The sequence below is a fragment of the Nicotiana tomentosiformis genome, chromosome 2, assembly GCF_000390325.3.
Source record: "Nicotiana tomentosiformis chromosome 2, ASM39032v3, whole genome shotgun sequence".
In the NCBI taxonomy this organism is placed as follows: Eukaryota; Viridiplantae; Streptophyta; class Magnoliopsida; order Solanales; family Solanaceae; genus Nicotiana; species Nicotiana tomentosiformis.
This window is the reverse complement of record NC_090813.1, coordinates 96,881,822-96,986,724: the sequence shown is the minus strand read 5'-3', so window position 1 is coordinate 96,986,724 and position 104,903 is coordinate 96,881,822. Positions and strand designations below refer to the sequence as shown.

At 37.4% G+C, this 104,903-nt stretch overlaps 6 protein-coding genes and 1 long non-coding RNA gene across 9 annotated transcripts; 2 read left to right on the top strand and 5 right to left on the bottom strand.

Annotated features, from left to right (window-relative positions):
• Positions 1-27,848: 27,848 nt before the first annotated feature.
• LOC117279582 (chalcone isomerase-like protein 1) lies at positions 27,849-43,568 on the top strand. The gene is made up of 5 exons (XM_070195858.1): positions 27,849-28,092; positions 28,692-28,938; positions 29,045-29,136; positions 29,705-29,742; positions 43,423-43,568. The coding sequence occupies exons 1-5, from the start codon at positions 28,059-28,061 to the stop codon at positions 43,516-43,518; spliced, it is 507 nt and encodes a 168-aa protein (XP_070051959.1). The 5' UTR covers positions 27,849-28,058; the 3' UTR covers positions 43,519-43,568.
• On the bottom strand, positions 42,958-45,664 carry LOC138906622 (uncharacterized). Its single transcript, XR_011414110.1, has 2 exons — positions 45,418-45,664; positions 42,958-43,360 (listed from the first exon to the last, which is right to left on the bottom strand). It is a non-coding gene; the product is annotated as an uncharacterized lncRNA (long non-coding RNA).
• A 6,153-nt stretch (positions 45,665-51,817) lies between these two features.
• Positions 51,818-54,742, top strand: LOC104108009 (putative pentatricopeptide repeat-containing protein At3g01580). Its single transcript, XM_009616965.4, has one exon. It carries the CDS (start codon positions 51,959-51,961, stop codon positions 53,918-53,920), a length of 1,962 nt encoding a protein of 653 aa, XP_009615260.1. The 5' UTR covers positions 51,818-51,958; the 3' UTR covers positions 53,921-54,742.
• A 470-nt stretch (positions 54,743-55,212) lies between these two features.
• Positions 55,213-59,791, bottom strand: LOC104108007 (altered inheritance of mitochondria protein 32). The gene is made up of 5 exons (XM_009616964.4): positions 59,390-59,791; positions 59,019-59,104; positions 58,139-58,444; positions 57,538-57,621; positions 55,213-55,887 (listed from the first exon to the last, which is right to left on the bottom strand). The coding sequence occupies exons 1-5, from the start codon at positions 59,771-59,773 to the stop codon at positions 55,569-55,571; spliced, it is 1,179 nt and encodes a 392-aa protein (XP_009615259.1). The 5' UTR covers positions 59,774-59,791; the 3' UTR covers positions 55,213-55,568.
• Positions 59,792-61,939: 2,148 nt separating this feature from the next.
• Positions 61,940-66,104, bottom strand: LOC104108006 (serine/threonine-protein kinase D6PK-like). Of its 2 annotated transcripts, XM_009616962.4 has the most exons (4): positions 65,665-66,104; positions 65,423-65,541; positions 63,808-64,952; positions 61,940-62,934 (listed from the first exon to the last, which is right to left on the bottom strand). In XM_009616962.4, the coding sequence occupies exons 3-4, from the start codon at positions 64,929-64,931 to the stop codon at positions 62,091-62,093; spliced, it is 1,968 nt and encodes a 655-aa protein (XP_009615257.1). In that variant the 5' UTR covers positions 64,932-64,952; positions 65,423-65,541; positions 65,665-66,104; the 3' UTR covers positions 61,940-62,090. The 2 variants fall into 2 exon arrangements, with proteins under 2 accessions (XP_009615257.1, XP_009615256.1); XM_009616961.4 differs by lacking the exon at positions 65,423-65,541.
• Positions 66,105-73,216: 7,112 nt separating this feature from the next.
• LOC104108004 (uncharacterized) lies at positions 73,217-77,337 on the bottom strand. 2 transcript variants are annotated; one of them, XM_009616959.4, is made up of 3 exons: positions 77,134-77,337; positions 76,885-77,019; positions 73,217-73,500 (listed from the first exon to the last, which is right to left on the bottom strand). In XM_009616959.4, exons 1-3 carry the CDS (start codon positions 77,167-77,169, stop codon positions 73,321-73,323), a joined length of 351 nt encoding a protein of 116 aa, XP_009615254.1. In that variant the 5' UTR covers positions 77,170-77,337; the 3' UTR covers positions 73,217-73,320. The 2 variants fall into 2 exon arrangements, with proteins under 2 accessions (XP_009615254.1, XP_009615255.1); XM_009616960.4 differs by having other exon boundaries at positions 76,885-77,007; positions 77,134-77,304.
• Positions 77,338-78,177: 840 nt separating this feature from the next.
• Positions 78,178-81,748, bottom strand: LOC104108003 (uncharacterized). Its single transcript, XM_009616958.4, has 6 exons — positions 81,439-81,748; positions 80,461-80,501; positions 80,203-80,366; positions 79,946-80,048; positions 79,680-79,849; positions 78,178-78,999 (listed from the first exon to the last, which is right to left on the bottom strand). The coding sequence occupies exons 1-6, from the start codon at positions 81,582-81,584 to the stop codon at positions 78,496-78,498; spliced, it is 1,128 nt and encodes a 375-aa protein (XP_009615253.1). The 5' UTR covers positions 81,585-81,748; the 3' UTR covers positions 78,178-78,495.
• Between the last annotated feature and the right edge of the window lie 23,155 nt (positions 81,749-104,903).

Here is a 104,903-nt window from a genome sequence, read left to right as displayed (position 1 = left end):
ATGAGGAGAACGATGCCACACCGACGCATGGTGGGTGATACCCTCGACGGGTTCGAGAGAGGACTCCTGATGATGCTGATGAGGAGCATGTAGCGGGTGCAGTGAGGGTCCTGCAAGAGCAATATACAATCATTCTAGGACATCTCACGCGGCAAGATCAGGTTATGACAGAACTAAAGCTGGCGCTATCAGGTGCTTCAAATAATGTGAACAGACGAGATCCAATTCCTCCCGAGGTTCCCGTAAACCAAACGACGTGGAGAGTCGACAACAACACACCCAAGGGCGAAGTTGGCTACGACAGGGGGGAGCAGATCCGGCCTCAACAACGATAACGACCCGTCCAAGGAGGAACTTTTACGGTTCATGAAAGAATTAAACACCCGCATGGATCAAATCTCGGGCGCGCTACCAGTATTGAAAGTCCCGAACTCAAAGAATTATATTCAATTACCATACAAGCCGAGTACAACCCCGGAATTAATCGCGAAGCGATTCAAAATGCATGAGGTGCCGAAGTATGATGGAACTTCAGATCCACAAGAACACATTACCACTTACACAACAGCAGTGAAAGGAAATGATTTAGTTCCTCATGAAATTGAGTCCGTGTTGCCGAGTAAATTTGGTGAAACTCTCACGAGGGGAGCTTTAACATGGTATTCACTATTGCCCGAGCATCCCATAGATTCCTTTGAGGTGCTCGCAGATTCTTTCATCAAGGCTCATGCCGGTGCCAGAAAGGTACAGTCCCTAAAGGTCGACATATTCAGGATCGCACAGGGAGAATTCGGGTTATTACGAGAGTTCGTTACCCGGTTCTAGAAGGAAAGGATGTTGCTACCGGCAGTCCCGGATGAATGCGCAGCTGAAGCGTTCGCCAAAGGTTTAAATTCGAGAAGTTCGGGCGCTTCCCGGAAGTTGAAGGAGAGTATGCTCGAGTTCCAAGCGATGACTTGGGCGGATGTCCATAACCGGTACGAGTTAAAAATAAGGATCGAAGACGATCAGGTTGGTTTCCCATCGTCGACCAAAGTACGGGAGAAGAACAAAGAAAAAATGAAAGATGATATTGACACAAATAGACGGACTTCAAGAGGCTATTTTTTTCCCTACGAGCGGACAAAAGGTCGTGGCAGGAATTTTCGGACAACAGACAGGTTCACCGTTGATAGAATGACCGATCGTGGCCAGAAAAACAAATTGTTGCAGGATAGAGAAGTCTCAGGGTCGCGAGATTCTTCTTACCCAAAGTTATCGGAATATAACTTCAATGTCAGTGTCGTAGAGTTGGTGTCGGCCGTGAAGAGTATCAAAGAGGCACGATTCCCAAGACCTATGAAATCTGATCCCAGCCAGAGGGATCCCAATTTATGGTGTGAATACCATGGCACTAACGACCACCGGACTAGGGACTGCCGACACCTTTGGGAAGAAGTGGCAACATTGTTAAAGAATGGCCACCTCAGAGAATTCTTGAGCGATCGAGCTAAAAACAACTATGGTGGAAACAAAGTGCGGAAACCTCGAAAGCGGGAGAAGAACCTCCAAGCCAAATGATCAACATGATCTTTGGAGGGAATGAAATTAACGGGGTCACCTTTTCAGCAGCAAAGAAGACAAAAGTGTCGATAACTCATAGTAAGAGGCTCCAGGACAACGATATCATGTTCACGGACGAAGATGCAAACGGATTACTACTGCCGCACAATGACGCACTGGTAATTTCCTTAAATGTGTTAAATTTTAAAATTAAATGTGTTTTAGTGGATCCAGGAAGTTCAACTAATATCATACAATGGAGAGTACTGGAGCAAGTTAAACTCACTGGGAGCATTATACTGGAAACGAAACTCCTCGCCGTATTCAACCTCGTAAGCGTGACAACCCGGGGAGAAATTTTGCTGCTCATGAACGTTGAGGGAATAATGAAGACAACACTCTTCGAAGTGGTAGAAGGATACATATGGTATAACATCATCTTGGGAAGACCATGGCTGTACGAGATGAAAGTCGTGCCTTCAACATATCACCAATTGTTAAAATGTTCGACACCCGAGGGGATCAAACAGATAAGGGGTGATCAACCGGCAACAAGGGAGATCAATGCAATTTTAGTTTCCAGTATCAAAGGAAAAGAACATGCGACATTGCAATTACTGGAACCGACACCTACCCCGGAGTCAGAGGAAGATAATCCGGTGACAGAAGAGTTGGAACAATATCAGGTACCAAGGTATTTTCAAGTACCGGAAGAGACGGACGCGAAGAAGTCCACGATAGAAGAACTGGAGCAGGTTGCATTGTTCGAAGAATTCCTAGAAAGAAAATTTCATTTAGGAACAGGACTACACACGAAGCACAAGTATGCTTTTATTGAATTCCTCAGAATTAAGGTCGATTGTTTTGCATGGTCGCACGAAGATATGACAGGCATCCCAACGGAGATAGCCGTACACAATTTAAGCTTGGATCCCAACATACCTCCGGTAAGGCAAAAGAAGCGCCCTATTGCTGAAGCAAGGAATAAATTCGTCAAAGAAGAGGTAACTTGTTTGCTTAATATTGGTTCAATCCGAGAGGTAAGATATCCGGAATGACTAGCCAATGTAGTAGCAGTACCTAAGAAAAATAATAAATTTCACATGTAGATTATAAGGATCTTAATAAGGCATGCCCGAAAGACTCATTCCCATTGCCAAATATCGATAAGATGATTGATGCTACGACCGAGCACGAGTTAATGAGTTTCCTCGATACTTATTCTGGGTTCAATCAAATCAAAATGAACCCAGAAGATCAGGAAAAGACTTCATTTATAACGAGTTTTGGTATATATTGTTACAATGTGATGCCTTTCGGGCTAAAAAATGCCGGAGCCACTTACCAACGGCTCGTGAATAAGATGTTTGAAAAACAAATAGGAAAGATTATGGAAGTATACATAGAAGATATTCTCGTTAAGTCTTTGAATACAGGTGACCACTTAAAGCATTTACAAGAAATATTCGACATCCTGAGGGAGCATAATATGAAACTTAACCCCGAGAAGCGTGCGTTCGGGGGTCAGTTCGGGTAAGTTCCTAGGATTCCTAGTATCACAAAGGGGAATTGAGGTACATCCCAACAAAATCAAGGCCATAGAGGACATCCTAGATCAATTGTCTAACGTAAAAGAAGTCCAAAGGCTCACAGGGAGATTGACAGCTTTGAGCAGGTTCATTTCTCATTCATCAGAAAAATGTCATTGCTTCTTCGCACTACTCAAAAAGAAAAAAATTTCGAGTGGACACCAGAGTGTCAGCAAGCCTTGAGGGAGTTGAAGAAATATTTGTCAAGCCTTCCATTGCTCTCAAAACCAAAGGAAGGTGAAACGTTGCTACTCTACCTCGCTGTTTCAGAAGTTGCGGTGAGTGCGATTTTGGTCCGAGAAAACGAAGGTACGCAATCTCCCATTAATTACGTTAGCAATACGAGAGCAGAAACTCGCTACCCACATCTGGAAAAGCTGGCCTTAGCTCTCGTAGTTGCAGCTCGAAAACTAAGGCCCTACTTCCAATGCCACCTGATAGTTGTGGTAACTACTTTCCCTTTGAGGAATATCCTCCATAAACCAGAGCTCTCGGGTAGATTGGCCAAATGGTCCATCAAAATGAGCGAATTCGATATAGAATATAAACCAAGGACTGCAATTAAGTCACAAGTCTTGGCTGACTTCGTGACCAACTTCAGTCTGGACTATTGCCTCTGGCAGCCAAGGATGCAACAATGGTGTCAGAATCAACATCGGGAGTTTGGACCTTATTTACGGATGGAGCTTCAAATGTAAAAGGTTCTGGGCTCGGAATAGTCTTAATTACGCATTCGGGGAAAACCTTAAGGCAAGACATCAGGACGATTCCTTTAACTAACAATGAAGCAGAGTATGAAGCTTTGATTGCAGGGCTCGAATTGGCCTGTGGACTTGACTCCGAAGTCATTGAAATCAAATGTGATTCGTAGTTGGTGGTAAATTAGGTCTATGGAATTTTGACACCAAAGAGGAACGCATGCAACAATACGTGGTAAACGTTCAAGCTTTATTGGAACGATTCCGAGAATGGTCAATAACTCATACCCCGAGGGAAGATAACGCGAAAGAAGATGCATTGGCAATTTTGGGCTCATCAACAGAAAACCAAGGATCGGAATCAGGGACGGTAGTACAACTGATGAACTCAGCCTAGATTACTATGAGGTAAATTCGACTAGTTTGGTCTGGGACTGGAGAAACGAAATAATCGATTATCTCGAGCATGAAAAGTTGCCCGAAAACCCCAAAACATCAACATCGTTACGCGCCAAAGCTGTACGATATAGCTTCAAAAAAGCCAATTGTACAGAAAATCCTTTCAAGGCCCGTTGGCCCAGTGCCTAGGAGCATCAGAAGCTTACTATGTCATGAGAGAAGTCAATGAAGGGATATGCGGCAACCATTCGGGTGCAGATTCTTTGGTGCTGAAATTAGTCCGGGCAAGATATTACTGGCCCCATATGGAACAAGATGCTAAAGACTTCATACGGAAATGTGATAAGTGCCAACGCTACGCACCACTAGTACATCAACCGACAGAATCCTTACATTCAGTTCTGTCCCTGTGGCCATTCATGAAATGGGGGATGGACATCATCGGACCGCTACCACCGGCTTCCGAAAAGGTAAGATTTCTTTTAATTTTAACTGACTATTTTTCTAAATGGGTGGAAGCAAGTCCTTATCAGAAGATCGTAGAACACGAAGTGGTCGACTTCTTATGGAAAAATATAATTTGCAGGTTTGGAATACCAAAAGAGATTGCATGTGACAATGGGCCGTAGTTTATCAGCGCAAAAGTTACAACGTTCCTTGAAGACTTGAAGATAAAAGAGGATTACCTCTTCACCTTATCATCCGAGCGCAAATGGTCAAGCGGAGTCAACAAACAAAGTGATTATTCAAAACCTCAAGAAAAGGTTGGAAGCAGCAAAAGGCAACTGGCCCGAAGAATTACCTGGGGTTTCATGGGCCTACCGAACAACGGCCAAGTCAAGCGCGGGTGAGACCCCTTTTTCCTTTGTGTACGGTACAGAAGCTTTGATACCAGTAGAAGTGGGGAAACTAACCTTTAGGTATTTCGAGGCGAGCAAAGAATCGAACAACGAAGCAATGCTAATCAACTTGGAGCTGCTCGAGGAGCACATGGACCTTGCGCATGTCAGAATGGCGGCCTAAAAGCAGAGAATGGAGAGATATTATAATCGAAGAGCCAACCTCTGATATTTCAAAGTAGGAAACTTGGTATTGAGGAAGGTAACTCAAAATACACGGGAACTCAACGCAGGCAAGTTAGGTACAACATGGGAAGGCCCTTATTGGGTTTCAGCTATCACTAGGAAATGATCATACGAGTTGGAGAACCAAAACGGAGACAAGTTGCCTAGCAACTGGAATGTGTCTCACCTCAAAAGATATTACTGCTGACGAATAACAATCAAACGGAAAGTATGTGCTGCACTCTTTTTCCCTTCATTTAGTTTTTGTTCCAATTGGGTTTTTTCGGTAAGGTTTTTAATGAGGCAATGATGGAAAGCATACTACGAAGACAACAATGATAAGACCTTTCATAACAGGGCAAACAAGCAAGTTTCTACTCGGGGATGATTAGATAATCTTTGCTTCGATAGCAAATTCCCACCGGGAAGTTAAGTTTGCTATCGAATGAAGGTTACCCGAACGTTCCCGAGCACAAACCCCTAGAGGACTGTTAGGTATTCTTTCGCTCGATAGCATGAGTTCCTAATGGGAAACAAGATATATTGCCGAGTGAAGGATTACCTAGAAATTCATTGGTGGGATATTCGAAGACGCAAGATTTTCAGTGTTCCAATTCGCATTCTTTGCATTTGAATACTGGGGGGGGGGGGAGGGAATGATATGAGGATACAACAACACTGAATGCCACATTAACCATGGAACGCAAATCTAGAATAGAATACATCATCTGGACCGGGGACTGCGTAGCCGGCCCCGTAGAAATAAGTTGTACAAGATAGCCACAAGTCATGGCAACTTCTTTATAGCCATAAGTCATGGCAATTTCTTTTTTGCATAGCAAAATGCTTATGTACTTTTGAAAATAAAAGGAATTAAATGAAATTAAATCCTTTTGTTTTTTTCTTGTTTCTTGTCCGAATGATGATTAATTTTACCATTTGAAAGTTAAACAAGTACTTCAAATGTTTGTGCTGTAATGAACAGGAGACATCCTCTTCAAGAGCACCGTGAACTTAAGAGGGCCCTCTCTTATAAAAACCCTCAAGTTAAATGGTTGGTTCCGGAAGAATGAATGTCCGAAATCCATAATGTCATCGGGAAAAAATACACTTGAAGCTGCATATGAAAAAACGCAAAAAGAAAACTTGCACAAATACTTATTTAAACACTCATGTAAAAGGGATAATTCTCGGAACCGAAATGATTTGAAGAAAAAGCATCTGAGATTACACATAATAAAGCACGAACAGAACAACAAGCGCATAATACTTAAGCAAGTAGGAAAGTTAAAGGCTTGCATGAATATTCAAAATGAAAATAAGACTCAAACGATACTTGAGAAAAGAATATGTTTTTATTTACAAGGGCGCGTTAGAGTGATAAAGGTACAAAATAGAAAAAGAAAGACAAAGCTAAGCTGTAGCACCTCCGGAATCAAGAGGAAGAGAAGTATCTGTATTCCCGTGAGTTGGTTCCACTGATGACTCAACGTTTTCCCCAGCTTGTTCTTCGGCATCATCGCCTTCCGATCCCTCTTCAGTTTTCGAAAATTCGGAACTGGAATTAGAAGAACCTAGAGCATGAGACTATGCCGGGAGTCCTTTTTTGCAGCCAACTCAAGCTCTCTGGCCTTAGCAATTTCGGCATCAATGTCAATGATGCCGGTCTTGGACTCTTCCAAGTTTTTTCTCCTCATACTATACATGGAATAAGTTTTTAACAATGAGGGAAGCCGCTCAGTGCTTGAGTTCTTCTTTGAGTTGAGCAACTTCGGCGGAATGGTTTTCCCGGGCGGACCTAATTGATTTGAGACTGATATCGAGCTCACGAACAATTGAACTATAGAGCCTATTATGCTGGATAGTTTTCCTATACTTCTCTTCCAACTGGGCATGTTTCACTACCACAGCAACAAGCTCTTCACTTTTGGAGTTTAAGGTTGCCTCTAAGGTAATCACTCTTTCAGCGAAGGCAGCCTCACGATCATTTGCAGCAAGAACGACATTCTGGACTTCTGCCCAGTTAGCCTTAGCTTCATCAAATCTAACCCTCCGCGGCTCAATTTCTTGGCTAAGGATTACCACTTTTTGCTCGTTTTGCTGCAAACGGGCCTCCAAAATAACTGCCTCGGTAGACTTGGTTTCTAGTTCCGAGAAGCGGAGAACAGTCTGGTCTCGTTTTGCCAAAAGCTGATCCCGTTCAGAAGTAAGTTCTTCTTTCTCACGAATCAGCCTTTGGAGGCCCTCAGAAGCAAGAAAATTGGCCTGCAAAACAAGGAGAGGTAAAACTCAAAATACATTCATTAAAAATATATGGGAAATAACAGAGAAAGAAAGAAACATACTGATGTGGCGTTATGTATAGCATTGTTCAACAAACACTCCCCCCGAGAGTGTTTGAATCTTCTCCCAGTCTTTTTCTGAAGCCAAAGGCTTCAGATAGTTAGTAAGATCCACCGGCCTCGAAAGCAAGTTGCAACCGAAGGAAATTGAAAGGGTAACACTCCTCATCCTTTGTGGATCTTCAGAAGGGGCAGCATAATTTTGCCCCAAATTCCCATGAATTGGGGACTGTGGAGGAGGGATGCCTTCTTTATGGTCAGGTGCAGTCAATGTAGATGATGTAGCAACCGCTGTTGGAGTAATGGATGAAGATGGGAAAGATGTAGCAGTTGCTGGTGATGGTGAATGTGGAGATGAAGCTGATGGAGTGAAAGAGTGAGAAGCAACTGCATCAAATGCAGAGCTGGTTATTTGATGCTCGCCAACCAAAGACAGCATGGACCTGGTACTCAGCCTCGTAGTACCAGTTACAACAATTGTGGCCCAAGGGCGGGAATTGGCATTATCTACCAAATCAAATTCTCCCCAAAGTGTTGAGACGTCATCTTCAGATGTTGCAATTGTCTCAACAGGTCGAACATTTTATTGAGATGATGAGGATCGTATCCTTCTATGTAAATAAGCTTCCTCATCATTAGCTTCTTCATCATCATCGATCATCACAATGTCTATGACCGGCCCGGAAGGAGGACCAGTCACTATCGCCACCGGAGATGACTCGGGGGCATCAACCTTTGCCCTCTTATTCTTTTCCCTGGCCGCAAAGGAATGTATTCTTTTTGGTTGCTTGTTCTCTGGCCGGGGACTCTGTGAAGAGATACTTGCCCCCGAATCAGGCCCGGAGACGCCTGTTCGAGTAAGTGCCTCCTGAAGCAGCCTCGCCGCATCAGCAGGGTTAGCCAAAACATCCTCCTCGGGGACATCAACTGAACCCGCATATAGACCTAATTTCGTGAGCAAGTTAGAAAGGTTCAACCAAGTTCTTCATATACAAAAGTGGAAACGAGGTAAATTAAAGTTACCATGATTTTTGGCCTTCCACCCGTATTTAATGGACAGTTCTTTCCACAAATAGGTTTTGGACGTTATAATGTCCAAGATCTTCTGAAACCACCGGTCCTAGCCTTCTATCACCGGTGGGATCCACCGAGTCGCTGTAACAAATGAAGGTTGAAGGATCAATACAAGCATGAAAGAATATTTAGTAAGAAAAGATGTATTAAAGAGAACTTACGAGAGCGGTTCCAAGCAACCGGAAAGGATGATGCCGTTGTTGGAATAATGTCAATGGTGGCAATTCCAATGAACCATTCCATACACCGACTATCGTTGTCGTCGTCCATGCTAGACAACAAAGCATGGTGGCCATGCTTGCATAGGTTTATCATTCCCCCGCGAAAGATTTTGGCGGAATAGAGATTCATCATATGAGCTAGGGGTTAACTCCTCTCCAGTTTCTAGGCACAGACGTCGAAGGTATGCAACCGTCCTCCACACCGAAGGACTTACCTGTGCCAAACACACTTGGTAGCGAAGGAAAAACTCTGCAATCACAGAATCAAGCTCTCTGCTTAAAGAAAACGCACCTAGAGTAAATGGATACATGAAAAATTATGTAAACCCTTCCCTGGGAAGGGTCACTCGCTCCGATAGGTCAGGAGCAATGATGTCTAACTCATGGCAGCGACAGTCATCCTTAACAATAGAAATACTGGAAGGGAGAATAAAAGAAGCGTATCTACTATCAACCCATGTGTGAGAGTTAGCAGTAGGAAATTTCTCTTCAAAATCTTTCGAAGTACTAAGTCTTCTCGGGATAATGGAACCCACTGTTGGGGGAACAAAATCCTCAGTTTTGTATTTGTCCTTTGAAGAACTAACACATTTTGAAGAGGAAGCCATTGAAATAGAAGGAAGGAAAATTTTTGGTTCGAAGAAGATCAAAGAAAAGTTGGGATATAAAGATGCAAGATTTTGAGAAATTATGAAGTACATAAGAGGGGAATGATATGTATAACTAAAATTTTGGCGGCTAAATTTATGGCCACGATTACCTCAATAATCGGCAAAAAGCTGTGCTGAATCGTAGAATGACGCATGTTCGGGACATTAAATGCGGAGAGACATGCGTCTAATTAACTGCCAGAGCACTTCAAAAGGAGTTATAGTAATTCCCGCAAAAAAAGATGCTTTCTACCAACTTCTCGGTAACTTAAGATTGTGTCACCGGAAAGGAGGAGGACTATCTGTATAGGGAAAAATAAGACATGGCACGTGGCCGCTTAAAGGAAGGACACGTGGAACCCAAGATGGGGATGACCACCGAGCATAGCTGTTACGCTTGTCACCGGAAGGAATAACGATCATAAATGGAGTATTAAAAGCTTCGTGCCCGGTAATAATTAATACAGAATATTTTGCAGCATTAAGGATGATGGCCCGTTACAAGGAATTTGACATTAATATCTAACACTACATCTTCATCAATGGCCCTCATAATTGACATTAAAGAAGGCATGATCCTAGGACCTCCTTCCATAGACATAACTATAAATAGGGAGTTCAGTTATCATTGTAAGGGAGGCGAATTTTCCAACTAACTTACGCTACATTCTATACAACATTTTAATACAGTTCTATTCTTTCACTTTTGATCTTATTATTTGTTATGCCCGAAAACCTTATTCTCGGACTCATTAGCTCTACTGTTTCATCTACATTCTAAGGCTAAATATTTCATATTTCATTACATTTTGGATCAAATTAATTCACTTATCTAGAAACCATGAACAAATTCAACTGCACTATTTTTTGGGTAAACATACATATAATACTCTTTAGACTCTACTTGTGAGATTATACTCAGAGGCGGATCTAGAATTTTAGTTCTATAGGTTCAACATTTAACGTTATGGGTTCATATTTACTATTTATTACTATAATTTTAGCGTTTTTTACACATAAATTTATACTTCGTGTCAAAAGTATTAGGTTCAGTTGAACTCGATAGTTGTACGGTGCATCCACCCCTGATTATACTGGACATATTGTTATTATTTAAGCTATCTTTTAAGGTCTGAGTTGAGCTCAAAATAAAATTTATTTTCCTTGTTGTGCAAGTGTCAAGTTTCATTTTATAGTCAGTCTTACTATTCATCATATCCAGTTTGATTAGTACATCCATCACCTCGAAATTGTTGGAATGACACTCACAATTAAGAAATTAAATGAGATCATTAATGAAAGCTAACATCTTAGGTTCTCGAAATGTGTATCACATACATTGAAATTTACTGCCTCTACATAAAATGAAATGATACGTATAAGAAAATTTCTCTTCCCTTTATCTCAAATGCTCATACTGAGGTACTTACCTCGGAGCCCAGAACCAAAGTGTGGTTTTCTTTGGACTCAAACAACCATAATATGTGAAAATAAGACTTGGCACCATAATATGTATAGCGCGGTTATTCACCGCGCTATACCTTAACTGCATGTTTGTCTGTTAAGGTATAACGCGGTCAATAACTGCGCTATACATAAAAGTTAGGTCCACCAATATTTCTTGTATTGAATTTACTGACACACCAATAATTCATAAGGTATTGCGCGGTCGATAACTGCGCTATACATAAAAGTTGAGCCCACCAATAATTCTTCTGGACTTAACTGATACACAAATAATTCATAGGGGTATATCGCGCATATTTAAGGCGTTATACATCAAATAATTGTATCCCCAGACTGATTTTTTCCTTATTTAAAGAGTTTTAAAATTTTGTAAAAATCCATTCAGGATCCTTCAAGTCTTCCGAAGTATTTGTTCGTTAAGTTATTTTGCATTTTATCATAATGTCTGAAAAGCGAAGAATTAGGGTTTCATTATATTGGGGGGGGGGGGGAGGGAGGTTGTGGTGGAGAATAACTCAGTATGCTATAGTTATTCTCCGCACTGTCATGTTAAGTTGCCACTTACAATGGAGTACAATACATTGATATCGTTGTTATGTAAAAAAATAAGTGTGAGCAAATGTTCGGTGAATATTAAAGTAACCAGAAGATATCCGTATTCTATTACTCCGCAAGGGGTTGCTTGTTATGCTGAGTTTAACATCGAAGACGATGAAACTCTGAGAGTTTTTTTGAGGACTCCAGATGAACACCGGGAATTTCTTGTGATAAAAATATTGGAAATGTACGTCAAAGCTGAAGACGTTCGCAATAATGAGGTTTTGCAAAGTAGAGATATCCCTCAATCATTGGGTGGTTATTTTGGAGCAGTTTTAGCCGAACAAGTTACAGGTGAAAGAGTTTGGCCTGATCTAAACTTATCTCCACGGGCGAATGAGGAGCAAGAAAATAATTTCTCCCTAAGTTTACATAATCCACAAGCCAAGTGGTAAACTTCAATTTTCCTTTGTGTTACGATGTTTATTTTTATGTATTGAATTTGTATTAACACTCATATATTCCCAAGGGGTACCGGCCAAATATGAATTTTACAAGTTATGAACCAACGACCAGTTGGAATATGCCTAGTTTTGGTGTGTTGGATTATGGTGGTCCATCAGGGAGTCATCATCAACAAGATAATGTGCATCATGGGATATCAACACATTATGATTTGTAAGTGAATTGATAAAGTTTATATGTAAAGTTTGGATCAATTTGGGAAACTCATTATTTTATTGGTTGTGCAGTGAAAACGAGCAACTTAAAGGTCTTGTCCTTACTCAATTGCCCGAAGATGACATATTTAATCCGGATCTGGCAGATACGCAGAGTCATAAAGAGAATAGTGATTATGACAACAATGCTGATGAGTCTGGAGATGACACACCCTTCCCTGATGGGGGTGTTGAAGATGAGAACGAGAATGCTGAACCTGATTTGATAAGGGAGCATGCTCTACCTCCCGTTAGACCAAGAGTGTACGAGTCGCACGTGCCGTTTCATTCAAGGGAGATTCCCTACCTTGATCATTTGCCAAGTATGCCGGATGTGGCTTCCCTCACAAGGGATCTTGACGAATTTCGGACAACAATGTGGGATGAATCTAGAGCAACGGTGCTGTCAAAGGGCATGCTTTTGCTGATAAAGTGCGCCTATGTAGGGCAGTGTGAATGTACAACATAAAAGAGTATCATGAGATTGTGGTTCATGAGTCATCTCTGGATGTATACAAGGTGATTTATCGTAGATGGTTTACGGGTTGTAACTGGATGCTGCGTGCGAGGAAGCTGAAAACAAATATATGGGTTGTGGGTAAATACATTGGCACCCACAATTGTGAAATGGACGTATTCAGTGGGAATCATTTAACTTGAATGTTGACTTGATTTATCTTGTCTTGATTCCATACATTGAAGTGTCCATAAGGTACAAGATCAAAGAGTGTATAACATCTGTCCACCAAGTATATGGATATACCATTACCAAAAGAAAGGCATTTCTCGGGCGCAAACGTGCGTTTGAAATTGTTTATAGTAACTGGGATAAGTCCTTTGCCTCTCTACCCAGGTACATGGCCGCATTGCAACACTTTAACCCTTGGACTATTATTGAATGGAAGCTTGAGCAGAGTCCGGGAATACTAGAACACATATTCAGATATGTGTTCTAGGCATTTAAACTAGCCATTGATGGTTTTGTGCATTGTCAGCCGGTAATATCCATAGACGACACTCATGTCTATGGAAAGTATGATATTAAGTTTTTGATTGCCGTTGCAGTAGATGCTAATGGAAGTATATTTCCTCTAGCATTTGCTATTTGTTCCAATGAAAGCCAAGAGACGTGGACATTATTTTTGAACCACTTGAAGAAGCACGTTGTCAGACAACGTTCAGGTATTTGTCTAATATCTGATCGGCATAACGATAGTTTAAGTTCTGTATAGAATTTGCGTGCATAGCAGGAACCGTATGCCTACCAACGTTACTGTGTTAGGCACTTGAAGACCAACTTTCAAAGGGCTTATCCGAACAAGGACTTGCATGATTTAATGTGGATGGCCGCAACAGATCACCAAGAGTGTAAATTCAGGAGGCAAATGGAATTGATCAGGCAGGAAGACCAAAGAGCCTATAGTTGGTTGATACGACATGATCTTGACAAGTGGACTTTGCATGCGGATGGTGGCAGGATATGAGGAATTCTGACTACAAATGTGTCAGAGTCTTTCAACGGGTTATTGAAGTCTGCACGTGGATTGCCTGTCACTTCTATGGTGTAAATGTCATTCAAGCAGATGGCGGATAGGATTGCTGAAAGATCGAGAGGTGCATCGTCGTTGATGGAAAGAGGTGTTGAATTTAAGCCAATACTAATGAAAAGATTTGAGAAATACAGGAAGCGAGTATAGTGGCATTCATTTTTGCAGTATTGCAATGAGCAAAATATTTTTGAAGTTCACACTGCTATTCATCACAACCGAGGGAATAATACACACACCGTCAATGAAGCCAGAAGGTTATGCTCTTGTGGAAAATGGTCCATCTATCACATGCCGTGCTTACATGCCATGAAGTACTTTCAGCATACATGTTTTGCGGCAACGAGGTACGTTGATAAAGATATAGTGTTGCTGCATACTTAAACACCTATAGTGGATAGTTGTAGCCATTGGGTACGAGCATTATTGGCCGCCGAAACCATTTAAAATGGTGTGTAACAAGGAGTACGTGCGTCAATGACAAGTGCAAAAAAGAATGTGTATACGAAACTAGGGCTGCTTATCGGGCAGATCAGGTTGTTATTTACTCTTAACGGTTCGTCTTATCGGTTATCGACTTTTAAATATATTAATTCGCTAGCCACCCGATAAGATATCGGGCGGATTGGTATCAGTTTAGCTATTATCGGGTCACCCGATAATTAAAAACCTGTTTGGACTGACTACTTTTATTATGGGACCGAACTAATATTAAATAAAAGGGCTACTGGAAACACCAAGTATAATGTTATAGTTCAACTAGCTAGTTTGTTGGTCTTGTTCACATAATGACAGAATTACAGTTCATAAAAGTTGTGTAGAACCTTATGAATGTTCTAGTTAACAAAGTATAATGTTACATAGACAAATCGAATGAACAAGCAGACTAATCAACTGCAATCCAAATGATATAACTGTTAACGAAGGGTGTAGAACCTTGTGAATATTCTAAGAAGATAATTGCAGTAAAATCACATTAGTTTTGTGTCTTAAGTGAGAATACAACAAAGTGTTAATTAAGTGAGAATACAACGAAGTGTTAATTAGCATAAAATTAGAGAGTGACATGTGACTGAACCCCAAGAAGGAAATAAAGCATTTGAGTGGATTTAACTAAGCACTGCCCAAAGTAGTCATAAATCAAATCATAGAGACAACATAAGTATAAAGCAAATCGCGGTTACAACATCCTTTCACATGCATAATGCATTAAGGATCAGAGAAAGAAACTTGAAATTACTTGCAAGAAACTTAACTAATTCTCCTGTCAAACAACTTCACAGAGCTCTAAACTGAAAGGCCACCCTTGTACCTGCAAGACACTATCTTGCTTTTTCAATTTCTTTTGCAGTATATTGGGTCAAAGAAAAGGAATCAGATACTATTCTGCCTAAATACTAGTAGTATATTGTATGAAATTTGAGAAGAATTACCATAGGGAAGGAAGATGACTGTTCACTTTGTGAGGACATAAACAACATAGACAATACCAGGTAGCCATCCAAAGAGAGGCAGCAAAACACAAATCCAGTGCTACAGATTGGGGCATGGGAAATGATCAAAATTGCTATAATGAAACAGAATCGATGCACATCCATAATTTGAATTCTTACCAGATATATTAACACTACACGTCAATTACGGAAGGGTCTTTTCCATCGCTAGCTAAATCTGAAGAAAAAAATTAAAATAATGAGTCGTGCGATGAATATAAGCATATCCACAACACTTATATACAACAAATATAGTAACAATATTATTACCTTGTTCAAGCTGCTCGATTTTATCAAGATCTTCCTCAACACTAATAGGTTATTTTAATTTTTTATTTCGAAGCCAATCTTGAAGACACACTAGAGTTTGCACTAATTTAGGAGTTAATAAACTCCTAAATGAATCAAGAAGACGTCCTCCCGTACCAAACGCACATTCGGATGCCACACTTAAAATCAGAACAACTAAAAGAGATAAAACCCTCAACTAAAAGACTCAAACCAAGCTTTGTTCAGATAGGAAAAACAAAAATATTCAGGAATACAGAAAAAAGCACTAATAAGTAATGGAAAAGCCAAAAATTAAATATGCAATTCTAATGTAATAAAACTAATACGCCTTAGTGGAAACTTACATCTGCTGCTCTGGCTATAACGAGAGGCGAGACGACGAGTTGGCGAGAGGGAGAGGCGAGGCGACGAGTTGGCGAGAGGGAGAGGCGAGGTGACGAGAGGGAGAGGCGAGACGACGAGAGGGCTCGAGAGGGAGAGGCGAGACGGCGAGAGGGTTGGCCGCTGGGTTTCTAAGAGAAATTAAGAATTTTAGATGTTAGGGTTTCTAAAGTCTAAATGTCTAATAGAGTAATACAATGGAAGTACGAAAAGTGGAAGTGTGGAAGAGATTTTTATTATTTAATATACATAGTAACATATGGATAAAAATAAGTTATATATATATATATATATATATATATATATATATATATATATATATATATATATATATTCTTAACTGGTTAACGGATTATCAGTTAAGAAAGTTGAATAATCCGCCCCCAAACCGATAAGCCATTAATAAAAAAAATTTAATATGTTCCCCATCCGTTAAATCGTTAACCCGATATCAATAAGCCACTTTTGCGGTTCGGTTTTCGGTTTCGATTCGATTTTGAACACCCCTATACAGAATCAAATGGATGTTGGTGATACCGTTTATGCGCGTAAATGTGGTATATACTCGCAAATAGGACACGACCGTCGTAAATGTTCTTCAGCTGGTTTGGGTAGTGGTGGTAATTCAACTCATGGTGGAAGTTCATCCAATGTGCCCAATTATGAAGGATAACGTAGTGTTTTATTGTAGTAATTTGTTGTAATAAGTGTATGTATATGTTCAGTTTACAAAATGTATGAAATAAAATTATGTTTCCATTGAGGTTAAATCTAATTGATATTTAGCATTAATACTTCAGTACAAAAATTTAACATACACCCCAAGAAAAAATAATAATTGTCATTCGCCATTATCATTGATGTCTGGCACTATTTCATTATCACTGTCTTCATCTTCTTCGTCAACATCATATACGTACCCTTCGGGACCGAGGGCATCGTAATCTAGGCCCTAGTTGACACACATTTCTCGTATTTCATCGCTATCATTAATAAGACCACTTGCTTGATTTCTACAACAATACGGGACTCCTACGTCCAAAGTCTGTGGTAGAAACTTAGGTAGTCCCTCCCACTCGGCAATTGTGGGAAAAAAGGATAATCATTGTCTCTATGCAATTTCTCATTTTCTAATAAATCCCAGTACTGATCCTCCGTTCCTCTCAGGAAGTTAAGATCATTCATTGCATGATGAACTGCTAGTGCCTTTTCCATCTCTAGAATCTCCTTCATCAAATGCCGAATCACTTTTGGTTCATCTTTGTGTATGTTTGTTTGGAAGGTTGCATATAGTGCTTGTGGCACAACAAGCCCATGCCAATGACATAGTATTTCATAATCATATCGTTTTGAGTAAAGGGGAACCCATTGTAGTTTTTTGCCCCAAATTCACATACCTTCAAGCTTTGTAGAATGCGCTTAGCCCTCAATAATGTGCCCTGCAACTTTGAGATCGATGTGTATATTAATAGGCTTATTTTCCAAGATACGCAGAACACCATACCACTTGTCATCAACCAAATCAGTATAGCAACCTAGTATATTTTTTTCAAGGTAGGGATCGATAGTGTTAAGACGTGTTCTGTGGGGATCTATTGAACTACCTTTACCATTTTGCCTCTTTTTGAACCACTTATTAAATGTTAGTGGCATTTTTAAATGGATGTTGTAATATTTCTACAAATGGTCTTTGAATACATATGTCTTGGTTCAGTTTAAGAAGCTGTCTTATACCCAAAAGAACCATTATCACGCGAAGTATAGCGCGTCACCAATATGCATTATGTGTATTGTCTTGTTGACCTGCAAAAGCTGCCGTTCTGGAAAAGCTGTCTTGTACCCTAAAGAATTATTATCACGCGAAACATAACGTGCCACCAATATGCGTTATGTGTATTATCTTGTCGGCCTGAAAAAGCTGCCTTGTACCCTAAAGAATCATTATCACGCGAAACATAGCGCGCCACCAATATGCGTTATGTGTTTTATCTTGCCTATAAAATCCTAGCGCATTTTAGTTATTATTTGCGCTTAACCAAATAATATAGAAAAAATTTCCATTATTTTTTCATTTTTCTTGCACTAAGAAATATCTGGACGCAATGACGTACCAAGGTGTTATTGTGGCAAACGTACGATTTTCAAGTCATGTTGGTCAAATAGTAATGTGGGGCGCAGACGCTGGATCTGTCAACAACTTGTAAGTTATTGTTTTGAAAAAAATATTTGTTAATATTTTTTATATAATATGTTAATTAATAGTATTGTGCTATAATACCCATTGGTAGGACGAAAATCAATGTAGATTTGTAGAATGGTATGATGAACCCATTAATCAGGAATACTACAAATCGTGTTTGCAGTATGTTTGGAATATGATCGGTGAATACGAACTCCAGATCTTTAAACTACTACAACAACTTGCGGCAGTGAAGGAGAAACTAAAAGATGCAGAAAAATAAAAAAAATAGGTTGGAAGAAAAATTTAAGTGGTTGAAGCACAGAATAATGGGCGATAATGACTAAACAAACACATGGATGTGTTGAGTGTAGTATTTTATCTTTATATTTTACGTGTCATGTATTATCATTAATTGTACCGAATTTAAATTATGTTAAGTTGTCATTTTTGTTTTTGTGTTGTAGTATTACACTAATAAATAACCCGAGAAATAAAAACACATGCCCAAATAATGTAAAACATAAATAATGTTGCTATTATATACTTAATGTCATATATACAGATAATCATAAATATCAATGTGTCCCACATCCTGTATGCTTTAAAGCATTGGCTGGCCTGAGGCGCATCCCATCTCGTCCGGCTACACTATCAGGATCATCCTCATCACGTCGCCTCTTTATCGGAGGATGCGCTGAAGCATGATCGTCGGTAAGGCTGGCATGCTCGGGTAGAAGGGGTCGTCGGTCCAGCAGTAACCTACAGAATAATAAGATATTTTAGTATATGAAATACATATTACTAATGTACGTGTTAGCTAAAAACTTTTTAATGGTCTTACCATGGTCTCGGCAGGCACCTGAGTATAATCATTCGTCTCAGGCATGTCAGTATCGCACAAACTGGCCTCCGTGACGGGCGAGGTAGATGTCTTTAAAAAAAAATAAAAACGCTTTAGATATTGATGACTAATCAATGAGATAAAAATAAATATAAATAATAGTAATACAAACAAACCTGCGTCTGTGAAAGATCTTCAGCATCCCTCGATGATGATGAGCCATAACTCAGTTGGCGCCCACTATGCACATCTCGTGTCGGACGATCATCAACAACCGTCTATAGCTCTGGGGGACCAGGGAAATACTGATCCCACTCCTGACGCATAATGGCCATGCCCGCGATCAACAATGGAGCTGACGGGGTCACCTGCGAAGTCCCTAGCATCAGCTGAAGGCTGAATGACAGCATATCATGAGGAGCATCGTCTGGCTCAGGGTGGTCACCCGGTTGATCATCTCCAAAATCCTTAACAGGCGCTTCAACGCCCCATTGCTGGGGACCACATCCTCGCCGACCCCCACGACCTCGTGGGACACCACTTTCTCTCTGGGCACGCCTGCCATGTTGACCACTTTCAGGCTCCACTGCTGGCCCACGATGGTACTGCTCTGACGGCACATAATCAGCCTCGTATCCTAAGCGCTCATCATCTCGGGTTCACCTCAATGTCCGGGAAGCCAGATCTGTAACCTGCCGGCCATACTCGTGCAAAGCTGTCGCTCCCTCGCCGGTATGCTGCTACATCTGCAGTCCCAACAGGTGGAACAAATGTAAGCCAATAGCCTGCACAACATGTAAAATATTAATTATGGTACGATAGGTTAACGTCATAAGTAAGTATAACAAATAACATACCAGTGCCTCATGCCTCCCAGCGTACGGAATGCACCGACCACCAGCTTGATGAACGGGATTCCCGATGAAAAGTCGGGTAACGCTGCGATACCAGCCCATATACTCATGCTCACCATCTGTATGCTCAGGTGGAGGGGGGTGGCGGACTCAGTTCATACCAACGGTCCCAAATCTCAATCTGTGCCTCTAGCCAGGCCACGTATGTCTGGTCAACCCTGGAACGATCATCCCACTGGTAATGTGTCCTAAGCTAAGAGGGCGGACTAGGTACAAGCTGTGGTCGACCAAACTGGCGAAGGACTCGCTCGATAGCATGATGCTCGACAATATCGAGACACATCAATGGGACGTAAGAGCTCCACATAACTCAGCCGCTCGAGCAATAATTGGGCAAAACAGTTATTAGCTCGTCGCTGTATGGCCTCCATATGAACTATTAAGTAAAAACAAGAATCGTGAGTAAATGTAACACATATAAAGCTAGGCCAAGTAAACTTAAGTATACATGTACCTGCGCGCCTTCAAGCAAATCCAATAAATCCCTGTAATAGGAGAGATGATGTCGAGGCTCGACCTCACGTCCGTAGCCTCGCCAATCAACCCACCTCCTAGCTAAAGGGAGAAATAGTGGAGGTGGTACATCCGGAGCGATGGGTGGTAGAGGTGGCTGGAACTGTAGGAACCGCTCCCAGGCCCAAACCTAATATACATTAAGGACGTAAAATTTATGTTATTTCTTACTATGTATGTTATAATCATGAAAAGAATTGACTATGTTTACACCTGCAGCAGCGGCAAAAATCCGGCAACGTCTCTCTGGGCGCCCATGCTTGCCCGACACATTTGCCTATAAAGGTAACCTAGAATAGCTGCACCCCAACTATAACCAGGTAAATCATCTAGCCGCTCAAAATGATGAAGAAATCTCAATCTGACTAGGTTTCCCGAAGTGTTCGGGAATAATAAACCACCAAACATTGCATCACCAATCTCATTAACCGATCAATAAGAAGATCCGATGTATCATCCGCAATGTCTGCATCCATCACCTCCAGATTCTGCCGGACGGACATCAACTGCAAACAACTAGCCCCACTCAATGCAATCTCCTCCACTGGCTGGAAACCGGTGAGCTGCTGCAACATCTGTAGGTAATCCAATCTCGTATATTCTCTAACAGCATGCAGTAAAGCTACAAGTAATCCATCAACCGGCAGCCCAAAAAAAACCTCCACGTCCTGAAGCGTGATGGTAGCCTCGCCGATGGGTAAATAAAACGTGTGTGTCTCCGGTCCCCACTGCTCTATCATAGCCATGATCAACCCCCATTCGAACTGCAACCGGGCGATATCTATGATCCTGTAGAAACCCGTATCCTGAAGGCGTTTAACTATATGGGGATAGAGTGGGTGTGTGATGACCCAATATATTATCTTTAATTTTAAATATCTATTTATGTGTTCTGAGACCTTGAAAAGCGCTATTCAGCATTTCTCGACTTGCGTGCACAATCCATAAATTTTTTCAGAAATTTTTTATCTGAAAAATTGATTAAAATATGAAATAAAGTTTTAAAACTCAACTGAGTTGACTTCGGTCAACGTTTTGAACCAACGGACCCGGATCAGTACTTTGACAATTCTGGTAGGTCCGTATTGTAATTTTGGACTTGGACGTATGCCCATAATTAAATTCGAAGGTCCCTAGCTCAAATTATCGGCATTTAACGGAAACTAAAAATTTAAAGGTTTCAGAATTCATAAATTTGGTCATAATTGGGTTTTTATTGATACCGGGTCCCGATTTAGATTCCGAGAGTTTGATCAGCTTCGTAACAATATTTATGACTTATGTACAAAATTTAAAGTTATTCTGAGGTACATAGGCACATTTTCCGTTAGGTTTTGAAAAATATAAAAGATTTGATTTTATAAAGCTTGAATTTCTAAAGTTTGACCGGAGATTTGACTTTTGAACAAACGACCCCGGAATAGAATTTTGATGATTCCAATAGATTCTTATGATGATTTCGGAGTTAGGCGCATATTCGAATTTAGATTTGGAAGTCCGTAGGACAATTCAGCGCATTTTGGCGAAAGTTGGAAATAGAAGATTTTTGGAAAGTATGACCGAGAGTTGACTTTATTGATATCGGGGTCGGAATTCGATTATGGAAATTAGAACAACTCCATTATATCATTTATGACTTGCATGTAAAATTTAAGTTCATTCCGAATTGATTTGGCATGTTTCGCCGCGAGTTATAGAATTGAAAATTTCATAAACTCATAAGTCCGAATCGACGCGCGATTTATAGTTTTGCCGTTGTTATGTGTGATTTGAGACCTCGAGTAGGTCCATAATATATTTTGAGACTTTTTGGTATGTTCGGACGGGGTCCCGAGGGGTTCAGGTGAGTTTCGCAGTGGTTTCAGATAATATTTAGGTCATTTTTAACTACTGGTTTTCGACAGCAGTGTGCGAAATTTCTGATGCACAGAGCTAATTTTGGAAGCTTATATCTCGCAATCTATAGTGAATCTAGAAATTATCAAAACATAAAAGTTGTAGATATTTGATTCTAGTTTCCATAAAGATAAACCATTTATCATTTGGATATTTGTACAGAAAGTTATGATCGATTGACTGAAGGCTGGTAATGCAGTTTTTATTTGCCTGTGCATCGCCAGAAATTTCTGATGCACATGGCTGAATTTGGAAGCTTATATCTCACAATCTATAAGGAATATGAAAATTATCAAAAGATGAAAGTTGTATTCCTTTGATTCTAGTTTCCAGCAAGATACACCATTTAGCATTTGGACATTTGTACAGAAGTTATGATCGATTGACTGAAGGCTCGTAATACAGTTTTTGTTTTCCTGACAGTGTGCATCGCCAGAAATTTCTGATGCACAGGACTGACTTTGGAAGCTTATATCTCGCAATATATAAGGAATCTAGAAATTATCAAAACAAGAAAGTTGTAGCTCTTTGATTCTCGTTTCCAGAAAGATAAACCATTCATGATTTGGATATTTGTATAGAAAGTTATGATCGATTAGCTGAAGGCTGGTACTGCAATTTTTGGCTTGAACATTTTGAGACAAGTCGCATCTCAAAGATACGACTTTCCTGGACAGAATATATATGTCTGGAGTCCGACATTTTTGTTCATTTTTAGAGTTTTAGACCTCGGTTTTGGGGATTTCAGAGGCATTTTTTACGAGTTTGAGTTGGGTAAGTATTCTTTATCCGAAATTAGTTATAGTTCATGATTCCATACTCATTTACATCATGAATCCATAAATTTATGGAAGAAAATCAGATTTTTATAAAATCTTTCAAAAACAAAAATTTAAGAATTGAAAGCCAATCTGATGTCGGAATTCGATAATTTTTGTATGGTTGAACTCGTATTGGAACGAGTGTTCAGATTTCGTGAGTTTTTTCGGGATTCGAGATATGGGTCCCACTATCGATTTTTGAAATGAATTTCATATTTTAATTCGAAAAATTAGTAATTTCATATGGAATTAATTCCTTCAATTCGTGTTGAGAATATTGAATTGTTTGTGACTAGATTTGAAGCTTTCAGACATCAATTCGCGAGGCAAAGGTTTATTGAAATCTTGAATTTGGTTGCGAAGCGAGGTAAGTGTCGTGGTTAACCTTGACTTGAGGGAATAGAACCCTTGAATTATTGTTTCATGAATTTCATGTGTAACGACGTATAGGCGAGGTGACGAGTGCCTATACGTCATCAAATTGATTGTTTGCATATTTATCTGAAAATCATAAATTATTTTAAATCATGAATTAATTATTATATTAATTATTTCTCTCATATTTATTGCTCAATATTATGCCTTGAATCCATGCTATATTTGCTACATGCTTATTTGATTTATGTGACTTAATTGTTATTTGACATTTAGCATACTAAATATTAAATTGTATATTTCCTTCTTAATTTTCACAATTAATTGCTACTTGTCATCACTTGTTTCTAAATAAATTATAATTATTATATGCTTGTTGTCTTATAATTCAATATTAATTATTGCATTTATTGGAATAATTTATTTTATTAGAATTGGTAAATTATATTATTGAGGAGCGGGTTGCACGCCGCAACAGAATTGATTGAAAGTGAATATATTGGAGGAGCGGGTTGCACGCGGCAACAGAATTGATTGAAAAGATATATTAAGGATTGGGTTACACGCCGCAAATGGAATTAAATGAAAATGAGTATATTGTGGGATTGGGTTGCACGCAACAACAAAATTGAATATGAATATATTGTGGGATCGTGTTGCACGCCGCAACGGAAAGTGATTTAAGTAATAATTGGTTATGACTGTCGAGTTGGCTTGATTGTTGATATGATTTACCAGTTTAATTTTTATTCCTGTTCTCCTATATTGTTGTTATTATTATTATTATTATTATTATTATTGTGTACATGTTAATGTAAGTGACCTGCATTAGCCTCGTCACTACTTCGTCGAGGTTAGGCTCGATACTTACTGGGTATATGGGGTCGGTTGTACTCATACTACACGCTGCACTTCTTGTGCAGATACCGGAGTTGGTCCCAGCGGTGTACAGTAGATTTGCTCGGATTCAGCTATCCACAGAAGACTTGAGGTGTAGCTGCACAACGTTTGCAGCTCTGAAGTCCCCATCTACTTTATTTTAGCTGTGTATTTATTTTCATTTTGACCCTTATTTGTATTATTCTAGTAGCTCGTGCACCTGTGACACCAGTTCTGGGATGATATTTAGATATCGCTATTATTATTATTATAGTTTACTCATTTTATTTCAGATTTTATTCCAGTTATTAGTTTCTTTATTATTAATTAAATTAAATTGTTAAAAAAAAATGGTTAAAATTATTTTAACGTTGGCTTGCCTAGCAAGTAAAATGCTAGGCGCTATCACGGTCCCGAAAGTGAGAATTTCGGTTCGTGACAGGGTGGGTCCTAATGAACTCCCACATATCGTCTATCTGTCTAGCGCGGAATGTCTGGGACAAACACTGCCCCTCCCATATGTATGAAGACCTATGCTCGGCCTGTAGCAACAGTAGCTCTAGCAATGCAGGTCCGGGATGCACAGGCGGAACCTCCATGACGACTAATGTAAATTGAACAATATTAATTAAAGTATTTTTATTTTTTTAATTGCTTAACATCTTTAAATATATTGCAATATGTTTAATATTAAAATTTATTCTATATTTTTACTATATTGTTAATTAGGTTGATACATTTTATATATTATAATTTTATATTTTATATGTTGGTTTATCATTTTATATGTTAGTTTATTATTTTATATGTTACTTTATTATTTTATATGTTAGTTTACTATTTTATATGTTTTTTTATTATTGAATATGTTAGTTTCTTATTTTATATGTTTGTTTCTTATTTTATATGTATGTTTGTTACTCACCTATTTTTGACCATAATAAAATTAAATAATTAATTTTTATAACTATACAAGATTTAATTATTAAATATTCATATAACAATACTTAGTTTGTCAAATATTGTTATTTTTTAATATTATTTTCTAATATTTGTTGACTATAATTCAAGAGAGTTTGTGTTTGAACTATCAGTTTTTTCAGATATTTTGTGTTTAACAGATAATTAAATAATTAATTTTAATAACTACAAAGATACTATGCTAAAGGGCACTACATTTTACTACGCTAAAAAAGCACTACATTATAAATACGAGCACTACATTAAAATTACGGGCACAACATAACACTACAGGGAACTAAACAACATTAAAGTCACATATTCATATATGTACACCAATAACATCTAAATAAGATTAATTATTCCTAAAATAATAATTTATCTATTTTATTAATCTTTTAGCACATAAATAATCCAATACGGATAAAAATAATAAATTAATTTAATCACAAAATAATCGCGAAAATACATATACCACAATAAAAAATAACTAATTAACATTTTTATAACAACTAATAACAATTTTTCTCTATTTTACTATTTTTTTTAGCACCCTAATAATATAATCCGGATAAAAAATAACAAATTAATTAAATCGCAAAATAATTACGAAATAACATAGAACACAGTAAAAAATAACTAATAGGTATTTTTTATACATGAGTTTTAACAAAAAATAAGTCGGAATACCTCGATTTTAATTTTTTGGAAAGTTGAAGATTTGGTGATTTGGAGCCGAAATGAGCAACCCACTACGAGTAGGGCTGCTTATCGGGCGGATTGGGCAGTTAATTACTCTTAACGGTTTGGCTTAACGGTTATCGACTTTTAAATGTATTAATCCGCTAGCCACCCGATAAGATATCGGGCGGATTGGTAATGGTTTAGCTCTTATCGGGCGGTTATTGGGCGGTTTATCGGCCTAATTCATTATATATTGCGTTCATTAATTGTTTGTTGACCTCCTAGCATACAAATTCAGAATAGAAAATTACACATTGAGTCCAGACATACATGTCTGTTAACGCCTACATAAGAATGATGTAGTGTGTCATGTGTTGTAGAGTGAAAAAAGTTGTGGCACAACACTATTGTTCTTCTATTAAACATAGACAACATGTATTAATTTTAAAAAAAACAAAAGCAGAGGTGAACCATAGACAGCAGCTTCAACAATCTTGTTGTAGGGTGGGAGAATAAGCTAAGCTAAGCTAAGCCAAGCCTCGGATCTTCTAATGCATAGTACGTAAGGGTTCTGATTATTTAGGAATTAGGCATTAGAACTTAGAGATGGAGTAGTAGAAGAAGTGAAAGGGTTTTTGATATATATATATATATATATATATATATATATATATATATATATATATATTCTTAACGGGTTAACGGATTATCCGTTAAGAAAATTGAATAATCCGTCCCTAAACCGATAAGCCGTTAATAAAAAAAATTTAATTCGTTCCCCGTCCGTTAAACCGTTAACCCGATACCAATAAGCCATTAAGTTTCGATTTCGGTTCGGTTTTGAATACCCCTAACTACGAGATAACGCCTTAGATACGATGTGTGACCGAGAATCTACACTTTTTGTGGGATCAGTGGGTTCCAACCGAGTTTTTTTCGTTAAAAATGGAGGGGGGCTGGTTTTCTGTTTTTTTAATGGGGAAGGAGGCTGACTATAACGCGCGCATATGTACCGCGCTATACTATACCGCGGTACATATGGACGCAATACCTTCCCGCCCATTTAAGTTCAAATAAAGCGCGGTTATTGACCGCGCTATACCTTAACGGACAAATGTGCCGTTAAGGTATAGGCGGTGAATAACTGCGTTATATATATTAAGGTGCACAATCTTTTTTTTCACATATTATGGTTGCTTGAGTCCAAAAGAACCACACTTTGGTTCCGGACTCCTTACCTTGCATGGCAAAATCAATAAAATGATATTTTCTCCGGTCCACTTTAATTGATTTTTTTGTCTGTTTTTGCACATATTAAAGAATTCATCTTTTAACATTAATTAATAATGAAATTGACCATATTAACCTTAATATGTTCATTGGAACTATAACAAATACTTCTAGGTTCTTTACTCTAAGAATAATTTTGAAAAAAGAAGTTAATTCCTTCTTGATATCTGAAAAAATCAAATATTATGGATCGTAAAAATACTAAAAAATCAATTAAAGTGGATCGAATGGAGTATTTCACAACAACCCCCTCATGCAATTTCACACTATAAATAAACCCCTTTTGCCTCTAAAACTTCAAACCACAGCAAGAACCAATATATCATACTATCCTCTTTGCCTTTAATTTAACCATCAACTTAAAAATGCCAAGCACAATGGAAGATGTCACTGCAAAGACTGAGGCAGTTGAAATTGACCCTAAAACTGGTCTTGCTTTGAATAAATCAGCTGCAAATGATGAAAAACAGATTACTGAAGGTGAACCAAAGAGTGCTAACACTGAAACAGAAAAGGAGGATTCTGGTTGTGACAAAACTGAAGAGGAAAAGAAGGAGAAATGTGACCAAGCTTAACCAATAAAAGAGGAGGAAATTCCAGTTGAGACTGAACCAAAAACTGGAGTTACTTTTCCTGTCAAACTACAAGATGGGAAGTTATTGAAAGCTGTAGGTTTAAGGAAGAAGAGCATGCTTGGCATTGGCCTCAAAATCTATGGCTTTGGTAATTAATTATCTTCTAATTAAATCTATATCTTTCATAATGTTAGCAACATAACTTCACTTTTCGTTCCGTCTCTGTGTTAGTTTTATTCTCTATAGTCCAGAATACTTTTTGATCATATTAAATTAAAGTAACTGAACTTATCAACTATAAGAGTAAAGCCACATTTTTTTTTTTTTGGGTCACATTATTATAATAGTTGAACTTTACCTAGTATAATAATAAAATCACTAACCTTCATCCACTATGTATATAATGGCAAAATATCATGACTTTACTGCTATAGTAGGTAAAGTTTTTACAACTTTATATTATAGTGGATAAACTAAGTTTAGTTACTTTAAGTATATAAAAGTATTTTGGTGAAATTTTTGATATTTATTATGACGAGATAAAAAGTAGTTTTGTGACTTTACTGTTACTGTAACTAAGATTCAGTGACCATACACGAAAATTGACCCTTTATTTTAGCAGCATTGCTGGCTTTCTTGTTCAAGATTATTAATCCTTACCAGCTTTAAACAAATTCCGATAGGGATTAGAAACAAATACTGCTGTATTCATCCAAATTAACCATTTCTTCTTCTTTGAATCTCCAGGAATATATGCAGACAATGAGAAAATGAAGGAACTAATTATGCAGTCAAAGATTGGGAATAAAGCACCATCAAAACCAACAAAGGAAATGTATCAAATGGTAATTGACAGTGATTTTGGGATGATGGTGCGTTTGGTAATAGTGTTTTCTGGGCTATCAATGAGTATGGTAAGAAAGAATTTTGATGAAGGCCTTGGTCCAGCCATAAAGAAGCTCACTGGTGCCAAGAATGAAGAACTAACCAAAAAGTACTAGTACTACTTAATTATAACAATTTTAAATACTTAGCTAGCTAATTAATTGTAATCAACCATATATTAATTTCAAAACTCTAATATTGTGTTGTTATATTAGGATCATGGGTGAAGCATCTGATGACATAAAGCTCACTTCTGGATCAGTCATTGAAATTTCTAGGCTTCTTGGATATGTTCTTCCGACAAAAGGTAAAACTGGTATGACAAAAGTATTTTTTTACGAAAATATTTTCCGTTGTTTGGTTAGTGGTGCAAAACATATACATCAAAGATCAATATGAGTAGCAAATTGGAGAGCATTTTAATTGAAAAAAAGTACTACAATGTTATGTATAAGCTCCTGTTTGGCCATAGATTTTGGCTTCATATAAAAAAAATTGAAAATATTTTTTGTTTATTAAATATGATCGTCTTGGGGAAAAAAACTTCAAAAATTTCAAATTCCCCAAAACTGGGTTAGGACAGTTTTTGGGTGAAATTTTTCCTTCCCTTCCACTCACAAAAGTTCAACTTTTCTTCAAATAAAATGAACGTCCAAACACAATTTTAACTTTTAAAAATTATTTTTCAATACAACTTCAAAAATATTTTTTTCAAGTTTCAATCAAATCTATGTACCAACGCAAGCTAAGTGTTAGCTAGAGCAAATAATAAGAAGTTAAAAGTGAAAATAGTTATAAGGAAAAGGACTTTCGCAAATAAGTGAAGGAAATCATTTTCCCCCTCTTAATACTGTTTGGTAACTAAATAAATGCAGTGATGGGTGAAATAGTGAGCAAGGTGGAAAGTGAACTATGTTTAACCAAAGAATTAGATTCTCAGTCAAAGCCTATTTTTAGAAGTATTCGGGTTACTGATAATCAAGAAATTCAATATTCTCTCAGAAATAAGAAAGGAAATTAGAATAAGAAATAACAAAGTAATCAATAGAAAGCATAAGTAAGTAATTATATTCCAATAATAATCAGAACGTGTCTGTACAAATGACATTTCTTTCCCTTATATAGAGGTCTTCAAGTACAACGTCTTTTTCCTTTTAAGACAGAGTTATTATGAGCATTAATGACATTAATGAAACGTTCTAATTGGTAATTGTAACTGTTCGTGAAGATTCTGTAACGTTTGTAATCATCCACGCTCATTAATTGAAGATTCATGAATATGCCCTTTTTACTGTCTTGGTCCATTCCACCGGTGCCTCTTCATATAACTTAAAGAGACTCGAGCAACCATTTCTTTTCACCTCGTGGGTGATTTGTTCGTATCTGCTGCGACTCGTGTCTCTTTTAGTGCTCCTCTTCAGCTGTCGCTTTTCTAGTGATCCACGTGCCTTGTCATGTCAACCACATAATTAAATCCACGTGTAACATTTATTTTTACCAATACAAATAGTCCCCCCACTTATCAATTATTCAGCAATTGAATATTTGGGAAGTGGATCACATTTATGGCGGGAATGTTTTGCCGTCGTTTCTCACGTACCATTACATCTTCCTCTGAACCAATGCGTCGTATGTCACTTCCATTTACTGTATGTGACACGCGGCAGTCATCGATTGGTTCTGCAACTCTTCCCCGGGTTTTAGGTCTTTTTTGCGACTGCATCAGTCACGAAGTGACCGTTTTCATAATGACGTTTCCATCACTACCCTCTTTACATGATGGTTGCTTCTGCATATAAATACATCCTTTGCCTTTACTTTTACGAAAAACTTTCTTCAGTGTTCTTTATTCACAACTTACTATTGTTCTTCATTACGTACTACTTCCCCATACAACTATGTCTTCTTCAAATCCTTATCCTCGAAAAGTCATCATAGTAGATGAACTTCCCCCTTCTTCCGCTCCTATCAGGAGTAGGAGAGGTGGTAGGTTACATAGTTTAGGGTCAGTGTCGATACATGGTTCTCCTTCTCAACCTAATACTACTCCTCCATCATCTTCTAGAACTAGGGCTTCTTCTTCACATAGATCTTCCGCTATAGGTAGGGATTCTAGTGAACCACTTCGTGAACCTACTGTCGACGAGATTATTCCCGCTGAACTTTTCTTTGTCACTGATAGAGAATTAATTAAAAATCAGGTCACTTCCATGACTTCTCACGATTGTGCTGATATTTACCCTTCCCAGATTACTGAGGGTTTAGTTTCCATTGTGCGGAGAGATTGCTATTGGAAATCTGACTTTCCGATTCTGGTCCCCCATGAAAATCAAAGGATCACTTCCTTTAAAGCTGGTTTTTCTTTTGTGTATACATATCCTTTCACATTAGGTTTTAGGCCACCTATTGATCCAGTTATCATTGAGTTTTGTCGTTTCTTCGATGTGTGTTTAGGACAGATTGGTCCTATTGTATGGAGGGCTATGGCATGCCTTAGATACTTGTCAAATTTGGCTTCTTTACCCTTCACCTTTTACCATATGATTCATCTTTACTCTCCCAAATTATTTCGTCATGGGATTTTTACTCTCGTGGCGAGGAGTAAGAGAGTTTTGGTTAGCCCTAAAGACGACAAAGATCGTGGCTGGTATGCCTGATTTGTTGTTGCTCCTACAAGTGGGTTAGTAGGTGAAGAGAACATGCCCTTCCCTAAGAAGTAGAACTTTGCACGTAAGTTTTTCTTTCAATCTTTTACTCTTTTTTTTTGGTGAAGAACTTGTAATCTCGTAACTGTTTTACTTTTCTTTTTCAGCAACCATGGGAACTGTTGAGGAGATTTTTGACCTCCGTGGTTGGGTAGAGAAATTGTTAACCATTGCTCCTATGGAAGAAAGGTCCTGGAAATACCTTTCAAACAGATTTTGATGGAAAGTTAAAACTCACGGTAACTTTCTCTTTCACTTTCTTCCTTACTTCCATGTTTATTTTGGAACTTATTAACCCCTTTCTTTGTTAGGATTTCCTATTCGAGGTGTGAGTGCTGCTTTAATCACTGCTTTGAGGCTCTCTCTATCAAAGGCTCAAGAGATAATCTTGAGTTCTTTGTCAAAAAGAAAAGCTGATAGGCCACAGAACTCTGAGGATGAAGAAGAACGGGACGAAGGCTTGTTGGTTCGTAAGCCACGGGCTGGGAGACGGGTCATTTCTGATGACGAAGCTATTCCCCATCCTAGTTCTATTCTCATGTCCGAGCCTGAAAATGCTACCTTAGTGAGTTCTGATGAAGAGACGTCTGCTGCACGGCTGCACCCCATGACTCTACTGAACAACTCTTTTCTCGTGGGTTTGATAAAGAAAGCTTTGGCTTTATATCTGAGGAAACGCCTCTTGCCACTTTTTATGCCTCTACTCCGATTGAACCTCAGTTACCCGTTCTTGCTGTTGCTGCCATTGTTTTGCCCGTGGCTATTTTAACTTCCTCGATTGCCCCTACTGTTACAACTTCCCATGTTGAAGTTGGTTCCTCCAGTAACAGTAGGGCAATGAAACAAGTTACCATCGAGATTCCTGAAGATGGTAATCTTTTGAAGAAATCTGGCCAAGCTGATGTATGGCTAAAACCACTGATTGGCCCAGTTGAGAAGTCAAAACTGGAAAGTCACGGCTTTCTAACATGGATGAATGATATTGTGCATTCATTTTTAAAGGTATAAACCTTGTCTTTTTTATTTTACGTGATTTTTACTGGTATCACATTCCTCTTTTCATTTGTAGATCAATCTCATCGGAACGGAGATGATGAAAAGGATCGTCCACACAGAGCAGTTGATGAATGATTATCACACTAAGGCGGACAACTGGAAAGAATAGTTCGAGGGGCTTCAACTTGAGATGGAGGTTTTAGAGGAAGAAAAGTGCACCTTAGAGAAGCAAGTAAAGGTTATGGCAGCGGAACTAGCGGTTGAGAAAGCCTCATCCAATCAGGCGGGTAAAGACAAGAAGCTTCTCGAGTCTTCATTTGCTGAGCAGGTTTCCAAGGCTTCTGAAGAAATTAGGAGCTTAAAGGATTTGTTAAACCAAAAAGAAGCTTACTCTGGGGAGCTTGTTCAAATACTCACGCAAACTCAAGAAGATCTTCGTGTATCCTCAGACAAGGTTCAGTTTTTAGAGAGATCTCTTGTCCCCCTACAGGCTTCTTATGATGTTGCCTTGAATGAGAAGGATGAATTAAGAACTGAGGTTGAGCATTGGGAAAAAGATTATGAGGCCCTTGAAGATAAAGACGTTGTTGATGTTAGCTGGGCTTTTTTGAACACTCGCCTCGAAACGTTAATCGAAGTAAGTCGGGAAGGCTTTGACTTAGATGCTGAGATTGCAAAGACTAAAGAGACAATTGAAAAGACCCAGCAGAGTCAAAACTTTTCTTCACCTGTGGTTGGCATTCCCGAGGGTGGTGAAATCGCTCCTGGTGAGGCTGTTGTTCAACCTTCTCCTGCTCAAGTTGCTCTCCCTTCTGGTGATGATGCCACTCTTCATCCTACCGGTTCAGATTCTACCCCACAGTGAAAGTTAAAAAGATTGAAATGTTTCTTTGTTTTTTTTATTGGTGGAACATTTGGAGATTTACCCCTGCTCCCATTTGGGGGTAATATTTTGGAAAATCTTACCCCTAGTCCGTTTTGGAGTTTTTTGTATAAGACAATTAGGTTGGAACTAAGTTCATACTTAGTTTTAACCAAGTTATTATAATATCATCTTCTAAGTTTTTGTTCAACTTCTATGATATTTTATTCCGAGTTTCTGTACTACTCTTTTGTTATGCATTAAAAATGCTTCAGTACTTTGTGACTTTTTGAAACAAGCACGATTTATAAAAGAGGGCCCTTTTATAATCAACACTTAATGAAGAAGATGTCTCAACTTCATAATGGTGTAAACATACGAAAGAAGAAATAGGAACACACATGTTTCTTTGAATAACTTTGAGGAAGTTTTGTATCTTTCGAACTTTCAAATTGTATAATACTTTACATGTATTCAAGTATCATCTATAACTCTTTCGTAACTATTTTCTTTACAACAAATTTTACAAAATTCATGGGTATATCTTGCAACCCATGATTAAATATTGCCATTCGTAAGATTTTGAAATTTACATCCATGAGTATATTCTTCATAGGTTTTTGAATCAGGCTTGCATTTTTGGCTCTTGACTTTGCTCCAAACTTTTGATTTGTTGGGTAGACCATATGCTTGACTTGAATTCTGACTTTTCCAGTCTTCTTTGCATATATATATATATATATATATATATATATATATATATATATATATATATATAGTCCCCAAGTGTTTGAGCTTTGAAGTATGAAATCTCGAGCACTTGATTATTCCTTCTATGTGGTCCATTTCCTGAAAAGAAAAAACATACGGGACTCGGAAGTATATATAATTTAGATAATGACTGCTTAACCCTTTATATTTCCATCAGAAAGGTTGCAACCCTAGACCGAGAATAATGTTGCTTCCGCGTGTCTTTCGGGTCTAATATCATCATTTGGTATGGGCTAGCTTTTTGCCTATCATCTAAAATTGTTAGTATAATTTTAACTGTACAAAATAAAAATCGTAATTAAACGATACCTGACCGTGGGTATTTCTTTTGCTCAGAAATAGTATTTCTTTAAATGAACAGCATTCCAACTCGAGAGTAAAACCTTGCCATCCATGGTTTCTAACTCATAAGCACCTTTTCCAGTGATACCTCGAACTTTATAGGGTCCTTCCCAATTTGGATTTAACTTTCCCGTTCCGTTTGTTTTCATTGATTGGAAAACCTTTTTAAGAATGAAGTCCCCAATTTTGAAGTACCTGAGGTGAGCCTTTCTATTGTAGTATCGTTCTATGATTTGCTTTTGTGCTGCCATCCGTATTAAAGCTGCTTCTCTTCTTTGTTCGAGTAAGTCCAAGTTTGTTCCTAATTCCTCATCGTTTGATTATTCCGTTGCCAATGTGAATCTCGTGCTTGGTTCTACTATTTCAACTGGGATTAAAGCTTCTGAACCGTACACAAGCGAAAATGGAGTTTCTCTCGTGGCTGTTTTTGTTGTGGTTCTATAAGCCCATAACACTCCTGGTAATTCTTCAGGCCAATTCCCTTTTGATTTTTCTAGTCTCTTCTTCAAATTATTGACGATAATCTTATTTGTTGACTCAGCTTGTCCATTTGCCACAGGGTGGTAAGGTGAAGAGGTTATTCGTTTGATTTGCCAACTTTGAAAGAACTTCGTGATTTTCGAGCCTATAAATTGTGGGCCATTATCACATATGATTTCTTTTGGAACTCCAAACCGGCATATAATGTTTCGCCAAATGAAGTCTTTCACCTCCTTTTCTCGTACCTGTTTGAAAGCTCCTGCCTCTACCCATTTTGAAAAGTAATCTGTTAACACTAATAAGAACTGTACCTTTCCTTTAGCTTGTGGTAAATACCCTACTATATCCATTCCCCATTTCATAAATGGCCATGGAAAAATAACTGTATGTAATAAATCTGCAGGTCGATGCATATTGTTGGCATATCGTTGACACTTATCACATTTGGTTACAAAATTTTTCGCATCTTCTTCCATTTTAGGCCAGTAGTATCCTGCCCTGATTAGTGTTTTAACTAAAGATCTTCCACCTGCGTGATTTCCACAATGTCCTTCATGTACTTCTCTCATCACGTACTCCGTTTGATTGGGTCCAAGGCACCTTGCTAAAGGACCGCCAAATATTTTTTGATATAAATTATCTCGAATTAGGCAGTAACGATCAACTTTTTGTCGAAGCACTTGAGATACTTTCTTGCCTTCAGGTACGATCCCGTACTGCAAAAAATTAACAATCTCGTTTCTCCAATCCCAGGTTAAATTATCAAAGCTTACCTCATGTTTATCATGGTCAAGTGCTGAATGAAATAAATGTATTATAATAGCATTTTCTTCATTCGTTACTTCTGCATCTGAAGCAAGGTTAGCTAACGCGTCTGCTTCTGTGTTTTCTTTCCTGGGTATCAGTTCTCGTGCATTTTCCAAGTATTGTTGCATTCGTGCCTCTCTAGCAGTGTAAGTCCCCTGCATCTGATTGACTACCAGTTGAGAGTCACTTTTAATCATGATTTGCTTTATGGAGAGTTCTCGTGCTAGTTCCAAACCTGCAATTACAGCTTCATACTCTGCTTCATTGTTAGTAATAGGGTAATATTTAATTGCTTGTCTTATACTTTCACCTGAGAGTGGGATTAAGACAATACATAAACCGGCTCCTTTGACATTTGAAGAGCCATCAGTAAATAAAGTCCACGTACCTGGATTAGCTCCAGTAAAAATTTGTAATTCCTTTTCTACTTCAAGAATTATTTTTGTATTAAAATCTATAATGAAATCTGCTAAAACTTGAGACTTTATTGTTGTTCTTAGTTGATAAATAATGTCATATTCACTTAGTTCTATTGCCCGCTTGGCTAGTCTGCCTGGCAATTCTTGTTCATGTAAAATATTCCTTAATAGATATGCAGTTACTATGGAGATAGGATGGCATTGAAAATATGTTCTCAATTTCCTAGCTGTCATGACTAATGCTAAGGCTAGTTTCTCTAGATGAGGATATCTAGTTTCAACATCTAATAAAGATTTACTAATATAATAAATAGGATATTATTTACCTTTGTCCTCCCTTACTAAAAATACACTTACAGCTACTTCTGCAACTGCAAGATATACAAATAGTCTTTCTCCATCCCTCGGTTTAGACAGTAGGGGAGGATTTGTTAAGTATGCCTTCAAATCTTTGAGGGCTTATCGGCATTTCTCAGTCCATTCAAACTGATTTTGCTTCTTCAATACTAAAAAGAATTTAACGTTTTTCTCTGAAGATCTTGAAATGAATCTTCCCAAAGCTGCAATCCTACCTGTCAATCTTTGTACCCCTTTTTTGCTTGTGAGTATATTAGGTATTTCTTCAATAGCTTTAATTTGTGCAGGATTTACTTCAATTCCTCTATTAGATACGAGAAAGCCTAGAAACTTACCTGAAGCTACGCCAAAAGCGCACTTTTCTGGGTTCAGTTTCATATTATATCTGCGGAGGATCTCGAAGGTAGTTGAAAGATGTTGAAAATGATCTTCCGCTTATGTAGATTTAACCAACATATCATCAATGTACACTTCCATCGTCTTCCCCAGGTGTTCTTGGAACATCTTGGTCACCAACCTCTTATACGTGGCTCCAGCATTTTTCAAGCCAAAAGGCATGACTTTGTAACAATAAGTCCCCCTGTTTGTAATAAATGAAGTTTTTTCTTTGTCTAAGGGGTCCATTTTTATTTTATTATAACCAGAATACGCATCTAGAAAGCTTAATAATTCGTGGCCTGCGGTAGCATCAATCAATTGATCTATATGCGGTAAAGGGAATGAATCCTTTGGGTATGCTTTATTTAAGTCAGTGTTCACAAACTCTCCATTTACCGTTCTTTTTCGGAATTACCACAGTATTAGCTAACCAATTAGGATATTTTACCTCGCGTATTGAATCGATCTTTAAGTGTTTCTGTACCTCTTCATCGATCACTTGATTTTTGAATGATCCTTGCTTCCTCTTCTTTTGTTTGACAGATATGAATGATGGATCTTCATTTAATTTATGAGTGATCACCTCCGGAGGTATACCTGTCATATCTGAATGGGACCATGCAAAACAATCCGCGTTAGCTTTTAAATATTTAATTAACTTATCTCTCATATATGGGTTTAACCTTGCTCTGATATGAATTCTTCGATCTGGCCACTGTTCGAATAGTGGAACAACTTCAAGCTCCTCAATCGTTATTTTAATATTTTTGTTCTCCTCTGGCTCTTGAATTACATCTGGTCTGGAGTCCACGACTGTTTGTTTTGATACAATTTCTGTTGAAATTTGATTTACCACATCTTTCTCACTTGTACCCGCATCTTTTTGACTTGCACTCGTATCTTTTTGACTTGCATTCGTATCTTTTTTACTTGACTGTATCACTGAATTGATGCTTCTTGAAGTTTGTTGATCTCCTCGAATCTATTGAATTTCCCGTTTTGAAGGTAATTTGATAACCTGATGTAATGTGGATGGCACAACATCCATATCATGAATCCACGGCCTTCCAAGAATCACATTATAGGCCATATCCGTGTCTATCACTTGAAATTTTATTTCTTTGATGACCCCTTTTGCGTATGTGCTTAGTTCAATATCGCCCTTTATAATAACGGTGAGTTATCAAACCCATATAAGGAGCGTGGTTTTGGAACTACACGATCGCCCATCAGCATTTCGTTTACCACTCATAAAAGAATGATATTCATAGAGCTACCTGGGTCAATCAAAACTCGTTTTACATTAGTATCATGTATAAGTAAAGATATTACCAGTGCATCGTTGTGAGGAATCATTAATCCATCGACATCTGCATCATCAAAGGTTATGTTGCCGTCTTCCAAAGTTTGGCGAGTTTACTTCCCGTGAGTTATTGTGAACTTTGTTGTTTTTCTCGCGGCTATATAGGTTACGCCGTTGACTTCTTCTCCGCCGTTTATCACATTTACTGTTCTCTTTGGAGACGGAGGTTTTGGGGGCTCTTGCCTATTTTTCATGTAAGCTTGTTTGCCTTTCTCGCTGAACAATTCCGTCAGATAGCCCTGCTTCAATAAATGTTCCACCTCACCTTGTAATAATCTACAGTCTGATGTTCTATGGCCGTGATCATTATGGAACTCACACCAAAACTCTGGGTTTCTCCTATTTGGATTTGATCTAATCTCTTTAGGCCATCGTACCTTATCCCCCATGCTTCTTAAAACCGCGACCAACTCGGAGGTACTCACGTTAAAATTGTACTCCCCAATCCTTATATTTGTATTAGCATCTCTGTTACGTTCACCTCGATCTTTTCTGAATCTCGACGATGACAAACCTGAATCTCTATTTGCGAGCCTCTGATCAGCCTGCATGTTTTTGAATTTGGAACGAGCTTCTCACCCCGAAGGTCCCATATAAGGCTCGTACCTATTCTTATCGGACCTCTTCTCAGATTCTGACCGCCTCGAACCTGTTTTTTCTTCAACCCTTGACTGAGCTACGATATTTTCTTCGATCCGTAACTTGGTATTGTACCAATTATAAACATCATTCCATGTCATGGCAGGGAATTCTTGTAGGCTCTCTTTAAGCCTCCTCGTAGCTTCTGAACTTTTCTCGTTTAAATTACTTGCAAATGCCATGGCTGACCAATTATCAGGTACTCTTGGTAGCAATATTCTTTCACGTTGGAATCTGTCTATGAATTCTCGAAGCAATTATGTATCTCCTTGCTTTACTTTGAATATATCCTCCATTCTCTTTTCAACTTTTTGTGCACCTGAGTGTGCTTTTATAAATAGATCTGCAAGCTCAGCAAAAGAGTCAATAGAATTTTCATGTAAAAGAGAATACCATGTTAACACTCCTTTAGTAAGTGTTTCCCCAAACTTTTTGACCAGCACAGATTCAATCTCCTGCTTGGTTAAATCATTGCCTTTTACTCCCATGGTGAATGCAGTAACGTGGTCACGTGGATCGGTCGTTCCATCATATTTCAGGATGTCAGGTATTTTGAACTTTTGGGGAATTAGTAATGGAGCTGCGCTTGGTTTCCATGGTTGTTGTGAATATTTGTCGAAATCAACTCCTTTGATCACAGGTGGTACGCCGGGTATTTGCTCAATACAGTCGTTTTCTTCTTTTTCCTGTTTTTGCAAGGTTAATATTAAAGTTTGTAAATCAGAATTATTAGGCGTACCTGGTCTCCCATCACGTGACTCGTTGGGAGTTCCTCTGCTTCCAAAATTAGCCAAACCTGATCGTCGAATTTCCACAGTCACAATATTATTTGGTGGAGGTATGGGTGGCACAATTGGTAGTCCCCTCACGAAAGCCTGAAGAGCATCATTCACGTACTCAGTAATTAACTGCTTCACAGCATCCTGCTCGACAGTTTGTTCATTTCCATGTTATTCATTGTTATGAGTAGTGGATCTTTCTGGTGATGCTTCTCTTGAATTGCGTGGGGTTCCTTGAGGTGACGAAACTGGAGTTCCTTCCACCTGCTGGTTGTTATCATTGACATTCGACATGATTCAGTTGTGTAACGACCCGGTCGGTCGTTTCGAGAGTTGTAGCCCCGTTTTCCCCATTTCTGCTTATTTATGTGTTTTTCAGTTGTGTTGAGTTGTATCGAGTTGGTAGGTTTGGGTTCGGAGTAGTTTTGGAATGAAATGAACACTTAGTCTCTTAGTTAGAAAGCTAAGTTAGAAAAGTCAACCGAAAGTTGACTTATGAGTAAACGAATTCGGATATGGATTTTTATGATTCAGTTAGCTTCGTTGGATGATTTTAGACTTAAGAGTGTGTCCGGAATGTAATTTGGAGGCCCGTGATAGAATTAGGCTTGAATTGGCGAAAGTTAGAAATTTGGCGATTTTGGCCGGCAGTGGAAAATTAGGCATCGGGGTCGGAATGAAATTTCGGAAGTGGGAGTAGGTTTGTAGTGTGATTTGTGATGTGTGTGCAAAATTTGAGGTCATTCGGACGTGGTTTGATAGGTTTCGACGTCGTTGGTGAATTTTGGAAGTTTAGAAGTTCTTAGGCTTGAATTCGAGGTTGATTTGGTGTTTTGGTGTTATTTTGGGTGTTCCGGAGGTTCGACTAAGTTCGAGTAGTGATATATGACTTGTTGGAATTATTGGTTGAGGTCCCGAGGGGCTCGGGATGAATTCGGATGGCTAACGGAAAGTTTGGAGTTTGGAAAATGCACGTGATGCTGCTGTTCTGGTGTGGCTGCACCTGCGAAGTGGGGACCGCATGTGCAATGGTCGCAGAAGCTGAGGACCAACCGCAGATGCGGAAATGGGCGCAGGAGCGGCAGGCTGGACCGCATCTGCGGAACCGCAGGTGCGAGGGTTCGAGCGCAGATGCGGAATTGGTCAGCTGGGCAGTTGGCGCAGGTGCGGAAGGAGTGTCGCACTTGCGAGCCCGTAGGTGCGAAGGAGGTTGCGCAGGCGCGAAGCTTGGCGTTTAAGTGACGTCCGAAGGTGCGCACCTGGGACCGCAAGTGCGGCTGCGCAGGTGCGAAGAAGAGGGTCGCAGGTGCGGAACCCCTGGGGCAGAACCTATAAGAGTAACCCTTAGCGAATATTTGCCCTTTTTCCGCCATTGTTGAACGGTTTTGAGCTTTGGGGCAGTGTTTTTCAAGGGAGAATTATGAGACATCAGTGAGGTAAGTCTCTTGGGTTTATTTACACGCGTTTATGATGTTTTTTCACTGATTAGCCATGAAATTAGTAGGGGTTTAGGGTGAAATTGAGGGAGTTAGGGTTTGAGTTTTGGAGAGTTTTAAGTGAGGATTTAAGGGACCAAACGGAGTTCGATTTTGATGAATTTTATATGGTTAGACTCGGGAGAGCACGAGAATTATTATTCTGCCATTTTTGACTGGTTTCGAGATGTGGACACGGGGCCCAAGTTTTGGCCGATTTCGGATTTTTGGCCTATTTATGTAGTTTTTATTGTGGAATTCAATTCTTTAGCCTATGTTGATAGTAGTATTCTGATTTTGGTTAGATTCGGAGCTTTTGGAGACCGAGTCTAGAGACGAGGGCATCCCGAAGTAGGATTTTATGCTGTTAAGGTAAGTAACAGTTTTAACTCTGGCTTTGAGGGTATAAACCCGGAGATTTGACATCACGTGATTGTTTGGAAGTGATACCCACGCTAGGTGACGGGCGTGTGGGTGTGCACCGCGAGGGATTGAGACTTGGTCTGTCCCGTGAGACTGTGAGGCCTAATGGCTATTATATGTGGTTATGTGTTTATTTGTTGTTGAACTTGTTTGCCTTCATGTTAGAGATCATGCTTAGGCTTTATTCATGCTCATATTATTTGCACTCAGTCATAGATATTATTGTATATGTTTACCTCAGTCCTTATTATTTTGCTGATATACTGTGATACTTGACGTGGACTGTATTTCCCTTAATTGTTGACGATAGTGAGGCTAGAGAGGTACATGACTGAGAGAGGCCGATGGCCTGTTGTGAGGTATTTGACTGAGGGCACGTGAGTTATCCGTGCAGCACGTGAGTTATTCGTGCTTATAACGCTTGGGCTGTAGGAGCCCCTCATGAGTCTGTACACACCCCCAGTGAGCGCAGGTACCTATTGAGTGTTGAGTGCTGAGTGCGAGTGCCGAGAGCCGAGTGATGGAGTGACATTGCTACGAGGATTCATTACTTTTGTTGTTGCTACATTTTTACCCGTTAATTTCTTTGTAGCATTTATGGAGTTGATGGAATTTACCTGATTATTCCTGTTTATTTTAAATTGTGATAAAGAAATAATTGAATTGTTCTACTTAGCTCGTCACTACTACTCAGTTCCTTAGTTATTTCTGTTACTACTGAGTCAGTTGTACTCACATTATACTCTGCACTTTATGTGCAGATCCAGGTGAGTTAGAGCGCGGCGATCATTGAGTTCAGGCCGGCTATCGTTGGAGACTGTAAGGTAGCTGCTAGCGTCCGCAGGACCTTGTTACTCCTTTTATCATTTCTTCTTTTGGACTCTATTGAGAGTTAGACAGCTTTACTTCTTAGTTCATAGATTTAGACGCTCATGACTTAGTGACACCCCGATGTTTGGGGCTCGTTTCAGTATTTTCAATAATTATATTTAGAGTTGATTTAGTTTATGAAAAATTCAAATGTTGGAAATATTTTATTAAATTCTTATAATCGATTTAGTAGTAATATTTTGGGAAATAGGCTTGCCTTGTAACACGATAGGCGTCATCACGACCATGGTTAGATTTTGGGTCGTGACAAGTTGAGAGAGAATGATTTGGAAAGTAAGAGAAGATTATCAGATTCCCGGTAACAGAACTAATTTGTTTAACCAAAGAATTAGATTCTCAGTCAAAGCCTATTTTTAGAAGTACTAGGTTTACTGATAATCAATAAATTCAATATTCTCTCAGAAATAAGAAAGTAAATTAGAATAAGAAATGACAAAGTAATCAATAGAAAGTACAAGTAATTATATTCCAACAATAATCAGAACGTGTCTGTACAAATGACATTTCTTTCCCTTATATAGAGGTCTTCAAGTACAACGTCTTTTTCCTTTTAAGACCGAGTCATTATGAGCACTAATGACATTAATGAAACGTTATAATTGGTAATCGTAATTGTTCGTGAAGATTCTGTAACATTTGTAATCATCCACGATCTTTAATTGAAGATCCATGAATCTGCCCTTTTTACTGTCTTGGTTCATTCCATCGGTGCCTCTTCATATAACTTAAAGAGACTCGAGCAACCATTTCTTTTCACCTCGTGGGTGATTTGTTCGTATCTGCTGCGACTCGTGTCTCTTTTAGTGCTCCTCTCCAGCTGTCTCTTTTCTAGTGATCCACGTGCCTTGACATGTCAACCACATAATTAACTCCACGTGTAACATTTATTTTTACCAATACAAACTACTGTGCAGGGCCTACATTTACATGTATTTAGGTGAGGATCCCTTTGACAAGGAAGCCAAGGACAAGTTTGGGACATCCATGCTCTCAATGTTCTAATTAAGTTGAGAAATTTCAGCAATTTCTACAATGTTAGGGAATACGTTTGTTTTTTGTGCTGTGCATCTATGGTGTTCTGTTCCTGAAGAAAAGAACGCGAGAAGATGGGTCCTCTCATCTGTGCTCACTTTTGTTCGATATCTAGTTTAGTCTAGGTCAGATATAAAGATCTTGAAATGTTAACTTTGAGCACTTAATAATTTCAATGAAAGATTAATAGGGTTGCTTTTGAGTTAAGTGTATAATTTCACAAGTTCTAATACCCAAGGTTGACTCCTCAGGGTCCCTCTCTCAAATCACTCAGAGAGAGGTACATTATACAAGCTTCAATTGAGTAAAAAGAAAAAATATCTATGGTTAAAATGTTATATTTACTGTGCAAATCATCCAATTACTACAACACCAAGAATTAATTACTTGGCTCAGGATATCTATAGATACTTTACATAACTAGGTGTTCTATAAACAAATTAAAGGTGAGCATATAGTGTGTGGGTATATATATATATATATATATATATATATATATATATATATATATATATCCAGCTCTCGATCGAATAGTCAATTTTTTTGTAAATCAAATTCTAATTTTGAGACTAGCTAGCGTGCTTAAACATAAGTAGTGAATAGGCCGATTCCGTAAACTTTTGAACCAAATTCATATTTTTAGTCCGATTAAAGAGTAATACATACATTGTTCTGATGATAACGAACAAATTAAAGGAGAGGTGCAGTAAAAAGAAGAAAGAAAAATTTAAATTTGAAAACCACATTGAGAGAGATCAGCGATGAATATAACCCAAACAGCTGCACTTTAATTTTAAAAGTATAATTATTCCAGAAAATATATTAAAAGTACAATTATTCATGTGTCGTTCTGACATTTCACTCACAATACATAATATTAGCAAGGAAAAAGATAAAAATATTTTTTCTTAAAATCCGAGATTATGATCTCTTATCCCGATATCCAAACGATGAATTAGATTACACGAGCCAATGCCCATCATCGCAATCACTATCAATATCGAGACATGGTGCGAATCCAATCACTATCAATATTGCAACTATTTTCACAAGTTATTATATTTGTGAGAGAAAATAATTTTTTTCTAATTGTATACGGTCAAAATCGAATTTGTCCTTCGTATGACTAATCGAGATTGGAACGTGGTGGTCCGAGGATTATCATTGTGATATCAAGACATGGTGCGAAGTATATGTTGTCAGGCTTGAGATCGAACGACCGATCAAGATCGAGATCGGGACCAAGATCGAGCTCTAAGACTCAGAGATCGATCAAGATCGAGATCGGCCGGGATCAAGATCGAGCCAAGGGACAAAAGAGCCGTTATGACCGCAATTAGGAGGGGAATCTCGACGAAAATCATGGCGCAAATCAAAAATAGATTAATTAATTAATCTATCATGAGATCCTCACGATATATATTTTATTATATCCAAAATAAGATTTCCTCACTATATTATGGGCTGTTATCATTTGTAAGCTGGCAGATTCATTAAGATTCATAGAACACAAAGGAATACACCATTCTTCTCTGGCTTTGATATTTAGTTATATTGTTCTCCTATCAATTACTCTCTGTCCAACTTGAAGGTTTAGGCTAACTGATTCATTCAGTTTGAATTCATTTCTTTTACGACTAATTTCAATATTCATTTATTTATCTTTCTCAATTTGTATCAAGTTATACCACGCATAAATTTATTTCGAGTAAACACACATCATCATATTTGATGGCACCTTTTGGAAAGCCAGCACTTGAGATACTCTTGAAGAGCAAGAATTTTTAACTGCATATCATAATTTTAGCCAAAATCAAATCATAAGGAGTACAATTACAAAACTTGATAAAAAGTGATATAGTCACATACCAGAAGTTGCTATAAAGAGAATGGTGAAAATTATGCCAAATTTGAGCAATTCTTTTCCACTAGCCATATTAACACAACATTGGATTACTGAATGAGAATGGAAGAGTGTATATATAGTTATTTGAGTAAAACTAAGATCTAATGCCCTCTGTTAAGATATTAATTAATTTGGAGCTCATTTCGACAACTTAGCTTTCTATTATCATGATTCATGAACATGTCGCCGAAATAAACGGTTATATCTCTAGTAATTAAGCATCCAATAAGTCGTTACATCACGTCAATATTTAAATGATTAATTAAATACTTAACTTTTTTTTAATCAATGTCAAGACTTTTTAGGGAATCTTGCACGCTGAAGGCACCTCTATGCTTTTTTTTTTTTTTTACAAAAAAAAAAATAAATCAAAAGTATGAGAAGTTTTTATTCAACTTTTATTTGCCAAGTTTGGTTTTTGGGGATGTCCAACTTCATTAAATTTTCCACAAAATAGATTAAGATTACTTCTTAATCTCATTTCTCGACTTTTAACAAAGTTTGGGGTGTAATTAGAAGTAATTCTTTTTCACGTATTTCCCATTGATAAGTAATCGTGATTACTTTCCCACAATTACAAGTTATGGTTACTTAATCTCATCTCTTGACTTGGGACTTGGGAGAGCAGTTGAGCACTGTTATTTCAAGTCATCTTCGGGAAAAAGAATATTTCAAGTCATTCTTTTTTATATCACTTCAGAACAAGTCTTTTTTCTTTAATCCAAGAAAGAATGACTTGCTAAGTAGTCTTCTTTCATTAATCCAAAAAAAGAATTACTTGCTAAGTCTTCTTTCTTTAATCTAACAAAGAAAGACTTGCAATCATACTACTCTTAACTCTTAAGTCAGGAAATTATATGACAACTTGTGCCTTGTGGAAGGATGACAGTGCATGTGCATTTCAATAGCAGTAGAATCCACATAGAGCATGTTTTCTTAATAAAATGGACCTTGTATGGCCTCAGCTCACCCCAAAAATTAACTCATGCGAACGAGGATTGCTCAAAATTATATAAAAAATTTCAATCAATATGGGATCTTACGATGCTCTAGTATACTCAAGCGTAGCATCTGTAGCGTGCATAACATAATATGGGAACCTGATTTAGTACACACAAAAATAATGATGAGTTTATAATATTATGTGCCCCTTTACCTTAAGATTTTGAATTGGATATTCAAAAAAATTCCTAGGGTATTAGAGGGAAACTTTGATAACTCTCCAAATTCAGCTAAATCGAGTCGCTTTTGGTTTCTTCTCTCTTACAATTCAGTCCATCAAACCACAAAACTTTGCTCCAAGCCCATTCCTTAGTTCTTAGCTTCCAGCTTACTTTTATTTTTTATTTTTTATTTTTTAATTGAAACATCCACCATTATGGTGGAGGGTTAGGCTATACATCATGTCCGCTCTTAAATTTGATCTCAACAACAACAAAAAATACTCAGTTCACGTGTAAATACAAGAATCGAGTTACACGTGTTGGAAAATATTAGAGAATATACTTGTCCGTCGTTAACGAGAGGTTGATGAGTCGCGAACCAGTGTTAACGAGGTCTCGAGACAGGCCCTTGAGTCTAAGGGTTTCAAGAAGAGCAGGATGAAGACGGAATACCTCGAGTGTAAGTTCAGCACTGATCGAGGGAAGTGGGCGTGGAAGTGAGGCTTGAATCACAGGTCATACCAAGTAATGGCAATTTCAAGTACCTTGGGTCGGTTATCCAGAGGGGAAGGGAGGGGAAATTGACGAGGATGTCACACACGTATTGGAGTGGGGTGAATGAAGTGGAGGTTAGCATCTGGAGTCTTGTGTGATAAGAGAGTGCCACCGATACTCAAAGATAAGTTTTACAAAGCGGTGGTTAGACCGGCCATGACGTATGGGGTTGAGTGTTGGCCTGTTAAGAACTCACATATCCAGAAGATGAAATTAGCAGAAATGAGGATGTTGAGGTGGATGTGCGGACATACTAGGATGGATAAGATTAGGAATGAAGATATTCGAGAGAAGGTGGATGTGGCTCCCATTGATGACAAGATGCGGGAAGCGAGGCTCATATGGTTCGGACACGTACAAAAGAAGCCCAGATGCTCCGGTAAGGAGGTGTGAGCGGCTGGCTTTGGAGGGCACGAAAAGAGGTAGAGGACGACCTAAGAAGTATTGGGGAGAGGTGATCAGGCAGGACATGGCGAGGCTTCAAATTTTCGAAGACATGCCTCTTGATAGGAAGTTGTGCAGGTCGAGTATTAGGGTTGTAGGTTAGGAGATAGTTGAGTCTTCCTTACTTCGTACCTTTGTGAGGCTAGTCTGGTAGGGTTTTTGTCGATATCAGCTAGTGGCATTGTTATGTCTTACTACTCCTTTGTTTACCAGTGTCGTGTCTATGTACTGTCTATTGCGTTTGCTTTGCATCTACTTTCACATTTCCATGATATTATTTTTCCTATGGTTTCTATTGGTGATACTAATATTGTCTCTTTTCGTCTTCTTGAGCCGAGGGTCTTTCGGAAATAGTCTCTATACTCCCTCGGGGTAGGGTAAGATCTGCGTACACACTACCCTGCCCAGACCCCACTAGTGAGATTTTACTGGGTCGTTGTTATTGTTGTTGTATACTTGTCCGTCATTAGTTGTGCAAAAAATTCAAAAAAGATTTATTAGGTCATAGGTCACTCCACCCACTACCTTAAGGTATTGGGTTGGAGAATAACTGCATATTACATCCAAATTACACTTGCAATGAGCAATGGAGATTGAAATCAAAGGAGATATAATTTTTTTAAAATAAATAGGGAACCATATTATACTACATCTAGGAATTCCTTCTTTCTAGAGCACAAAATATATTCTCTCTTGCCTTGGATCTATTATATATGGCATGGACAAATCCAACACTATGCAATTGCACTCATTAATATCAGCTTGGACAATGTATTATATGTAAGTAAAAATATCTCATGATTAAACTTGAGTATATATATAGGTAGAATAGGTAAAGACCCCCCGAACTTGACACTTTTTAATGAGCGCACACCTTAACTATACGTGATTTTAATTACCCCCCTATGCTTATTTTTCGGATATTATTACCCCCCCTAACCTGCCACATAGTAGTGAAAATTGATTCAAATGGCTGAGTGCGCGTAGGGGAGTATATTTTTTACCACATCAGTTGAATATTTCCCTTTCCCAATCCTAGAACCATCCCTAACGATAATAAATGCATTTTTCCCCAAAAATGAAGACCCCAACGGTAACAACCCCATTCTCACCCCTATTTATTGTCTTCTTTCTAATTCTTCAGCATTTTCTTTGTTCTCACATTCTTTGTCCATCCAAATTCCATCCCCCCAGATTTTGGCTCTTTTTTTTTGCCCAAATAACAACCATTTTTTTACTTGGAAGAAAGAAGATGAATATTTTTTGTAGATGTGGCAAGCCAGCTCCTTTAAAAGTTGCATGGACTACTGCAAATCCTCGACGATGATTCTTTGGATATAGTCTTTATCCGAAGATAAATTCTTGTCGATTTTTCAGTGGTATGAACCTCCATTTCCGGAGCAAGCAAACATTATTATTTCTGGGTTGTTGAAGAAGACTAACAAACTATCGAAAATGGAAAGAATGCTAAAATTTCTATTATTTTTCAGTTTACTTTGGAAACTGATTTTGCTCATGTACAAATAATGATTATCTGGTAGTATGTAATAGAAGTTAAGCAATATGATATGTTGTTTGACACTACTATGTCAACATTTTATCAACATATGAAATTGATGCCAATCACAAATTATATAAAAATAACCATCAGTATCCACAAAAACAACCGATCACAATCACAACATTTTGTCAACATAACTGGTAATTTGACAAAGAAAGTCGAAATTTAACATCAAACAATAGAGTTAAACTATGCTATCCATATACAGCTAGACATACACATGACAAACAAGTGCACAAAATAAAGTTGCGTACTACCATCAGTATCCACAAAAAATAGATACCCCATGAATTCAACTAAAACAGTCACCCCATGAAATCAACAAAAAAGAAGTCTAGTATATCAAATACTACATCCAAACAATAAAGAAATTCAAGTGGTCTTCTTGGAGGGAGATTTCCCCATAACCTTAGATCTTGTTTGTATTCCAGCGGATTGGGACCTAGTCTTGATTCTAGCGATTACAGCTTGGACTTGAAGTTGTCTTTGAGTCACAGCTTCCTTCCCTTTCCATTTCAAACCTTTAGAAGGCTTATATCCAATATCACCAGTAACATGGGTAGAATCAATTAAAGGGCCTGTATAAACCTTTCAGATTCAAAACTATCTGGATCTGAACTATCATAGTAAGGCTCATCACCACCTCCTAATTTGTCTCTCATATTTTTTTGGGGCTGATCTATGTTCTCATAACTTTCATCAACTCCAACTTCACCTAAAAATCCATCAGGTTTTTCCTTCCTAAGTTTTCTCCTATTCTTTTATCTATATTTCTCCAGATCTTCTTTAACAACCATCAGCTCTTCATGGACATCACTTCCATAATCAAATAACCTCTCAGATTCATCACCAGATGCTATTTTTTCTTCTTCTCCAGCAGGTTCTACCTGTTGAGAATCAGCAGCAGTGTCCTCTACATCATCAACAACAGCAGATTCTTCTTCCTCTGAAGAGGAAGTCCAATCTATGGGTGAATCCTCTTCTTGAGTGGTATTCAAAGGAGTAGGTAACCCTAGATCTGGATTTGCAGCAGTAGTATTTAAAGGAGGACCACAGGGAACAAAATATTCCCTATTGTCTTGTCTATATTTCTTCAGATCTTCTTTAACAACCCTCAACTCTTCATGGACATCACTTCCATAATCAAATGACCTCTCAGATTCATCACCAGATGCTATTTTTTCTTCTTCTCCAGCAGGTTCTACCTGTTGAGAATGAGCAGCAGTGTCCTCTGCATCATCATCATCAGCAAATTCTTTTTCCTCTGAAGAGGAAGTCCAATCTATGGGTGAATCCTCTTCTTGAGTGGTATTCAAAGGAGTAGGTAACCCTAGATCTGGATTTGCAGCAGTGGTATTTAAAGGAGGACCACAGGGAACAAAAGATTCCCTATTGTCTTGTTGTGTGCTGGAAGATGCATTAAAAGGCTCACCCACATGGCTTATTTGGCCACCCTCTATAGCATCCACCTCCTCAAATTATGAGTCAGAAGAGACAAAAATGTCTATTGTGTCCCCATTGTTTAATAACATTGCAAGGTCCATTAAATCCTTATCTTTTGTTAATTCAACCAAATTGCCACCCTTAGCACTCATAATATAAGTTTTTTCTAACTTTGTAATCCCAAAATTCTTAGCATAATTAGGTAACTCTGGTATTGACAAGTGATCAAAGTCGACATTAGTCACATGTTCAACCCTACCCCCAACATATATAGGTCCTACCTCACTCACCAATATCCCACCAATTTTTCATCTTAAATTCAAATACTTGGTATCCATGGGACCCTACACAGCAATAAAAAAAAAGTAAAAAATAACTCTTAAGACATACATATACAAAAGATTACAAATAAACAGTAATAAATTAACAAACAACATAAAAGCCCTGATTTAACCCTAATCGGCATGCATGCAAAAATCATCAGATAAAAATAAAAGCCTTGATTTAACCCTAACAGAAAGAGGCACACATACCTTCAAATGCGGAGTGAAAACAATAGAAATTTTGGCGAGAATCAAAGAAACCCAGTAGCTTTTAGCTCCTCCACAGTAGCTTTTAGCAGCACCTCAACGGAGAACCCTATCGACTCACAAAATCAAGCTCAAGCACTCACAATCGTCTCTATCATTGATGGGAGTGAAGTGGTGAGAAACCCTAATTTTTTTATGTTATCGACCAAATGAACTGACGGTAAAATGGATGGGTTAAATTTGAGGGATTAATTTTAAAGGCGAGTCGGGTATTCTAATTGGATACCCGAATTATTCCAGTGTGTACAGTCACATCAGCAAGCATTTATATGTATACAACGCGTGTATTCACGATAGAAAGGTTTATTAGGTTAGGAGGATAATAACATCCGAAAAAGTAAGCGTAGTGGGTAATTAAAATCATGTATAGTTAAGATGTACGCTCATTAAAAAGTGTCAAGTTTAGGGGGTACGCTCATTACAAAGTATCAAGTTTAGGGGGTACGCTCAAAATGTCAAGTTTAGGGGGTATTTTTTTTTTTTTTAAATTTTTTTTTTTTTAGTGTGTACGCAGATCTTACCCCTACCCTGGATAGAGAAGTTGTTTTCGATAGACCCCGACTTCTTCCTCTAAGAACTCCCCACCTTGCTCTTGGGTGACTCGAAATCACAACATTTTGATCGAAAGTGGAGGGTGCTCACCACTAGAGCAACATACTCTTCTCCAACAATGTATTTGCAACATTTCGCTAATAAAAGTATGGCGTAACTCTGCCTATTTCATTTAACCGTTTTTCTTTTGCTATATATGAGATCACGGGAAATTGTGTTGAAGCTTGTCAGAGTATGTACAACAGCCAAATTGCTGACCCAATTGCATTCTCTAACCATAAGAACTGGACTAAATCACGACACTCACTTCGCCGCTAAACTGACTGAGCTCTATTTTGAATTGTTACCTGTTCAAACTGCCCGTAAAGTGTTTGATGAAATTCCTCACCCAAGTGCAGCCACCTGCAATCGCATTCTACAACGCTTTTGTGGAAAAAAACGATATGGGGAAGTACTGTCTCTCTTTTCATCTATGTTGTCATTCCAAAAGCCTGATCATTTCACATTACTTTTTGCATTAAAGGCGTGCTCAGCATTAAAAACACTAAATTTTGGCAAAACGATTCATGGCTTCGGGATAAAACATGGTAACATTCATTCAAACATGTTTCTTGGCTCGGCCCTCATTGAGTTTTACTCAAAATGTGGAGATATGGACGACGCTTTGCGCGTCTTTGAGGAATATACAAAGCCTGATCTTGTTTTGTGGACTACATTGGTTACTGGTTATGAGCAAAGCTTTAAGCCTGATGAAGCATTAGCTGTTTTTACTGGAATGATGATGACACGTGGCATTAGTCCAGATCCAGTGACTCTTGTCACTGTTGTTTCTGCTTGTACTCAGGTGCTGAATTTAAAAGCTGGAAAAAGTGTTCATGGGCTTGTAATTAGAATGGGTTCTGAAATTCCCCTGCCTTTATTGAACTCTTTGCTGAATTTATATGCGAAAACTGGGTCCATAGAGTACGCAGGAAATCTGTTTAGAATGATGGAAGAAATAGATGTAATTTCTTGGAGTTGTATAATTTCTTGTTGTGCTCATAATGGTGCTACTGATAGAGCAATAAGTCTTTTTGATGAGATGATACACAAAGGAGTTGAACCCAACTCAGTTTGCGTGATCAGTGCTTTACAAGCGTGTGAAGCTTGTTGTAATTTAGAAAAGGGCAGGCAAATACATGAACTAGCTTTTCAGAAAGGTCTTGAACTAGACATATTGGTTTCCACGGCTTTGATTGATATGTACATGAGCTGTTGTTCACCTAAGGAAGCGAGTATGGTATTCGATAGGATGCTGAACAAAGATGTTGTTTCTTGGTTTGCTTTGTTATGTGGTTGTGTTCAAAATGGAATGTTCTACAAGTCGATGCAAATCTTTTGTGATATGACGGCTAGTGATATCCAACCTGATGCTACTGTGATGGTTAAAATTCTCGTAGCTTGTTCTGAGTTGGGGATTACTCATTTGACTTCTTGTCTTCATGGTCATGTAATTAGAGGTGGTTTCTTCAGCAATTCTTTCGTCAGGGCTTCACTTATTGAATGTTATGCAAAATGTGGTAGCTTGGGGGAGGCTGTCAATGTTTTTGAAGGATTAGCAGATGATAAGGATATTGTTGTCTGGAGCTCCATGTTTGCAGGCTATGGAATTCATGGGCAAGCTAAGGAATCGATTAAGTTATTTCGTCGTATGGTTAGAGATTCCTCAGTTGGGCCGAACAAAGTTACCTTCCTTTCAATTTTAGCAGCCTGTAGTCATGCAGGTCTTGTTGAGGAAGGAATTGAATTTTTCAACATGATGTTAAATGAATACCAAATGATGCCAGAGTCAAAGCATTATGCAATCATTGTTGATTTACTCGGACGAACTGGAGAATTGGACAAGGCAATATGCTTTATTAACCAAATGCATTCACAGGTTGGAGCACACGTATGGGGCGCATTGCTTGGTGCCTGCAAGATTCATCAGAATGCAGAGATTGGAGAAGTCGCTGCCAGGAATCTTCTCCAGTTAGATCCAGTTCATGCAGGATATTATATCCTGTTATCAAATATGTATGCTGTTGATGGGAAGTGGGATGATGCAGCTGGACTTAGAAGTTCAATTAAAGAGAAACAATTGAAAAAGATAACTGGCCAAAGTGTTGTTAGACTTTAGGAATGAGGTCCAGTTCTTTTTAGCGAATAAGGGATACGACTGAGACTTAAGAGCACATCTATTGATTCCTAAGAAATTTCTGAGACTTAAGAGCACATCTATTGATTCCTAAGAAATTTAGAGGCAGAATGGGAGAGGCAGGCCATGATCCTAATTTAAACATTATGCTGAATCATGCTGAAAGTGTTTCATATTTTCAGAAGTTTGAGACAAACGACATCTGCTCAAGTATGTTCTCCGCATTTGGATATGGTTTAAGTATCTCTGGATGTCGGTATCAAGTACATAGCTTACTAGTCAATGACTGCTATAGTATCAACAGATCCAGGATATTCATACAGATTGCACAGGAAACAAGTGAGAAGGTCAGAAATCAGTTGCTCAACTGTCCTGCATCTTTGTCGCTTCAATAACAATCATGTCAACAAGTATATGCTCAAGTCAAAGGTTGAGCTAGTGGACGAGATCCTTCCACCTTAACTGAAGGTTCTTAGTGTTTGAGCCCTCAGAATCGAGAAATTCCTGGTAGGATGCAGCTCCCTTTTTAGTGGACTTAACGCTACATGAATGCAGATTAATAGGTCTAGCGAATTGTGGTAAGTATTTGCTGAAAGTCCATAAGATTAACCTCTTTTCAGTAATGATAATTCTTTTTTATACTTTCGGTGATGTTTATGGAAGGGTTGTGGTTGTGGAAAATTTTAACTCAAAACGCTTGTTTGCCGGATGGTGAGCTTGTAACGCACATATTGGACAAGTAGATTAAATTGTGCATGTTTGCGTGGTTTTCATTTCGGTTTACATAAGATGTCTTCTTTGAAACTACGGTGGCAAAATTCACATGTTGCCATATATTGAACAAAGATTCTTTCTTTATTTGTCAAATATTCCATCAATTATTTAACCAGAAATGCATACGAAGAGGAAGAATTCTGTCATTTCCAATTCCCAAAGGTGGGCAGTTGAGATGAAAAAGATGCCTAAAGTTTACTATATCTGCCAAACCTCCTATAAACGCACTTGTAGGTTGTAACATTCAGCAACTGTTAACAAAAAAAATCTGTCAAAAATTTCTTAGACCAGACATATCACTACTATTTGCTAACTATTCATCAAGAAGAAGTATTCCGAGTCGTTTCCAAAGTGGTCAAAGGGCATAGGCTGAAGAAACTATATCACCCTGTTTCACAAGAAGAAGAAAAAAAGTAAAAGTTGCCCATAACGACTCGGAAGCTGCACTCCAGCCCAGCCTCCAGAGAAGTAATGAATCTACCAACTTAAGATAGAGAACCTAACAAAACCATATTGATCTCATTCACCCTTGAATCCAAGCAAGGAGAAATAAAAACCACCACGGCATCTGGAATTTAAAGAATCTCTGTATGGTAAGGGTACCTGTAGCTATCAGTTGGCACTTTATATTTAACGGCCTTTCTAGGTTCTTGTTGGGAATGAGCAAAGGAACTCATCTCCATAGTGGAATTACACTTTGCATTACATTTCCACTCTTAGATTTAACGTATACCAATATGTATGCAATATCATGGTTCGAGATTATAACGAACATTATTACCTTTCTACAAAAACTAGATCCTGCAAACTCTTGAGCGCCAAGTTGATGCTAAGTGAACAATGAGACAATGACATTTCACCGAGCCTTCTTATAAAAGCCATAAGCCACAGCAACAACAGCCACTGCTCCAACCACTCCCACGGCTGTGAGAACTTCACGCTGCTCCCATTTGCCGAACCAGTTTGAAACTCTTCCCTGCCCCTTCTTACTCTCTTTCTGTTCAGCACTTGCATCTCTACAACAAGAAACTCCTGCAGCACCTTGGCAACAGCTGAAACCAGTTACACTCTCCTGGCTTCCATTTTCTAGAGGCTTCTTTTCTTCATTGGTTACTTCCGGAACCCTCTGTTCATTCACTTTCTCAGTTACCTTCTCATATTGTCCCATTTGGCCCCTACAGAAGACCAGAGTAGAGTGTATCAGATCTGTGATTACAGCAATTAGAATAAAAGCAAAGCAAATTCAGCTTCGCAAGTGTGCTAAAGAATTTCCTCCATCCGAAACTTAAGAGACGATTAAATTTAGAGGTCCAAGAAGCATGATGTAGGTCAACCAAACCATCAGATTTTGCAAATATTATGACCGCATTGAGGCAATTAGGCCTAATAAAGGGGTGTGGTTCCCCCAAGAAGTCCTCGTAGAAACTGGTCCAATCATAGTGGAGGCGCATCCAGCATATGGAACTGACTAAGACAATATGGCCTCATACAAGGACTATTTGACTGTTTAAACAAGAATAACTCTTATTAACTGACAAATATTTAAGAAGTAACATGTCTCCCTCCTGACCACATAATGATCAAGAGATGCAGTCTAAGGAATAAGCTGCGTGTTTCTGAAATTAGGTGGCCCATTATATGGGATATACATATAATACCATCAACAAACAATGTCCAAGAGATTTTTTTTGATAATGCAAATAATTTTATTGATAATGGGAAAATCTTCCGTTTACACAATGTCTAAGTGATAACACTCTTAACCCAAGAAAATCCCCTTTCTGAAATTGAAACGGATCACCTTACCACTAGTCCAAAACTAGTATTGAAAGGAATAAGCTTTGCCACGCTATGACCTAATTAGATAGCAAAAGTAAACAAGTTTTCCGAACAGTCAACCACCAAAAGCTTTCCAGTCTTAAAATCGACACTAAGCATGGCACCGCACACCAACCAAATAAGTAGGGACAGACAAACATAGATCCCCATAACCTGGGATCCATCATCTTCTGATACCCTTTATGCTCTACTAACAACCATTTCTTCTTCCTAATTTGATAAGAGACAACCTTTTGTTATTTTTTGTTTCTATAGTTAAGTGTTGACAACCTTTTGTTAATTAATGAAACTTCTCTTTTATGGAAGCAATCATTAAATGATCTATATTGTCTTGCGATAGTCGTATCTCCATTAATTGTCTTATGATAGCCTTTTATGCAAAAGTCAGCAATAGGAACAAAATGAGGCAGCTATACATCTTAAACTCACTTCTTAGTGTTGTGAAATTTGCTTAGGGAAAATAGAAGACGTGGAGGTATGGAACACATAACACTTCAGTTTGGTGGTTAGTTTAACTGTAGTAATGGAAAGAATCATGGTGACTGGTTTCATGCGGAAACTGCAAAGCAAATTGGAACAGGTGGGTTCTTGAATCCATTTCTATAGACAACATCTAGAATAATGACAAGAGCTTAAGTGATCAATTTAGTAGTAGAGGACTGAGTAAGTGAGTGATACTGAGAGAGTATTAACATTGTTCCCCTGCTCCACCTCAAAGGAAAAGGAAGCAACTGCTGCTCCCTCAAAAAATGATATAGGTATGAGCAAATCGCATAGTTAAAGAGTACACTGAGCACAAGCTCACAGTTGAAAAACAAGATTTATCTTGCTAGAGTTTTAGACCATGGAAACATCATGATATTTCCTCAAGCAGCCAAGGGCCAATCTTCCAAAAGCCAAACAGAAAAGTTGCAACTTGCACCATGTGGCAAAACAACAGCAAAGCATGCAAAAGTGAAACAAAGGAAAGGACAACCAATACAAACCTCCAAAGTCGTTCAATGACTTTTCCCTCTCCAATATGCTCATCAAGCAAAACAGGTACATCATCTGGTGCAACATAGCCATACCTACATTAAGGCAGCACAGAGCACATATAACATGTCTGTAATGGACAGTCTAATGCAAAGCTTCTTTATTTGACCCTTAACGTGCTGCTTAGAAACTAGGAAGTGTATATTTCTTTATGAATTCATTTTCCACGTTGGCTTAAATTGTTCAACATCTTTTCACAACGGAAATGTTTTGAACTGAATGGGAAAAATTGACCATTCCTCTAAAGTATCACAACTCTTAATTTATTTCACTTGCTTCAACCAATATGTAAATAATAGTGTCAATTTAGCACTCAAAAATATCACCAGAACACCATCCCCCTTGCCCCCTCTCTCACCTTCTACAATTATCATATGTGAAATACCTTTACATCCAACCAAATACAAAAAAACTTAGCTATAGTAATAGTTATCCAAGGTAAAAGATTTTTAAAAAATGCATGAACTACCCTTATTATAGTACAAATTGATCTGGAGTCTAGTGCTAAAACAACATCCAGGTCTTCCTTTATAAGAGAAGAATAGGACTTACCAGTGACCAACAATTTTCCCATCTTTGTCCGGACTGAAGATTATGACATTACCAGCATACTTGTGTCCACCAATATGGGAACAAGCTGTCACATAAACTTTGTCTTTCGAGCCCTTGGACTCAATCGCCTTGCCAAACTCCTCAATCAGAATTGGTCCACAAACACCACATCTTTTATCTCGATTATTATGGGCACAGACAAACACATAAGAACCACTCAGCGACTCCTGCAATCCAGAGCTCCAAGGATTTCCATTGACAAGCACATCATCAACAAATGCATCCACATCCGACTCCTTCAAATCCCTTCATCATAGACAAAAGACGTGAATATTGACCATGAGACAGAATTGATTGGGACGAAGCATACAAGTTGAGATCGACATATTGAAGCAACCAAAGAAAAAGCATGTAAAGTAAAAAGCAACTTCAGTGCAGTATCTTTTGCTTTTAGATGGCCGAGGAATCTGTCTGGGGCCAACCCTTAGGATCCAGCAGCCTCCGAAACTTGGGGATAATTGGCCAGCCCCTCTACCCGTTCCCACTTAAATACTAGGCTTAGTCCGCATGATGCAGGACCGAACCATTAATCTAAGTCACAAGTCCCTCAACCTTTGCCACTTGAACGAAGCCATGCGGACAACTTCAATGCGGTATCTACCTACATCAAAACCGCTTTCTTCTGATATAAAAAAGCTGGGATCCAGCTAATAGAATCGAGTCAAATTCATGAATGCTTATTTCTCATTTCTTGTTTTACAATTAAGTAATGTTTTCATTCATCCCATTATACATGGAATATCAAGGAATATCAGCTTTCTGCTGCTCAATGCCAAATTTGAAAGTAAATGAATTTAAAATGAACAAACAAATAAACTACCTGTATTTGATCATTTCAGGAAAAATCAAAACATCTCCATCTGATACTTCCATGTCATCACGTACTTCGCATATCGTCAAAATAGTCTACAACAAACAATCACCGAAAATAATCAATCGATCAATATCAATCAATCAACTACACCTCAATCTCAAATTAGTTAAATTCGCTCTATCAATCCCGCTGTAAAAATAATTACAGGACACAAAAAAAACAAAATCATTATTCCAGTGACACACTTAGAAAGCTAATATCCACCTATTACGTGGCATATCAATTAGGCGAACGGCATCCGCCTCACTTTTAATTTGAGTCTAGAAGTTTCTCGTAGAGCCGTTAATTAAAGTAATCAGTTTAGGTTATTAACTAACCTTAATTGTAATATCATCCTTACGAGCTATAAGAGCATTAGAGAGTAACTTCGGAAGCAGATCGGAATCAGCGGCTTCGACGCGAGAAGGCCAAGTCTCGTGAGATTTGTAGCAGAGGAACAGATGACGGTCGTAGGAAGTAGCAGTACCGGCAAGGTTACTCCGGTACATCTCCGCACGCTGAAACCCAAACTTGACATCGTCGGCTTCGGCGACGGCGGGAGTAGTAGCGTCGGTGGAGAAGTTTTCCGGTGTTCCGGCCATCGCGTGAGATAGGATTACAGCAGAGAAGCGAGTGAAGAAGGGTTTTGGAGAGATTGTTGGAGAGAAGTGCAAGTAAAATGTGATTGAGGAGAGAGAATGCCGTAGATGTTTAAAAGGCATTTGAGGGAAGCCTTCCAAGACAGAGACTGAATTGGGATTTAAGAGGAAATGAAATAATATCGTTGACAACGACCGGTGGATCGTGAGTGACACGCTCCATTTCCGTATTAAAAATTAACAAAAAGTGCTCATTATAGTCCCATAAGTTTGGAGTTAGTTATTTTTGTGTTTCTTTATATATTGTTATTTTTCTGTTTGTTCCTCTTTCGGACTGACACGTATAGTCTTTTGTATTCATTATTATTATAATAACTAGAGTTGTTCATGGTTTGGTTTGGATCGATTTTTCCCTAAAAAGAAATCAAACCAAGTAAGCCGGTTCTTCAAATATTAAAACCAAACTAAACCAAACCAAACCAATTAAGTCATTTTTTTATCGATTCGGTTTTTGTCGGTTTTGGTCTGTTTTTTGTTTTTTCGATTTTTTCTTAAATATGAGACATACACTACCAAACACATATTTCGGAGACTACATTTTTAACGTAACAGAGTAACACTATCAAACCAATTACTCTTTGAGAAATCTATCATTTACTAAGATATATTGATGATAATTGAATCAAATAATGATGAATAATTTAAGTACTCAATTAAAAAATAATTATTTTTAACATGAAATAAATTCTTGTATTTAGCAAAAGAAACTCACACCCCACTTGTGAGATTATACTGGGTTGTTGTTATTGTTAGCAAAAGAAAATTATCAGTCAAACTAGAATGTAAACTGTAAAGGCAAAGAATTAGATTATTATAATAGCAAAAAACTAGACTAAAAATATAAATGACTAATATATACCATAAAGTTTTAGAAACTTTATATAAAAATATTTATATATACAGGTGTAATAATAAATTTAAATAACTACTTCTATAGTCAGTTTGGTTCGGGTTTTCGGTTATTTTTTGATTAAAACCAAAACCAAACCAAATTTGACCGATTTTTAAAATTCAAAACCAAAACCAAATCAAACCTAAAAAGTATCGATTTTTTTGGTCAGTTTGGTTCGATTTTTCAGATTTTTATGCAACACCCCTAATTATAACAGTACATTGAGAGAAGATAAATTTAACAATACCTTTTACAATTTCAATAAAAGAAAGTTACGCTGCAAAGATCTCATATATTTTACTTTTAAAACTTTTATATAAAAAAATAAAGATCTCTTGGAAAATGTGACAAAACTAAAATATGTAATTGATCATAAATCAATTGACCATAGGGAAAAAATTATAATGCTAATATAAGGTAAAAATAAATTTTCCTGTTTATTTATAAATTTTTGAATCCCCTTAACATAAGAAAATTACAGATTCAAATTCATGAATTTTTGCGGCCGTGATTGTCGAAAGTAATGGTGGGATAGCTCCTTGTTATGGTAGGATCGCTTCGTATTTTTGTCTAGTCTCATTTTACATACAACTGAATAAACCATTCATCATTCTTTATTCTACTAGATTGTGTTTCTTTTTTATTCAAAGTATTTGTTTGTTGTCCTTTTTCATATTTAGAGCAAAGTGTTCTTTTCTTTAAGGTATTTGTGCATGTTATTATGCCTGACCAGTCATTTCCTTTGGAACAAAATCCATTTAAGTTTTGTTAGATTTGACCAAAAGTTTCTTTATTTGTATGCTTAATGGGCTATATTTGTTCAGTATTGAACAATTAAGACAAATGGTCAATAAAAAAGGGAGACTAAAATTGCCACTTCTCCTGATGGGCACTTGCAGTAGTCTTGCTCCTAGCTGATTCGCTGAAAGATATACAATAATTACCCAAGATTTTTCACAGTTTTGCCAATTTAAACAATTATTTACCGTCCCTTTCATCGACAGGTTCATTGTTGTGACACTCTAGGCGAATCCTACATAAAGAAACACGGGAGAGATGTTGGGTTTACTCTAGTAACACTTTTTAAAGCCGTGCGGGCCTAAACCCAAAGCGGACAATAGTACTAGTGGACTAGACTATTACAATTATACATCATCTATTGGTTCTTCAGTAGTAAACTTTGAAACATCACATCCAGTAATGCCTAGTTTTATAGCCACATTATTTTTCACATCAAGGCCTACTTCATTAATATTAACAACATACTTAACCTTGGACATAAAGCAGTTGTTCCAAGTTGTATAAGTTCGAATTCTGAAAAATTGTGCAAGGAAAAATGGCCTTCAACATCCAATTTGCATTTGCATTTCAACAGAGTCTGCACTTTACATTTGCATAATCAAATGAACACAAAAACAGGTGTTTCTTCAACGTGGCTGGCTCTTCGTATCAGTGCAACGGGACATTGCTGCCAAGGAAAAGAATTACTCAGAAGAAATCAATCTCGAAATAATTACCTGAAGGTTTCACATCAACACCTGCCACCTTTCCTGCTGGTGGTGTTCGGGGCATATCATATGTCATGCACGGTCTGGGTACGTCTGGAGGACTAGCACATCGTATGAGTGCCCAGTTTACGTTCTGAAAGAAAGGATGTTGTTTTATTTCAGTTGCCCCGCGCCTGTATGCAAGGCGATGCTGTGGCTCCTTCACAAGTAAACCTCTTATCAAATCCCTTGCAGCAAAACTAACAGTAGGTGTTTCAGGAAATCTCAAGGGCTGACCAACAACGTTAAACAACGTCGCCCTGTTGCCTGCTCCCTTGAACGGAGTTTGTCCAAACAAGAGTTCGTAGAGAAAGATCCCGAATGTCCACCAATCTACAGCACTACCATGTCCTTCACCTTTAATAATTTCTGGTGCCAGGTACTCATGTGTCCCCACGAAAGACATAGATCGAGCACTCGTTGGTTCAGCAAGGAGTTCTGGAAGAGGGTGGTTCACTTGGTTGTATATTTCAGTCTTTGGTTTGGACTTCTTTTCTTTCTTGGGCTTGCTTAGGAAACGCGGTGTAAAACATGAAGGTTGGATACATGCAGGCTGTACGACACAAGATGACTGGATACAGTATGATGAGCTCTTGGACTCTAAGCTTGAATTTGAGGATCTAACTAAAGTTGGGCTAACAGCACACCTCAAGGAGAGGTCAAAATCAGAAAGCATTATATGACCATCTTCTCGTACCAAAACGTTCTCTGGTTTAAGGTCTCTGTAAATGATTCCAAGCATGTGCAGGTACTCTAGTGCAAGAAGAACTTCAGCCACATAAAACCTATACTCCAAAAGAGAAGTTAACAGTAAAAATCATAACTAAACTGAAATCTAATTCCAACCTATCATTACTATTTGAACCATAAGTGAAGGTGTAATATCACTGATCGCAGCGGATGCAATGTCTGTGAATATTGTGCATGCTACGCAACCAAAAAGCATATCATGGTACTATTTATAATTGTTAAAGACGAGAAATCTCAATCTTTCATCTGAATGAACTTATCTTTGGTTAAGTGAAACTACTCAGTTATAATCAACTATCTCAGCACCAAAATGAAATTGTAATACCTTAAAGCAGTCAGTTTCCTTTTCAAACCAAGTGAAACCAAAAAAAGGAGAAATGCAACAGGAAAAGAATGAAGATATATGAACATGCAACAGAAAAGAATGAAGTGAGCATTGCAGGAAGGGTCTGAGCTCAATGTTGAGAAAAAATAAGAATAGGAGTGAGATGCAACATATTTAAGTGAAAATACATTAAGGCAAACAAATATATATGGTCTAGAATACAACAGGAAGAAGCATAGTCAACAGTAAATTTCATTTCCTATAGAGCTGAGAAAACTATCAGAAGAAAGATATTTTTGAGGGCCTTACTTCTCTTTTTGAAGGATCTCCCTTATGTAATAGATCAAAAGTACTTCCATTTCAACCAAATTTTAGGACACTTAAAGCGTAATAGTGATAGCAGGTTTTTCGAAAGAATACTTATGTCAACCTTGCCAATAGCATAACAGATGGTAACATATTGGTTTATCCAGGAAACAACATTAAATGTTCTTTTATCATTAAAATTGCAGCAATAGTTGGAGATCTTGAACACAGAACAAGGAAGTGAATAAGATACGAAAAACACATATAAAACACTGACCTGGCAGCATGCTCGGGAAAAAATTTCCCTGGCTGTTTTTGTCTAAGTGCATGTAAATCCCCCCCAGGGCAGAATTCCATAACCAAGCAGGAAAATTTATCTGTTTCAAAGTGTGAATACAGTGTTGGTAGAAATGGATGATCCAAAGACTGTAGTATCTCTCTTTCAGTCTGAGCTCTCACAAGTTTCTTGCGACTTTCTAGAGCTGCCTTGTCCATCACTTTCATTGCAAAGAAACTTGTTGTTCCGATCAACTCTGCTAGAAAAACACTTCCTATATCACCACATCCCAATCTCTTCAAAAGTCTGAAGTGGTTAAAGCCCAACGTTCCCTCACGGGTTCTAATGGCTTGAATTGCATCCCACCTTGTATCATTTGCCTTATGCGGTTTATATGTTGCGCTATTGAGACTACTAGAGCTGCTTTCTTCACTTACGTCACTACCCGTGCTGCCTCTGTTGAAGCTTGTCTTTCTGCTCTCAACGAAATCGCATGAGTTACTAACATCACCACTTTCACCAGACTTGTCCACAGTGCTGCTAACACATTCACTCACTTCTGTGTTTGAGAAACTTTGTCTGGCTTCTTTGTACTGTGTAGCGGAATAAAAGCTGTTCTGAGGACTAGGACAAAAGCTGATTCCTGATTGAGATGGCAACTGGATCTTTAAAGTATCACCAGCTCCTTTGTCAGCAGCTTTTGAAGTACTATCCTTGGAACCATGATGTAAATCCTTGACTAAAAACTGCTCTCCGGAACAACCTTCTGCTAATTGATTGATAGTATCTTCTGTTACCCGAATTTCCCTTTTCCCTTCATTTGATTCAAAATGGTGTCTCGTCGATTCAGAGGCATTGTCCGTTTGTATATGATCACCGGATGTTTTATAAGAATGCTTTGAACTAGTCACTGATCCATTTGGAGTACATGTTGTGTTGGAGCTAAGTTCCTTAGCTATTGGATATGATGTAGATGACTCTTTGTATCTGGAATCGGATTGTTTCATTGATGGAGGATGAGGAGGAGGACTTATCTGGGAGGCCAAAGGTGTATTGTACTCAACAGCAGTGAAAGAATTGTGACCATTTGGCAAGGAGCTGATTCCATCAACAAGTGACTCCATTGCGTTCTTTCGTATTAGACACTGCCATTACACAATTAAAATTGAAGAAATTTAGCTACCAATGTCATTTTAACTCAATTTTACTACTACCATTCAAATAAGAGTTGATGTCATGATCACATAATGCAGCAAAAAGTCCATGAAAAAATTGAGGAAGTAGCTAGCCTTTAGCTTACAAGATTCGGCCGAGCCTGGTAGCTTGGGTCCAAATCATGTATTTGTCTTAAGAAATCCATTAAAAAAGTACAAACTATTAATTTTGAACACGTTAACTTAAAAAGACTAGATTCCCAAATCCATAAGTTTCAAACCACAACTCACTCTCCGGCGGAGCCATGAATTCTAACAAGAGGGTTGAAAAAAAAATGTTAGACACCACTTGTGATTCAAACATAGAATCTAAAGCAAGTGTGGCCCACATTTTACAGCTATACTAGAAGTTTCACAAGGAGAATCAATAATTTACGTAATACATAGAAATTTACTTTTACCTATATACACAATATAATATTCAGGCGAAGTAGATTCAATTGAACCCCTTCACACTATGTAGCTCAGCCTCTGAGTCAGTGATTACATTTCAACTATCCGATCATATGAAATCAGTTCACTACAAGAAAAGGAATTGCAAGATTCAGGGGAAAAAAGAAAACTTTAGAACTTGTTGCATGAGTCTAAAACAGCACAGAGAAAGAATGAAAGAAAGACGAGAGTCAGAGGTTCTTGATTTCACCTGATTAGAAAATGCAGAAGAATGAATGATCTGTCATAATTATTGACGAAAAGCCAACTAAAGAAACTCGCTCAAAAAGAGTAACAGCTTTGCTTCGGGAACTGCTTTTTCTTTGTATTGTTTTCTGAGTCCCTTTTTCAGATCTGATCGAAACAACAAAGAGTGATGAGATAGTAATTGTAATAATTTCGGCTAAAAGATTAAAAAAAATTGGATAATGGGCTGGAATAGTAATTATTTTGGGAGAAAAAGAGAGTCAGTGAATCAAAACGAAGCTCCCAACAAGCAAACAAAAGGCAAATGAAACAGAGCAAAGCTTAAAAGCCTTTTGCTAAGTAAATTTCTCTCTCTCTCTCTCTCTCTGTTTCTGTTTCACTCTGTTTTCTCCTTCATCTTCACCTTTTCTTGTTTCTGTAAACGCTTATATCGTAATCCTATACAAATACTTCTTTCTTTTTTCGTAAAATACGAAAAGACAAAAACAAATACTATTACTGTAACTTTCGGCACAGAGTGTGGAAGAGAGGACTGAAAATATAATTTATTTATTATTATTACTGCTGACTTTTTTACCGAGAGCCACAGGTGGTTTACCGCTGAATGATTCAGTGACTGTTACAAAGGGAACAAAAAAAGAAGTCTGAATTTCATGCATCATTTTCTTTTCATTAATTTCACTGAAAATGGTTAAAATTGTTTTTGAACTATCGAAAATAACTTTTATTTTTGGTACCAAATTTGTCCTCGTCGTCTAAAAATTAGACCATTATTGCCTTGAAAACTAACGGCTGCCACATCATTTTTTGGACATATTTAAATATTACGGAAAAGGATCAAAATTGTCTTCAAACTATCGAAAATAGCTCAATTATATCCTCCGTTTGTGTTTGGTACCAAATATGTCCTTGATGTCTAAAAATTAGACCAGTACTGCCCTAAAAACTAACGGCCGTCACATGAACTCATGTGAACAACAAAAGTCTATCTCCAACAGACGGTTCTCCATCTTGATAAAAAAACCCACGGATAAAATTTCTTTCTCCATTTTCATTCGTTGACTCATCTAAGTGTTGCTCCTTCCAAATAATTAAAGTTACACCAATCTTATTATGAGAAATTTAGTTGGACTATTCTTAAGATTCACAAATCTGTAAAAAAAAAAAAAAATCAATATACTATACAAGAAATAAAATACCAACTTTTATCACTTAAAATCAGAAATTTTATCACAAAAATGGTGAAGAACAACAAAAATCGCATATTACAGTACACCCACGACTCGCTATCCAAGCTCATAGCTCAAAAAAGTCACAAATTAGTTGCAGAGATATATCTTTTTAAAACAACTCTCATAAAAAACTCGAAAACCATTAGAATGAGATCATCCTCTAAAATGCTATACCCTTCCACTTCCGGCTTTCATCAACAGAAAAGAAAAGAAGATCGGCCGCAAATAAGGCCTAGACCAAAAACCTCATAAAAAGATATACTTTTTAGACACCACCTAATCTTCCCTCCTCACTGGCCTAGCTAGCATGCCACCTGAAGTGCTTCACTGCGCCTTCACGGGAAATGCAGCAACCCCTCGCAGAAAATGGATTTTTGCGGTGTGGAGAAGGTTTTTTTTGTCATGTTGTACTGACATATCAACATGATTATAATATTTAAATAGGTCCAAAAGCCGATGTGAAAGTCGTTAGATTTTAGGGCAAGGGCATATTTGGTACCAAACACAAATGTAGGATATAATAGAGCTATTTTCGATAGTTTGAAGGCAATTTTGACCCTTTTCCGTAATATTTAAGTATGTCCAAAAGTTTATGTGACAGCCGTTAGTTTTTAGGGTAATAATGGTCCAATTTTAGATGGCGAGGATAAATTTGGTACAAAAAATAAATAAAGGGTATATTTGAGCTATTTTCGATAGTTCGAGGACAATTTTGACCTTTTTCCTTTAATTTCATGCAAGTGGGAAAGCAGATTTTCAGATGGTTATTTAAGATGTTTCGGTTTTTAAAATTTAAAATTTAAAATTTGAAATAAGAAATTTCAGTTTCAAATGATGGGATATTAAATGAACGAGAAAGGAATAATGTACAAACATAAATATCATTAAAGAAAGGGTAAGAAAATTCTGGTGAATGAAGCAACTATTTCTCAAAATTGAAACTATGTAATATTCAATGCTATGGAAGGCGTAACAATTTCTCTCTCAATTAGAGGTGTCCGGGTTCGAGCTTGGGAATAAAAAGAAAATATTATATGGAGCGTTTTTTTTTTTAATGAGTTTGTATAGTGTAAATTCAAATTATCCGAGACTCTAATACGAGTACCGATTACTGAATGAAAAAAAAAGAGTAACAAATTTCATTTGAAAGAAACTTCTCTTCTAAGATATCAATGCACCGTCAACCCTCTTTATAATAACCTCGTTTGTTCCGAAATTTTTTGACTTTTATAGTGAATGACTATTCAAATTTAAAATCTCAAAAGATATGCGTATTTCACTAGTTAAATATTGAAGAAAGCTAATATATTATTAATAAATTCATAACTAAATGATAAAGATTTAAACTCTAAGGCACACATCTAAAGCTACTTAGAAAAATAAATTCTTTCAATATTAATGGAAGAACTTTGTAATTGTAGCTTGTTTCGTAGATTCCATTCTCTTACTAGCCATATAACGCTTGCATTGACGAAGATTCGTATTCAAATTTCAACAAAAAGATATCCAATAACTTTCACTTGAAGATAATCTAAGAGCTTAACAGTTAAATCTTCTATCTAAATATTTTTTTGGCATTTGTCCAATGAAAAAGATATCATGTGTAAATCTTATGTCTTCGCAAAATAGAAACTTGGTGCAATGAAAAAGATTGTGTGCATATGTTTAGAATTATTATTAGTAACTTTAAAGATTCTATATGGATGTTATATAGGGGTAATTTTATAAAGAGCGTTCTGCTATAAATATGGATATTGTTGTTATAGGTAAAAAGTTATTATAGAGAGGCCAAATATAACTTAAAAAATTAATTTCGAAAAAAATTTAATTTTTTTAATGAATAATTGTTATATACGAGTCAAGTCATGTTTGTCATGTGATGCTCAAGGTCAAAATAATTCAAAGGAAGCTACTTGGTTGTGCATATGCTCAAGCGACGAATGACGTGTGGAATGAAGCTAAGATTGATTGGTTTTTTTTTAAATACTTTTCAACTTTAATTATTATCTTCCTTTCTCATGTTAATTTGAAGTTTCGGTATATTTCAAGGAATACTTTTATTAGTGTGATGGTTGCTACTAGGAATGGCAAACATACGGATCAGGTCAAATATGAGACGGGTCAAAAACTGATAATAAAAAAAAAATTAATAAATTATTCGATCCGACCCATATTTAATACGGATAAAAAATAGGTTAACCGATTGATAATATGGGTAACCATATTATCCATGGTTTCATGAATATGATCACTTTTGGGAGAATTCTTAGTCTTCCAAACCTGAGAAACCCCTAATTTGAGGTTTTATAAATATAAAAATTAAACTCATTAGTTATCCATTGGTTATCCATTTTCTAAAAGGATAATATGGTTCTTATCTATATTTGATCCGTTTTTAAAAAGTTAATTATCCAACCTATTTTTTAGTGGATAATATGGGTGGTTAACTATTTTCTTTTAACCATTTTGTCACCCCTAATTGCTACAATTGATAAGATTGGAAGGTCCAAATTACAGTATAGAAATTGTGATAATCAAACGGCGCAAATAGCTCGTACATTCACTAACATTAGTTGCTAAAGATGGCAAAACAAAGAGAAAAAGTATACACAATCACCTATTAAGCGAGAACCAAAATTCAAGTTTAATCTGACGGCACACATCATTTTTACGTTTACTAACATTAGTTGCTAAAGATGGCAAAACAAAGAGATAAACTATACACAATTACCTATTATGTGAGAATTAAAATTCAAGTTTAATTGACGGCGCAAATAGCTTTTAGGTTTACTACCATTAGTTGCTACTCTATTACGTGAGAATTGAAATTCAAGTTTAATTTGAGGCAGTATTTTAAAAGGCGTGGGCGTAAGGCGAGACGTTTTACATATGTCTCAGCGAAGCGTAAGCCCCGAAGCACGGGGCGTAAGCCCCATAAATATTTAATTTTTAATATTTTATAAAAAAAATATAATTACAGTAACTATTTATAAACAGTTAAAATTGCGTAAGAATTGAAGAAAACTATAAATATGTAAAATTTTATATATATATATATATATAGACGTGTTCCATCTCCACAGAAAACTAATCAAAATAATTTATTATACGCTACTTAGAAGCACAACTAACTCGAGTCGAAAAAAATAAAGTTTTCTACATGGATGGCAAAAAGGATAATTAACTTGTAATTTGAATTTTGAACTTGCTGTTATGAAAGAGAATGTAGTTCTCTTTGTATTTGTTAAAAAAAATTGAATATTCATTGCTTTTGGGAGATATTAGCAGAATAGCGGACAAGATAAATAATTGGGAAAGACCATGAATTAGGCTTCAATCAATAAAAAAGTCCTTGACTTTTAAATTTAATACATTTCAGTTTCTTTTTAATACTTTTGAGTAATTACCAAACTCACTTTTGAGAATTTGGGTATATTATAAAGGACTTATTCAATAAATTTTGTTTTAATTTGAAAAAGTCTATGGGGCTTACGCATCACTAAAAAAACGCGCCTCAACGCACGCCCCGAATTGTTGGGCGTACGTCTCTTGAGACTTTCGCCCCACACCTTAGCCTCGGGGCGTTTTTGGTGCGCCTCGCCCTAGGGCTCTCCCCGAAAACGCCTTTTAAAACACTAATCTGAGGGCACAAATTTTTTATGTTAACTAATATTACTTGCAAAAGATGGCAAAATAAAAGTAGAGAGTTCTTATCTCCAAACGTTCATTCGCTAATATTAGGAATTCAAATCCCACCCAATACACACAAAAGAAAAAACTGAAAAGCAAAATGTTACTTGTACATTTTGTCAAGACTCAATATTCGGTATTTTCCATCGGAATAATCTTTCCAAAAATTGGTTGAAATAGCTTTGGGATTAATTAGCTCGTTATAATTTACTTATCTTTGACATTCGACATTCTTGCCTTGTCATCTAATTACAACAACAACAATAACAATCCAATATAATCCAACTGGTGAGGTCTGAGGAGTGTAGTGTGTACACATTAAACCTACCCTGGGGTAGAGAGGCTGTTTTCGATAGACTCTCGGCTCCCTTCCTCCAAAAACTCTCCACCTTGCTCTTGAGGTGACTCGAACTCACAACTTCTTGGTTGGAAGTGGAGGGTGCTCACTACTAGAGCAACCCACTTAAGCTAAAAAAATAACTTCATAGTATTTGAAAACTTTTTTTTGAGGGGTTAAATATTTGGTCTTCGACCAACAACTGAAAACTCAATGCCTAAGCAAGGTAACATTTCACATGAAGATAAAGGAATTTATCTCTTTTAATTTATTAGTCCTCCTCTTGATTGGTAAATTGGGAAAGATCTAAGTTAAGGGAAAAGTTAAAATTTAACATATACTAATACTAATACGAATGGTACGTTATAAAACTCCACTTATTTTGTCCTAATTTAGTAGAGTAATAATAAAAGTAAGTAAATCACATGATGAGAAGTACCAAAGTTGAATACAAATTAAACATGCATAACTACAATTACGGGACAGGGAAAGGAGTTTCACATGCACGCACGTGAACCGGAACCATAGCATGTGGACCGCCTGTCGTGTTCCTTTGATTTATAAAAAAGATAAACCATTAAACTAATGATGAATAAACTACTTCCACAAAAAGAAAAATATTGTCCAGATAAATTATTCCTATTTAGAAATTCATTATATAACAGCAGGGGTCAATGGCAATGCATGATCCTTTACTTGAGGAATAATCACTACAATTCTACAAAGTCTTCTGATCCAGAAAATCTCAAGACTGCATAATTGTTTTTCTTTCTCTTTTTTTTGTTTTTCCTCTTTAAGCTACACTAATAAGGGGTTTAGGGTTCAGGATTCATGTGGGTAAAATGAGCAAAATTTGGGTCGATTATTCAACCAAACTCCGCCAAACTAGCACTGTATCAGATAGCGCTCACCTATTAAGATTTGAAAAAAGAAGAATAAATTACCTAGTTTTTTTTGTTTCTGTTAAATTGTAAATCTTTATCTCTCATGATTTAGCTTAATTCATTGATCTTTAGTGTATGCATTAAGTAACAATGTAATTACGAAATAGTAATAGGTCTCATCGCACGATAACCACCAGATTGAAATCTTACATCCGTCAAAATTTTCGATGATTTTGAATCATATTAGCACACAACTAACAGAAATGTGATGGAAGTTTTGGAATCTCTTCACTCTTAATTTAAGGTAAGGTCGTAAATTCGAACTCTGATAAATGAAGAAAGTTTCGGTAAGGGTATATATTATCTTCTTTAGTAGATCATTCCGGTGTGAATTCAAATTCGAATTCTGATGAATGAAAAAGCTTTCAGTAGGAAACATTTTACCCTCTTTAGTGAACTCACTTAATGTGAATATAAGTTAATCTGATCACTGAAATTAGGACCAATGATTAAACAAACAAAATCTGCACGTAGATCCTTGGATTTTTTGGACCTCAAAGATATACTAATAGTTTTAATGAAGTATGGAGGTCACGAGGGATGATTACATGCAACCTAAACCTCCCATTCCCACCAGAACAGTTTTCTTGGACAAGTATGTTATATGTAAACTAAAAATTCGTGGCTGAAAATCCAAAAGCAGTCACTCAATAGGCTAATGAGAAGATATGGGTCACGAACCATAAGTTCTCGGGTTCAAATTTTAACACAGGCAAAAAATTAAGTGATTTTTTCACATTTATTTAAGTCTTGACGAATAAAATTTTCATGTACCTGTGCTACTGGAAAGTAACAGATACACCGAGAATAAATTGGACCGGACACTACGATTATTGCTCACAGGAGAAAAGCCAGGTTCATATAAAATAGTAGTAGTATTTGCTTGAATACATGGTGTCCTAACACGTGGTAGAAAAGATAGTGAGACAGTGGTTGCTATCTTGGGGACCCCTGTCTGCAATCAACTATACATGCTTTATGCTTATACCAATCATCACTGTCATTGTAATAAGAGAGTTCATTCCCTGCCTGCTATCATTGAAAAGTTTCTATTACCATAAAAAAAATATAGGAATGCCTTAGCAATTCCCTTATTTTTATGGAATTTTCTCCTCCCTGGTAACGTTCATCCTTTTTTTGTACTTGATAACAGTAGTGTTCCAGTCAATTTGTACGTTTGACTATTTTACTGTATACCTGCTACTTCTTATCAAAATAGGTACCCTGATAACTCTGCCGCCAAGACCTAGGCAGATTAATCTCCAATTGTGGCATTCTCCTTTCATCCCACAAGGCTCTCAAAAATGCGATACGGTTTGATATTAAGGAACTGATGTACGATTGAGGTATATATCAGCAAAATATTGAACAAGTTCTTTTGACACAGGCAATTCAACTGAGTTGTATTTCATAATGTATACATAAAAATGAAGGGGAAAAAATAATCTAAATCATAGTCAAGATTGTTCTAGCAAATTTTCTAAGTACAAATTTAAGATGTATCTTCCAGTAGACAACACATCAAGCCTCTTCTCGCAAGGCTCGTATTTCCCTTTTCGAAGCTGATAACGATGAGTCACAGCTGAAATGGTGTAAGCTCGGCCTTCAATGGTTACACTCTCTCCGCACTGCAAGTTCTGTCATTGAAAATGAACTTTCTATTAGACCAGACACCATCAAACACTATACCCCAATTGCAAGGCATTGTTAGATGTCTTTCAATTCCAAAATCTTATGTAGGCCCTATGCATATACCAGTTCAATGAATTAGTGAAGCATTATTGGAAACATGACAGAAAGGTCACATGTCTTTTGTTTGACATGAATGTTGATATAGGAAAGGCATCTGTTGCAGTGTGTATGGCTCGCTTAGTTTCACGTCAAGCCAACATCTGACTGTTACATTGGAACAAGAACAGCACGACGTATATGACTAGTTCTAAGCCTTAATTTAACTGCCAATAAAGTGTGTAACAACACCATGAATAATAGAGTAGTGGTTGCATGAACGGGTAAATCACTTCTTATTGACTTGTATTTTCTGACACATGGCCTATGCTTCTACATTCATCTCCCAGTGAACCAGAAAAAGAGAGAACAAACAAAATCCACTGCTAATCCAGATCGTGAAATTAAATGCACAAAGAGTTTGATGACGGTATAATCAGCCAATTTAAAAATCAGATTCGTTCTTCACTATTAGGTTTTACGGCGAATCATTGAACCCCATTTCTTAATTTCTTCCTGTCTCCAAGAGCAAACAAGTACAACCAATGAGATGATCACCAAGGAACTATAACACAAATGATAATAGAGGGTTGTATATCTTTGATATGGGACCTCAGAGATCAAAATTTGCTTCTTGTGACAGGAATACAGGGTTCCTATTAATGTCATATGTCTTTGTCTTACTCACCACTCACACAATGCACCGGACCTCGTCTTTGATGTGCAGCAAAGAAAGAAGAATACATGGTCCCCCTAAGGGGCGTTCAACCTTTCCAAATTTGAACCTCCCTTCCCAATAGGACTGGCATCAGCCATTGGGGGATGATATTTTAAATGTTGACAGCATCACTTTTATTCTGAGACTTGATTCAGGGAATGAGAATGATTCTTCGGATACATACCTATCACAATACAGTACCCGATGACTGGCTCGGCTCGAAAGACCAGGTAAGACCCAAAAGCCACTTGTTAGAAGGCCTAACTCTTGAGAATCATTTAATGTTTTAGTTCTAGAAATTTCAATCCGCCAATGTCCCAGATGAATAAAGAGAACAGATAATAGAATAAACGAAGCCTCAGTCATCACATCCAAAATAGAAAAATTCATCAACTTGTAACACCTTGAAGCAAAGTAAAAACCGCTTAGACAACTGCACTAATGAAGGCACAATGACCCCAGAACTAGAGGCTAGCATATACTCTGATCTAGAGTTTAAAGCAAAGACTTGTTAGATAAGGGTCCTTAAACCCAGAGGCAGCGAAATATTACCTCTTCAACAACAAAGGAGAATCACTTATATACAGGCCATGTATGACACACCAATTTATAAGTCATTTTCTTCTCTTTTGAATAATTAAGGCAACTTGGCCTTAGCTTGTGCCTAGATGGGCAATTCTCCCCTGAATGCCACTAGGGGAAACGCTCTACATAATCAGAAATACTAACTTAAACCTAAGTCATTAATTCTTCAAATGTCCTCCCAATGCTGCTTCACCACAAATTTTACACTTTCCTATAAGAGGAAAGCTATACTTCTCTGCTTAAGAGCTTGCACTAGTTTTTATTTCCCTTCAGAACTGTAATCTACCTGCATCACTGCGCGCGTTAATATCCACAATGGTACCAACTCTAGGCCACAACTCATTCAAGTGCACTACAATATACTGCTTTCTCTGTTTTCTGCCTCTGTTATGCTGTGTTCTTTTTCAAATTGCAATCCTTGCAAAAGAAAGTTAGGGATTAGAAGGTCAACTGCATTGAGGGAAGGAAGCTTTCCATATATCTTCTATAATATCATTGTTGTATCCCCAAAATTGACCAATTTACTTCTTGAAGAATCAAACAGATTTTTCTTTGAACACAATTTTCCCAAATAAACAGCTAACATCATCTCAAATTTAGGGAAGTATTGGCATCTGCAGTTTACATATAATTTTTTCTCTGGAAATTGCAAAAATCATGTTGAAAATGAGACCAAAACTTGGTTAGTTTGACCATTGTGAACTGAATTAGGTCAAGATTTAGGTGAAGGGAACCGTGAATGATTGACATGAATACCTAACTGTGAACTGAATCAGGTCAAATTCTAGGGGAAGGAAATCATAAACGATTGGCATGAATACCATATAGTTGTTGAGTGCTTTATGAATATAATCTCAGCATTTCACGCGAAGGCATAAAGCTCCAAGTTATCCACAATCTAAACAAGAATTCTCAAAAAATATTTATACATAAGTCTAGTATCAGACTTCAACTAAGTTATATTCACCTTCATCAATAAATAACAGAGAACTGCAGCTTTGGACACATTTATACAGGTCCAACATATGTGAAGGCATCTTACTCTAACAGACCCCTCGTTAAACCATTTCTTATCAATGGACCAGCGTCTATTTTCAAGAAGGAAAGTAGTGAGAGACAATATCACAGGAATCTGTCTGTGCATCTTCAAAAATCTGCCCTTTGTTTCCTTTATTCCTTTTTTATGTCATGCAGGGAAATTCACCCACTGCTCGGAATTCAGCAAGATCCTACATTTTTACTTGAAAATTTTTCCTCTTAGTTTTGGTTCTTGGTAAGCAAAACTACGAGCATTGCTAGTATTTTGTACAGACTAGTAACCAACAGTGTTATAAGCCTAGTGGTCCAATCATTAGAGATGATGCCTTTAAGATATGATACCAAAGAAATTCAATATTGTATCATATAAGCTCACGTGCTATGAGGCACAACTACAGTCCTAGACTAAACCAACCAAATCCAGTTGAGGCACATATAGGCAATAGCACAACAAACATTGCTCTTTGTACAGTACAAAAATTTGGAAAGAAATTAACCCGAATAGAGCGGAAAGAACATAGAGAATTCATGTAGCTGATCCTAACTGGTTTGGAGTTGAGGCATAGTTAATACCCACATGAACATAAAAGGAACGTGAAATTAACCCTAAAATCTGACCAGATGAATACCACAAAACAAATGAAGACATTCAACATAAGCCAATCAGCCTAAGTATGCTGAACTCTATAGAGAATGAAATGGCAACCACTATATTGAACACAAAAAAATATAAAACCAAATGAATTACTCTTCACAATTCTAATTCAGATGGCAGGTATTTCAAAGTAAAGAAAGCTCCTTTCAAAGTAAGATGACATTTGGCCTCTTAAGGAGCATTAGCATATAAACATAATAAGCATAACATCAATCAATCAACTACGTTTTCTACCACATTAGCATTATATCAACAAAAAGAAAAAGAAAAAATTGGTTTTGAGAAAATGATGCTTACAGATGGAAAACAGCGTATGCCAAGGTTCTTGGGAGGCGGAGAAATTTCAATGACTTTATAAGGCTGGGGATTTTGACTCTTATCTTTCTCTTTCTTTCTGCAGTAAACTCCGTGCAACTGTGACTGCAAATTTTCCTAGCATAATCAAAACCCAGCGGCACAACACACACAAAAAAAAAAAATAATAAATAAATAAATAAATAAATAAATAAAACAGAGGAGATGACAGAATTTATATAAAGATCGTACCTTTAGGAATGGGTTAGTGTTAGATACCATTGCCATTTCTTATCACTTTCTTCCTGCCACCTGCCTGTTTCTTTTCCTCTTTGTCTCCTGAAAAGAAGAAAAAAAAGGCCCTGATCGAAAGTGTTGATTTTTATTTGGGTATGTGCTGTTTCTCAAGTCTATGGTAATTCCAACTAAATTTCCACCTAAATGTTTATTTGTAAAAATATTCGAGTTATAAAGTATATACTAACACTAATACAATTTAACCATTTATAATATGCTATTGAATTATTTGATGGTGTTAAAAATCCATATTCTAACATAACTTAAACTCTTCATGAAATAATTTTCAATACTTACAAAAAATTTCAACTAAGATCATATTTGGTGCACAAATGGTTTTAAAATGGTTATTTGTTTAAATCGACTATGTCCAGTTTTCATAATTACCTATATTTTGACCCAAAACGAAGAAAAATGAGAACTAGTAGCAACTATTTTAACTATTGATAAGGTTAAAAAAGATCCACATTAATCTGTGAATTTGTTTTTGTTTTTTATGCGAGTCATTAGCACCTTTCATTCCAAGTTTGTGTTACAATTGTGTGGCTACAGGTTTACTGCCTTCTTGTTTTATCCTTTGACACGTCTACTCTTCATTTGTGTCCCCTGGTCCACAGACTTAATAGTAGAAAGATTTTGTTATCGCAATTTAATGATAGACAACATGACATCAAGCCAAAAATTTGTGTGTCTGAATTTATCACGCTAGTTTTTCAAAAGAACGATATATATTTCTCCTATAATATTAATAATTATAAAGTATATCAGATTATCTGCTACAATAGATTACCTTATCACTTATAAGTATTTAAAATAAATCCTCAACAATTTTTTCTCCAAGAAGTACAAACAATAAGAAAAACACGAGAAGCTTGGAATGTAAACTCATGATTGGCTAATTTTGACATTGTCCCTACAATCCATCAAAGCATAATATAACTTGTCTAACCAGCAAATTTCGAACCAGAATAAAAACAAATACAAGGAAAGAGGCAGAAATTTGACGAAACGAAAACTAACTTTTGCATAGATGCTATAGAACCTATGCTATGGAATTTCAACACTTAAGGGTTGTAGATAGCTGATGATGGTTACATAATGTTCCTTGATAAACCAATCGATATCAAAGGAAAAGAAATTATAAATAGAGCTAAGTAGATCAAGTGATGAACAGAACTTAAGATTTATCATTTTAAAAATTGAAAAGACAAGTTTTAGCTCTCAAACAACTGCCTGATTGTATATATCTTTGGCCATGAGCTTAAAATCACCAAGCCAAAGACAAATTCAGCTTTGCTCCTTTCAACATTTCGTTCTCTATCTCCCATACGGGTGATATCTGCCGGAACCAGCACCACCATAGCTTCCCCTACTTCCATACACTGAACCTCCAGTACCGTCTCCTCCATAACCACCGCCAAGACCAGCACCATATCCACCGCTACCGGCAGCATATCCTCCATAACCTTCACTAGGTCCCCCATAGCCACCACCAACATCATAACCTCTACCAAAAGCTCCATCATAACGGCTAGAATACCCAAAAGAAGCCTCCTCCCTAAAGCCTCCATAGGCACCACTGCCACCATATGCTCCATATCCACCCATTGCCGCTCCACTATATCCACCAAATGCACTGGATCTACCACCATAGGGGCCACCGGACCTATAAGGACCACCAGCACCAAAGCCAGAGTCTCCATATCCACCATAAGCATCTGAAAATCCACCACCAAATGAAGCTCTCGGATGACCTTGGCGCTTGGATGGGGCTGGCAGTGGTGCATTAGGTCTCTTCGGCTCAGCCTTCTTGATTTCCACCTATTAGCCAAATTAAAAAAAGGATAGCAAACTGTGAGGTTAAGCAAGCTTCAAAAGGCCATTGAAAATAGCCTTGTGATCATGCAACAGATGAACGTAAATTACTATGAGCGGAATCATCTTAAATAGTAATGATATTCAATCCAATCACAGCAACTCAAGTATCATCACTAAAAAAAATAAACTTGTACGGGAAATACAAGAGCACTTCTCAACTTCTTGAACCTCAGTCCAATTGAGGCAACTTGAGCATTATCACTCGATGATAAGTTTGACAGAAGATACAAAGGTATGTGGCACAATGAACATAGGCATAATATACAGTAAAATACATAAACACTCGGTTTCGGAAAGACGGAAACTATATGACCTCCCAATATTTTGTCAAGCTGTAGAACTAACGAAGCACGGTAAATTCTGTTTCTCTATTCATTCATTCTTTTCAAGAAAAGAGAAGAAAGATCATAAGCCCAATATCCCATTCAATTTAAGGACATTTGCCAGAAGGCCCAGAACATAAATAAAAAACATAACAAGAATATATATTCAAGAGTGCAACATTGGCAACAAAACCGTGTCCGAAGAAGATAAAGAGAAATGCTTGATATTTTAAAAGTTTACCGAAACAATCTAGAAAAAAGTATCAAATCCTAATTAAAGCACACTATGGCTATACTGACCTGGGTTCCAGCAAAATCAAGTCTGTTTCCATTAGCCAAGATATCCTCAACAGATTTTTCTGCGTCAAAAGTAATGAATCCAAAGCCACGAGAACGACCAGTAGAATGGTCACGCATAATCTGGTGCTCGTTCACCTCTCCAAACTTTAAAAAGAAGTCTTTGAACTCATCTGAAATATAAAATGCAACTAATACCTCAAAGACTTGTTTCAGAAGAATCCAACTAGTAAAGAAAGGGAATAAGTCTCTAGCTACAGAAAGATAACCTTCACTAACTGTTGTTGGGATGCCGCCCACAAAAATCTTCTTCGTCTTGAAATCTTTTGAGCTGGAACCTCCTCCTCTAGGTATAGTTCGCTTGATTTCCACCTGACACATATCAGAATATCAGCATGAGGTCCCAATTTTTCCATCCGAAAGAAAATAAAAGGCAAACGAAAGTGAAAACTAGTAACTATAAGAACAAAAATGTACTAAAACACTGGAGATTCACATGAACATTATCACAAAAATGTAACCTTACTTGCTTTCCATTTATAACGTGGTCTTCCTCAATGACTCTATCCACCACTGAAGGGTCAGCATAAGTCACAAAACCAAACCCGCGCGGCTGCCCTGTTCGCCTGTCCTTCATAATCACAGAATCAATAATCTCACCATATTTACCAAAGTGCTTGACAAATTGAGCTGCAGATATATGTGCAATATTAGAGGCATGAAAGAGAGTTAAAGAAAATTAGTTTAGCAGGAGAGCAAAACATAGGATGAAAAAGCAACAAACCTGAAGTAGTCTCTCTAGCCAAGCCCCCAATAAATATCTTTCTGCATGGCCACCAAATCACTTGATTAATACAATAATCACATGAGCAAATTGATTAATAAGATAACATTCAACCAAAACAGTGATGCCAAACGACTAAGTAATTACTATGTGAGAAGGCACAACAGACAGCCGCTAAGTTGAAATTTTGTCCAATAATAATCAGAATAAAAGAAAATCTAAAAGACTACACTGAAACTCTTGCTGAAAGTAAATTACAGTGTTGATAAAGATAAAAGCGTAGACAAGCAGCAGAGAATTAAAAAGATAACTTTCAGACAAAACAATTAGTTAGGCCAAACCAACAACTAAGTAACGCCTACAAGAACAACCCCGTATAGAAAAAAAAACAATGCAGAAAAGATTGCTGCTAAGTTAAAATATTATCCAATACAAAGCAGAACAGAAGAAAACCTAAAAGATGTATACACAACTCTCTCTGGCAGTAAATTACAGTGTTGTCAAAGTTGAAAAGTGTACACAAGCAGCAGAGTGTAAACGAAGAAAATAAGTATACATGCAATGCAATAAAGAAAACAACACAAACAACTATGCAGACATATAATTGAAAAAATAAATTAAATTAAGCAAAATATAGGTAGTAAACACCATGTCAATCAAATTCAAAACCCATCTCAAATATATGTTTCATACGCAAAATGAAATTATTAATACATCACTTTACCAACTATATTCTCTGTTCTCTGCCCGCCCTTTTCAGATTAAGGCACGCAAAGTTCCCAGCTTCAGGAATTAATCGTGTCGCATTTAACAACAGAGGTAAATTCAACTGTGTAACTACATAACTAGAGGTCAGTCCTAATACCAAGCTAAAAAATTCAGCATGGTTTTGGATAAAAGGAAAATGTAACAGAATAACACAATCTAACGATATTCACACACACACATAGAGGGGAAAGGAGAAAGCAGTAAAAATACCCAGGACTAGCACCATCTCCAGTATGAGGTTGAGAGGCGCCGACGTCGTCGTTTTGATGGTCAGGAGTTGTTCTTAGGTCATTTGTTTCTTCTTCCTCCAACTTAATATTAACACCATTTACAGTAGTCCCATTCTGTTCGTCCATTAAGAACACTGGAGATGCTTTGAAAGAAAGTTAGTTCGTTCAAAGAATTAGTTCTGATCTAGTTACAGAACGTTGTCGGCGCCGCGCCCTTATATGCCTAAACCCTAGAAAGTTTTATGGGGAACGTCGGATTTAACCATCTGCTCTAATAAGTCACATTTTACAAAGCGAGACTTATAACACTCTACTAGTGCGATTTATAAAACGTATTCCAGTATTGCGATTTATAAAACGCATTCCAGTATTGCGATTTATGTTATGATATGACTAGCATACGGCTTATAAATCGGACGCATGGGTTATAATATTTAAATTGTACTGTAGATATTAATGAGTGGTGGGTCATTTAAGAATGAGATACATGTGGTATTTTCAATTGCATTATATCATAGAAGTTTACCATTGGTTTATACATAGTAAACAGAAATTAAAAATATGAGACTACAGTTATTTCAGTTTCTTATGTGTTTTTACCCCCCCCCCCCCCCTTCCACCCCGAAAGTAGCAACTCTAGCCTACTCAATTATTATTATTGATTTTTTTATTACTTCGCTACTTTGTTCGACATTATATTTTTATTATATCTTTTTTCATTATGCTTTATTTTATAATGAGTGGAGAAACTTCAAGAAAAAACAAAAAAAATGAAGTTTTCAATCTTGATCCGGGGTGATGAAATTTTGAATTACGGAGAAGTGGAATCTAATTTCATTTCATTAAAAAGGTGAGGTTTTATTGAGAACCTCCACAACATGGCTTAATTTTAATCTCGAAAAATTAGTTTAAGAAAATAATGTATTTGTTTGCCTGGATTAGTTCACTACGACATTAAAAAATAAGCTAATATAATGAACGTTCATTTGATCTATAATGTTGATCAATTATTGCAATATTTGAAGTAATATTACCAAAATTAACTGAAAATTTAAATATTAACACATTCCACACCAATTTATCTGTCTATCTATCTATATCTATATCTATATTATATTATATTAAAAGCATGAATGGACTTACCAAAATGTCGTTCGCCTTTTTTACCCTTTAAAAATAGAGTTCAAACTAGATAAATTAGTAATTTAATGTGTTCCCTAATATTTAGGACTTCAAAATCTACTAAATTTTATTTATTAAGTTTTTTCTTATTTTAATTACTTTGTAAAAATTTATAGTATTTGGAATTTTTTTTTTTTTTTTTTTTTTTTTGGGGAATTAAGCCATTTTATTGCCAAGTAAAACTATTTACAGTAAGGCAAATCGAAAAAAACTGAAGTTGGACATCCCCAACTTCCTATACAACTGACATCTTTCGAGCCCCATTCCATTATACAACCTACATCTCATCTCTAAAGCTACTTCAGCTACTTATGGATAGAAATTAAGTTTCTGCAACTGATTTTCTATCTTCTTGCACCATTGGCCTCTACCATGGATGTCTTGTATGATCAGCCTCCATAGAGTCTCAGTGTTCCTTTCTTTACTCTGAAAAATCCTTTGATTTCTCGCTTGGCATAGGTAATAGATGCATCCACTCAATGCCATTTTGTATAATCCCGCTCTAGCATCTTTCCCATTTGCATATTTGATGGCCCATGTTATCTTCATTTTATCATGTAGTGTAGCGAACCTACTTGTCGTTTTAATAATTAATGCCCCGTTCAGTGACTTAAGGTCTTGAGTAGCTTCGCAATATGTATTATGACCCGCAGGTGTGGTCGAGTTTGATTTTCGGAAGATTCGGAATTTAATTAAAAGAATAATTCTTATTTAGAAGATTAAATGGAAAGAGTTGACCGGAGAGTTGACTTTTGAGCAAACGACCTCGGAATAAAATTTTGATGATGGCAATAGTTTCGTATGATGATTTCGGACTTAGGCGTATGTTCGGATTTGGATTTGGAAGTCCGTCGGATAATTCGACGCATTTTGGCGAAAGTTGGAAAATAGAAGATTTTTGAAAAGTCCGACAGAAGGTTGAATTTTTGATAACGAGGTCGGATTTCGATTCCGGAAATTTGAATAACTCCATTACATCATTTATGACTTGTGTGCAAAATTTGAAGTCATTCCGGATTGATTTGATAAGTTTCGACGTAAAATATAAAAGTTGGAAGATTTGAAAACTCATAATTTGATTCGATTAGCAATTCATAATTTCGGCATTGTTTGGCATGGTTTGAAGCCTCGACTAAGTTCATATTATATTTTACGACATGTTGGTATATTTGGTTAAAGTCCCGAGGGATTCGGGTGAATTTCGGACGGTTAACGAATCGATTTTGGACAACTAGAGCGGCTGGAATTTTGGTCATTTTCTGGTATAATCGCTTCTGCGGAAGCTTGACCGCAGAAGCGAGGTGCTTCTCGCAGAAGCGATGGACATCAACCTGGGCAGGGCTGGACGTTAAGCGCAGGATCGAAACATTGGTGCGCACATGCGATGTCGCAGGTGCTAGTGTTGTAGCGCATAAGCGAACGGGAAGCGCAAAAGCGCGTACTTGGCCGCACCTGCGGTTCTCGCAGAAGCGGCATTTTTGCCCGCATGTGCGAAACTGGACAGAAACATTTAAGGACCAAAATGGTCATTTTGCCATTTTCGTTTGGGATTTTGGAGCTCGATTTTTGGGCGATTTTGGAGGAGTTCTTCACGACTTTGACTTAGGTAAGTGTTCTATATTCCAAAGTCTTCACGTTTAATTCGGATTTTAATGGAAGAAATCAAGATTTTTGCAAAGATTTCCAAAAACGAAAATTTAAGATTTGGAGGTCGAGTTGTTATCGGAATTTGATAAAATTGGTATGGTTGAACTCGTATCGGAATGGGTATTCGAATTTCATGAAAATTATGTCGGGTTCCGAGAGGCGGGCCCCGCGTTGACTTTTGTTGACCTTTTAGAATAAATTTTTAAGTCGACGTTTTATTATCCGAAATTATTTTTGATGAATTTTAATGAAGTTATACAATTAATTTGGATAGATTTGAGCTGTCCGGAGGTCAATTCAAGCAAGAAGGCAATTTTAAAATACCGGCATAACTTCAAAAAGGTAAGTATCTTGCCTAACATTGAGTGAGGTAGATTCCCCTTAGGCATTGAATCGTATGTGCAATTTGTGTAATTGAAAACCATGTACGCAAGGTGACGAGTACGTACTTGGTTTATATGTGCAAATTATATTAGTTAAAATCCTTAGACGCCCTTGTGTATTAAATTAAAAATTATTGGCACTTATTAAATCCTTTAATTGTCTTGCCTAAATCTCTATTTTGTTGGATTTGTTTTTATAGGATGATTTGGTGTGATTGCCACCTTGATTTTTATGTGAAATATTATTTTGTTGAGTTGTCCACTCCTGGATATATTTGTTAAGATTTTGTGCACATTATGGTCGAGCCATGGGCTCCTTATTGTGAAAAATAATGTATTGTTGAATTTTTTGGCGAGTTGTAATATTTGAGCACTTGATGTGCAATCTGTGATATGTTGTAATATTTGAGCACTTGAGATGCAATTTATGAGATGTGATACTGGCACGTTATATTGTTGGGAAGTTTTGTTCAGGTGTTTGCACGAGGTTTCTGCCGTGCTATTATTACTATTGATTTATGCACATGCGGCGTGACAAGGTGGGATATATATATATATATATATATATATATATATATGAATTTTGCGCATGCGGCGAGACAAGATGGGAATATTATTATGCGCGTGTGGCGAGACAAGGCGGGCATTTATTTTATTATTGCACATGTGGCGAGACAAGGTGGGCTATGTCGGGAATTGAATTGTGATGACTTGTGATAGCCTGGGGGCATTGTTGTTGTTGCATATTTACTTTGGGACTACGAGGCGGTACCTCGGGAGATCCCCATGTCTTGCATATTTACTTTTGGGACTACGAGGCGGTATCTCGGGAGATCTCCCTGTCTTGCATATTTACTTTTGGGACTACGAGGCGGTAGGAGTTCCCCTATTGATCATTTACTTTTGGGACTACGAGACGGTATCTCGGGAGTGCCTTTTTGTTGACATCTCTGTATGGTTGCACTTGTCTTTGGTTATTTTGTATTTTCGTGATAGGTCAATCCTTGTGATCTGCCGTGATGTATTATTTGATTTTACTATGTGTTTGTATTCTTTGTTGTATTGTATTGGCTTGGGCTTTTTAGTACGAGATTCTGAAGATTTATATTCCAGATTTTTACCGATTTTCGATGACTGAGTTGTTTTAAATAAAAAAAGTTACTATTATGTTTTGAATTAATAAGTTTTACATCCGAAGCAATAGATTATCTGATGATTTATTTAAATTGAAATGTCATTTTTTTTTACTCAAACTATTTCTAAAATAAACTCATTTATTTGTTGAATTCTTACTTGGTTTAAAAAAATAACCTTACTTTATTGAAAATAAATTAGTCGTGCGATCTTATTGTCACGACCCAAAATTCGACTAGTTGTGATGGCACCTAACCCAACCCGCTAGGTAAGCCAACTAATAACTATCCAATTTTAATAATATTAATAAGACAATTAAACAAAAGGAATTATCTGAATCATATACAATCCTCAAGAACTGGTAGTACAAATCATGAGCTTCTATGAATAGAGTTTTCAAAGCATAAATGAAATAAATACATGGTCTATTTGAATAGTACATAAACAGAGTTTTACAGATCTAAAGCTACCACGAACAAGAGGTAGCTACAGCCGGGACGTAGGTACATCTTCAAATCCAACTCCCCTCGAACACAGCAATATCAGCAGCTAACGTCTGCACGCAAGGTGCAGAAGTGTAGCGTGAATACAACCGACCCCATGTATTCAATAAGTAACAAACATAACCTTAGGTTGAAAGTAGTGACGAGCTAACAGAAAGGTTGGGTCCGACACCAATATTCCACAACAATTCATAACAACATAGTACACGTAACAAAAGAGTATCTCAAAAATAAAATACTCAGTCCGTTCACAGTTCCAGAAAAATAGGAATTTCTTTTCAAGTATCTCAGTGAAAATCCAAATCTTTTATCGAAAAAGCCAAAATACGAGTAAGTTTGAAAACTGTGATCTTTTCCAAAACTCCTTTCAACAAATAGTAAGATGTTTCATTTTCAGATAGCATGAGGAAAATACTTCTCTATTTCTACATGTCAAGATACAGGTAAAATCATAAATGTCCCCAAAATCGGGTAGCAGAAGAAAATGGACCTCTATGCAAGTATCTCAAGTACGCATGTCAAATGCAATGCATCTCAATGATGAGCTCATGTACTCACACTCTCAGAGTACTCAATCTCACTGTCTCACATTCTCTCTCACTATGGTCAGCACACTCAATCACTCAACGTTGTATCATACCCGATGCGGTGTGCAGTCCGATCCCTATTTATAGTCGACTGCGCTTACTGGGGGTGTGCAGACTCCTGGAGGGGCTCCTTTTAGCCCAAGCGCTATATCGCTGCGGCGTGTAGTCCGATCCCATAATATATAAATAGTTGTAAGGCTCGTTGCGGCGTGCAACCCAATCCATATACATATACAGCCCTAAGGCTCGCTGCGGCGTGCAACCCGATCCCATAAATATAATCAATATATCATGTTGCGGCGTGCAGCCCGATCCCAAAAAATATCACTCTTACTTAGGCCCTCGGCCTCACTCAGTCATCAATCTCTCCAGTCTTACTCATGGGCTCACAATGTCATGAAACTAGCCCGACAACAATGATATGATGTATCAATAAATAATAACTGAGACTGAGATATGGCATGAATGCATGGATATGAGTGAGCGTGAAATATCAATAAAATCAGTGAGATGACAGTAAGAAACGACCACTATGGGTCCAAATAGTATCGACATAATGCCTAAATATGATATCTAGCATGATCGACAACTTAACTACTTTATCACATGGTGAAAACACAGATATCAACAAAATAGGACCACTATACAGTGCCATGGAAACAACAGAGTCCCAATTCATATTGTGCACGCCCACACGCCCGTCACCTAGCATGTGCATTACCTCAACACTAATCATATAACACGTATTTCGGGTTTCATACCCTCACCTCAAAGATTAGAAGAGTTACTTACCTCGAATAAGCCAATTCCAACACCAAGCAAGCCAAGCGATGCTCCAAAATGCCATCCCGCGCATTCCGACCTCCAAACGGCTAGAAACTAACCAAAAATAACTCAAATACATCAAACAATGCTAAAGGAACCAATCCCGATCGAAAAGATCAAATCTTGAATCAAAAGCCAAAATCGGCCAAAAGCCCAACCCGGGTCCATACCTCGGAACATGACAAAATTCATAAAATCCGACAACCCATTCAATTATCAGTCCAACCATACTAGTTTCACTCAAATCCGACTCCAATTCGATGTTCAAAACTCAAAAATTCACATTATGGAACTTTAGGCCAAAACCCCCAATTTCCTCTTTGAAAATCATCAACCAAAAGCTAGAATCGAAGATAGATTCATGATATAAAATCAAAAATGAGTAGAGAACACTTACCCCAATTCATATGGTGAAAATTGCTTCAAGAGTCGCCTCAATCCGAGCTCCATAGCTCCCAAAATGCAAAAATGGCCAAAACCCCCGAAATAGAGTACTTTATACTTCTGCCCAGGCATCCTCTTACGCGAACGCGTCAACACCATCGCGTTCGCGATGAACAAGATAATCTGCCACCATAATACACTTAGAGTTCGCGGTAAAAACCTTGCGAACATGACTCACAGTTGGCTCAGACCTTCGCGAACGCGGCTCCAACTACGCGAACGCATTGAAAAAGGCCTCCGGCTCCAGCTCCCAGCTCAACCCTACGCGTCCGCGATCCATCATACGCGAACGTGAAGAAGACTTGCCCCAACACTACGCGAACGCGGACTATTACTCGCGAACGCGATGAAAAAATGCTATTGCCGTTCAATTACACTACCCATTCGCGACACTTGCCACGCTAATGCGATGAAGAACTAAGACACCAGAAAACAACAAAAAACAGCAGAAAACAACAGTACCAAAATGAAGAAAAATGATTTGAAATCAATCTGAAACACACCCGAGCCCCTCGGGATCCCGTCCAAACATACCAACAAGTCCCATAACATAACACAAACCTACTCGAGACCTCAAAACACACAAAGAAACATCAGAACGACGAATCACACTTCAATTCAAATTCAATGAACTTTAAAACTTCAAACTTCCACAACCGATGCCGAAACCTATCAAATCATGTCCGATTTACCTCAAATTTTGTGCACAAATCACATTCAACATTACGGACCTGCTACAACTTCTGGAATCGGAATCCAGACCCGATATCAAAAAGTCCACTTCCGATCAAACTTCCCAAAATTTCAACTTACGACATTACGAGCCAAATTCAACCACGGACCTCCAAATCACAATCCGGACACGCTCCTAAGTCCAAAATCACCTAACGGAGCTAACGGAACCATCAAAATTCCAATTCAAGATCAAATGCCAAAAAGTCAAACTTGGTCAACTCTCTCAATTTAAAGCTTCAACAATGAAATTCTTTCTTCCAATTTGATTTTGAATAACCTGAAAATCAAAACCGATGATTCACACAAGTCAAAATACATCATACGGAGCTTCTCACGTCCGTAAACTACCGAGCAAAATGCAAATGCTCAAAACGACCGATTGGGTCATTACACTTATGTATTGAAATATTTGGCATGAGAATTATTCGTGCAGTTGAGATTAGAGATATGGGCACGAGGTGCCGTGAGAATATAAAAGGGGATCGAGAATTGTATTTTATGATTATGCTAAGAGGGTATTTGTTTTAAGAGATTATATGTGAAAGACTTATTTAATTGGTTGTTTTTGTGTTTCTTATTCATCTGGGTGATAATTATGGTATTTTTGCTGCCTTACTGTTTATATAACTAGTGGATTATTGTTGCTATCATTACTATTTGTTTTTGATTATTTTGTATGGCACATGTTATTTGACTAGTGAGTGTCTTGACTGTACCTCGTCACTACTCCATTGAGGTTAGTCTTGATATTTACTAGGTACCAACTGTGGTGTACTCATACTACACTTCTACATATTTTTGTGTAGAGCCAGGTAAATTGGAGTCAGTTGATCGCTAGCTAGCTGTACAGATCTTGCTGTGGAGACTCAAGGTGAACCTGTTTCTGCGTTCGCAGGCTTCGCAGTCACCTTTTGATATTGTATTTGCATTGTTTTATCTCTATTTCAAAACAGTTGTATTTATAGGCTTTCTAGTAACTCAGTAGAGCTTATGACTTGTATTACCGATTTTGAAAATTATAAATTTTATAGAGATTTCCATTTCAAAAATTGTTAGATGTTATTTAATTATTGTTGTTATTCAGTAAATGTTAGGCTTACCTAGTCTCTAAGACTAGGTGCCATCACGATACCCAAACTCAGGAAAAATTGGGTCGTGACAAGTTGGTATCACAACTCTAGGTTCATAGGTGTTACAAGTCATAAGCAAATTTAGTAGAGTCTTGCGGATCGGTACGGAGACATTTGTACTTATCTGCGAGAGGCTACAGAACTGTTAGGAAATTTCCACTTCTTTCATTCCTATCATGCGAAATTTGTTGAATTTGGAATTTGAGCCTTTGTATCTCTATTTCCTCACTGATGATGAGGACACGTGCTACCGGGTCACTTGAGGAGGCACCCGCGCATTCTGCTAGGGCCGCAAGAGGCCGGGACCGAGGTAGAGGCCGAGGAAGGACACGTGCCGCAATTAGAGCACCTGTCAGAGCAACAGTTGAGGAGCCACCAGTAGCTCCAGTTGGGGGACAGGTACCAGAAGCACCTGTTGTTACTTGGCCTTCAGGAGACTTTAGCACAGTTCTTGAATATGTTTGGTACATTAACTCAGGCGGGATTGATCTCTGTTGCACCAAATATTTCACAGATTGGGGGAGTAACTCAAACTCCTACCGCCCATACTCCAGAGTAGCATGCTCTTATTGGTCAGGTTCCGAGTATAGTACCGGTACATCCTATTATTTCGGTTCAGCCTGAGGTCAGGCCAGAGGCATCAGAAGAAGAACAAAAGAGACTTGAGAGATTTAAGAGGTATAGTCCACCTACCTTAAGTGGCACAACTACCGAGGATGCCCAATGATTTATAGAAATGTGTCACAGTATTCTCTGCACTATTGGTATCGGGGAAGTGAGCGGAGTTGCCTTTACTATATTTCAACTGTCAGGAGCAGCGTATCAATGGTGGCACGTTTATGAAAAAGGTAGACCAGCCGATGCCATACCACCAACTTGGGTTTATTTTTCGGAGATGTTTTTGAAAGAATTTGTTCCCCAGACTCTCTGGGATGCATGGCAGACAGAGTTTGAACGGTTGCATCAAAGCACCATGACGATGTAAAAATATGTTATCAGGTTCAGTGAGTTAGACCGCCATGCACCTATCTTGGTTCCTACAGTTAGAGAGCGAGTCTGTAGATTCATTGAAGGGCTCGACTATGATTTTAAAATATGTATTGCTCGAGAGTTGCATACTGACATTCCATTTCAGCAAGTAGTAAAGACTATCAGGATGTTAGAACATGTTCTAAGTGAGGAGAAAGAGTCTAAGGAGGCCAAAAAGTCTCGGAACTCTGGAGGATTTAGTAGATTCTACTCTGCAGTTATGACTCATCATGGCGGAGGCTCGGGCAGTAGGTCATCCTAGTCCACAATTTAGAGTACTCGTAGTGCTCCAGTTAATACTTTTAGTGCACCACCGGCACAAGATTCTTAAAGGGGTTATTTCAATTATCCGGCACAGACTCAGCACGAGCAACCGCGACCTCAAATAGGTTGTTATGAGTGTGGTGATGCTAGGCACATCATGAGATATTCTCCCGTACTTGGGAGAGGAGAATTTCGTCAAAACGCTCGGGCTACAGGCTTTATTCCAGTTAATTACACGTGCACAACCAGTTAGAGTTGCAGGACAAGCGGGTAGAGGGCGCCCTAGAGGGGGAGGCCCAGCCCGTTGATATATTCGCTATGGTGTGGCTGAGGCCACTACACCAGATGGTGTCATTACAGGTACGATCCCGACTTGTTATAAAAGGATATTTTTTCCTTAATTTGATTCGGTTATGAATATTGAGGTGAGTCCTCCTATTATGCTTTGCTTATAGGTGAGCTTCGTAATTTTGTGACCCACTTATATGTTTATCCTTATGGGGAGATTTGATGGTGTTAGCCCGTGTCTATCATTTTGTTTTACATACTATTGAGGGCTATGCATCCAAAAGTGACTTTCTATTAATCACTACAGTGGATTTTGATATAAATTCGAGGTAGTGTAATTAAATTTTTTGAATTTTATGCCCTACCGGTATGAGGGTTTATTATGTGTTGTGAAATTGTCACACGAAATTTATTAAAGAGAAGAAAGAAAGGAAATGAAAAATTTCAGTTGGCACAATATGCAAAGTACTTGTGATTCAGAGTTGAGGACGAGATCCTCGCATTTTTATATGATGTGAAATATTTAAACCAGGCTACAAGCCACGATAGAAGTTATATAAGGACGAGGTCCTTGTGATGAAAAATTTATGCGTTTAAATTCTCCCTTTGTGAAATTTAATTTGTACTATATTACTAATAGGGAGTCACGCCTGTTAGACTTGATTGATAATTCTTTTATGTGATTCTATGCATATTTAGTCATAATATGTGAGTACCCAGATGGCGTTAAATGTGACTCGTTAATCCGGGTAACTTGCTGTCAGTATTGCGAAAATTTGAAACGAGGGTCTGATTAATATAAGGTTAATTGAGGATGATGGAAATAAATTATGAACAACTATTATGACCAGAGATGTGGTTATGGGCATACGTATGACGTGTGCGTAGGCACGAGTTGCTACAGCCGGTTGAGACTAATACCGTGTGTTGATGTCAAGAATTCAAAATTTATTTGGAGTGTTAAGAAATTGGCTTAAAGGCTTATAAGTGTGAATAACAGAAATAATCTCCACTGGAATGATGTTGTTGCATCCCTATCAAATTTACGGTGACATAGAATCACCCGTGAGTATGTGTGAAATAATACACTCAGTAATTTAATGTCATCAGAAAGATTCTTAGCACGTTCGAGGACGAACGTATGTTTAAGAGAGGGAGAATGTAACGACCGTCGTTTTAAGAATTAATGCTCCGTTCAGTGACTTAAGGTCTTGAGCAGATTCGCAATATGTATTATGACCGGCGGGTGTGGTCGAGTTTGATTTTCGGAAGATTCAGAATTTAATTAAAAAAATAATTCTTATTTAGAAGCTTAAATGGAACGAGTTGACCGGAGAGTTGAGTTTTGAGCAAATGACCCCATAATGGAATTTTGATGATGGAAATAGTTTCGTATGATGATTTCGGATTTAGGCGTATATTCGGATTTGGATTTGGAAGTCCGTCAGACAATTCAACACATTTTGGCGAAAGTTGGAAAATAGAAGAATTTTGGAAAGTTCGACCGAAGGTTGAATTTTTTATAACGAGGTCGGATTTCGATTCCAGAAATTTGAATAAGTTCCATTACGTTATTTATGACATGTGTACAAAATTTGAAGTTATTCCGGATTGATTTGTTACATTTCGGCGTAAAATATAGAAGTTGGAAGATTTTAAAACTCATAATTCGATTCGATGCGCGATTCATAATTTCGGCGTTGTTTGACGTGGTTTGAAGCCTCGACTAAGTTCGTATTGTATTTTGGGACATGTTGGTATATTTGGTTAAAGTTTCGAGAGCTTCGGGTGGATTTCGGACGGTTAACAGATCGATTTTTGGACAACTAGAACTGCTGGAATTTTGGTCAGTTCTGGTGTAATCGCTTCTACGGAAGCTTGACCGCATAAGCGACCTCAGTTTTTGGGGGATTTTGGAGGAGTTCTTCACGACTTTTACTTTGGTAAGTGTTTTATATCCCAAAGTATTTATATTTCATGAATCTATGATTATATTCATCGTTTAATTCGGATTTTTAATGGAAGAAATCAAGATTTTTGCAAAATTTTCCAAAAACAAAAATTTAAGATTTGGAGGTCGAGTTGTTATCGGAATTTGATAAAATTGGTATGGTTGAACTTGTATCGGAATGGGTATTCGGATTTCATAAAAATTATATCGGGTTCCGAGAGTCGGGCCCCGCGTTGACTTTTGTTGACCTTTTAGCATAAATTTTTAAGTCGACGTTTTATTATCCGAAATTATTTCCGATGAATTTTAATGAAGTTATACAATTAATTTGGATAGATTTGAGTTATTCGGAGGTCAATTCAAGCAAGAAGACGATTTTAGAATATCGGCATAACTTCAAAAATATAAGTATCTTGCCTAACTTTGAGTGAGGGAAATTTCCTTAGGCATTGAGTCTTATGTGCAATTTGTGTAATTGAAAACCATGTACGCAAGGTGATGAGTACTTACTTGGTTTATATGTGCAAATTACATTGGTTAAAATCCTTAGACGCCCTTATGTATTAAATTGGAAATTATTGGCACTTATTAAATTCTTTAATATTCTTGCCTAAATCCTTGTTTTGTTAGATTTATTTTTATATGATGATTTAGTATGATTGCCACCTTGATTTTTATGTGAAATATTATTTTGTTGAGTTGTTCACTCCCGGATATATTTATTAAGATTTTGTGCACATTATGGTCGAGCCATGGGCTCCTTATTGTGGAAAATAATGTATTGTTGAATTTTTTGGCGAGTTGTAATATTTGAGCACTTGATGTACAATCTGTGATATATTGTAATATCTGAGCACTTGAGATACAATTTATGAGATGTGATAGTGGCACATTATATTGTTGGGAAGTTTTGTTCGGGTGTTTGCACGAGGTTTCTGTCGTGCTATTATTACTATTAATTTATGCACATGCGGCGTGACAAGGCGGGCTATATATCTATACTATATTAAAAGCACGAAGGCCCTTAGCGAAATATTGTTCGCCTTTTTTCTCCTTAAAAATAAATTTTATATTAGACAAAATCGTTATTTTAAATTTTTTCCCTAATATTTAGGAGTTTTAAATAAACTAAATTAATACATTAAATCCTTCCTTATTTGAGGTATGTACACAAAGTTTTGATATTAAATATCTTGCATAAATCCTTCCTCAATTAATGATGTAACATAACAAATCTATTAACAGAAAAGCAACGTTTGGAAAAGTTTATGTAAAAAAACGTTTTTTAGTCCTATGACTCTTTTTTTTTAACCACTAAGGACTCCTTTTAGGGTTAAGATTCTTTGGTCTTCGGTAAGAAATATAACGATTAATTTTAGCAACATAACTAACTCAAAAGCAGGAAACTAATATTGCAGAGACTGCAATCTCAACTGTTCGAGGTACATATAAATCGTGCTAGTTATTTTTCAATAATTTAAAAAGACTATTATTTCAATCATCTTATCCATGAAATAATATGAATAGAAAAAGGTGAGAATGAAGCTAGACAGAAAAACTTAGAGCAAACAAAAACAAAGTTATAAATGGATAATCCAAAAAAAAAAGGTAAACGAAAAAAAAAACCACTAAATAAAAAATAAACACTAAAGTTTTTTTCCAGAAAAGCTCTATAAATTTTAAAGGCTATATATTTTTGCTGCAACTAAAAAGGAAGCATAATCAATATTCTTCAATTTCAAGAGTTTAAATTTTTAGTTTATGTATCAAGTATAATGTTTAATATAATATTTTACTCATCAAGATAGGATACATGTGCAACGCGCGAATGTAGATTTTAAATATTATACAAAAGAATAATAAAGAGAAAATATTATTCGAGTAGGGAAGGAGTTCAAAAATTATTATATTTTTATATTATTGTAAAATTACTAAACCTCAATGCGCGAAAAAATAAAATTGTTTTTTTAATATTGAGAACAAATAATTAAGTCTTTGAATTAATTACTTGCTCGGTTTCAGTTTATATAAAACCTTTTAGTTTTTCTGAGATTCAAACTATATAACCTTTGACCAAAATTTGTAAATATTTTTTTATCATATTGAATTAAACAATTGCAGCTTCATAGTATTTATCGTATGGTTTTTGAATATCTAAGTTTTAAATTTAAAATATCAAATTAATCTAAGTCAATTTAACTTTAAAGGTTAGTCAAATTAACTCTTGAAAAGTGAAAAGATTCACATACACTAGAAAGGAGGAAGTAATTATGTGATGAACCAAAAAGTCATCTTATACTTTAGAACTCGAATCTGCGCTCTTAAGTCTTAAAAATCTCATTTTTACCCTCCTCGATTTACGTGCGCAGTCCGGGCCGGTTTCCGAAAAAGCTTTTATGTCGAAAATTGATGAAAATAAGAATTTATGCCTTAAAAAGTTAATTTTAGTTGACTTCGGTCAATATTTTTGGTAAACGGGCTTGGATCCGTATTTTGACGGTCTTAGTGGGTCCGTATTGAATTATGGGATCTGGGCGTATGCCCAGAATCGAATTTGGAGGTCCCTAGCTCAAGTTATGAATTTTTGATGAAAATTAAAAGTCTGAAAATTAATTATTTTTAAGAATTGATTGATATTTGGCATTGTTAGTATCGGGTCCGTATTCTGGTTTCGGAGCCCGATACAGGTTCATTTTGATATTTAAGACTTGTCTGTAAAATTTGGTGAGAAACGGAGTTGATTTGACATGATTGAGACGTCTAGTTGAGAAAATAGAAATGTTAAAGTATTCTTGAGAATTTCATTTGATTTGATACTAAATTCGTAGTTCTAGGTATTATTTTGGCGATTTGATCGCGCGAGCAGGTCCGTATGATATTTTTAGACTTGTGTTCATGTTTAGTTTGGAGCCCCGAGGGCTCGGGTGAGTTTCGGATAGGCAACGGGATATTTTGGACTTTGGAAATCTGGTTTTTCTGCAGAGTCTGTGTTCTGGCATGTTCTTCTTCGCGTTCGCGAAGGTACTCTCGCGAACGCGAAGAGTAAACTGGGCAGCTAAAGTTTTCTTCTTCGCGAACGCGAAGTCCTGGTCGCGAACGCAAAATGATGGGGGACTTACCCTTCGCGAACGTGATCGGCACAACGCGAACGCGAAGCATGTGGGGACCTAGGGGGTTGGTCGTTCCTTCATCGCGAACGCGAGCCATGCCTCGCGAACGCGAAGGCCAGGGGGAGTAATCATCGCGAACGCGAGCTGGGTCTCGCGAACGCGAAGGCTTGGCAGCCAGTACCCTTCGCGAACACGACAGTGCTCTCACGAACGCGATGAACACTGTAGCCCAGCACTTAACAAAATCCAAAACGGGATTTTAGCCAAAAAAATTTTTTTCTCAAAAACCAAACGGTGAGAGGCGATTTTTCAAGAGCCATTTCTTCCCCAAGTTGTTGGTAAGTGATTATAAATCATTTTTTTTCAATTACCCATTATATTTTATGAATTATCAACCTAAAAGCTAGAATTTTCATGGTAGAATTAGGGGTTAGGGTAGAAACTAGGGATTTTAGAAATTTGAGGATTTAGACCCCAATTTGAGGTCGGATTTCAAAACTAATTATATATTCGGGCTCGGGGGTGAATGGGTAAAAGAATTTTGGTCCGAACCTCGAGTTTTGACCAAGCGGGCCCGAGGTCTATTTTTTGACTTTTTGGAGGAAAGTTTGGGAAATTTAATTTATGAAATATAGTTGATTCCTTTAGCAATATTTGATATCATTGAGTCATTTTTGAATAGATACGAGTGGTTTGGAGGTGAATTCCAAAGAAAAAGCTGTGATTGAGAATTAAGTGGCCTTCAGAGCGAGGTAAGTGTTGTGTCTAACTTTGGCTTGAGGGAATAAGTATTGTGTGAGTATTTGCTACGTGTTTTATTGTTGAATACGACGTATAGTTGAGGTGACGAACATCTATACGTTGTGGTCGAGTTATAGCATGCGAGTGAAATTCTATTTCTTGCAAATTTATAGTCTTAAATCTTGTTATCCATGCTTATTGTTGTTGTTGAAATGTTGGGAGACTTGTATCCGGTTCCACCAAGGTCGATAAAATTGTGAATATTGATTCGAGGTTGAGATGTTAAATTGTGAAAGTAATCATTTATGAAATATTGATTTCTTGTGAAACTTCTCTCTATCCGTTGTTATTGATTATGTGAATTGTGAGGAAGAGTGTAAAGCACGAAGGGTGATGCCGTGCATAATTTATTTATATTGTGAGGAAGAGTGTAAAGCACGAAGGGTGATGCGGTGCATAATTTATTTATATTGTGAGTAAGAGTGTAAAGCACGAAGGGTGATGCCGTGCATAATTTATTTATATTGTGAGGAAGAGAGTAAAAGCACGAAGGGTGATGCCGTGCAGTCTTATTTGTTATTTGGTGAGGTTGAGAGTAAAAGCACGAAGGGTGATGCCGTGCAGTTTTTCTTGCTGTCTTAATTGCTCAATTCGTTTAAGGATTTCCGATTTAATTCTGACTTTTCATTATTCTCACTCTTTATGTTGTATTCCCCCACTGTATGTTCCCCTCCCATTATTTCTGCGTTATTGCTTTATTTAATATTGTTGCCACTAGCATGATTATACTGTTCAGGTTATATGTGGGTGTCTTGTCCTAGCCTCGTCACTACTTCGCCGAGGTTAGGTTCGACACTTATCAGTACATGTGGTCGGTTGTACTAATGCTGCACTCTGCACTTTCTGTGCAGATTTTGATACCGGCTCAGGTTGATCGAGATTTGCTACTGGTCCGCTGTCCGGAGACTCAAGGTCGATCTGTCGGCGTTCATAGACCTTGAAGTCCCCGTCTATCCTTTATGTCTTACTGTTTTCTTTCATTCAGACAGTTGTATTTCTTTCAGACTATTACTTGTTGTAAATTCTAGAATGCTCGTGAATTGTGACTCCAGATCCGGGTGGTAGTAGTTAATACAGATTTATGATATTCCGCACTTGTTATATTTGATCGCAGTTAATTATTGTAAATTACTAAATAGAAATAAGAAATTGGTTAATGATTCTCTAATGTTGGCTTACCTAGCAAGTGAAATGTTAGGCGCCATCACGGTCCCGTCAGTGAAAAATTTCGGGTCGTGACAAATTAGCAAAATAATCAATTTATTTCTTTTTTAAAATCATCATATAAATAAAATTATATTTTAAATAAAACTCTTAAGGTACATAAATTTATTTTCACGAGAAGAGCATTGACGGTTAAAACAATAAAAAATAGAGCAAAATATTATGTTATAGTTTAACTTGTTATTTGTTTTTTGTATTAGGTAACAAAATAACAAGGATGTTCATAAGATATCCACATATGTTCTAAGAAATTACAATAACGCATATGTAAGACATAATTTCCTTATTTATTGAACAAGCTAAATGAGATCAATATTTATATTTTTTAGGAGCTTAGATCTTTTTCGTTAATTTTTGTTCAATAACTCAAAAAGATTATTTAATATAAGTTACCTATTTTTAAAAAATTATATACTCATGATATTGGTACACGCGCAAAGCGCGTACCCTAAGACTAGAATATATATATATATATATATATATATATATATATATATATATATATATATATATATATATATATATATATATATATGTGTGTGTGTGTGTGTGTGTGTGGGTTTGCGCATGTGGTGAGACAAGGTGAGAATATTATTATGCGCGTGTGGCGAGACAAGGAGGGCATTTACTTTATTATTGCGCATGTGGCGAGACAAGGTGGGCTATGTCGGAAATTGAATTGAGATGACTTGTGATAGCCTGGGGGCATTGTGTTGTTGCATATTTACTTTGGGACTACGAGGCGGTACCTCGGGAGATCCCCCTGTCTTGCATATTTACTTTTGGGACTACGAGGCAGTACCTTAGGAGATCCCCTCTTGAGCATTTACTTTTGGGACTACGAGACGGTATCTCGGGAGTGCCCTTTTGTTGACATCTCTTTATGGTAGCACTTGTCTTTGGTTATTTTGTATTTCCGTGATAGGTCAATCCTTGTGATCTGTCGTGATGTATTATTTAATTTTACTATGTGTTTGTATTCTTTGTTGTATTGTGTTGGCCTGGGCTTTTTAGTACGAGATTCTGAAGATTTATATTCCTGATTTTTACCGATTTTCGATGATTGAGTTGTTTTAAATAAAAGAAGTTACTATTATATTTTGAATTAATAAGTTTTACATCCAAAACAATGGATTATCTGATGTTTTATTTAAATTGAAATGTCATTTTTCTTTACTCAAATTATTTATAAACTAAACTCATTTCTTTGTTGAATTCTTACTTAGTTTAAAAATTATAACCTTACTTTATTGAAAATAAATTAATCGTGCGGATCTTATGTATTGAAATATTTGGTACGAGAGTTGTTTGTGTGGTTGAGATTAGAGATATGGGCACGAGGTGCCGTGAGAATATAAAAGGGGATCGAGAACTGTATTTTATGATTATGCTAATAGGGTATTCATTTAAAGAGATTATATGTGAAAGACTTGTTTAATTAGTTGTTCTTGTGTTTCTTATTCGTCTGGGTAATAATTATGGTATTTTTGCTGCCTTACTGTTTATATCACTAGTGGATTATTGTTGCTATCACTGCTATTTGTTATCGATTATTTTGTATGGCATATGTTATTTGACTAGTGAGTGTTTTGACTATACCTCGTAGTTACTCCACTGAGGTTAGTCTTGATACTTACTAGGTACCGACTGTGGTGTACTCATACTACACTTTTACATATTTTTGTGCAGAGCCAGGTAAATTGGAGTCAGTTGATCGCTAGCTAGCTGTACAGATCTTGATGTGGAGACTCAAGGTGAATCTGTTTCTGCGTTCGCAGGTTTCGGAGTCACCTTCTGATATTGTATTTGCACTATTTTATATCTATTTCAAAACAGTTGCATTTATAGGCTTTCTAGTAACTCGGTAGAGTTTATGACTTGTACTACCGGTTTTGAAAATTGCAAATTTTATAGAAATTTCCATTTCGAAAATTGTTAGATGTTATTTAAGTATTATTGTTATTCAGTAAATGTTAGGCTTACCTAGTCCCTAAGACTAGGTGCCATCACGATACCCAAACGGAAGAAAAATTGGGTTGTGACATGTAGTGCTTTTAGAAATTCCTTGCCATACTAGGACTTTAGACTAGCCTAATGATGTAAATCTACATTTTAAAAATAAGTGGTCATGTGTTTTATCTCCAGTGCCACATAGGGAGCAAGTTTGGTTAGGAATTATCCTCCGTTTCATCAGTTTGTCATTTGTATATAGCCTTTTGTGATTTGATATTGTTAGTAAGAATATCCATTTTGGACACCCTAAGTTGTTACACACCATTCTCCTACATGGGACCTTTGGAAGCCATCCCCTCATTCTCTGATAAGTGTTTTTAATGGAGAAACTTTGCATCTCCAGAATGTCATTCAATGTATATCTGGCTTGCTCCATGTACTCCTTAGCCTTCAAAATAACTATCCATGATGCTTGTTTGAGATCTAGGCCCCGTGCAGATTTATCCTTGATGTAGTATGAGTGAATCCACTTGATCCATAGTCTGTCATTCTTCTTGCATAAGCACCACAAGTGCTTGCTAATTGCAGCTTTGTTCCATACTGCTATATTGGTTACATTCAGCCCACCTGCAACTTTTGGTATACATATTGTATCCCAGGTCAATAAAACTTTCTTTGACTGCTCCACCCCTCCTGTCCATAGATAATTTCTGCATATTGCTTCCATTAGATTGATCACTTTGTTCGGTAAAATGAAGATTTGGGACTAGTTGACTTGTATAGCCACCAGAACACTTTTTATCAGTTGTAACATTTCCTGCATAAGATAAGAATTATATCACTTTGCCTAACATTCTCTCTATCAAAGGTTGGCATTGCATAGTGTTCAACCTTTTAGTGCACAAGGGGACCCCAAGATATTTCACTGGTAGTTCTCCTTAGAGAAACCTGGAGTATTAATAATTTACTGTTGTTGTTCCATGGGTACTCGTCCAAAGAATATTTAGCTTTTGCTTGCATTGATTCTAAGGCCATATGCTAGGGAGAAGTTATTGAAATATGTATAGAGCAACTGGACTGAGATAATGTGCCCCCGCAAAATAAAAGAATATCATCCGCAATTCTAAGTTACACTATTTTCATTTTTTCACATTTCGGATGGTAGTTAAAATCAGGGATTTGCTGTAGAGATCTCAGGGCTCTAGCCAGATAATCCATGTACAATAAAAACATGAATGGTGAGAGAGGATCTCCTTGTCTTGACCCTTTCCTTGCATCAAAAGGTTGAGCACGTCTCCCATTAATAATGATAGAATAAGATATTGTCTTGATGCATTGCATTATCTATTTAATAAATTCCCTAGGAAATGCCATACCCACTAGGATCTGTTCAATGAATGCCCATTCCAAGGAGTGGTAGACTTTTTGCATATCTATTTTCATCATATATCTAGGTAAAAGCCCCTTTCCTGCCATAACCCTTTACTAGTTCATGCCCCATTATGATATTGTCTTTGATTACTCTACCTGGAACAAACACAGTTTGGCAATTATCAACAAGATCATCCATGACTTTCTTAAGCCTCATGGTTAGAATTTTAGATATGATTTTATACAAGGCAGTTGTAACGACCCGGCCGGTCGTTTCGAGAGTTATAGCCCCGTTTCCCCCATTTTTGCTTTTTATGTGTTATTTAGCTGCATTATGATGTATCAGGTCAGTTGGTTCGGGTCCGAAGTATTTTCGGAGTGGAATGAGACACTTAGTCTCTTATTTAGAACCTTAGGTTGGAAAAGTCATCCGGATGTTGACCTATGTGTAAACGATCTCGGAATTTAATTATGATGGCTCCATTAGTTTTGTTAGGTGATTTTGGACTTAGGAGCGCGTCCGAAATGTGATTTGGAGGTCCGGAGTGGAATTAAGCTTGAATTGGCGAAAGTGAAAAATTTGACGATTTTGGTCGGTAATGAAAAATTTGATATCAGGGTCGGAATGGAATTTCGGAAGTTGAAGTAGGTTTGTAGTGTCATTTGTGATGTGTGTGCACAATTTGAGATCATTCGAACGTGGTTTGGTTGGTTTCGGCATCGGTTGCCGAATTTAGAAATTTAGAAGTTCGTAGGCTTGAATCCGAGGGTAATTTGGTGTTTTGATATTGTTTTGAGTGATTTGAAGGTTTAACTAAGTTTGTATGTTGATATATAACTTGTTGGTATTTTTGGTTGAGGTCCCGAGGGCGTCGGGGTGATTCCGGGTGGTTAACGGATTTGTCAAAGTTGGAAAATGCAGTTGAAGCTGCTGTTACTGATATTTCTGTACCAGCGAAAAGGGAGTCAAAGGTGCGGGGCCACTGGTGTGCATGGGGGTTCGCATGTGAGGGGAGTGCTGGGCTAAGCAGGATGCGCAGGTGCGAGAAGGCTATCGCATCTGCGAGCCCGCAGGTGCGAGACTTGGGGCACAAATGCGGAAGGAAGGAAGAAGGTTGTCTTCGCAGATGTGGCGTGTCATGCACAGGTGCGACAGGTTAGATGCAAATGCGGAACCTGGGCTTATAAGTGAGTTCCGCACCTACAATGAATTTTTCTGCAGGTGCGATTGCGCAGAAGCGAGAAATGGTCCGTAGGTGCGAAAAAGCCTGGGCAGAAACTATAAATAGAACCCTTCGCAAATTTGGTTCATTTCTACCATTTTCAAGTCGGTTTTTGGAGCTTTTGGAGTGAGTTTTGAAAGGTGATTCAAGGGCTATCAGTAAGGTAAGTAGCATGAGCCCTAATACTCGTATATATGGTGATTTCCCATTGTTTAATCATGTAATTATTGAAAATGAGGGGTTAGGGCTTGGAATTTTTGGAGAGTGATTTAAGGATTTGAAGGACCAAACGATGTCGGATTTTGATGAATTTGGTATGGTTAGACTCGTGAGTGAATGAGCTTTTTAGTTTTGTAAATTTTAACGTATTTCAAGACGTGGGTCTGGGGCCGGGTTTGAGCCAATTTTGGGTTTTTGGTCTAAATTGGTAGTTTTTCTTGTGGAATTCATTCCATTAGCGTATATTGATGGTATTGTACTGATTGTGAATAGATTTGGAGCATTTGGAAGCGGAGTCCAGAGGCAAGAGCATTGCGGGGTAGAGATTTGACTGGGTTGAGGTAAGTAACGATTGTAAATCTAGTCCTGAGGGTATGAAACCCCAGATTTTGTATCATTCTACTATTTTGAGGTGACGCACATGCTAGGTGACGGGCGTGTGGGCATGCACTGTTGGGGATTATGACTTGGTCCGTAACATAGCAACTGTAAAGTTGCATATTATGTTGAAACTATATGATACTTGTATGTTTTAAAAAGAGTTTCTGTAAATTGGGCTGAATGCCATGTTTGGGCCTTGTGTTATACTTGTTTACTACGTAACTCAGTTTTATTACTTTATTTTGATGCATATAAATGTTGTTTTGGGCCGAATACCATGTTTTTACTGAAATGCCCGAGTGGCTTGAGAGGTTTATGACTGAGTGAGTTCGAGGGCCTGATTTGTGAGGATATTTATGGGATCGGGCTGCACGCCGCAACATGTTTGATATAGGCTGAGGGCCTAAGTGATTTATGCCATGATTTGGCTTGATATAGCGCTTGGACTGAAGGAGCCTATCCGGAGTCTGTACACACCCCCAGTGAGCGCAAGTACCTACTGAGTGCGAGTTCCGAGTGCCGAGCGCTGAGTGACTGGGAGGCAAGAGTGATTGTGAGGTATGCCCGAGTGGTAAGAGTGATTGTGAGGTTTGCACGGGGGGCTGTATATGAGTGATGCTTTGCCCGAGGCTGTTTATGATTTCATCATTTTTGCTCACCTTTGCATTTTTCCTCTGTTTAAAAACCGTTGAAAAATATCCTTAAATAATTTTTACTAGAACTGGGTTTAAACGAGATATTTTGATTCAAATCCTGATTTTAAAAGCATGAAGTATTTTACTGAGATTTCATGATATGAACGGTATATGCTTTAGTGCTCGTCACTACTACTCAGTCTTTATTTATTATTGTTACTTACTGAGTTGGCATACTCACGTTACTCCCTGCACCTTGTGTGCAGTTCTAGGTGTAGTTGGACACGGTAGCTGTTGTTGATTATTCTGGTTGCAGATTTTCTCGGAGATAGCAAGGTAGCTGTTTGACGATCGCAGCCCCTGCTCTTCTCCCTCTTATCTTTCTCTAGTTGTATTTATCTATTTTCTAGGCTGAGTTAGCCTTGA

Excerpts from the sequence above, each read along its gene's own strand:
- LOC117279582 (XM_070195858.1), top strand. The coding sequence starts at position 28,059 with ATGCTTGGCATTGGCCTCAAAATCTATGGCTTTG. Across the intron at positions 28,093-28,691 it reads CCTCAAAATCTATGGCTTTG|GAATATATGCAGACAATGAG; the intron begins GTAATTAATTAT and ends TTGAATCTCCAG. Across the intron at positions 29,743-43,422 it reads GCAAGGTGGAAAGTGAACTA|CTGTGCAGGGCCTACATTTA; the intron begins TGTTTAACCAAA and ends CAATACAAACTA.
- LOC104108009 (XM_009616965.4), top strand. The coding sequence starts at position 51,959 with ATGAGATCACGGGAAATTGTGTTGAAGCTTGTCAGAGTATGTACAACA.
- LOC104108007 (XM_009616964.4), bottom strand. The coding sequence starts at position 59,773 with ATGCCTTTTAAACATCTACGGCATTCTCTCTCCTCAATCACATTTTAC. Across the intron at positions 59,105-59,389 it reads AGGATGATATTACAATTAAG|ACTATTTTGACGATATGCGA; the intron begins GTTAGTTAATAA and ends TGTTTGTTGTAG. Across the intron at positions 57,622-58,138 it reads GGGAAAATTGTTGGTCACTG|GTATGGCTATGTTGCACCAG; the intron begins GTAAGTCCTATT and ends GCCTTAATGTAG.
- LOC104108006 (XM_009616962.4), bottom strand. The coding sequence starts at position 64,931 with ATGGAGTCACTTGTTGATGGAATCAGCTCCTTGCCAAATGGTCACAAT. Across the intron at positions 62,935-63,807 it reads TTTCCCGAGCATGCTGCCAG|GTTTTATGTGGCTGAAGTTC; the intron begins GTCAGTGTTTTA and ends TTTGGAGTATAG.
- LOC104108004 (XM_009616959.4), bottom strand. The coding sequence starts at position 77,169 with ATGGCAATGGTATCTAACACTAACCCATTCCTAAAG. Across the intron at positions 77,020-77,133 it reads ACACTAACCCATTCCTAAAG|GAAAATTTGCAGTCACAGTT; the intron begins GTACGATCTTTA and ends TGATTATGCTAG. Across the intron at positions 73,501-76,884 it reads GCATACGCTGTTTTCCATCT|AACTTGCAGTGCGGAGAGAG; the intron begins GTAAGCATCATT and ends TTTCAATGACAG.
- LOC104108003 (XM_009616958.4), bottom strand. The coding sequence starts at position 81,584 with ATGGACGAACAGAATGGGACTACTGTAAATGGTGTTAATATTAAGTTG. Across the intron at positions 80,502-81,438 it reads GGAGATGGTGCTAGTCCTGG|AAAGATATTTATTGGGGGCT; the intron begins GTATTTTTACTG and ends GTGGCCATGCAG. Across the intron at positions 79,000-79,679 it reads TTGATTTTGCTGGAACCCAG|GTGGAAATCAAGAAGGCTGA; the intron begins GTCAGTATAGCC and ends TTTGGCTAATAG.